The sequence below is a fragment of the Oxyura jamaicensis genome, chromosome 2 (genome assembly GCF_011077185.1).
Source record: "Oxyura jamaicensis isolate SHBP4307 breed ruddy duck chromosome 2, BPBGC_Ojam_1.0, whole genome shotgun sequence".
Lineage (NCBI taxonomy): Eukaryota > Metazoa > Chordata > Aves > Anseriformes > Anatidae > Oxyura > Oxyura jamaicensis.
Genome location: NC_048894.1, coordinates 122,481,602 through 122,625,780, shown reverse-complemented (window position 1 = coordinate 122,625,780; position 144,179 = coordinate 122,481,602). Strand labels below are relative to the sequence as shown.

General features: G+C 38.8%; 4 protein-coding genes across 7 annotated transcripts in view; 2 read left to right on the top strand and 2 right to left on the bottom strand.

Moving 5' to 3' along the window:
* The window catches only part of TRIM55 (tripartite motif containing 55), a 27,998-nt gene extending 26,537 nt beyond the window's left edge, over positions 1-1,461 (bottom strand). Inside the window, exon 1 of the mRNA XM_035317216.1 lies at positions 1,435-1,461. Coding sequence (XP_035173107.1) covers positions 1,435-1,461 — 27 coding nt within the window. The remainder of the gene's footprint in view (positions 1-1,434) is intronic.
* Positions 1,462-26,798: 25,337 nt separating this feature from the next.
* PDE7A (phosphodiesterase 7A) lies at positions 26,799-66,906 on the top strand. The gene is made up of 14 exons (XM_035317215.1): positions 26,799-26,816; positions 32,382-32,442; positions 39,290-39,322; positions 39,817-39,900; positions 51,025-51,176; positions 52,558-52,621; positions 54,636-54,731; positions 57,709-57,809; positions 60,512-60,643; positions 60,936-61,027; positions 61,648-61,792; positions 62,613-62,709; positions 63,555-63,635; positions 64,789-66,906. Exons 1-14 carry the CDS (start codon positions 26,799-26,801, stop codon positions 64,998-65,000), a joined length of 1,368 nt encoding a protein of 455 aa, XP_035173106.1. The 3' UTR covers positions 65,001-66,906.
* Positions 66,907-68,694: 1,788 nt separating this feature from the next.
* Positions 68,695-91,755, bottom strand: MTFR1 (mitochondrial fission regulator 1). 2 transcript variants are annotated; one of them, XM_035318279.1, is made up of 8 exons: positions 91,624-91,755; positions 86,310-86,452; positions 82,896-82,994; positions 77,545-77,663; positions 74,296-74,537; positions 72,306-72,567; positions 71,970-72,138; positions 68,695-70,434 (listed from the first exon to the last, which is right to left on the bottom strand). In XM_035318279.1, exons 2-8 carry the CDS (start codon positions 86,373-86,375, stop codon positions 70,375-70,377), a joined length of 1,017 nt encoding a protein of 338 aa, XP_035174170.1. In that variant the 5' UTR covers positions 86,376-86,452; positions 91,624-91,755; the 3' UTR covers positions 68,695-70,374. The 2 variants fall into 2 exon arrangements, with proteins under 2 accessions (XP_035174170.1, XP_035174171.1); XM_035318280.1 differs by lacking the exon at positions 91,624-91,755 and adding an exon at positions 90,602-90,659.
* A 1,066-nt stretch (positions 91,756-92,821) lies between these two features.
* ARMC1 (armadillo repeat containing 1) lies at positions 92,822-122,237 on the top strand. Of its 3 annotated transcripts, none has more exons than XM_035317673.1 (7): positions 92,822-92,978; positions 94,868-95,068; positions 99,164-99,255; positions 115,438-115,627; positions 119,178-119,294; positions 119,380-119,454; positions 120,023-122,237. In XM_035317673.1, exons 2-7 carry the CDS (start codon positions 94,895-94,897, stop codon positions 120,212-120,214), a joined length of 840 nt encoding a protein of 279 aa, XP_035173564.1. In that variant the 5' UTR covers positions 92,822-92,978; positions 94,868-94,894; the 3' UTR covers positions 120,215-122,237. The 3 variants fall into 3 exon arrangements, with proteins under 3 accessions (XP_035173564.1, XP_035173566.1, XP_035173565.1); XM_035317674.1 differs by having other exon boundaries at positions 92,853-92,978; positions 94,865-95,068; XM_035317675.1 differs by lacking the exons at positions 115,438-115,627; positions 119,178-119,294; positions 119,380-119,454; positions 120,023-122,237 and adding an exon at positions 109,866-110,832.
* The last annotated feature ends 21,942 nt before the right edge of the window (positions 122,238-144,179 follow it).

Genomic DNA, 144,179 nt, shown 5'->3' with positions numbered 1-144,179 from the left:
AATTTTAGGCTGTAGATCTCAGCAACTGAATTAATTGAGCTCTTTCTTGTATTGTGGAAAAATCCCATCCATAAATTGTTTTGCGGCTGCAGACACGGTGTGAAACTGCTCAGCACAAAATGTCAACGCGTGAAAGTACACGTGGGGAGTTTTCTTTGATGTTCGTGCTTATTACGGAAGATCGGGAGAATGGCTTTTATGGGGTTTTGTTCTGTCATCTCTTTTGTTGTGAAGTCTGAGCTACATTTCTTTTAGCATGGTGATGGTAGGAATTTCTGTGTTTTTCACTGGACTTTAAATGTATTTAATCAGCTATTCCTAGCTTGTTTTCATTTGGGCAAACTAAACTGACTACATCTTAGCGTAGAGTATTTAACCTACAAAACTGGCAGAGGAAATGGTATAATTTTAGCTATTGCCTGAATTTAAAGAAGAAGTGAACTTGAGCTTTTTACTTTGAGAATTGCATAATGTCCCAAATACTAGCAAAAAAGTGTTCCCCCAATTTTGTTGTCCTCCTTTGAAGGAGGATCCTGTAATTTGGAATATGGTCATCCTACTTAAATCTTTGCTACTTCCTGCTTACATCTTTGTCACAAAATTGTGATAAATTTACAAGCCTAGCTTAGGACTGGAAAATAAAGATAGCAAATGGCAGGTACTAAATTCCTTACGCTCCGCTTGCAAGGAATGTGTTGGACTTGTACTCGACAATCCACGTTGAGTTCTTTTAAAGAGAAGAAAGGCTTCATCTCCCTAGGGGTGTTGAATGGTTGAAGCTATGGTTACCTTGGTGTTTTTCTTGTTCGCGTAATATTGTGGTGTTATTTTTGCCAGTGCCCTCCAGCTCGAGGCATGAAGGAATGTTTTATGTCTTAATAAGAGGCCCTTGATTAAAGCCCTTCCCCTACTGCCTTTTGATACAATAGAATTTAAGTGAAATAATCTGTGCACTACAATGCTAATCCATTTTCATGAGCTTTTTAGGAAGGATGATCTGAGAGGATTAGACAAGAAGTTATTATTCATGATTGGTTGAATAAGTAGGAAAGACTATTAGGACTAATGAAGTTTAAGACTTTTTTTTCCTTTCTCCTGGATACCGCTCTATTTATAACAGAGCATAAGAAAAAGGCCATATTAAAAAATCAGTTTGTTGAAACCAGCTTGGGAGAGGGGAGGTCACATTGCTCTCTTATTCCAAATGTGGCCGAGGGTCCGACTGGGTGCAAGGAGGCTGATGGATCATATGCACATCTTATGATGAAACGGGAGAAGTGTTACAGAATTTTTTTTCTTCTGACATCGTCAAAATAAGATTGTAGAAGTTGAGCATGATTTTTTTTTTTTTTTGCGTTTAGTATGTCATAAAAGGTAAGGGTGGTTTCTAATTCTGCCCTGTTTGACACTTCTGTTGCTAAGCTTAGTGCTTACCTGGTGATGGCTGTTGGCTGGAGCCATAGTTTTTGTTACTTTAAATAGGATTTTTTTTTTTAAAGGACAGTTTTATTAAATGTCTGCAGTCATCACAGTATTGGCTGCACGGTATTCCTTCTAGCTGCATATCTTTACTCTTCTGCTGACAGTCGCACTGCTCTGGCCATGCAGAGAGCTGGTTTGCGCAGCTAAAGCAGCAGAAAGCCCTTTCCTTTTCGCCTTGCTCATTTTCTGCTGATGTAGCTCTGCTCGCCTTTCTGCAGGGCGTGAGGAGTGTTGGTGCAAGGCACGGGAGCCGCAGCCGGAGGCAGCGCTGGCTCGCGTTGGGCTTGTCTCCACGGCAGTTGTGGGAATGCCCAGCACAGCTGACAACTGTGTGCGATTGTTTCAACCGGCTCTCGTTTGGGGAGAAACTGAATAATGAATGCCCTCTTGTTATTCAAATCAGCTAGTGCACCGTGTTGTGCCGTTCGGGATTTTTGTGAAAGCAGTGGGCACCCCGTGGCTCTTACACATTAGTATTTGCGTGACTCCAAAATGTGTAATTTCGTCTTTATTAGGTGGGTCCGTGTTCCTGTGTTTTTCAGATATTGGGAAGACTTGGCTTGGTAATCAGAATGTTTTAAGAGGTGGGCTATTGTTAACCTTTGAACAAATGCTTGACAGATTACATGATGTCTAAAGAATGTATATTTTTTCCTCCCTTTTTTTACAGTAAAACATCCAATTTGGAAATTTGGCTTAATAGACTTGGCAAAATATAAAATTTGGGGGGACATTCTTCTGTTTATGAATACTACATTTAGAAATGACGCACAAATAATGTGCAAATGAAAGGTTATTTTCTTGTGAAACTGAAAGCTTCTTTCCTATCTGCACCTTTTACTGAAAAGTAGCAGTGGTTGTTACAGCTTATAAATGAAATGTGTCAGAACATGAGGATCGTTCCTTTCTTTTCTTTGGAGAAGTGCTTAGAATACTTAAAGGCTTGTGAGTGTGTCTGAATATGTAAAATGTGCTAACTAAATGGTGGTGTGGTGGGTGCTGCATAGATTAAGAGAAGAGGAGAAAACAGCATTCAGTCTACCATTTGCTGAGATGTTGTCTTGCATCTGACAAGTCATAGGACAAAATTATATCATAAATGTATCAATTTCTGAAGGTTTCTATTGCTTCCATTTGTTATTTCCTAAGAAGTTTAAATTTACAAGGTTACTAGTCTTTTATCGTTAACAGTAACGTTTTAGAAGCACTTGGTTGGAATGAACAATAGGTAAAGACGAATTAGTTTTATGCCATTGTAAGGTAGTGCTTCAGGATGATGTCAGATGACAGCTGGGATTATTCTTTTTAGTCTCTTTTTTTCCTCTCCCTCCAGATTCCTAGCTGTTCTATATCTCCTTCAACCTCTGTCGAGGTTGCCCTGAAGCTTGTCGTGGGCCAAGGACAGTCACACCATAATAGCTGTTCCTGCGTTACTGAGTTGCCAAGTCAAACAAATTTGGATTGACTGAGTCCATGTGTGCACAGTTGTTCAGCCGTCCGTTTCTGCTGAATTTAGTAGCGCACACATTATGCTGATTATGTTGATTGGCAGCAGTATTTTGAATCCCAGCCTGAAGTGCATCCGGTTCTGTGAATTACTTGTGGGTGGGTTGTTGGGGGCCTATGTCCTGACCCCTCTGCCAGAAGTGCCTTCAGGGAGTTGGGATGCCCCGTTGCAGCACCAGGAGGACATCCCTGGCCAGGGAGATGGGGAAACAATAAATAAACTGCTGCGTTGTCCCAGGAGAGAAGGAGCTGCAGCAGTGAACGTACTGGCTTCCATCTCATGTGTGTTGCTGGCTGCAAGAGATGCCACGTACGGGTCTTACCTGAAGCTCCCTTTGTGAGAGCAGAGGGCTGGGGCTGATGAAGGGCTGTGTGTGAGATGTGCCCCACCAGTCCTTCCTGGGTTCTTCCTACTTGGGAGAAGGTGAAAGTAATTTGTGTGAAATACTTGATGGTAGAATATTATATTGTTTTGAAAGCAGTATGTTTTTGTTGAATGCACACACTGATCTCCATCAGTTTCATCTGTTGCATCTTCTATGTCTGCTGCCTGTTATGTGGCCGTGCTTTCTTCGTGTCCCTCACATGAAGGCCCAGGCCCAGATGCAGCCTCTCAAACCCTTTGTGGAAGTCTCAGATTTCTTTATGGGACCCAGAACTTCCCTTTCCCCCAGAGGTGCTAATGAAAACAAGTATGGCAAATAAAGGAAATGGATTTATGGGAATAGTATGAAATATTAATTACTTTAACACTTAACAAAGTTTTTAAGTAGATCCCTGCTCGTTATGAATTCCACTGATTTCCTTGCTTGAGGGGCAAAGAAGGAAGCAGTTCTGGGCAGGAGGAGGAAGTTGTGGGCTTCTGGGACTCCACGGACACCTATGGCTGTGTATGTTATCACGCAGTGGTGAGTACTTTCATCCTTGCTCCTTGTGAGGAGAGATGCTCTGTGCTGTGCCACTCCTGCCCTGCAGGGGTGAGCAAACTGTGCTGCAGAGAGTGGAGGCGAGTGGGCACGATGTGGAGAGGCCCCCAGTGAGGACAGGAGGAAAAGGCAGTGGCTACTGAGTTATGGTTTCTGCCTGTGTGTGTTTCTACCTGAGGCATTTTAGGCCTGACTTGGAGCCTCTGCTTTGGCTTTGAGCTACTTCACGTCCATCTGGTCAGAAGTGCCATCTCCCAGCTGTTATTTTCTGTGCTGCCATTTAGAGCCTCACGTACAGCTGCTTTGCCTCCTAGCTCCAGCAGACCCAGGGCTGTGTGTATGTGGCTGGGGTTTTGAGGCTTACCGCTGGGCTCAGCAGCCCCCATCTCTGAGTCTCAGGCCAGCTTTGGGCAGGCTTGGGTACAGTGCAGCATATAAAAGCTTGTGCTCTTGGAGCAGCCGTATCTCTTGGGCAGGGCTGTTAAGGTGCTGGTTACCGAGGGAGCTGCTGGTTACAGCTGAAGTAATGGAAGATGGAGGAAGGCGTAGTGAAAGAGATGCCCTAGGTTTGGAAAGCCTGATACTACCGAGCATTCAGATTGGGAGTATGGTTACAGTTTCTAGTTTCCCTAGCTCTTCTGAAACTGTACCCATCCCTTGAGGTGCGAGTATACTGTACATCCAAGTAGACCAGTAGAGAGGGTAGGCCTCAGCTAGCTTATGGAGGCCACGAGAGGCAACAGGCACAAACTGAAGCCCAGGGGGTTCTAGCTGAATATGAGGGGGCACACAGTGACAGAGCACTGGTACAGGTTGCCCAGAGAGGCTGTGGAGTCTCCTTCTCTGGAGATATTCAAGACCAGCCTGGCTGGGGTCCTGTGCAACATTCTCTGGGTAATCCTGCTTGTCAGGGGGGTTGGACTGGGTGATCTTCAGAGGTCCCTTCCAACCTCGGCCATTCTGTGAAATGAATTAACATCCTATCTTAACAGTGTTTTTTTTAATGCCTTCTTTTATAAATTAAATCCAGGGCATTCTACAGATTTTTTTGTTGTATCAGTCCGTGGTCATACGCTTTCTCATTCAGAAAAAAATGTATCAGGAATATCCATTAATGTATTCACAGTGTAATGCCTTGGTTCAACGAAGATGGGAGACTTGCAGTTCTGAAGGCAGATGAAAATTTTGTGTAGCTAAAATGGGTATTTATTACTGATGATTTTCTTTAGTTTTGCAGCATGCAAAATGCAAATATGCATATTTTACTCTAAATACTTTCAGGTTGAGTTCTGAGCTAGATGGGTGCATATTTGTAAGTTATTAATCTTACTTGACTGAAATGTGCCAAAAAAAAGAGTATTCTGAACCTCTGTCAGTACTCTTAGGAGAAGCAATGTTACGATAAGGCCAGGAATCAAATACTGTTAAACCTCTGCTTGAGGGGTGAGGAATTGTATGAGGACTGTAAGTGAGGTAGATCCTGCTCTAGCAACTGAGACCTCTCGTGTCCTGTGTGTCTCTTTCACCATCTTTGTGCTCTTCTCAGGTACACAGAAGCATCTCCCTTCACTTAGCTTTTTTGGGCATGTTTTCCTCTCATATTGCCTTTCCAGGCCTGATAGGCTCTTATAGAATATGGCAGTTCTGGTCCTGTACTTTTCACAGGAGGAGGGACTTGTGCTTAGGGGAAAAGGATCTGGTCAGACATCCATCCTTCACACCACTGCTCCTCAGCACTAGGGCTGTATAGGACAGAAAAGGGGGGAGACTGAAGCCATTAAGGTCTGATGATACAAGTTTGGGCCCAAGACTGAAAATACAAAATTATTGGAGCAGATACTGTAATAAGTATTAGTGCTTAGATTTTTTTGGTGGTGTTTCTACCAAAAGTCAGTCAGAAGTGTCAGTTGTGTAGTAGCATACTGATTTTTCACTAAAGAAATTAATATGCTTATGTTTATTTGTGGAAAAAATACACTGTGGGATATAGACTTCTTTTTTATAATATTTTATTTATGCTATAGTTATTTATCCAACACCTACTTAAGCCTCTAACAGCAGCCATGGAATATTTTGATTACTAGGCATGTTTTTCTTGTGGCAGAAGGCAACGTGATGACATCTACCTCTTTGTCTTGTAGAAAAAATATTCTTTTAAAGCCTACCAACTAGAGGTTACATGGATGTGAAAATGCTGTTGACCTGCTAAAGGAGTAGCATTATCTTTCATGAATGTTCACCCATGTGAGTACACTTCAAGTATGAAGTATTAGATGATTCAATTTGACTGGTTTTAGTAGGTGTTGTGCTAGGGGGAAGCTGAGGGACTGCCAAGCTGCTTGCTTTGAAATTTCTCAAGCAGTGTTTGAATGAAGCTAGCCAGTGAACAGAGCTGTGGGGCTGTGCTTAGTAGCTCTGAGTTACAATTCCAGAGTGCAAATTCCAATAATCAGCTCACAAAATGGCATAGATGGAAGTTTACATCTGCTACTGTCTCATCTAAGAAGAATGCTTGTTTTTATCCCCCCCTCACAACTTTAATAACTGGCAAAAACAATGTAACTGGCAAATAATAAGCAAATATGTAGTGTTTAGGAGTGTGATGTGTTTTGTTTTGTTTTGTTTTTTTAACCTTACAGCAGCCTTCCAGTACCTAAAGAGGCATACAGGAAAGCTGGGGAGGGACTCTGTCAGGGAGTGTAGTAATAGGACAAGGGGGAATGGCTTTAAATTGAAAGAGGGGGAGATTTAGATTTAGATTGGATATAAGGAAGAAATTCTTCACTCGGGGTGGTTAGGCACTGGCACAGGTTGCCCAGAGAAGCTGTGGATGCCCCTTCCCTGGAGGTGTTCAAGGCCAGGCTGGATGGGGCAGCCTTTGGGGCAGCCTTTGGGCAGCCTGGTCTGGTGGGAGGTGTCCCTGCCTATGGCTATGGCCAGGGGATTGGAACTGGGAGATCTTTAAGGTCCCTTCCAACCCAAAACATTCTGTGAGTCACTGTTAAATACACATAGATAAAATACTGCAACAGTAGTGTGAAGGAAAAAAAAAGCTGCTTGGCTCTCTAAAACCAATAGGAAAGACAGAAAAAATGCATAGCAGTGCCTATAATTAAAAAAATTATGTGCGTGTGGGTTTCAAACAGATTTTTTTTTCAAATATTTGAGATAGGAGTTCCAATGCAGAAGTGTTTAAAAAATGTGCATGCTTTAGTCTTGTCCTTTTATTCCTTGTGAGTGTACAAAGGGCAGCCCAGGTGCATACCTTCTGCTGGTTGCTGTAGGCAGTGGTAAATGGACAAACTGGATTGCTCTTTTTCATGCACACGCTTCAACAAGAAATATATGCATTTAAAAATGTGGATGGACTAAGTTCAGAACTAAAAATTTAAGTTGACTGCTTTAAATTGTCCCGCAATCATAGATCAAATTATAGCAAAAGTATGCCTCCTTGAAAGATGATTAAGGAGTTTTGAGTATACTAAGAGCAGCTCTTGAGGCCATGGGGCACAAATTAATTCTAATTAGCCCATGGTGGAATGTGTCATTGAGGTTTTTAAAACTTTCTGGTCTATAAGGTAGATATCCCAGCATGTTTCTCAAGATGTCTCACCGTGTTAAAATACACACACCACTACCTGGAGGGTTCTACTTTAAATTGCCAGTCAGCTTTGTGATGTATATCTCCAAAGCCAGCTGACAACTCAAAGCGTTTGAACATCTGCAGGGACCACATTACATAAACGTGTTGGCACTGATGTCAGTTCTTCCTACGCATTCAAATGAAGCTGGTATGGCTGTACTGTATCTTCTTAATCAGCTTTGTCCAGCCATCTAGGTGATTTGTCTTTGGAAATGATGTCAGTTAAGAATTTTCCTTGCATATTGGCAAGGAAATTGCAGTTGGAAGAAGCTGAGCAAGAAGAGTGGAAGCTGAAGAATTTGGTGCTTAAGTTCCCTTCTGGAAGATGGGACCCACAGAACGTCTTCAATGTCGTGTCTTTCTGCAAACTGGTTTCAGGGTATGCAGATTAAGTGCAAAAATAGTATGTTGTTTTTCTCTCAAGTGAACTTCTAGGCTGGATGTTTGCCTTTTTTTTTTTTTCTTTAAAGCAAACCGAATTATGTTATGGGTAATACTAGCTGCCTCAGTGTTGCCTGGAATATAGCTGTGCATTGAAAGCTTACACAGCAACCTTCTAGAAGCTTGATCTGTACTGACAAATGTAACTGGCTCCAACTGCGATTGAATACTTCTTTCTGTCTCAGAGTTTCCAAGTTCCCATGAGCTGGTTAAGTTTTTCTTAAAAGTGAAATGCTATATAAGTATGCTACGTTTATTATAATCTGCTGATAGTATTGATTTAGATCATTTGATTAAAAATGCTTTGTGCGTCACTGCAAATAAAAATTATTTTTGTATCCTGTTGCTTTCATTCAAGTACAATAGGTGAAGCGTCATAGTTACAGCTCTTGGAATACATATTTTCTTTATTCCGAGGCTTTTATTCATATTAGCAGAGGGCATTAAAACAAAGGAGAACACTCTATCTTTATTCAGCCTCCCCCCCCCCCCCCCCGGTTTTCAGCATTCATTTAAAGATTGCATGTTTTCAATTACTCTTAAGGTTTAAGGTCAAATTCTTAGTATTTCTGTAACAATTAACTTCAGTTAATATTTTTCTGTTGATGGAAAAAGGGGAGGTGAAACTTATTTTAGTGTCTTAAAATTACAAACATTAAAAGATGTTTCTTCATGAAAATGAAGGATGATGATGTTTTCAGGTTTTTATGTTTTACAAAATAAATTTTTATCTCTGCTATTACGTTATAACCAAGTATATTATTCTGATAGCATTTTGGCAGGGGTTCATGTTGTTCCTGAAAGCAGTCTCTTTACTGGGGCTTTCCAAGAGAATTTAAATTAAAAAATAAACTATGGACTACATTTCTTTTACAACAAACTTTTTTTGTGGAGTAATGATTGTGGCTCCCTCAATAGACAGACTGCTCTTTTGCTTGCACAATGAAGAAGCCAATGTAAAATCTTCATCCATAGTCATCACACAGATCCAGAGTCTGATGTTCATGATACCTGAAAGAGACCTTTGTTGTGCCATACAAATCAAGTTGCAGGCTGTCGATATTCTGCAGAAGTCTAGACAGGGATGCAAAGAAAAGAGCGGGTAATTGATGGCTTACCTAAGGAAGAGATAGATTGTAGATATAGAAAGCATCTAATCAAGATACTGAAGACAATTTTATCAATTTAAAGTTTAAACTGTAATGAATTCATCTTTTATATCACCAGATACAATGGGTCTCTTAGTTCATTGATAGTTATTACAGAATTTATATGCCATTTAGGGGTATTACAGTTCTTGGCTGTTTAGAAAGTTTGAGATACAAGTCCGTGTAACAGTTGATATCATACATTATTTCTAGTTATTCATTTATTTTCCCTCCTGATCTGAAGATGTTTTCAGTGCTGGATGCTTTTTGGTAGCTTTCCTGTCAGTCTTGACCATCGTTACAACAAACTTTTTCTGGAAGGCCAGATTTCTTCCCTCCCTCCAGTCAATTTTCAAGAGTGCATTGGTATCAGATTCGTAAGGGTTTATTAGCAGGACAACTTTCATTTAAATGGGATCCCATTGGTGTGATGCTGATTTGATCTGATGGAGTATGACAACACCTGCGGTTTAAAAAAAGAAGTCTTTTTACCTACACTTATGATGCATGTAGACATTGAGGACATGAGTCACCTAGTGTATATTTTTTCCTTGGTTTCCACTGGAGAAAGTGGCTAGGAATCTGAGGAGCCTTCCGCACATGCGCAGCAGGCTTTGACACGCACCGATTTAGTGCATACGTGTAGGCTGTTCCCATATTCATAGCTCCCTGAGTTTGTAACAGACTTCATCATCGAGAATGAGCTCAGTGCCCAGAACGTGCTGATTTACTGTGTGTGATACCAGGTGCTCTCTGAAGGACTTCCAGATCTCTGGCAGTCCAGATTGATAAATGTATGGAAATTGGCTGGGTTACTTTTAAGAACTTTGTCCAAACTGGTGAAGTTTGTAGATGTGCTGTTGCATATACGTGCCAAAACGGAAACGGGATGGGGAAATAAATAGTCTGCCTGCTGCTTGTTAAGGGAGGCAAGAACATGCCTGGCTTCTCTTCTGGTTCCCTGTTTGTGTGAACTGTGGAGTCCGAGTTTCTTTTGGATTAATCTGGTGGTGGTGGGTATCGGGGGGCTTAGCTCCTTGCTGCAGTTAGTTAATTGTTGGGGGTGACAATTAAGGAAAAGCTCATGGATGTTGTCTGCTGTTCAGGTATGTGTGCTGTGTACGTTTACAGATTGAGGGATTCCATCCATCACTCCTTTTCTTTTGGGTTCTGCAAAGAATTCAGTTATTTTTCTGACTTCAGAAAGCTTGCTCATGTTATTTCATCATGAAGCTCTTCTATCTTGCTACAAGCCTGAGGTGGGTTTCCTTAACCTTCCTTTTTTTACACTCTTGAGTAATAAACAATTTTGCTGTCAGATAAGAACAAATAAAAATAAGTAGTTCTGCTGCTGAGTTAACCCATTTTAGTATTATTTGAAGTGCAGCAGGGGTGGTTTTCATCCAGTTCACTGGGTTTCTTAGATTCCTTCCTTTTATGTGGAAATAACAAAAATACTGTCAGCTATACAAATCATTACTTTTTCAAATTCTTCTAAAGGCAGAAAGCCGTGCACAAAAATTAGACCTAGACATTAGGGGGGAAAAAATGCCTTAGAAGTCCATCAAGTGAATTTGTGAGCATATATTTTTTTCCTAGACATTTCATACCTGTATAAAAGTAAGTAAAATAAGTATGTTGTATTATTTGGCTAGGGAAGAAAAATAAAATTATTCTCTTGGGGGATTTGTGATAAAGTTTATATGGTGAAAGAAGTTGGGGGCTGATAATATAATTAATTTTGCATATGGAATTCTGTTTAGTATGGAATGATTTCCATGAATATATTGTGACATTCCGCCTGCAGAAAATAGCTCATTGTCCCTTCAGCTGGTTTTGTAGTGGATATATCCGTGACCTTTATAATTGTGTACAAAGCATTCTTTTAGCTTCTAGATGCCTTTTTTTTTTTTTTTTTTTTACAAAAAAGAAAATAAAATGCAGTCATATTAAAATAAAAACACACTTTTGATGTAAACTGAAATTTATCCGGCGTGTTTCACAGATGTTTGCTATTTATTAAACATAACCATGTTTTTCTCTAATGCAATAATAGAATTGCTGTACTAAGCCCTGAAGAAGGTACAATCCAACTTCAAAGCTGTCTTTCAGTGGTCTGTTTCAAGGTATGATAATAGATGCCTACTTGCAAAAAAAGGTTTTGTCTCCAGTGCTTCTCTTCAGGAGCCCTGTATTTGTATGAGGTTCTTCCACTGCTGCTCATCCCAGCTGGAAGGAGGAAGGAGCAGAACACCTTACATTGCCTTAGCGCAAGCTGTGCCTGGGTGGAAGGCTGAGAGGTGTGCAGCTGGATGGTGGTGAGGGGCTGGAGTTCGGCTTTTTGGTAGTAGGTATGCCCTTCTCTGAGGTTGTGTTACGCTTCAGCTTTAAAAAACCAGGGGATAAAATGAAGATCTAATGAAGTGGACGCGTTGAGGTGCAAGCCAACGCCTGCCACGTGTAGTACCCGACGTGCACATACTCTGAGGGCAAATCAGACTCAGTTAAGGTGATCTTGCAATACTTAAGATAGTAACCTTGTACCAGTAAACACAAGTCATAACCTGATGATGAGAGGTGTGAGCTTTTCAGATAAACTGCTGTATGCCTGTGGATTTTAAAACAAGCAATTACTTTTATTAAACAAGGAAACTTAATTATAGTGATGTTTAGTCTCGTAATTATTGCAAAGGTTCTTAGGATCTCAAGTGCTCTGCTGTGCCCTTGTGGCTAACCTGTTCAAAGCCTGTATGATGATAACTTTTCAGGGTCAAAGGCATTTCAGAGTGAACTGCACACTTCTGAAAACTTACTCTCATCACTTAAGGACCAATTGCTTTACGGATGATTTTAGGCCCTGTCCATGCCTAACCCCAATTACTGTACCACTTGGGGCTTTAGTAGGCTTTGTGTGTTGAGCTGACTTGTCTAGAGGAAGCAACTATGGACAATTACTAAACCTAGGAATTTTTAAAGGTTTTTATTTATCTTTTAGGTTTATAGATAGTAGAAGCAGCTGTTCAAATTGTCCAGGGAAAAGTGAAGTAGCTCAAGTCAAGGAGGATAAAAATGAGTCTGTGTACGTAACTAATTTAATTTGCATTGTACTGCTTTCTGTAAGAACTAGATACTCACTGGTTAAGAATAGTTGCATTGCGTTTGTGGACTTGCTTCCAAATATAGTTTCTGTGCTGAATGTATTTATATATCTCTGTAAGCATTTATTGCTCATGAAACATTTCTCATTTTTTATTTTTTAAAATAGCTTTTGAATTTGTTAGTTTTATGTTATTAGAGCATGAGGACTTATGTATGTGGTTTGTATTTTAGAGCAGCGAATGTGGCCTTTGAGATGAAGCTAGAGTTTGCAGTGTTGGGAAGTCATGTGGGTAAAATATATTCTGATCTAATAGATTTTTCTTAGTACTTTTCTTTTTCTAAATCAAAAGGAAAAAAAAAGATTTAATTTTTCATTCCTTATGGGCGTAATTCTGAAGAGGAGCAGCACAGTTAGGAAATGTTGGGATTGCCTGTTCAGTCCATATTAATATCCTTACATCAATGCACTGTGAGGTTTTAATTTTAACATTATTTGCTTATATGAGGCCCATAGTGATTTGAAAACTGGAAGAATACAAATATAGTAGTAGTCTTAAATTCTGTGCCCATAAGGACTGCTGTCTGGGCTCTGATCTTTGTGCTGGGTTGGGGTTTTGAAGATAAATGCTTGTGAAATACTCTGATATTTTTGATGATTGCTTTAGAGAAGCCACTGAAAAAATTAATTCTGCCTTCAGAGTTTGAGCACTCGGCAATACGTGAAGCCTGTTGCCATTTCAGACCTTTCACTTCTCTTTTTAAGTAACGTATTATGATTTAATTATGGGAGCACCAACCTACGTGCCTATATTGACTTGTGAGCACTGTGGAAAACCAGCATGTAATTTTACTCTTGGTCTATTAAAAAAAAAAAGTGTATGTCATAAGAGTTAAGCTGCACCAGCATTCTTCTTTCTTTCATTTTTTTTTTTTTTTTGAGGGGGATTAAAATTAAGGACATTGTAACTAGATTATAAGCAGCTGACTGTTGGGTAATGAACTATTGCCATGAATACCTTTCAGTGAAGGATATTTTCCAAAATACCTATTTCACTTGTGTAGAAGGACATCTGAAATTTTCTTGAAAGGAATAAATTGCTTCCTAGAAATGCTCATTCCTCTTAAAGCAGAATAACATTCAGTGTCAAAAAATCAGTTGATCTATAATTTTCAGGATTTGAAGAGTGTTTTGCTATTCACAAATTGAGAAGTGAATGAAAGACCAGGAGCTGGGTTTTTCACCTGTGACTTCCAGGAGTTCTCTGGCATGGGGCGCAGTGGGACTTGTCCAGGCTAGTGGGTCAGCCGCTATATGCGGTGCCTTTCGTTTCCTGTTCTCCTACACTGTTTCATGGTGGAATATGATGCAAAAGAGTAGGATGAGGAGGATTGCACCTGAAAACTTTGACTAAATAAGGAACAGTTTATTGTTTTGTGTAGGTAACAACAGTAAGAAAAAGCAGGGTAGTTGTGATGGTGGTATACTGATCTGTAGTGTGGGAAGCAAGGCTCTGCTTCACATGTCACGGGTTGGTTCCTCCCCTCTTCTCACAAAAAAAAAAAAAAACGCACACAAAAAAATGCAACTCCAGGATCTTTAACTACAGGCTGGGTTGCATTTCTCTCTGTTTTTAGTAGGTAAACCTTTGTGGGTAGGCTCAGAGCTCCCAGTACTGTTCCCTTCAGGAGCAATGACAATCCATATTCAGTAACCACTGAAGCAAAGAACGGTTTTAGCGTTTTCTATTATTCTTTTGTTCTGATCTTTAACTCCATGTGCTCATCTATATTTCCATGAGCCTTAAAATTCCCTCATAAGGTGAGAAAGGCTTTAATTACATAGACTCCCGTCTATCTTCTGTCGCGTTTGGAGCGGTAGCTGACAGCTGATCCTCCTTTCCTCAGAGAATAGCACCTGCAGATCTGCACGCCTTGGGCTGCGTCTTCCACTTCGGGTAGGTGCTGAGCTGCCGCTTCTCTTGGAGCCTGTGACTCTTCTCCTTCTTCTCCCTCGTTTCCCAAAGGCGTTTCGGAGGTTGCTCGTGTAGCTCAATTGCCTGGGCATTCTACTTCTTTCCAGAAGTCCCTCTGTAAAGTCAGGTAGAGGCAGTCTAAAGGAAATGATCATCCAGTATTCCGTGTTTTTCCCCTTCCCGGCCAAGCCATCGAATATTTATAAAATTAATTGCAGCTCGGCTTGCACACACGCGGCACGAATGTAATACTGGAAATTGAGATGGCTTCTCTTCGATCAACGGAGTGCCTAATGGAGCTGAATCTGAAGGCCAGAACTGGGGTCTGACGGTAGAACTGCGTGCAATTTCTGTGTCCCTGAAGGATTAGAGGCTTTCAGAGGTGCCAGATTGAGCTGCTGTTCAGAGCTCTCGGTTAAAATGATGGATTTTAATGTCGGTTTGTGTGCAAACAACGAATGCTGCAAGTGGACCAAAATCAAGACTTCAAATAATGCATTCACCCCAAGTAGCTAACTGTTGCCGTAATTAGATGTTGCTTCAAAGCGTATGCTAAGATTTTCCACTACAGCTTTTCATCACTTCCACAAGTTCAGCGTGCCCTATACAGATGCTTAATTTGTATGCTGGGCCCTGTGATAAAGCTATTTCTGTCGATGAGATTCCAAAATTATAGGCACTGATGTCAATGCAGATGAGGTTAGCCTAATTTGGTCAAGAGAGGGCTATGCCATGCAAAATCTTCTTTACATGGGTGCAGAAAGGCCAGTGCCAAGACTGACAGGTGTCCAGTGGGTGGCAAGGAGCTTCGTAGCTAAACATTCTGCTCCCTGCTGCCACAATCCTTGCTTCTTTAAGAAACAATGTGGCAATTGTATGGCTTTTTATTTTTATTTATTTTTTTGTTTTTATTTTTTTCTCCTCCAGTATTCTTGCAGAATAACTAAGGAAAATGGGGTTGGAACTGAATTTTTGGAATGCAAATCTTTTGTATCCTAATGAAATAACTTTTTCTAATTCTACATTCTTAAATTCAATTTCTATTTAATGTAAAGCTTGACAATGAAAGTAGCACCTTGTTACCTTCAAGAATGGAATGTTAAATTCAGATGTATGCTGCTATGAAATCCCACTAAAAAGATTAGTTACGAGTGGTTTTTAATTGTAGGAGATCTCTGAATATTGTCAATGAGATAAAATGGACATTCAGGTAAAATAACAAGCCTTTACAAGGATATCATATTTTTGAGAAGGCCATAGAAGGATAGTAATTACAGTTGAAGAAGCCCCTGAACTTTCTTCTAGCTTTTCACCTTTTGTCTGTATCAATGTGTCATCTGTGAAGTGCATCAAAAATTAGTCTATTAATAGACCACTTTTCTTTATATGCCTGCTTCCATACCTCCTTTCAATTCATCTGGGATTGTACTGCTGGATTTTTTTTTCCCTGGGAATTTGGTTAGTTTAGCATTGGGTGTCTAATTCTCCTGTTACTTTGTCAGCTCTTTCTTTAGTGATGTTTTAAAAACAAACAAATAAATAAACCTCTCTTTCTGTATCCAAAAAAAGTATCTTACACTGACCTCTCCAGAATAAAATGCCAAACCTTTTCAGCATCTCTAACACAGTGCCCCTTTTCAATTTAAGGCTCATGGGCATAAGCCAAGGCACTACTGAAAGGCTCTCTCTGTTAATGGCTTATCTGTAGTGGGTGAGATGCTGAAATGAGTAGACTGTTTTTGATGAAAGATCTTTGGCTGTGTGGCTGCTGGCACCCACATGCTAACAGAATATTAATGGAGGACAGTAACAATTTTACAAACATGTAAATGACTATAAAATATCGGTCTTGCATGAAAATACCATTATTAAACTTTATTAGCAAGTCTTTAAAGCATTCGCTCTAAGAAATTTGCATCTGTTACAGGTCAGAGAAGGAGATCCTGGAAGCACGCGAGACAGGGTGGCTCAATGAAAGAGACAAAAGACAGGGGTGGCTTGGTAAAATAGAAGATGGGAAACTGGCAGTACTCCCTTGTAGTCTGGGAGGTAGCGCGAGGTGTTGCAATGGCAGGTGCTGAACCAGCATGGGGAAGGTTAGGGGTTTCGGCACCCAGTCTCATTAGAGCCATTCTGAGTTTAACCAGTTTGGCTGAAATTGGTCTGCTTAACCAGTTCAGTTGAAATTGGTCAGCTCAGCCTTAATGGGCGTAGGTTTAATTACTTCTCGTGAAAACTCACGGAAGACTATGAGCATTTTTGGGTATGGTGCATCAGCAAGTTCTGAAGTAAGTGTTTAGTGGGAAAGGTTCCAGAAGAGGGAAAGAACAGTGTAGCAGAAAATGTAACTGTTTTTTTTCCACAAGCTTAAAACATTAAGTTTTTGAGGTGAAACAAATGGAATGCAGTTGACTAATGTTATTTTTCTTATCCTTTCTTGTATCTTTCTTGTATTTCTGATAGTGTATGTTACTTCTTTAAGTGCCTTTAAGTGCCTTTTACCTTTTTTGAGAAATGTTTGGGCATGGCCAACGTGATCTTTCTTTGAATCTCTTTATACGCTCTGTGGTGACTCTTTAATTATTATTTTCATTTGTAATGCCTTTATATTAAAAGTATTTAAAAATATACTATATTGATTTGTGGGTTTGACCGTTGATGGAATAACCAGTTTGTGTTTGCTCTCTGTAGTCATTCGGGTATTTTAATGGAAATGATCACAGAATAGCAAAACAAATGCTGGATTAGATTTACTCTGACATAAAAACTTGAATATTCTGTTGCCAACTCAGTAGCTTAATTTATTAAACCTGAAACTTTTGGCTTTCCCCTTTAAACTTTATCTTTTTTGACAATGTAATATTTTAATGTTCGTGTTATTACTAACAAGGAACCTAAAATGATGACTTTATTACTGCCCTTTTAATGTGTAGTGTATACCTGCATGCTTAGGGGAATGCTGATTTTTTTTTTTTTTTTCCACCATAGGAACATTACTTTTTAAAACAGAAGTTGGAAATGATATCTAAAATCTTTTGAATAAATATCACCTATAATAAATGAAAGCTGGGGAGTCTCAGTAGATGCCAATATTTTAATTTTGTGTAAACTACTCTATAAATACTCCCTGTGAAGTGAGTTGAGGCATGCGTGGGGTTGGGGGCGGGTTGTGAAGTGCCTCCTTTTGCGGTGCTGGAGTAGCAAGTGCTGGTAAGAGGCAGGCAGGCAGATGTTTCTAAGGCTTAGAGGGAGGTGAGCCCTGGTAGTTATGGGAGATTGCCCATCACCTGGGAGTCAAATAGAAAAAATAGAAGCTATCATTTAAAAAAAAAAAAATCAATCTGTTAATTTCTGATTACTTTTCATCTCTGAATGAGAAGGCAGAGAAGAAGTCAAAGAGCAGAGAGCAGCAGCTCCCATGCTCTGCCCCTTGGCTTTTAGCCCTTGCTCGTTTCTCTACATTGCTCTGCACTTGGTGCTCACGAGATAGACAAACGTGTCTGGAAATTCATACCTACAGCTGCTGTCTGTGGAGGCCCCGATTGCTTCCCAGCCTCCCCCCCCCCCCACCTCTGGAACTGTGAAGCTGTGAGGTGAGTGAGTAACCTTCATGAGGGCAGCTATAGCCGTACAAATCACCCGGGAAGCCAAGGGTAAGAAAAAAGCTCCAAACCAAGAAGTTTAGGCATTGAATTTAGATGGCAGAATTCTTGTGCTCTGTGTTTTCTGGGGGTACTCTATGAAGGGTTACAGTGAGATGTAACTACTATGATTTACATTTGTTCCTTATGTTCCTTTTCTGGTGGTGTGATATGTTGACAATTTTTTGATGATGTCCTTCTGGGGGATTGCAACCTCAGCAATTTGGATTCAGGTTTCCAGTTAAAGATAAGACAGGCAGTGCTACAGTTTCACTGTTCAGAGGATGTGCTTTAGAAATAGAACATGGCAGTTTTATTACAAAGTCTAAAACACTGGTAGCTTTTCTTGTCACATATTACTGTTCATCTGTTTTCACTTCCATAGCCAGGTTACTCGCAATATGTGGAGCCTGTTGGATTTGAAATCATTCTTCGATTGCTTCCAATAAGCCACTCCGTCTGTGTGAAGATGCATTCAAGAGTATAGCGCAGTAACTCACAGCAGCTAAAACCTGACCTTCAGCACAGGCTGTCCTGAGTGAGCGGGTGGCAAGCTGAGGCCCTGACAGCACTTTGTCGTGTAACAGCCGTACTTCTTCCCTCACCAACTTTATAGACAAAGGTGAAGCCTTTGTCTATATATTATTTTTTTTTTTTCTGAAAATAGTTTGTTTTCTTGCTGTGGCACAGACCTTCTGAGGGTGAGCATGTGCCAGCATCCACATTCACGTGTAGAAAGATAAAAGCTGATGGAGACCAGACCTGGTTGAGCACCTGTATGACCATGCTGAAGTGGTTCTCTGTCCAAGGTTTTTACCTAAGTCCTGCAGACAGCTGAAAAAAAAAATCAGTTTGTGTAGATTCATCTTAATAATATTTTAAATTCTTTTATTTCTTCAAAGAAGATACTGTAAAGTGGAGTACAGCTTCTTGCCATCCTCTCTTCTTTGTGGAGAAGCAGAACTTTTAAGTTCAGGGGTTTTAAACAAAACCTTTGCTTCCTTCATGCAGCTTTTGCTAAGCTTGTAGGAAGGAAGTACAGCTTGGGGAAGCAGAAAATGGGAGAGTGTCTTAAATGCATCTCGAAACATTGCACTATTCTTCACCTGGCTGGGGATTTGATTTAATGGGGATGGAACTTTGCAGCGGAAGTTTTGTGCATGAGGACTGAACAATATGAACGTGGCCATGGCTATGCTTGCTGACAGGTCTGCAGTAGATGGGCACAGTTCTGCTGTGGAAAAAAAAATAAAATATTTTTTGAGACTGTACCATTGTTGAGTATTTCATACCCGATAGCACACAAATAAAACTTTTGGAAGTGTGTATAAACATACAGTTAATTACACATCAGCCTGTTTCTTTTTCTGATGGCTATCCAACCTCTTCCACCTCTCCCCGGACCCCCAACCATCCCAAATAAAAGTGAATAATTTGCTAAATCGTTGATATTTGCAAAAGCTTACAGGTGACTTTATTTTTCTAGTCTACAGTGCGAAGGTAGAGGTCACTGAGGCTTCAGACACTGAAATGAATAGACATTCTGCTGAGAATCTTCTAAAGTATCTTCTGTTATGAATGCTGCATTAAAAACACCCCCCTTCAAAACAAAACAAAAAACAACACAACATGAACAACAAAAACACAACACACACACAAAACCAGGTTGTTTTAGTAATAGAGGTTACTCATTCAAAAAGGCAAATTCTTCGTTTTAGTTTTGGAAGACAAATGCTGGAATTGTTTGGGAATTTAGTTCCAACATCCATCCTTTCTTCACTTTCACTTGAGTGTGCTGGTTTTACTACTTTTCCCTTGTAAATGCCTCTAAAATGCAATTGTAAATAAACAGCCTCAGAAAATGGGAGCCAGAAAAAAAAGAGAATGCTGTAGAATTTCAGTTCTTTGGCTAGCTGTTTTTGCAAGAACACAGGTTATATGGTACAAATGGGCACTGTGATGGGCCAGTTTAGATGCTCTAAATTTATAATGGCGTGTTCTTTGTATTCATAGAAATTGAAATGTTCTAGATCAGGTAAACCACCAGCATAGCTTGTTATATGAGAGGGAGGCTAAGAGTTTATTCTAATTTGTGTTGCAAAAGAAGTGTTTTAGAAAGAAGGAATTTATTTTTAGATGTTTAACTTAAGGAAATTAAATCCATTCTCATTCACCCCCCAACCTATATGCATGCATTTTTGCCAAGTCATCACACAAGGCTGTTTCTTTTAACCTGCATAACCATGATTTTGAGAAAGCAACGTGAAAGGTTAAAAACAGCCGTAAAAACAGGAAAAAAAAAGTAACGTTTCATAGCTTTCGTGCTTACTTTGCCAAAGATTTATGTGTGTTGTTCACCAAAGTATTTAATATCTCATACCCTTTTTTTGAAATAATATCTGAAGGGAACAGAGGATGATCCTGGTGATTTTCTGTTGCTCCCTTAGAGAAGCTGATGAATGAATATGGCAGTATAGATATTTAAGGCTTTCAGATCCCTTTTATTTACTCAGCTTGCATTCTTCTTTCTTTATGTCACTGAGGACTGAGATGGAAGATGTCTAAACCTTAGATGTTTTTAAAGGGAATTGCTTACTTCTGCCTTCTGGACCAGTAGCTTTCCTTGGCTTTTTGGAAGTTGAAGTTCAGGAACTCTAATCTTTGCTTTAAGATCAGCCGGCTTCTTGAGTTAAGTTGCAATGGCAGAGTTAATGGCTGTGTACACACAGTAATGAAGGTGAATTTTGCAAACTTTTTTTAACTTACATTTGCTCAATGCTCACTAGCTGATAAGAAGCTTTATTAATGAACAGAACAGGTGGAATCACGTGCCTCAGTGTCAGCAAGGAAGATATTTTGATTACGTTGAGTCGAAGTTGTAAAGTTTGGGTAACATTTTAAATTAAGACAGAAGAGAAGTAGCATTTATAGAAGTTGGTCACTCTATATGCATTTTGTAGTTCTAGAAGGCTTATTCTCAGGATCCATAACAATAATTGGGTATTTTCTATCTATTTTTCTTGAGTGTGATGCTAGTGGATGGTTTGGGCTGCAGCAAACAGCTACCTATGTAGTTACACGAATACTTCTCATAGATTATCATTTAATTATTCTTTGTTAGTGAAGCCTGCTAGAGAGAGAGAGAGATCAAATGATAGACAATAAGGCAGAGAAAAATGAAGGAAAAAATGGAAATGAGTTCAGAGCTTTATCTTTTGCTACGTGCTGATGGCTTGGTAAATGACATATTCCTCTGTTGTCTTCACTTGCTGTTAATGTAAGTACAGTTAAGCTTCCTGACTGGCCCTGAACAAGTCATGGACCAGTCAGGGCTGTATCCTAGAAATCCAGGTGCCACAAGCCACTGATCTATGTCTGCTTAGGAAGATGCTGTTTGAAGGACAAGTGAGACTCCACAGAGAGATCATTTCTGGGCCAGGTGGACAAGTGTGTGCTTGTGAAATCAGGACGTTCTGGAAAGTGGGAGAGGTTAGCAACAGGCCTGAAAGTTCTGCATTTAAAAACAAACAAACAAACAAAACCTAATGTGATGGAGATATGGTAAACCCTGCTGCGTTTAAACAGGAGTCTTGTATGAGACCCAATAGTGTATGTAAAAAATGGTGCAGTTGTTTCAACTCTGGGTTTCTTGTAGGTGGTGTTGAGTTTTATTTTTTATTTGGTGGGGAGCATTTGAAGAAGCATCTGTAGATACAGTAGTTACTGAGGTTTGTAAGACAATGAGTCATTCAGGATTGCTTGAATTCATTTTTAAAATAAAGGAAGAGTGGAACAGATGGGTATTGAGAAATGTACAGTTAAAATTGAGATTATGCACATGACACTTTACTCCTAGGTATCTGCAAGGCTCTTTTATTCATATATGAAAGTAACTGTATCTTTGCAAATCACAATGGCATATTAATGGAGAATTACTTGGATAGCTGGTTCTATATTATGGCAGTTTCAAAGGAAACCAAAGTGACATCTATTCTGATATTCTGAAACTAAATGGCAAATTCTTTCCTGGAATCTTGGTAACAACAATTCTAAGACCCTATATTTCAGTGCTATTGATTATAATTTTTTTTTTTTAATGGGATTATACAAGAAGGTATGTATACTTGTTAAATGCAAAAGCTGTAGCCAAACATGCCTTTACTTAGCTGCATCTACAGTGCCTTATATCATTAAGTTTAAAGTCAAGTTACTGGGATGTTTGTTCCTTTGAAAACTGTAGGAGATGCCAATTGCACTTGTTTACTTGAGCTGCTGGTAAGAACGGAGGAACTAGATCTTGGCTTGTATGAGACACTTGTTAAGTACTGGAAATCTTACTTTATCAAGCATGTTATCTCTGCACGCATTGAGAAGATAAAGACAGAAAATGAAAAGCCTCAGCAAAAAAAAAAAAAAAAAGCAATACATGAGAGCTGTTCTTTCTGGTGTGCTCCCTCATCTCAAGAAGCTGAGACTGGTGGTGTCAGCAGTCCAAGCGTCAGTGATTGAACTCCCACAACTTAGGTAGCATAATAGTTAATATGTAGAGGGAGCTTAGTGCTGTCATATTTTTATGTAGTCTTGTGCCTGAGGGTTTACCAGACCTGCTAAATGACCTTGAACAATTTCTTTAATATCTAAGTAAAGCATAATTTCTCTCTCCTTCATCCTAGAATTGTTACTGGGTGCATTCAAAGCAGCACTTTCTCCCAGAGAAGCTCCTCAGCTTGTTGATGTCCTACACGTCTCGTACAAATCTGCACTTTTTGGACTTGCCCTGCCCCCAAGTTCGGAATCCTTTTTATGAAACAGCCTTTCAGTTCCCAAGGCACAGTTAAAACAAACAGTGCTGTAGTAGCATTAACAGATAGGCAGGCAAATGTTTTTCTTCCTGTGTTTCGGTATTAAACTTAGGCATTCTAAGAAAAGGTTTAGGTAAGAAGAGTTTAATTAATTAGACCACTTACTGTAGAAGACAGAAGAGCAAAGGGTGATTACTTTGTTTGTCTTCTAAGATAACGTGTTCCTGGTACCAGTGGAAGAAAGGCTCGCTCCACATGCTGGGAATTAAACCATCGATCCACTCCAAGAGCATTTTCAAGTGTTTGAGACAGCTAAGCAGAAAATTGACCAGGGATTGAGAATAGTGGTGACACAGAGAGGTGTTTGACCTTTCGAGGAATGTAAGGCTGTATTTCTGTTAATTTTAGTTGGAGGAGAATGGAGCTTTGAAGCAGATCACCTCATTGTCCCTGTTTACCTTGCCCATTTGTTTGTGTTACCGCATGGGTTTGATGTGTACAGACTAGGCTCCCTTAAGAAGAAGCTAACCATTCTGCTTCTCCTGTGCACCAACTGTACTCTGATCCGCGATGGGGACATAGTAGTTTGACCAATTATCAGTCATTTTTGCAGCTTTTAGCCTCCTGTGGTAGAGTCCGATTCAGGAAATTTGACTGGATGTGGCCTTTCAATATACATATTTCCCCAGCTTCATATAGCTTCATATAGCCATCAGCAGCTGCTGCACTCTAATCTGGACCAGTTGTGTCAAATTACTAACGCAGGTACAGCCTAATGCCATTTATTGATTCTATTTTATTTATTTTTATTTAAAGTAACATCGAACTGGTGATTACTAGTTGTTGGGGTGTATTAAACTTGATCAAGTGTTTGGAGATGGTAATGCTTTTAAATCTACATCCACGATGGTTTATAGTTTGGGTGGATACTAACAAACCTTCAGTATTTATTCAGTGAGGTACCAAAGGGTGCATTTGGACTGCTGCTGCCTATGGTTTTGGTTTGACAGGTATTCAGAGGTAATGGGAGAGGAGGGAGCAGAAGATACGGATTTGAGATGTAATGGTGCTGTAGTTACCTCCAGCTGGTGCTGAGGTCGTGACTGTAGTTCAAAACCCAGCAAAAGTATTTTAAAATGTGGTTCCTAATAGCAGCGCTCTATCTCTGTTGTTGAGTCTTCCCCATCTCTCATTCATAAATATCCACTGGGGCGTCTCCACATTTCTTGTGAATAAGAGGTAAGTCTCTTAGTGCTGAAGGTATTCCTTTGGTAACTCTGCTGACTCTGTATTTTGGGCTCATACTTGAGTTTATGATATGGTCTTTTTACAATAAAAATAATTCTAGAGAGATGCAGAATCTTCTTATTTTCTTTTCATTTCATCATTTTCGACTCCTTGATATACTGCACTCTGTTCCATGAAATCCTTTGTTCCTGCCCTACCTGCTTTTTTTTTCCCCATTGGAGATTTCTTTGTATTCATTAAACATTTTTGTCAGCTTAATGTCATAGCTGCTCCAAGTACATACAACTGCTTGGCTGCGTGATCAGTGCTCTCAGAGGAAATCAGTCTACTCCAGCCCTGGGACGTGGCTGGGTGGGGGGCAAATTGGAGGCAAGTCCATGAGCGATAAATGGTGGAAATGTGTTAGTTCAGGAGTGAGTATGTGTAGAGGTAAAGGTACCATAAAGGATGACCTGGTATTTAATGGACGTAGGAAGAGATGAGAGAGCCGAAATTGGTTTTAATGCCTGCGTGGATTCACTGCATTAACTGTCTTTCGTTAACATTATTTATAGTAGCTTGCCATAAAAGCAACCTTGAAATAAGTTTTGAAGTTCGGTTCATAGTAGTTCCCCAGGTGGCAGAGAGAAAAAAGGGGCTCATGAATGTCAGCGACAGTGAAACCTGCTGGAAACAGGCTCGTCATAAAATGCAAGGGTGAGATGGTGTCCGGAATGAGCTCGGGTGCTTTCAGCTTCACCCTGTAGCCTAGCAAGCTTTGCAGCGCTGAAATATGCGCACAAACGTCATTGTGTTTCTTCATCTCCTTTACTCAGGGGTATGGAGACGACGAGCACTCGCCACTCGGAGTGTCCTGAGGCTGTCCCGCCATCTGCTTCAGGCAGTGCTTCCCCTGTGGGGTGCAATGTGGGGTCTGGTGGGGCACTGTGGCTCCTGCAGCTTCAGGCAGAGCCTGGCTCCCTCTTTTTGCCAGCCTCTTACGGCTCCAAGGGCTTTCAGCGCTGGCAGGGATCAGGGAGGGGATTATGCTGCAGGTCTTTTGGGTGATCCAATGGGAATTGTGCCAAATCGGTCTTCCACTCTGATCCTTATCAGTGGATTACTTCCAAGGTAGGTCATTCTATTGTTCCACTTGGACTCAGTGGTTTTATAGGTAGCCTGAGAGAAGGCAAGTCACTAAGAACTCCACTACTGTTTTTTGTTTTTTGTTTTTTTTTTAACTGTATTTTGGAATAAATTCTTAATTTAAGATTGTGTTTCTTAAGTGTTCATACGCGCTTTTATAGCTCTCGGCTTCCTTGCTTGAAGTGAGAAGAGTTTGCAGCAGTGCCATGCCAGTTGGGGGACTGGGAAAAGCGACCTGAAATGGCTTCTGAAGGGCAGGGTTTTGTTGGCTGCCTTTACTAGCAGATCTTCAATTTTATAGCACTTGAAAGGCTTTGTGAAAATAAGGAAAAACGATTTTAAACAGAGTGAGAATAATACAAATTCAAGTGTTTTGCTTCCTGGACAGGATATCCTTTTGTATTGTTGATTTCAGGGCTACCAGAGTGGAAATACCAGTTTTGTTTGCTTAGGTGAAATACCAGCTACTTCTCTTACTTTGTAGCCTTTCAGTGGTTGATGCTTGTGTTTGAGAAAAATGCATGCAAATGTTAGGCCAGGCTGGGAGTGCCTACTCCTGTGTTGTAAAGAACACAAGTATCACATAACGCGTATGATGGTAGTAAACTGGGGTGGAGCGGGTGCCTAGAGGGGAGACCAGGCTCTTCTCAGCATAGCTCATTGCCTAGCTGGGGGTTAATCCCAGAAGGAGGGAAGCATTGAAGTTTCAGATTGTATGGTAATAAAAATACCAGTCTGTATATGAATGGAGGAACTCTTCATGATGTTAACGTCTTTGTACAAACAACAGGAGAGTCTGAACAAATGTGAATTTGAATTTGGTGTAAAAATTATCTTTGCCAGGTATCTGTGCCCAAAACCATCAGTCACTACCAGCAGCATAGTTCTCGATTTATTTAAAGCACAAGTGGTCAGAATTAGTTGCTAGCAAATGTGGTAATTTTGTCACATCAAGAAAAAGACCAGAATACAGTGATAAATGTTCAGTTGTGTCTGAAGGCTGATCATAATTTCCAAAGTTTTACCAACTGGTATTCTAGCCAATCTGCATTATGTACTCCTGTTTTTTTTTTTTTGTTTTTTTTTTTTTTTTAATATGACACAGCCTGCTCAGGGATTTTGTCCTTGTTTCCTTGTTTAGTTTGGTCAAAGATTCTGTTAAGGGTAGAAAAACAGGAGTTCCAGGTAGCTGATGCAGCATGGCTGCTTTCTTACTACATGAATGGTTATTTATTTTAAAATGTGTGTGTGTGTATATATATATATATTTATATATTTGTTGTGATCATCCAGTCATCGCACTTTGCTTTTGTGTCCTTCTGTCATCCTGATTTATTTCCTACAGGCTTTCTGTCTCCACTTCAGTCAGTTATTACTTTTTTATTTTCTGACTATGCCTTCTTTTCTGATCAAGTTTGAAGCTTTTGTTTTGTATCTTTTCTGCCCTGGTCAGGCCTCACCTGCAGTACTGTGTCCAGTTCTGGACTCCCCAGTACAAAAAAAGACAGGGATCTCCCGGAAAGAGTGCAGTGGAGGGCCACAAAGATGATACGGGGCCTGGGGCATCTTCCCTATGAAGAAAGGCTGAGAGACCTGGGTCTGTTCAGTCTGGAGAAGAGAAGACTGAGAGGGGATCTTATCAATGTCTATAAATACCTGAGGTGTGGGAGACAGAGGGATGTAGCCAACCTTTTCTCAGTGGTTTGTGGGGATAGGACAAGGGGCAATGGCTGCAAGATAGAGCACAGGAAGTTCTGCACCGACATGGGAAAGAACTTCTCGGTGAGGGTGACAGAGCACTGGGACAGGCTGCCCAGGGAGGTTGTGGAGTCTCCTTCTCTGGAGATATTCAAGGCCTGTCTGGACGCCTACCTGGGCAGCCTGCTCTGAGGAACCTGCTTTGGCAGGGGGGTTGGACCCGAGGATCTTTCGAGGTCCCTTCCAAACCCTTCAATTCTGTGACTCTGTGATCTTTTTTGCTAAAACTTGAAGTTTTTAAGCTAACAAAACTGCACGGAAGTCTTATGATGCCACATGCTATACTTCTAAGGTGTGTGAGAGAAAATACGTTAAGGGTAGGTGTTAGATGGATGTGTCACTGAAGATGGTAACTACAGTCATTCAGACAATAGCGAAGTTTGCCAATGAGCATTTTCATCTTGGGGTGATTATATGGAAGAAAATATGCAAGTAGCCACATTCAGATATTTGCTGTATACATACCTGAAGTTAATCTTACTGCTGGTAGCATCACCTTCCTGAATTTAAACCCATTTTCTTATCGCTGGTTTGATAAACTTTCAAAAGGGCTGTTTTGGACTCAAGTGCACGATTTGGAAAGTAGCAGTAGGACTGCCTTGCAGTGGCTCACCTCTGTTTAACGTCGGTGTAAGTGCTTTAAAGGAGCACTTTCCAGCACCTTCCTGAGGAGAAGCTTGGCGGTATCTCGTGGAACACTGGAGTTATAATTACTGAAATCATTGTAAGAATTATGTTAAATGACAGTCTCGCTTTTGAAATCCAGTAATAGTTGGAGAAATCCAGTCTAATTAATTTGTCATTCTAGGCACTTCTAGCTGAATAACAGTCTTAGAGTCTTAAATTGTTTCCAAGGGTGAATATTTGCAGCAGCATAACCAGCAAATTGGAGTTGCCATAATACAGTAACTTCTCCAAACTTGTCCTCAACTTCTCTCGCTGAAAACAGTCTCTCTGGTTGTTGGGCCAAGTAGGTAAAAAATATCCGTGGCTGTGCTACTGTCCTCTAGCTTTCTTTTCTAGTTTCTGAATAAACAACTCAGTTGCAAAATGAAGGTTGTACACCTCATCACAAAGTGTAGATTGCTTTGTTTGGGTGGCAGGTATTGAATTTTGAAAGCTGACAGCTCTGTCAATTTCTTTCTGCTGTTACAGAATGAGACCAACAGTTGCTTCACCTGACAGTCTGAATGCTGGCTAGCTGACTTGGCCCAAACGAGGCACCTAGGAGTAATTCTGGTGCTCTGCTCTGAACCAGATGAGGAAATCATTTTGATAAAACTGATCTATCAGTGGAAACTTCTCCATCTGGCTTGAACAGAGCAGGTCTTCTGCTTCCAGTTGTTACCTGCTTATGCTGTGCCACCTAGCATCAATGAAGTGGTTTCCCTTTGATGAAGTAGTATTTACACGCTAGTTTTGCATGTCATTCCCACAGCGTGACCTTTAATAGTTTCCTATAGTCTTGTGGAAAGATTTTCAGAAAGAACTGACTTGCAGCTATCTTTCAATAGATATTCCCTTCACCCATATTTATGGAGTCCTTTTACATTGTCATTCTTGCGTTAGTGGATCTTCCACTTGAGTTTGAACTTCTTCCATTCCCTTTCCATAAAGGTGTGAGAAATGATAGCTTTTCTTCCTATGTTGTTCTTTGGAAGAAGAAATGGCACCCTAATATGAAACTGAAATTTAAGATGAGGTTTTCAAAGTGGAAATCCAGTGTAAACATTCCTCCAGCTTCCCAGTTGTCTTTTTGTCATCTATCTTTAATGCTGAAGCAGAAGAGCCCACCCAGTTCAGACTTGTACTCATGGCTGGAGAGGAGTGGAGTGGCAAGGAACCTCTCCTAACCATCTGAGGAATGTGTCGACTCCAAGTGAGACCAGCAGGTATTCCCAGAGGACTGAGGTATCCTTGTGCTTGATATGGGAGGGCTGCCTTAGCAGATTAGGCTTGTCTTCAGCTTGAGCACTGACGTACTCAGTACAAGAAGAGCAGTGGGTTTGGGCAGTACTGTCTGCCTGTTGGAGCGATGCTTGCTTGAGATATGTTTTACTGTCTGTCATAGATAGGAAGCTTCAGGTGGACCCAAGAGGTAGCAGAGCTCTAGAAATACAATGTTTATTTACAAATTATTTATTAAATTGAGCAAGATCAGAGCAAAGAAAATGTAATTTGGGTAGAATAATTTGATGTAAGTTTGGATTTGGCAGTTTTTTTTTCTATAAATACAGTGGTTAGGAATTAGACTTTCTTGGTCAGAAGTGTGTGACTGTTTTCAGACCCATCCAGCCCAGCTTGGAGTGCTGGTCTGGTATTTTGAAGTATGAGAAGTCAGGCTCTGTCCTTAAACTTTCTACCCACGGTTTCTCTAGGTTTATACAGTGTGTGCTAGTTATCTTGACTCTGCAAGCACAGTAAATGTATATTGTAAGCGTAGTCCTGATGGAAGCTACAGAGAATGGGCCTTCAATTAGTGAGCAGGGGGGAGTCATTTTGGTGGTCACCAAGGGTAAAATCATGGTGAATAAATTGTTTGACCTTTACTTGCTTTACAGAAACTTTGGTTATTCAAGATTTGTTTTTCCTTCTGCTTCAGAAACTTGCTGCACATGATGGTTCTTGGTAGAGGCTGATGCTTTGTCTGTTTGCTGGATTTGGATGGATTTAAAAGTGGAACCTGGACAGCGTACCTTAAGGAACCACAGTCAGGGTAGATTAAATGACTCTTCTTGTTTGCTTTTGCAGGATGGTGCATTTTTCTAGAGCAGTGTAGGGGGTAGTATAGTTTAATACACCCAGAGTTTAGTTTAGAGTGGTGAGCTGGGTGATGTACCCCAGCCTGCAGTACTCTGGCTGATACAGTCTGTTGGCTCTGCAGGGTGTGAGCAGGCACCAGTGCAGTCTGTGGCTGGATGAGCACAGTGTTACTACATGTACCTACCTCTCACGTGCTGCTAAAACCCTGTTACTGTTAGTTCCATGCCTGGTCTCTGCACACCGCAGCGCTCCTGGTGCTCTGTGCCTCACTTGTTCTCCTGCTCTGATGTCTGACTGCTCAGCACCCACCCTCTGCCTTCCTCTCAGTGGAACTCACTGATAAACAATTTCCTTTTATCTATTATATTTAACGTATTTCAGTGAGTGAAATATCTGTCGTACCTCTACCCTTTTAGCAACATTAGCTGAGATCGTCTAATTACATCTCTAAGTCTTATTAGTGAGGTTTACACAGTAAATTGCTTTTCTTTTTGTTGGAAAACCGAGCTTTGAAAGGTAACTTTTAAAAGGGGTTGATTGCTCCAAGATTCCTGTGAGATCTCTTACTGTCCTTGCAGACCCAAATCACTTGTTTGTATAAGCAAGTGGGTTATGAATTTTAAGAACACATCCATGTGTTTGATCTCGTACATAGATGTGCTATTTTAGACAGCCAGTATGATTTTAGTTTGTTAGCTAGCAAATAATGTTTTAAAATTGGTACATCAAAGGGATTTCTATTTTGGTCAATTTTTGTATATTGTTTTTCTTCTCAGAGACTAATACTCAACTTGGTTATGGTTCTTTTAGCTGCATGTGTGCTGAGTTTTCTCCAGCATTAGATTACAGAACTGTACTGGACATGTCCAGTAATCTGTGATAGAGAGGTGCAAATTGCGAGTTAGCACTAAATTACGTTACTGATTGTGCCTAGTCAGTGACACGACATGTTCCAGGCTGCTGCAAATACATTCGGCTGAGATTTGCTGAAATTCTAAGGCAGGTTACAGGAAGAAATTTGAACGTGTTAGTGGGAAATGAGCATCGTTTTCTGGCTGATGAGTTGGATTGCTAACTTCCCCATCAGGACAGGCACGCGGCTGTGTGAAATGCTGTGCAAACATATTTCAAAGGAAGGATTATTTGCATCGTTTATGGTCTTCCAAGGAAGTATTGATCAAAAGCTAAGACAGTATAAAAACACTGTGCAGGGAATTTTTTGTAGTCTTTACAACAGCTAATATAATCGGACCTGATTTGGGGGTAGGTCTTTGGTCATTTCTGTAATTAAACATTAAGCTTACCTTTGGAAAAAAACTTCTTTTCTGACCTCAAGTATGAGGTCTTGTGTATGTTGTTGTTGCCTTTTTTTTCCCTCCTCTTAACATGAAAAATACTAAAACTGCTATGTAACTTCTGGGTTTGGGGTCTTAACACATCATTTGTACAAATCGTACCGATGAGGTTATTGATCTCTAGTCTTCCTTTGAGTGTGTTCAGTTTGCACTGTGTATGGGTGCTTATAAGCAGCTTTGCCTGTCCCCTTCCAAATATTTTTTTTCTTGTATAATTCTTAGTAGCCAAGACGTATTTTTCTGTGCTGTTTCCAGTCTTTTGAACTTGTACATTTTCAGGCCTGTGTCTGTGGTGTGTGCTTTTTCTTGCTATACAGAGGGGAAAATGGGTAACTGCACTCACCTCCAGGCTGGCTTTTACCTGAACTTCTTGAAGGGGTATGATAAACCTTTTAGGTACACAGGACTTCACTGTTCTCAATTGAAGTGTGTTGGACAAGAAGAAGTCAGGAGTTTTTACCAAAAATAATAACAAAATCCATTTAGTTAAAGATCTTGTGAACTGCCAAAATCGCCCTGTGACTGTGGGGGGTGATCCTCTGATCACAGGGCTGAGAGCGAGCACTGGTGAAAGCCCGAGGGTGGCAAGTGGCAGAAGGTGGTGAAAATACATGAAAGGAAAGGCATGAGTGCTAGGTTGTGCCAAGCTTTGAAGACTCCACGATGCTGGTGTTGTGTAACTACAGGAACATTTCCCCCAGTTTTTAGCTGTTGCAGTAGTAGTTCCCCACATTTTCAGGAATTATAACTTCCTGAATTATAACTGTTATCGCATCAGCTGGATGTGTGTGGAGCTATAAAGGCGGCTTTGTGTAGGTAAGAAATACATCCTGTTTGGGAGTCTGTGTCCTGCGCAGATAGCTTGATGACTCTTGTAGACCTTTCTTCAGCCTTTATGGGTTGCATCCTGCTTCACCGGTACCTTGATTTGCCTACGGAAAGTACTGGGGGGAAGGAAGGTGGCACATGCCAGCCACGTCCTGTCCTTGCAGAAAATACATTCAATTCCTCAATGCAGCAATGGTGTCATTCAAGTTTTTACTTCTTTTAAAACTACTTTTAGCTTTAAAGAGGGAAATAACCTGTGGGTAAATAAGTAAGCTAGGAACTGCAAGCATTTGTTTCAGGTATTACACCATAGAAGGCTATAAGGAACACAGTTTTGCGTCTGTTTAATCTTGTTGTGTCTTATTTATTGTAGGAAATGTTTGAGAAGCATCTGGAAAGAAATGTAGAGGGATATTTTTCTTCCACACTCTAGTCCTGTTTTTCATAGTTACTTCATGAATTCCTGTTCTTCCTTTGTCCCCTCCAAAACCAAAATCAGAACGTATATTTGAAGGATGCATGTTCAGATTTTGAAGATTAATTTTGAGGACTAAATTGGAAATGGACAATCAATACTTTGTTTCAGTTAAAAAAAATAATCAGTTGTAACATGTCTGAAATACACCTTTTTTTTTTTTTCCAGAGACGTGGAGCAATTTCCTATGACAGCTCTGATCAGACTGCGTTGTACATTCGTATGCTAGGTAAGCACGCCGATTTCTATATTGCAAAGTCCTTACAGTTATGATCGCTTTATATATATATATATATATATATTTGAGTATTGTGCTCTTAAACTTCTCTTCTGGAAAATATTCTGGTTGCATTCTCTAGAAAATCATTTTTGTGCTTATTTGTTTTTTTTATGTGTTTGGCATTTTTATTTTTGAATTAACCATTGTGTCAGATGCCTTATTCCTGTATTCAAAGAAAACTCAATTATGGTTCTTACAATTAATGTAACACATTTGGTAGAAGTTTAGTTTTCCAAATGACTCTCATTTATTTCTGTGATGGATCTTTATTTCTGTGATGGAACTTATCACCTCTGCGTGGTATCCTTCTGATTAAAACTGTAGCTTAGAGAGTATTTGTGCGTGAGGATTACCACACACTTCAAAAAATTTCAATGCTGAGGCTGTGAAATGTTCAAGGTGTTCTTAAAATAATGGTACAGCTTTAAACAATACTTCTCTTATTAGTTCTAGAAGATGACTTCAAGGGAAAGGATGTGTGACAGGACTAGTGGCTTAGTCAGCTTTCTGAAGAATGTTTCCAGGGTAGCAACTAGATAAAGGGTGAAGCCAAATCAAAGAGAAAGGGCAGTACTGGGAGCAGCAAGCACCAGGGGACACCCTCCATGAAACTGAGTGCACGAAGGATGGACCTGAGGTCAGTGGTTGAGAGGAGAAAGATGCAAAGCTCTTGCAGATGGCATGATGGACTTTGTATATGCTCCTAAGTCTGCTTCACTGCAAAATTACACTGCTTAATTTAAGCCATCTTCAGCTCTGATTTTGTGTTGAAATGGACTACGAATGCTTACATGCTGTCTTACACAGCCCGACGAACATAAGCAGCTAGTGATTATAAATTCTTAACCTGATTCAACTAGATCAGCCAGAACGTGGATTTTTACACCCTGAATCTTTCCGATTCAGTTGCAATTTGTACATATTCCAGTCCTCAGAAATTCGTGACTGTGTTCTCTATGAATTTAGTCACAAGCTGCATATGTATGTACACATGTGTACATATATATGAATTTAGAGTCATAGCCTACATGTGTAGGCAAACACATGTGTATGTGTGCATAGATATAAATGGAATTTTGACTTAACATCTTACAGTTTTATTTTTCAGTTTTGTTCTTTTTTCTTTTAAACTTGTCAAGTTAATAGTATAGCACTGGCTGTCTAGTAAAGATTTTTTGATAGGAGAATGTGTATGGAGATTTGTTAAGAGAAGTAGGAGGACAGAAGATGGTTTCTAAATGCTAATTGAAAAAGGTGCTAACTTTTTTTCGGGGGGAGGGGGGAAGAAGCAGGTTTATTTCATTTAAAAAAGTTAAAATCACTTATTATCAATCATCCTTGCAACATGAACACCAGAATTTTTCAAAATCTGATTTTCTTCTGCTCTAGTCGTAAGAATAAGACAGTAAATTCAGGCCTGAGGTAGTTTGTTTCCTTGGTTTTGTGATTCATAGTTCTAAACTAAATTTATTTTGCTATAATTAGAAAATACAAAATTTTCTGCTTAAAAAATCTTACAAATTGAATACATTTAATCCCCTAACAGAGGAAATAGGCATTTATTTTATTTAGAAATGGACTGATATGCTTGAATTAAAGGTACTGTAAGCATATGTCTGCTTTTTATCTTTTTGATACTAATCTGGTAATGGTAGAAGTCCAGCTTGTAAAAAAAAAAAAAAAAAGTTATCTCCAGAAATCAAGAGTTATCTTCAGCTGTTCTGGAAGTTTAAATTAATTGTACCATCTAGTAGTTAAGTCCGTGATTTCCGCAGAAGAGTTTTATTTCATGATCAAATAAATCTAGAAGAAAGCAAAGCACGATTTTCTATGGTTCCTGGTGTGTATATGTAGCTGACCTGAGGGGAAAACTTAATGTTTTTGAAATCCTTCTTCATTGATCGTTCCAACAGGCAGACATGGAATATATTCAGAATGTGTGCAAATGTGTTGAGTAAATTGAATTGCACTTGTTCGCTAATTTGAATTAATTTATTAGATTATGTGATTGGTGCTTGTTATGAATAGCATTAACTTTTCAGGCATTACTGTTCCATAATGCTGTATGCTAGCTATTCTGAACTAGTAAGTCTGTTAAAGGATAGACCTCTTCTAACTTCTGCTGGAGGATATCAACAAGCAAACACAAAATTGCTCACTGGATATTTGAATCAGTATGTTAAATTTTTATTATTTTCTCCCTTGTTAGTGATCACTTTTTGTTTTCTCTAACGTTAAATACACCCTGCCATACAAGATAGCAATTATTTACAGATTTATTATTGTTGTATTCATAAATGGGTTGTACAAAAGACCAGCCTGAAAGCTGAACAGTTGGATGCATCAGTATGTAGAAACATTCGTATCAGAGTAGACTGAAGAATGAATATATTTGACTAGAATATTTGTGAAAAATGAAGTGTTACATTTCCCATACAGAACTGTGATTGTTTTTTTCAAACTTTAGCAGAGTAAGCTGTAAGAAATCCTTTAGCTGTAGCTTAAAGGGAAGTTGCAAAGTCATGGGAGATACTGCCTTTTTATTTCATTGGTTGCTATTCCAAACAGACTATGTCTACTAATAGACTGTACCTCAGTAAACTGTATATTTTAGCAGACCAAAAATATAAACCCAAGGGTATCTACGACACCTCCCTCTGCATCTGTTTAGTTGAGCTGGCTGTAGAGTTGCTTCCTTTAATGTCTTCAGGCTGTTCAAGTGGGAACCCAATGGATATTCACTTGCATCAAGTAGGTGGAAATTCCTGTGGTAGGACAGTGTTTCCAGGTTCAGCTTAGAAGATAAAATTTTAGGGGCACACGATACAAGCAACTAATTTAACTGTCTTCATCCAGTGTCAATATAAACAAACAGCGTTGACACTAATGACTCAGCTGTCATACCCCCTTCCCAAAATACACACTAAGCCACTCCCGAGTGGCTGATTTTCTATTTTAAAATTTAGATACAGATGCAGCATTGTAGAATTTTTCTTTCTAAAACCTTGGACGGGCTAATATCTCTGCATCACCTCAGTCAGCTACTTCTCTCAGCAACTATGAGGAATTCTCAATACTTAAAAGTGCATCCATGTAATCTTGGTACTTTACTGATTTTTCTCTTCTTTACTTTTCTGTTTTCTGTTTGTTTTATTTTTATTTTTATAGTTGTTTTGTACTGCCTGAAAGTTTTGCTACTGTGCATGGGCTGGAAAGACTGGGGCACTGCTTGTGTCAGGGAGCATGCACCTGGAGCTATGTCTCTGTTCTAGGGCTCCTGATCACTTGTCGTAGAAAAAAAAGTGGAGGCAAGCAAACGTGTAATGCAGGTGCATGCTCTTCGTTGGTAGCAGTTGCTATGTGGTATTGCTTTTGCTTTAATTCCAGCATATTCGGCTGACCTGTCATCTGTTTCTCCAGCAAATTTAATAGGAACTTGAATCTCTGAAGCTAGTAATTCTTTCTGGAAATCCTGCTCTTCACATCTTCATGGCTTTGACTTGAGTGTGGGTGGTTTACCGTGAGGTGGCTTCTGCTCCCAGCTGTCCTCCGCGATCTCTGAGATTTCTGCCCCTTCTCCAGAAGGCCTCGGCTACCCGAGCAGCTGCTGCATGGTTACTGGTTCAGACTGGAAGATTAGGGTAGCACAAAATATGTGCTGTGTAACCTTAACATGCAGGGATGTAAACTATGGCATTTCAGCTGCCTTGTGAGTGTCAGAGCTGTCCTTGCAATTTAAGCAGGAATCTGAGAGAGGGGTAGGAGCTAAACGAGCTGTCTCAAGGTAAGTTCTGCTAAAGGCCTGATTCCTTTTCAGCTGCACCTGCGAATTTCCCTCTTACACCTTATTCCTTCTGTTATTTACTGAGCCTTCAAATCATTTTTTCCCTGTATGGATTTTGTCTTAAGAAAAGCAATTCTGATTAAACACTCAGCCAACAAATACTGTGTCAGGTCTGTGTGCAAAATCAAATTTTGAAAGAAAGGTTTCATACTTTCTTTCCTCCCTTCTGAAGAACATAAAGTAAATAATCTTTATGCTTTGGATTCACAGAAACTCTCAGGAAAAAAAAGTTCCTGGAAGTCCACTGTCATTAAGATGCTGGACTTGAATGTGTTCCCTAAGGAAGCAGAGGAGTTAATTCACAGTGGTTAAAATGCTTAAAGTGACACTTCAAGATTGAAAACTGTTGAAACTTTGTCTCCTTCAAGGAAATTTACCCTATAAGCAGTATGATCTGATGGTTTCAAAAGATTTTGTAACCACTTTGATATTTTTTAAAAAGGCCTAAATAAATAACTTTTCGTAAGTTACCTTGTTTTAGGTATTGAATTTAATTATCTTTCAGGTACTACAATAATAACCAGCTCTGATGCTGACTTCTGTTGCTGTTTGAAAGAATTACATGGTAGTGTCTCGTAAAAGTCATCTGAAATGTTATGTGTTTTTTCTTAAGTTGTGATGATGAACACATTTTTCTTAAGATTAAATTCATTTCCAAGTGATAGGGGTACAAAATCTCATGCAGAATTTCCCAAGCAAATCAGCGTGAATGCTTTGAGCACACACAGTAAAGTTAGCACAATTGGCATCTATCGATCTTCAGAGCTCAGATCAGCTGAACAGTGACTATACCTGGTCAGGTACTTCTGGGTGTTGTGGGACTAATGACATCAGTGCAGTAGAGATTAATCTCATTGTGCTTAGGCACATGATTTCATAACGTGCTAACAGGCAGTCAGTGACATGTTATTCCTTTTTATTCTATACATGTGGGGATTTCAGACATGTATACTATCTTTCTATTTGGAGCAGTTTTTTAAAACACATTTTAGGTCGGAAATCTTGAAAAGTGATGTAGTAGTATACAACACTAGTGAAGACAGCTCTTCTGCTTTTGTTTTGACACAATAGGAATTTCTGCTTTGGTTATTGCAATAACTTCCAGCCCTGTAGAACTGATAACATTCTGTAGTATTCCGGAATAAATTCAAATGTATTTTGTAAAAACTGTTGTTGAGAACTTGATTCTTAACAAAATGCCCTTTTTTCTACCACAACCAAAGAGAGGAAGAATTCTGCTTAACAGCTATTTAATATTTTTTGCTTTCCTTTGAGAATTTAATTAATGTGTATACAAGTAAATAATCTCATTTTACCTGTATTTTATTACCATCATTTTTTTTTGCCACATGTATGTTTAATATGCCACTTCTACTTTTGATTAACTATTCCTGTAAACAGGCAGTTTTATAACTTCTGATAAAAGCACTGGAGTTGGTTCTTCATTTTTCTTGCTGTCCTACTCAAAATCCACAACATTGGTGGCATTTCAAGAGAAACAGAGGTATTGTTATTCTAACTGTTGGGAGTAGGCACTAGCAAATAATAATAATAATAAAAAAAGAAGGCAGAGAGAAATTTTCTAGGTACCATTTGTCAGAGGAACCTGCTTGTTCTGGTTTTTGCAGAATTCCATGTTAGTCTCCAGTTACTTTTCTGTGAATTTCTCTTTATCTTGACACTTTGAACATTTAAGTTGTTCACAAGAGCAATTGCATACTGCCTGAAACCATTTGCTAATTCACGTTAAGGCTGGTTAATTTTGAAAGTTAAGGATACCTTGAAAAATAGGTATCATTAATAAAAGTTACATCATATTTTCTGTTTAAGAAAAAAAAAAGCTCAACTGAAAATTTACACAGCTGTATCTGACTGATTTGTCAGATAAATATGCATGATGGATAATGAAGGTTACATTTTCCTTTGCGTAAACATATTTCATTACACAACTACTAATGTACTCACCTTCCCTTTTCCTAAATTTCCTGTTTTCCTTTTTATTTGCTCATTCTTTAAATCCCCCAGTAGTCTTTGTGCCTAACAGAAGAGTTCTACAATTTGCTGCCTCTGTATTGTCTGGAAAAAGGCAAGCCTCTTGCACCTCAGCTCAGATGAATGCTTGACATTTTAAATTCAGTATATTGTCAGTGGTCTGAAAATAATTTCTATAGATAGCAATGGACTTACTTTACCTTGCAGCTCTGTTAAGGATTTCAGTTTAAACAATATATATATAATTATTTTTTTACTAAAAAGGAAACTTTAGACTCTTAACAGAGGGAGCCTGGGATATACTTATCTTCTGTGGTGCTTCCAGCGTGCTTCGCAAGATAACATTCATGTGAAGTGTGTCACTATAGATATGTCTGTGTTTATAGATCCGTATCTCTGGACAGATGTTGAAGTGCTGAAAGTATATTACCTAAAGATACTGACCAAAACTTCAGTATCTTCTGACTTCCACTGTCGTCTTCAACATTACAAATTGGCCAGTTGGCAAAGAAAAAGCAGTTAGAATATTACTAGTTAACTGGAAATTAAATAGCACTAAAAAATACTAAATCCAATCTCGATTTCTTGCATTAAATTGTGATTAACATGAAAATCACTGGGTTTGAGGAGAGGAGAATATTACACTTAAAGGATTTTCATAATTAGAAACCAGAAAATTTCCACATCTTAGATTTCACTTTTTTGTTAAGGTCTCAGGGTGGAAATAGTAATGCATTTGGTTTGCCCAGATTTGTAATTGCTAAAGGTTTTTAAGTGAAAGCTTTAATCCATGTGAACTACTTATGCATACATCTACCTTACAAAAGAATACTGATCAGCTTTCAGTTGGTAAAATGCCTAAGTAGAAATCAACAAGCATGCTAAAAATTCAGGTTAAAGCTAATTGCAGTGCAAAGTAGTTTTATAAAATTTTAATACTGAGTTTTGGTATTTTAATAGGCTCATGTGTAATATTCAAACAGCTGAGCACAAGTAAGTAAATGCTAGTGGGAAAATATTCTATTATGTAAAATAAAATCATAATGTAACTAGCTTATTTGCTAAAAGCTACCATTTCTAGAAGCTGAATCTTTTTTGTACTATACGAAATGTTATTGTTTTATGTGTGTTACTGAGGAACAAGTCAACTTTTAATGTTATTGTTTCCTGTCATATCAGGTGCGTTTTTACCATACTGGTGTAGCAAGCTGTTCTTAATTTCATCTGAATGCTTGTCACATGCTTCTGGCAACGTACGCTTAGGCAGGAGAGATTTTGACGAGAAAGCATGCAGTTGCATGTTTAACAAGTCTTCAAACTTTGTTTTGAATTTCACCTTTAAAACGAAAAGCATTGAAATAGGCCTATTGTTTGAATAACCCTCCTCCATTAAGTACATGAATCTTTACCCCTCCAGGCTATGTTCATTTGCATTTTATCTCTGCCACTCTTCCACACTTTTATTTCACTCTTGACCCTGTTTCTAGGAGATGTGCGAGTAAGAAGTCGGGCAGGATTTGAAACAGAGAGAAGAGGTTCTCATCCATACATTGATTTCCGTATTTTTCACTGTAAGTATTTAAAAGCAGATTAATGACAAATAAACGAAGGCTTCCATTAAGTTTAACTAATGAGCCTCTAAAAATAGAGTTAGCTTATATAGCAAGACCATTTTTTATATTACTTAAGAAAATCTTTCATGCTACTTCATTATCAAAAATTGAATAAGAAGATATTCAGCACTAAATTTCTGTTTCTAAAAATATAGCTTAAACTTGTATTTATTGAATTTAGACCTGAATTCCTATGGAAATGAAGACTTATCTAAAAATACTGATGTGTATGCTGAGTACTTACTTGGAAGACACAGTCAGTTAAGAAGATACTTTCCTGCTTTTACAAAGCAGCAGAAGGGCCCGGTGCAGGATGATGCTTGAGAAGAATTATAGTACATTGTTCTTGACCTGATTGTAGTCAGTCAACATTTCATTTTCTCAAACAAGTAGCTAGACCTTTATTTTTTCACAGGCAGACAAATCTAAAATAAGGATAAAAGTGTTATAAGCAAATTGACATTTTTTTTTTAATTATGGGTTTTAGGAAACACTTTTTTTTCTTCTCAAAGAAGTGTAACAATAAGAACATTTTTGGATATATTCACTTCTTTCTTTACATCATAACTAAATATATCAGTACTTGTAATATCAAAGCTGCAGTAACCACCATACTTGAATATGCAGCAGAATGCAGAAGATGTGTTAATTCAAGGATGCAAATAGTGTTAAGGTATTGTCACGAAGTATCTATACCAATGATGTATTTGCACAATTCTGAATAGTCAGTGCAGCGGTGAGATTTAGAAAAGCTATTTCATGGCAACAAGTGTGGTTGTAATTACCTTATTAATAAAAAATGAGTGGCAGAAACTGTGCTAATTAATAGTCTGATCTTACCTGAAATTGCTCATTTTTAAAGTAGGTCACTACTTAAATGTAAAACTCTTAAACTCTTAGTTTCATTCAAAAGTTAGTTTCATAAAATAGGTGAGAAAACAAAGTTTGAAGAGTATGATGTATTGGATGCTTAAATAAAGAGGAGAAGGATTGTGCCTTAAGTCCTGATAATTCTGCCGAGAATTAAAAAAACAAAACAAACAAAAACAAACAAACAAAAAAACCACAAACCTCTGTAAAAATAGCATGCAATTTAAGAATTTTATATACATATATATAAAAGGTATGTGGCATTTCATGCTGATACAGGAAGATATTAACAGTAATACTAAAAGAACAGCATGTTAATCTTGTGTGATATCATTGCCATTGTCAAATTAACTGTATTTTCTATGATACTTGTCACGTTCTTTCCGTCCTGACAATTGTGCATCAGGCAGATGAGGAAAAGGATTTTCACAGCCCTTCGTCTTGCCCCTACTTGTTCAGGCACAGGCAGAAACTTTTAGCAACATCAACTGTGGTGTCTGATGACAGCAAGGAATGTTGCTAGGAGGCCCAAAAATTCTTCGGCTGTAACTTTCCTCTGGAGTCAGCTGCTGTGGCAGTTCTTAGAGTTGCCATATTATAGTCAGATTTATTTTGCCCTTAAGAATTGTGGCCTGTTGCAGAGCTGATCTTAGACTTCAGACTCCTGCTGCTTCATGTAGAGTTTCTTTCCTATAAAGAATAATGAATTCTCAGGTGAATGAGGGCATGTAAGGAATTCAGCCCCATATCCCACAGTACCAATACATTATCTGTTCATTTACAGAATTAAAAAAAGTTTTCATTCTCCCTGCAATGCTAATTGAGTCCTGATCAGTGTTTACCTAGAAGATTTAGGGAAAAGTATCTTTTTAGTATCTTGCTACTAGACTGCAGATAGAGAGGAGCTGTGGGACCTGATCTGACCTGATTCTTGGGATTTATTTTTTCCTCTGGTAACTCCAGAAGAATTTTGCCATATTCAGCCATGGGGCTGAAAAATGGTCAACCGTAAGAGAGGAGCCAGTCAAGCTAAAACATGTTCTCCTTTGCTTGGAGCAAAAACTGGGCTGAAATGGGTCTCTTCTACAGCAGAGGCAGACTAAGGCATCTGAGTGTTGTCTGTTTTTTTTTTTTTTTTTTTTTTTTTTTTTTTTTTTTAATCTCCACAACAGCTACATACAGAATGTCAGTAATGCATGGCTATGTTTCCTTCATGGTGTTTGTAAAGTTTTGTTGTAACTTTCACCTATTACTGACTAACTGCATTGTGTTTCTAAAAATTTTGCAATGATCATTGCTTACCTCTTTTACAGATGATGTACCGTGGCTATCATTTGCAGTGTTGAAGCATTATTGCAATTTTATGTTTTGCTTAGCTAATTTTTGTTGAGCATCATTTTCCTTTTTTTCTCAGTGATGTTTTATGAAGAAAGTCCAAGTCTTTCAGAAAGTTGAGCTAATAAACTGCTGACTAGCTTTTCCAATGTTTTATTAATAGATTCTTTTATTTGCAACTTCAACTTGTGTTGCCAAATTCCAAAGTAAGCTTTGTTAACATCTCAAGATCACTTCTATTTCTTCTTAAGGATTGTAAGCTCAGTGTCCGCGTCTTCATCCCAGCATTCTGTAATTGAATATGAATATTCAACTCCCTAAATTGGCTAGGAGTATTCTTACCTGTAACTTCTTTCTAGGAAAACCGGTTGTAAAGTGACTGCTGGAAAAATGTTTTTGTTTCTGTTGCTGTTAGAGATAGAAATGTGGGAGACACATCTGCGGATTATGAATGCAAGATTTGACTGATGGTCAAACTACATTTTTTGGGTGCCAGCTTTTCTTCTACACTGTACGCTGTTCCAGGAATCACATTTTTTTAGCTCTTCACAGGAACTCGTCAGAAAGAACAGCTCAATAAACAGGTTTTTGTTTGAACAAGACTACATCCTGCCGCATGGGGAAAGCCAGTATTGTGTCCCACGTGTTGGTTTGTAATCAGTTGTCACTGGGACGTCAGTTAGTAGTTTATCTCTTACTGTCATCTGTTGATTATGTTTCTGTGGAACCGTGCGCAAGTTAGCAGCTAAAGGTTGTGGATTCTGGAGAGGGGAGAGGAGCCACATAACTTTATTCCTCAGAAGTAAATTAAATGTAGTTTTTGTTCAGTGGATATACATTTTTCACAGTTACACAGTAAATTGCATATATTTTAACAGTATTTTACTGATTTGAATATGAAGCACTGAATCTACATTGCCCTCCTCAGGTGACAGGTTTGACATTTTACTGTCTGACTGCCATCATGTGCTGTGTGATTTTCAGGGGTTACTGAAAAGAGTGATTGCAGTGGTTATGATCATTCTTGTTCTCTGGTGGTTTACGAATAGGTTGCAGTTAAAGTGGTTGGTTTTTGAATTGTTTCTGAACAATTTAATATCAATAGATTACATTGATAAAAGCTGCTGCTAAAAGAAATACTTGCAAGAATAATTGGTAAATGATAGTATATGAATGCTTCCCTTTTAAAAATAGCAAACCAACAATAAAGTTTTAGGTTTGTGTTTTCTGGTTATGGAGAGGTTGCCAGTAAAGTTTAATTTGTTAAAATGTATGCATGTATATATGTGTGTATAGATACTGTGTGTTTGTGAAGACTCTTTGACATGTACAAACAGAATATATTGTGTGCTCTCATCACTGTTTCACCTGAGAAAAATCAATGAATATGCTCGGTGAGGTGTACAAGATGTTACAGTGAGGAACTGAAGCCAAAATGAGTAAGTAAGATAACAAAATTGTGAAGCATCTTATGCAGATACAACTTCATACTTAAAAAGGGAAAAGATTGTTGGGTATAGTCTGGAAGAAGCAGTTTAAAAAACAAAACAAACAAACAACAACAACAAAACTTTGGTCTTGTGGAAAGCAAACATTTTTTTTTCTTGCCTTTTGTATCTGCAAGAACAGGTAAGATCTTGTCAAAAGGCTATCAGAATTCTCTCATGCCGCTGTAGTCTGAGCATATTTGTACGAGATGATGGTGATATTGCCAACACGTGGCTCTATTTTGTGTTCCAGAGATAAATGAGTATGTCACATCTGTGAGTTCAAATATCTTAGAAGTAAGAAAGGGTTTTTGAGTTAATCAGTATGTTTCTGTAAACATTTAGGAATGACTCAGTTTTGAATCAAATTGGTGCTTACAGTACAGAGATGAATCCTGGAGAGAAAACGTGATTGGAGCTCACTGACATCACTGAGATATAGATAGATATCTTCACCATGGCTGCATTCGGAGCCTTTTTTATAGTGGAAAGGAAGAGTTCAGGTGACTTGCATTGGCGAGGTATAAATCTGATTCTCTTCGAGTGCAAACACATGAAGAAATGCCAGATTTTATCTTTAATGTACAACTTTCAGACAAAGATAAGCGTGGGTAAGTTCACTGAACATTGTATCTGCTACTTTGAGATCTGGCAAGGTGTCAGCATCTGCTGTTTGCAGTGTTGCTTTGATCTTGCCTTGTTCACAGCTCATTGAAAAAGATGTACCTTGGACAGTGAAGTAGACTTACCTTAGATGAAAGGCCAGAAGTCAAATGAGGAAGAAGAATTCAAGTCCAAATTGATTGCATTAAAGAGTCTGGGAGATCTGTAATGGTACCTGAACATGCTTTTGACTGTCACCTAGAGGCTAAGATAAAGTGAGCACAGCCCAGATGAAACTGAATGCTCTTTTTTATTACATGAAAATAGAGGAATTAATGAGCTGAATTTGTTGAACAGGAAAGAAAGTTATTCTTAAATCTTCTACCGTGAAGAAAGGCAATTTTCCCAACAAATAAAATCATGCGAGGAGATGCCTGTGTGGTGAGAGGTTGATTTAAGTATTTTATTTCCCTGTGAAAATACCAGCACTAAGGACTGAAAGGCTCACACTTGAGATTTCTCTGAAAGCTGCCTTTCTGTGCAGGACACATTCTGAAATTAGCATCTCTTTATTCATAATCTGGATTGCTAAAATAGTTTTCCTCATTCAGATGAGAGAGATTTTTACTTTAAATTAGTGCAGACAATGCAATCACACAAGGGAAGTTGCAAAAGCCTCGTCACGGGAAAATCTAAAAAGAGCTTTGGTCAAAAGAAAACAGTGAAACTAAACTTGAAATCAAAGTATATGTTAGTAAGCTTGGTTAAGCTTACAAACTCCATGTGTGCTCTGGAGTCTTGCACAGGTACAGCACAGTGTTTTATTGCTGAGGTAAGTTTAACATTAGAAGAAGACACAACCACATTCTAGGTTTGTTTGTTTGTTTGTTTTTTCTTCTTTTGAACCTCTCTAATGTGTTTCCAGGTAGTTTATTCTTAAAGTTGTACTTGGAGCCAAGTTTGCCATCATAAAAAATGCAAGCATTCTTTTGGTTTTGTCTCTGTTCCCAGTGTGACTTTTCTACTTGCAGTCATGAAGCCTTTTAAAGGAATTCTCCTTTTTCTGTCAACCAGTGTGTTTCTTTTTTTGAATTCTTCTTTCATTTGTGTGTGTGGGGAAAAATGGCCAAAAAAGAATTACTTGATAGTTCTGTCATTCCATTGTCATGGAACTGAAGAATTATAGAACACAAAAGAGTGTGTGTTTTCTTGGAAGACATCTAGAAAAAAGATCTGGTGATGGTCTGGAGTATATTATCCTTGTTTTGGGAGAAGACTTGTACCATTATGTTGTCATGTGTTCTTGTTTGTTCTTCAAGAGTATTAACATCTCAACACTGGCGAAACTTAAGTATAACTTTTTCCCCCCAAGAAATATTATATTCTAATGATACTCAGCTAAATATTTTCCTTCCATGAAGTTTATTGGTTTACACTATACTGGTGTGAGCTACAGATTTGCCTTGTCCTGTAGATGGAGTTGGGTCAAAGGAAGTGTATAACAAGATTGCTAGGGTTATGATTCAGTATATTGGTAGGGAAAGAGTATGTCTTAGGTGTACTTTTCCCTAGTTCTCCCATAATTCTAAAATGTTATGCAGTCCAACACAGAAGTTCAATTGCTCAATTCAGTTAATTGTATACGGTTCCTGTGGTATTTACAAAGATCGAGGAGCCAAAATTCAGAAGAATTATATGGATAGAGTCATTTTAGATATCTTTTCATAGTGTTTTCTTTACAGTTTTGGTGCTGTGTTATTTAAAGACATACAATACCATTGGAGACCTGGCATTTAATTCATACTGTAGTAGTGTAATCCCTGTACTTTGAGTCATTTCTCTCCAAAATTTCTCTCAAAATCTCTGCTTTGAGCAGAGAATTGGACCAAAGAGTTATCAGAAGTCTCCTCCATCCTGAAGTATTCCAGTGGTCTATGGCTTCTATACCTTCCCAAGACGGTATTTTATTCTGTAAGATCCTTTAGAGAAGGGATTATCTTCCATGATGGTGGTGCCTAATGGTTGTACTTGATCATTGGGCGATATCTGTCTGCTAGAGTTTCCACTACATTGGTAGTACTGCTAGAGTTTCTTGAAAGTTAATACTTTTCTTCTTTCTTTCTCTTTCCAGTCAGTCAGAAGACACTTGCAAAGCCATGTTTCTTTTACTAATCCTTAATCCACAGCATAATTTTCAGTGATTTTCTTTTTTTTTTTTAAAAAAAAAGTTTGAATGTGTACACAAATGCATGCAGTTTGACCTGACTTTTCTTTTAAGAGGGGTTTTATTGCCTTATAATGATGCCAACAGGGCTTAAGAGTGGATCTAAGGAAACAGAAGGATGTAATTTAGACATCAGTAATCTTTATATATAAAGTCCCTCTGAAATTGTATCTCACAAATTATATCATAGATTTTATTAATGACTCTAATATCAAATGTCTTAAAAGCACTTAAAAGGCAAACTACAACAGTGAAAAACTTAATGTAGAGCTAAACAGGACTCAAAGAAAATAGAGGGATCGAATATAATGCACTTCCTAATGGTTTGATGGGAATAGATGTACAATTAGAATGCTTATGGGTCCCTCTAGTGGTGTGAAGTGCTAGGTAATACTTTTAAATTGTTCCTGAACGGAAAGTGATTTGTATTGTGGAAGGCCTTAGAAATACAGTTACAGTTATCCTGTGAAATTGAATATTTCTTTCACATATATTTACAGGTAGTGGAAAATTTCTTTTAGTATCTGTTTGTGATATCTGCTATCTTTAATCATGAAAATAATTGCTAAGTAAAGATCTAGTTGTCATTACTATACAAAAATTGTTAGATGTTCCATGAAGAGAGGATAGATGCTCTGTAGTTTGTTTGTTTGTTTTCAGAAAATGAATCCCCTGTGGTGGACCTGTGCACCTCAAACTTCTGTTTGATATTCAAACATGAGAAAGATCCATGCTTTCACTTCTTTTATTATACATCCTCTTTTTTTTCTGTTAGTGACAGAGATATCAGCCACTTGGTTAAACTCTTTCTACTGATAATAGTAAAAATCAATAATTTTAATCATGGATAATTTCATATTTATATTTCAAGCTGTATCACAGAAGATGTAGAGGTAAAGTTCATGTGCTTGTTTTGACCAAAACCCCATCAGAGGCTATGAGTCATTATTTTTGCATTAAAAGAAAATGAATTGGTTTTGCTAGGATTTAAGACTTCTATAAATATGAAATTAAACTATTGTCATTCCTCTTTTCATTCTTTTTCCTTACTGTACAAAGGATGCAAACACTGAGAATAAATATATCAATCTATAGGTGCCTTTTTTTTCCCTATTTTGTATTTTTATTTAAACACAAGAAAAAAATATCTATTGTCCCTGTGAAATGTGATAAATTTTCTTTCAGTTTTTCATGAAGTAGAACACACTTCAAAGATTGGGAGTGGGAAAAGATTAGACTAAGTGTCTTGGAATGCAGATGAAACCTGTTGCACGAAGGCAACTTGCATAACTTTATTTTCTTGATGTGTATTCGTAGCATTTTGCTAAAATAACTGATGTTAGTAAAGAATTATTATTTTTCTTTATTTTAGAGTATTTTGGATTTTTTGTCCTATTAGCATCTCATTTCTAGATGCCTGAAAACAAGAATGACTATCTTAATAAATAATAAATTAATTTAGAAGTAAAAAATACATGGGGTGATATTCTAACTTGAAGTGGGGAATGAACTAAAAAAGGAAGAACGTCATAGGAGAGCTGCTGTTGACTGGGCACAAAGACCTACAGTTTGTCTTCTGGTTTCTTGCATCAAAGCTGGTTCTGAATGCTGTAGCTTCCTTCTTAGCATTTCCAACATCCTGACTTTGCTTTCATGTCATGTACTTATTTATTTTACCATTCCAATTTATCCTTATACTGTCCTTATCTCTTAAGAACAAATGCTCAGGGTTAGACATCAGAAAGGCATTTAGCACATGGAAAGTTCATGAAATGAAGCAAATGAAATGAAGGACATTTGGGCTGGGAGGAGGAATGTTTTCATGCCATGTCTTGAGCAAATGTAATGCACTCTCCCATTATAAATGGAAAGAAAGTAAAGCTGTTATCAGGCCCTGTGTTTTTTTATTTTTTATTTATTGTTTAACCTAGGCTCACTGAAATTAGCAAAGAATGTGTCAGCCTTCTCTCTTTTATCATCAGTCACAAAACTACATGTTAATCATGTATATAAAGGGAAAACAAGTTTCTGTTGCACCATTGCATCATTCAGGCTTTACCAGTCCTTCCCATGAACTTGTCTTTGGTCTTCCAGAACTCACAAAGGGATTTATTTTTTATTTTTATTTCTATTTTATCCCTTATAATAATACTTTCTGACAACAGGGGAGCTGCAAGTGTGGATACCATCAGTGTTACTGCAGCTTAAAAGTCTTTTTTTTTTTTTTTTTTCCTCCTTGAAATTCTCTTCCTTGAAAGCTAGCTATTTTCTTTTTCAGCCTCCTTTTAAAATTAATTACCTGTCAAACCTCCACATCTGACTCACTTATCCCAAACCATCCCATATCAAATGTTTAACTATTTTAGGGAGATCAGTTCACTTGCTGGGTTGGTGTAGTCCCCCTGAACTGGGTATTCTGGAAGTGCAGAATCTGGAAGGGCTCAAAATCTCTTCTCTCATTTGGAAGCTACTCTCATCATTGGAGATCTAAATGGTGGATGTTTGGTCGAGCTGTTAGTACCTTCAGCTGAACTGGGGATATACACGTGGCATGAAATCAAAGGGAAATGCTAAGTTCTGTTCCTCAGGAGGAACAGCCCCAGGCACCGGCACATGCCCAGGAAGCAGTTCTTTGCTGTGTGGGTGACTGAGCACTGGCACAGGTTGACCACAGAGGCTGTGGAGTCTCCTCCTTGGAGATCTTCAAAAGCTGCCTGGACATGGGCCTGGGCAGCCTGCTCTGGGTGGGCCTGCTTGAGGAGGGGGTTGGACCAGATGGCCTCCTGAGGTCCCTTCCAGCCTCCAACCGTTCTGTGGGCCTGTAATACAGCAGTATTGGCGTGGCAATGCATCGTGACAGAATCTATTTGCCTTCTGTATGTGAGAATGCTGTTTCACAAGCGAAGACATCATATGTAGTATACCTGCGTACATAACCTGGATATATGTATATCAGTGTCTTCAGAGGAAGCGCCTATGACCTTAATTGTGATGAGTTGGAGAAAAATACTTCATTTGAAGTTGTCTGTGGTACTCTTTAAAAATGATGGGAACTTCAGTGTCCTGATAAACTACCTGATGCTTTTCAGCCATGTCTGAAAGATGATTCCACTTCTGCCCATTAAATTGCTGTTAATTCAGACAATTGATATAAAATGTCACTGCACTTCAGATGCTGTATGTTAGTGTAATTCTGTTCTGTTCAGAGATGTTTTATTAGTGTAGACTGGAAATCAATCAAGGAGGTAATGTGGAGCAGAAGGAACAGTGTATCTTCTGCAGGGAGAACAATTTATATGATTAAAGCTTTATCTTGCATATTATCTTGCATAGAATCAAACTGCTCTCACTAGAAATCATGAAGGCTTTTAATTCAGGTCCTTAATAAGGCCACACCTTTGTCTCTAACATATTTTAGGCTGGGTGTTACAACAAATAGTACAACGGTTTGTTTCACTGATTTCTAATACGCCTTGCTTGTGGAAGGTCAAGAAGTCTATATTATATAAGTTGGGTTCACGTTGTTTTGAGGGTCTGTCTTTTTGGAAAACAGCATATTTACTTTCTATCTTAATGTGTTCTTTTTAATATACATCTTTTTGGACAAAATGAAGGAACGTCAAAATTATTGACTGTTGGTTATGTGGAACTATTGCTTGGAGTAATGCTGGAAAGAAAGTAAAGGTGAAGCTTGGCCATAAATATTTCAAACTGGAAATACCTGGACCACTGCAAAGAAATGGTAGTTATATGTACTTTGATCTTCAGGTTTCTGAAACAAACAGATGGACCCTTTAACCGTATCAAAGGAAAGTGGTCATAAACTAGCATGAGTCCTTTGGATACCTAAACTGGTTAGTCTAATAAAAGTAAAGCAAAATGGTTGGATTATACTTTGAAAGGAGACTTCAAATTCATTCTGTAGTTTTTACACTGTTCTGAGAATTACATACACTGTGAGAAGAAATGTAGGTTGGTGTGTGGTTGTTTCTCTTTTTTCCAGAGAAGAGGTTCTGCGTAAAATTATCTGGAAAAGCACCTAAAATGCTCGTGTGTTAAAACTTTGCTAGTAAAATTAAGAAACATTCTGAGCTTTAAAATCTGTGTGTTATTTGTAGATGCTCAAAATCTCTCTATAACTCCTGCATCAACACGTTATGTAGATGTTTTATGTATCTAATATGATTTGCCAGGGACTGTACGTACATGACAGCAGTTTTCCAAAAGGAACTTGCGTGCAATATTTGTGTTTTTACACAGTTTCTGTAATATTTCTGTCTTAACAGTAGCAGTGTTCCTTAGAAAGAAACGTTTCAGCTATAAGTTAAATATTTGTTTTTCTCCACAGGATGCTTAAATAGAAAACGTTCTTTTCTAAGCCATATCTCTGCATTTGCTATTCATAGTGATATCTGTTCATGGCCGAAACATTTGATGCACCAAAAATAAAACAAAAAAGGCTGTGCAATTGTTCTACCAGACTTCCTTTAACAGTGTTTCTTGGTAAAGTTTTTTTAGAGAGAGTATTTATTTTCTTTTTCTTTTTTTTTTTTTTTTTAATAGCAAATTCTGAAATTGAAGTGTCTGTGTCTGCAAGAAATGTGAGAAGATTGCTTAGTTTCCAGCGATACCTGAGATCTTCCCGTTTTTTCCGTGGTATCACTGTTCCAAATTCTTCAAACATTTTAGATGATGATTATAATGGACAAGCAAAGGTTGGTTGCTTATTTTTTCTCTCTGTTTTATCAAGTTTGTCTTTAAAATGTTTGTTTGCATATAATGACCTCATGTTAAGAGGCAGTGCAAGGAAATACAGTTTTTAAGCATGTATTTTTATGTGTGTATGTATGTTTTGTGTATACTTTATATAAAGTCTAGCCAAAGTTATGTGATTTCTGACAAACTGCTTCACCTCCATTGAGTTTACTGGAATAATTTTTAGAGCTTACGTGGCTTGCAACTTTTTTAAAAAAAAAAAAAAAAAAAAAAGTCTAGTGAATCAAGGATGTACCATAATTGAAGAAAAAGTGAAGGAAGGAGAACGTATATCTGTCTAAGAAATGTAATGGAACAATTTGGGCAACTTCTTACCCTCCCTCCCCTTTTCCTTTTTGGTCTGATTTCATTACTGACCATCTGAAGGAGTGACTGACTACTACTGAAAACTCAGTAAAACGTAGTAAATGAAGTTGTCAGAAGAATATTACACCAAAATGACTTTTTTTATATGCAGTTCTTCTAGAAAAGTATGATATCTGTTATATACCTGTGTTATGGTACAGGTAAAGCATGCTGGGAAGACAGGCAATACTAAAAAATTGTTAGCTGGTTAAAGGACTGGTGAATTGGTGACAGAGGATGCCGAATGGGAATGAGCAGGCAAAGTTTACAGGCTGTTGAGAGCCCAAAGGCTGTGCCTTGCTACTGATTGTGTATAATGCTTTTTGTTAGTAACCTTGATGCAGAAAAAGAATATCCTTATAATAATGCCTGATACTCAACATGATCAGGCTGCAGTATAAGATGAATCTGATAACTTGAGGATGGATTTAAAAATATACATATAATTTCACAGCAGACACATCTTGTTAATGCTGCTTATTTCTACTGGTAGCTCAGTTTTTCATTGCAAAAATCTGGAAGAGATTCTGAAACAAAGCATTGGAAGTCATCTTACAGTGCTTTGTGATCCATAACATCTATTAAAAAGATTACGTGAAATGTCAAGTGTGGGCCTTTGTTAAGATGTCTCAACTTTTTTTTTTTTTGTCTAAACAGAGTTATTCTGTCATACTGCTTCTGTTTATAACCTAATTGTTTTAAAATTGTGTCACTTCTTTTAAGTAAATGACTAAGAGTATGAAGGGGAGATCTAAAACCCGTACTGTCAAGACACTTCTTATATTTCAGTTTTATAATTTGCAGCATATATGTTAAAGTTTTCCAGTAATCGGATAATAATTTTTAATACTATTTTTTTATATTGAGATTCTTAAGATTTATATCAGTCTGAAATCTTAAATATTACCTCTGGGTTATGGGAAGATAGGCATATGCTGAGGAAAACAAAGTTACAGCTGTTGTGTTTTCTTTCAGTGTATGCTGGAGAAGGTTGGAAACTGGAATTTTGATATTTTTCTTTTTGATAGACTGACAAATGGTGAGTTTATTTTTTCTATTTCACTTGTGTTTTTATCTCTTAGCATAAGGTAGCTATTGCTCTTATGTTGTGATATGATTGCTTGCTCACTCAAAAACACAGATTTCATCAGGTACCTTTTTGACTTAATAGTCCTTAATCTAAATTCTAGTTTGCCTTGCCACTCTGTTAAAATGCCATTACTGTCAGTACTGATAATGATCATTGATTTGTAGAAGAGGCCGTTGTACGTTGTAGGTGCTGTTTTCTCTTTTTGTACTATAAGTAGTAATTTGAAATAAATTGACAATTAACTTCGCTAATTTAATCTTTTTAAAAAAAAAATATGGAATGCTGTTAATTTACATCTGTGTCCAAAAGGTCAGTTTCACTAAGCAATTATTTTTTGGATAAATTGAATGTTGGGTAGAACAATTTTAATTACTTTAGAAACTATTACTACTCTTTAGTAGACAACCAGTTACAAAAGAGATTTGTAAATGTGCTGGAAGGGAGAAAAGGCTGCTGTAGTGGATAGGGGAGAAGTCTTGTATTATAATATGCAGCAATGGAAACTCGATTTTGAATAGAATGAAAGGAGGAGATGAGCTCAACACCAAGGAGACAGGCGTGTGTGCCAGTGTAGAAAGCTCTTGGAGCCTGGGCTGTGAATGAAGAGCAGCTGCTGCAGTTCTTTCATCAGTCAAGAGGAGTTGGTAGCAGAGATGCAGTCAGTGTGCTTAAAGTTTGGCAGGAGGAAACAGAAACGAAGTTCGGAAAGGAAAATAAGGCACCAAAAGATAATTTTCTCTGCTGTTTTGTTAAAAGGATGCTTGGCTTAACCTACAGTAAAAGTAGGGCCCTCACAGTTTCATTTAATGCAAAGCACGGATATAAAAATGAAAACAGTGGGGAGTCTTACCGATAGGATGTTTATGTATTCTGTCTGGGGCCTTCTCTATCTTAAATATGCTTTTTTTTGGATACCTTTTAGTTACTCTCAGTGCAGCATCTATTGTGGGAGCCTTTCTATGTTATCCTCTTTGCATTCAAATTTAGTCATTTAGGAGGACATTTTGAACAGGCATTCTTCCTCTTAATAGTTTTTAAGAGGAGAATGCTGTATACAAAACTTTGCTGGATGAGCTGTCCTGGACGAGCCTGTGAGAAATAAGCTACTCAGTAAATGCTGTTTGAAGAATTGCGTATCTTACTGTGAGGAAGTGGCATGCACGTGTCAAGCCTAGTAATAAGCTAGATTTAGCAGACATTTTTGTCTGTTTGTACCTCAGTTTCTGCCCATGCTATGTTCCCTAATCCCTGCTAAATGAAGATTGTCAGAGTAAATGTACCAGAACTGAGTAATCCATCATTACGTATTGTTTGCAGAGTAAATACAAATAATCTGCAAGCTGTTTCAAGTAAACAGTAAGCACGCAGGTTATTTCCCTGGCTCGCACAGTTCTATTTGTTTTATCATTGCAAGTGATTGTAATATTATAACTGTGAGTCAGCAAATATATTGTAAGCTTGTAATAGTATACATTTCCCAGAGAAATGTAAACATTTTTTTTTCTTTTATTTTTGGGTTGAGTAAGGAATGGCTTCACAAAAAGACACAAGATTGCATGTGTGCAATGTACACGAATTGACAGTGTTGACTGGCTTTTATGTTTGCCTGACTGTTCTTGTATTCCTTTTTAGCCTGTGTGTCCATTTATAAAAATCGTGATGTGATGTGATGTACCAGAAAGTTGAATACTGCTTTAACAGATTTGCAAATTGAAGCTCTTTGCTTGTTTTAATGTTTGGTAATATTTTCCTCTTATCAGCTGACAGTGGACAGTATTGGTGATTGCTACAAGAGATAGCTGATGGAATCCTGTTATGCAATAAAATTTAAGTATTTACCTAAAGTTGGTGTAGAGAAATCTGCTTGTGTAATTTTTGTCACCAATTTGTTTGAAATACATTTCTTGTGAAAGTCACTGATTTCATGACTTCCAATGAATTAGTATTTTCATCTTATTTTTAGGAAACAGTCTAGTCAGCTTAACCTTTCATCTGTTTAATCTTCATGGACTAATTGAACACTTCCAGTTAGATACGATGAAACTTCGTAGATTTTTGGGTAAATACAGCTTTTTATTATGATGAATATTGCTGTTTATCCGCATTTTTATACTTTAATTGAAGTGCTGGTTATAGTTTAGTAATAAGGTTTGAAGAGTACCGATCCAGTCCAGATTGTACAGTGATTTGAAGTGCATTGACTGAGAGAAAATCTCTCAAAGTTTCTGTGAGTATAGAAATCTCTGTTAAAATCAAGCAAGTATTGACAAGTTGAGTAGCTTCATAGCAGATGCTGTGTTGTATTTGTTAAATCTAAATCCTCAGGAATATATGTGAATTCATTCATGTGGCATTTTTATTGAGAAAGGATAGACTGCTCCTTTCTTTGGTTTTGTCTTCAGTGAGGTTTTAATTTTCATTTCTGAAGTTCTCAATGTAGCTTCCTAACCATGCTGATCGTACCCATGTTGGCAATACTTAACAGTGCCGATTTGATGCTGTCTCTTGCTTGTTCAAGCCCTTGTACAAATATTCACTGTGCTGCAGACATACTGCCTCCATGGACAGAGCGCAAGACGATGTTACTGGGATGTTTGGGCCTGTGGCACTGAAGTGCTTCAGTAGGAAGATTTGTAAATATGGAGTATTTAAACGAGACGATACTTCCACTTGACAGCTGAAGGAGCTGTCTTTTTGCATCCTCATGGCCCAGACACAGACCCTGGTGTGAGGCATCCTTCATTTGGTTCTTGTCTGATGGTACCTCTTAATTAATTTTGCGGAGTGGGATGCTGATTTGTAACTGAGCAGGAGAAAGAGGTTTCAAGTCCCTCTTAGCAGGCATTCACAGCTTCAGAGAAAACAATATTGTGGTTCCAAAGCTTGTCATTTAACGAGAGGAGAAACCACATTCAGAAAGCTTTTCTCCCCTTTTAAGTAAGGGAATGCTTTTGTTTTCATCACGGAATTCTCTTTCTACTTCATAATTTTTATCGGTTCCATCATGACTTTACCATTGTTTTAAAGTAGACTCAACTCCTCCCAGTTCCAAAAAGGTGGAGCAGCTGACCTTGAGAACTGACATACTGCAGTGTGAAGAAAGCAGTTGTAGAAATCTGGTCTTAAGCTGCTCAAGTTGTAACCGTGTGTGTTTTGTCTTTGTCGCCTTGCTTGCCTCCTGGTTAGCTGAGGTTTAGCAAAAGATTATTTTACTTAAAACAGACTGTGGACGAGGCAATTTTTTATTCTAACATTGAAATTCACCACCTTCCTGTTTTTGTTGATGCCTTCTATTAACAGCAGTAACGAAAACATTTCTTAGCTCTGTCCCTGCCCATCTGTGCAATCAAGCAACCTTTCTTCCAAATACAGCTCATTAGCATGAACCTAAGTCGTTCTTTTGCCACCTTTTATACCTTGTTCCAAAGCAATCTGAAGATCAAATTCCAGAAGACTAAGACAGTTCAAATTTTCCCTGGTGCCACACTAAATCCACTTTGAGAACTTATTGGGATTTTTTTTCAATAATGAGATAAATCTAAGTTTAGTCCTTGATGGGATCTTAACATTTTATTTTTGTGTGTGTGTATATATATATATATATTACACATCTATATGTGTATATATCTATACACACACGGTCTTTCTGTGATTTTCAAAGGTTACCTGGAGATCTGACATCTTCTATGCGTTCTCAATTTCTTATTCCAGACTCAGAGAAAATATAAGGTACTACATTCCTGGAAACATGGTTGATGTGCCATTCTAATTCTGGCAAACCACAATCAAAATACTATCTTAGGTCTACTTTCTTAAAGTAAGTTAGGAAAATTGTGGACTTCAAGTAAACAGGACCAGTTTATGAATCCATAATAATCAAGGAGTAAGCCAAGGACCTCTTCAGTCATGCAGTGAACATAAAAAAATCTGTGAAAGGGAGTTCCACCTCAGGTTAATGGAGTGCAGAGATGCTTTTCTTTATTGTTGTCCATATGAGGCTTCAACTATGCATTGAATGCTCTTGAGATCACATAAGGGTTACAGTATCTTAACTTTTCATGAGCCACAAATCTTCAGAAATACCATGGCAGTAATGCTTTAGCATTATAGTCACAATTACATGGACGGTGCTGGCTTGTAACCTGAGTAGGAAAAGAGATTTGGATGGGAATGACAGGCTGTAGTCAGCCAGGAAAATGTTCTTCCAAAGTTTACTTGAAAGAACTAATGCATCATCAGGCAAAACTCTGCAATTTAGAATATAGCTTGATTGCTGTACTTCAGATCTTCTCCCCCTCCATCCTTTCAAACATTACAGTTCTTGTACTCTAAAGGATATCCATATTAGCTTAACTACATAAAATATTCTACTTCCAGGGCTGAAAGACGGGTAGATGGAGTAGAGAGTAGCAAAACAAGGAAGAAGTTAAATAGGAAATACTAAATCTAGGAGTGGTTAATCAGACCGTGGTCTAAATTAAATTAATTTCTAAATTGTACATAGGCTTAAATTTCTTTGAGTGAAAGTATGAGAAGATGCCCAAACTAGGTAGAGGTGTCTTCCCACAACTGCTGTCCTGAAGGAGAAAGAAAAGCACTTAATGTGACAATAAAATACCTCCTCATTCCTCTGATTTGAAGGCATGATATTAAACCATCCTGATGCCTGTTTAATAGTATCTTCATTTTGTATTCCGGGTTGCCTCAACATTCAGGCAGGCTAGGTTTTCAAAGGGAGACTTTCCCGGAAAGTTCTTAAAGTCCAAGTACCTCAGATAATATACTGACTTCAAGTTGTGTAATTTTTGCTCTGAGATTACTTTACAAGTAGTTGATTTCTTTTAGAAGATACAGTTTGCTCACATAAAAATCTTTTATACCTGGGTGTTAGTTCAACTGACAATTTATTGACTTCGACACTTTGATGTGCGTGTAACCTGAGATACTGCATATTTCTGTGTCTAACAAGGCCATAAAATGGTACTTGGAAAAATTGCTATTTTATTTAAATTTGGATATTTGTTATTTTCCTGCAGTTATGGTTCAAGAAGATTATCACAGTCAAAATCCTTATCATAATGCAGTTCATGCTGCTGACGTGACTCAGGCCATGCACTGTTATTTACAAGAGCCTAAGGTAAGGGAGCATTCTCAATTTTACATCGCATGTAACTATAGGAATATATGTTTCTGTATGTGTATAAGTGATTTGTGTGCACATACACGTGTGTATTGTATGTGCACATACACTCCTTTTAAAGCAAAAAAAAAACAACCAACAAATGCAACAACAGCCTCTTTCCCTCAAACCCATAACCCCCTTTTTGAACAGGTGGTGGAACAGGAGGACAAAAGGAGCAGAGGGGAGGTTCTCCATGTTGCTGAGGCTGTGTTTTCACACTTAGTAGTGTGGATTTCTTTTTTTTTCTTTTGAGCTGGCATTGTCTTTTGTGTGATTTCATTGTGAACCAGATGAGCAAATTGATTAAGTTTGCAGCTGTTTAGCATAGAGCTGTGCCCAAAGACATTTACATGGAATTGCAGCCTGAGTCAGAGCTGGCAATAATAAACTGTGTATTCATGGTTTTTTTTACCTTTTTTTTTTTTCCCACTCTAGAAACTACTGTTACTCCTGTTTGGCTTATCTTTGATGTTAATGAATAATATGCTTCTGCTAAAGGCACATTATAGCAAGACATCAAGAGTGTGCTTTGCCCTTTCTTCCTCTTAAGAAAAGCAAAGCGGGAAAACATGCAGCGTGACAGACCTCAAGGAGCTGAGCTAGTTCAGTGTTTGCTTCATATTACTTGGACTGCTGGCAGTCTGTTGTAAGCAAGTTAGATAATTTCAGGGATAAATCATGGAATCACAGAACGGCTTGGGTTCCAGGGCCTCACAACCTTCTGAGTGAAGAATTTCCTCCTAACATCTAATCTAAGCCTCCCTTCTTTCAGTTTAAAGCTATTCCCCCTTGTCCTGTTGTTATCTGACTGAGCCAAGAGTCCTTTTCCATCCTTTTTATAAGCCACCTTTCAGTATTGAAAAGCTGCAATGAGGTCACCCCGGAGCCTTCTCTTCTCCAGGCTGAACATCCCCAGCTCTTTCAGCCTATCTTCACAGGAGAGGTGCTCCAGCCCTCTGATCATCTCTGTGGCCCTCTGGACCTGCTCTAACAGCCCCACACCCTTCTTGTGCTGGGGGCCCCACACCTGGATGCAGCACTCCAGGTGGGGCCTCGGGAGCGCAGAGCAGAGGGGCACAATCCCCTCCCTCTCCCTGCTGGCCACTCCTCTGGTGATGCAGCCCAGGACGCAGTTGCCCTTCTGGGCTGCAAGCACGCACTGCTGGCCCGTGTCGAGCTTTTCATCCACCAGAACCCCCAAGTCCTCTGCAGGGCTGCCCTCAGTGACTCTTCTCCCAATCTGTGCTCATGTCTGGGATTGCCCCGAACCAGGTGCACCACCTTGTGCTTGGACTTGAACCTCATTAGGTTCACATGGGCACACTTGTGAAGCTTGTCCAGGTCCCTAGGGATGGAATCCCTTCCTTCTGTTGTATCAAATGCACCACTCAGCTTGGTGTCATCTGCAAGCTTGCTGAGGGTGCACAGACCTCAGCAATAAATCCTGTCCTTTCTATTAAATCAATGCAAACTGTAGTACTCTGTAGCCAGGGTGAGATAAGATATTTATCTTGATGCCGATTATCACTAGTTTGGTATTCTTTTGAAAACAATGCCTCTTCATTCTGTTTCTGAAGTAAAAAACAAATAGGTGCTGGTTCCATGGACGTTTTCGGAGGCTCTTTACCCACCCCTCCCACTGTTTCTCAGTGTTGCTCTCAGATCAGTTGTTGGGGCAGTGAGACAGGATGCAGAACTGATGCATGTCAGTTATATTTATGGCATGCAGTTTGGAGTCTCTGAGCATTTATTATTTAATACTTATGATGAAAGTTTTGTAATGCTTCTGGTAGGAGTATGGACTTCTTTGAAACATACGTAGCTACTGGTTCTGTTGTACCCAAATGCATTGTAAACATATGAGGCGTGACAGATGGCAAATGTAAAAGGGAATATAAACTCCTCTCCTTGCAGGGGGGATGCTGCATTTCATTTTTGTACAGGTCATACTGTCCGCTGTTCTAATGCAAGCTAGACGTTGATACTGAGTTTAACCCAAACTTCCCAACCAGAGGTAGTAGCGGGAAGAATATCTAAGAACAGTGAAAAGACCATGCAGTTGCCTGCTGAGTTAATTAATTAACAGGCACGCGCTTCTCGAAAATACTGATCTCCAGCAGACTTTCTTCCTTCAGTTCTTTTCCCAGTAGGCTTTGAAATAAAATTGTGCAAAAGAGTAGAAATCTGCTCCGAACAGTTCTTAAGGCTTCTAAAGTGTTAGCTTCTTCCTTCTAAGGTGACGGTATTTTTTTATAAAATATATTATTTATTTAAAGCAGTCTCTGTGCATGCAGACAGACAGGGTATATGAGAGAAAGCTCGCTTTAAGAATTTGCTGCTTTTAACAGGATCTGTTTAGAAATAGTAATTCATTGCCAACCAGAAAGTACCGTTTTCTGTGCCAGCATTTTCTGAGACTGAACCTTGACATTCAGAAAGAAGAATGCTTAAACCATTGAAATTTTTGTACCTCTTTTTCCCCTAAAAAATACTTGGGAATCAGTAAAATCTTGGTTTTCCATCATTACATTTCCTCAGAATTCCTATTTGCTTTTAAATTACTAAAAAAGAAAAAAAAAAGTGACACCTGTGCACCTATTGAAGGGGGGTATACTTGCATTGCTGACAGAATTACATTTGTTGTTGTTATCTTACAGCTTTCCCAATCCTTAACTCCATGGGATGTTCTGCTCAGTTTAATTGCAGCTGCCACACATGATTTGGATCACCCAGGCGTTAATCAACCTTTCCTAATTAAAACAAACCATTACTTAGCAACTTTGTATAAGGTAAGGAGAAAATTGGTTGTTTTGTGGAAAACAGATTTGGAGAGTTCCTGAGGAGTACAGAAAAGGAATATAAATTGCGATGTCTTTAGCTAGTTGTAGGTGTGAATTTGAGAGTGTTTCCATGCCACTGGGATAAAAATGTGCAAGCTATCAAAGTATTCGGGATGTGAGAGTTTTAATCCACTTCAAAACCAACCAACCCCCCCTCTGTGGTACAGCTCTTAGTGTGGAGCTATTCAATCCTTTTAAGACCTAAAGTCACTGACCTCTGTGATACCCCTTTCATTTGCAGAATACCTCAGTATTGGAGAACCATCACTGGAGATCAGCAGTGGGGTTGCTGAGAGAGTCTGGTTTATTTGCACATATGTCATTGGAAAACAGGTATGGTTCATACAAAATAATACAGATTAGTTTAGGATGCAAGGAAGCTGTCACTTAAGAAAGAGTAAATTATTGCATGGCAGTTCCTAATTAAAATTTTGCATTCAGATCTATTTTCAGAATTATCAGATACCATGCTACTGGAGTAGGGGAGTTCATGGTGCGATGTGATAGCTGGAAAATAACATCTACTGTGAGCACACTGAAGAGATGTGTTCATGTAGTCAAACACCTGTTTATATTAATTTCTATTAAACTTGGCAGCTTTTTCTCATTCTCTCATTGCAATTGCAGTTTAAGATAGACCTTTTTCACCTACTTTAACAATCAATATGCATTAAACAATTTGTGCATATGTAAGGAAAAACAAAAAAGCTAAAGACTGTTTAAATCTTTCTGAAAGCTGCTGATGAAATGTTCTGATACTGCTATGCATGTTGTAGAAAATGAGATTTTTTTTTTTTTATAAAAAAAGAAATCCTGTGAAAATACTGACCAGTAGGCTTGTGACGTGAATTTGTATCATAATGAATATGACAAAGAAGACATGTAAATGTTGTGATGGCTGCTATTCTTAACTGCTATGCTGTCTGAATGCTTGGTATCACTGATTACTACAGGCAGCTGATGGAAAGCCAGATAGGTGATCTCATTCTTGCCACAGACATCAGTCAGCAAAATGAGTATCTGTCCATGTTTCGATCCCACTTGGATAGAGGAGACCTATGCTTAGAGGATGCGAACCATCGTCACTTCATTTTACAGGTAAACTTTTCTTTGCTAATATTTTTGAAAATGTTTTTAACTTCAAAGATAAAGTGGTAAATACTACTGGTTCTAGGCTATATTTTTACTTTCAAAATGAAGTAGAAATACCCTTAGTCATTTTGTTTCATTGCAAAGAGTTTGTTCCCTCCACTTCTCTCCCTCTCTCTGTCCCAGCACTTCTCCCAAGTGATGTCACATGTTGGTAGGTTAACTTGGAGGTACTGAACCAAAGAGAAATACATTTTCTCCGACAAGGTTTAGTTCTGATGACTCTAGTGTACTCTCAGTACTGTGAAATGCTTTGTCAGAATGTATTTCAGGGAAAAGAAAACACTATTGTTGTGAATCAGCTTCATAGCATCAGCTTCAACTTCATAGAAATTTTTATTACTATTCATTGTGTGGCCTGTAAGAGAAAATGGACAGATGCGAAGTTCTTTTCCGTGCAAACCATTAATAAATATGTGAACTTTGGAGCTAGAAATGCAAAATCCTGTTTGCTTATTTTGATGTTTCTATTTCTGAATTCATTGCTGTCTCCTGTATTACGGAATAAACTAAACGTAGTGTCCCTGAAATACTTTGGCTTGACTCGGTTTTCGTTTTGCTCAGAAATGATAGTGAGATCTGATAGTTTCCCGAGTGTTTCTGTAAGTATGATCATGGAACATAAACTTGAGGGAAGCAGAAATGGTAGGTAGGTTTGTTATCTACAAAACTTAAAATACCTGCTGCCAGGAAACAGGTAATTATGGATGCAGCTGTTGGAGATACAGGGGCCAGCAGGGTGACCTAACAGTGTATATTACTTTACTAGATGGCTTTGAAGTGTGCTGATATTTGTAACCCATGTCGGACCTGGGAGCTGAGTAAGCAGTGGAGTGAAAAAGTAACAGAGGAGTTCTTCCATCAAGGCAAGTAACAGTAGAAGTATCTGTCGGTTCATAATGTATTTATATTGCAGAGAGCGCAATCGTGAGTCATAGCTGCCTGCAAATAAGTAGTGATTTGTATTTAGTACTAATAGAGATTTACAGTACAGTGTGGGATTTTCTTCTTGGGTCGTATTTCTTGCAAATGGTTCATGGAACTGAAACCTGGTGAAAAATCTGCTTAGGATCTGAATGTGAAAAGACTGGCTCAACAAATCCTTCAGATTGGAGGATGCTTCAGATAAATAATTAGGTTCAATTTACATGTTCCTAGTAAAATATATTCTTGCCAGATACTCGATATTTAAAATTTATTTGGCTGTGAGGACCTGTTGGTAAGCAGGAACAACTAGGAAGGAGATTTTTAGTCACGTAAGTAGCCTTAACGATGTGATAGCTAATGAAGCTTTTAGTGTACAAGTGGAACAAATTAATTTTGCCCATTATTATTGAATTCTTTTAATAATTAAAACTGAACATCTTTTTTTGAAGGCTAGTTTAGCTGCCTTGATTTGAGAACTGCTAGTTTGCATAGATACGAAAAATGGAGAACTGACTTTTATTCGGTGCTAAGCATGTGAAACTTATTACTAGATGAGATTGCGTGGAAGTAGAACCATAAATTCTCTTCAGTGAGAAATTTCTGAAGGCTAAAGCAAGAGAAACTCAATTTGTCGTTTCTACAGCAATCCAGGAGTTTTTGCAAGGAAGTATGTTAATCCGTCAGGAAAGCTCTGATGTTTTTCTTGAATTACTGCTTGTGTGATCCAAATACACAGTATGGGACCTGATGACTTAACAGTTGTATTATACTTTTATTTCTCTAGGAGATATTGAAAAAAAATATCACTTGGGTGTGAGTCCACTTTGTGACCGACAGACAGAAACTATTGCCAACATCCAGATTGGTAACTGCAATTCACTTTATTTCAGTAGATTCCTTTCAGGATGTCTAGCAAGTAACATCTCTTTTCCGTACGTTTCCTCAAAGCTGACCTGGTTTCTGTGTGTAGCAGCACTTCTTTACAACGAACTTGTTCGTTTGTTTTTGATTTGTTTAATTTGCTATACCATTTCTCCCCTGAATGTAGTGTTTATGAAATGTTCAGACAGTCCTGGAGGCTGAGGTCGCTGTTTCCTCGCAGAACAGGGAGAGCATGGGAGGCAGCTCTGTGACTTTTCTTGTGCTGCTGCCCAGTGGCTGCCTAATCTGGGATGACCAGTTTGAGAAAAGGAGGCGTTTGTCACCTTGCCCGTGCAGTGGGTGGTGCCTTTTGAGGTTGCCACAGAAGGATTCCAGCTCTGGATTTTGCTTTCTGGAATGCCAGCATTCATTTTAAATACAGCCTTACCTAGGGTGGCGGACAGGGATTTGATGGAGAACCGTGAAAAGCCATTTTTTGCTATCTTTAGCTGAATTTGAAATAGCTGAAGGGCTTAATTTTTCTTTTCCTATGTGTTTTAATGAAGTTGTTTATGTAGATTGAATAGGACTCAGTTAAAAATCATAAGAACAATAAATTTAACCACAAACATACTGTGAATGAGTGCTTGAAGTTAATTAAAGACTTTTTAAAAAGTTTGATCAGCGGCACTGCTTTGATTTAGAATGTTAGAAAATGATACGTTTTTGTAGTTGACATATTGAAACAAGCCCAGTTTGGTAGGCTTGCCATTCAATTTTTGGTTCACAGAAATTAGATGCTATAAAGAGGTGCATACACATATGCACAGACACCAATGTAAATGTTTATCTGTTGGTGTTTTGTGTCCTTTTTATTTAAAATTTTGTCTAACTGTATTTTTCAGTGTTTTTGATCAGCTTAATATTGTGAAAAGAACCCAGGTTTTCATTTTATTTATTTTTTTCCCTGTGTAATATGGTTCAGATCACCGATCAGGGCAACTTCTTAGGAAACCTACATATCTAAATGAAAGATCCATGTAGTTTGTGTGACTTAGTCACTGAAGCTTAGATTCCCTCCCCCCAACCCTTAAATTTTAATGGGTTTCCACCTTTTTTTTTTTCACTTGGGTATGTTTGTTTGCTTGTCTTTCAAGGCTTTATGACCTACTTAGTGGAGCCGCTGTTTGGGGAGTGGGCCCGGTTCTCCAACACCAGGCTGTCGCAGACGATGCTTGGCCACCTGGGACTGAACAAGGCGAGCTGGAAGGGAGTGCAGAGAGAACAGTCTAGCAGTGGTGATGATGTTGATCCCGCTTTTGAGGAAATGGACTCAGACATATTACCTCAGGAACCTCGATTGTCCTGACCTCAATCTTCATGACAAAACTGCCTCTTCTCTTGGTATCTGCACAGCTGGATTAAAGGAGATACTTGTCTGCCCGAGGTTTTGGTAAAATGGTAAAATGATGCCAGCATTATTTATTTCCAAGTTTTCCTTTGACACAGACCATTTGAACCCGATTTTTTTTAACTGCAAGATCCGAACATAGAGCAATATGCATATGCCTCAGTTGGTTTTCGTTTGGAACCTTGAATATGCAAAGCACAGCAGTGACTGAGCCTTGAAGGAACAGTACGAGAGCTTCATTGTGCCACATGTTTTGTTTTATTTTTTTGTGAAATCTGAAATCTGGTCTTCAAATCTAAGACTTGAGATGGATCATTCCACTTTCTTGGAATTTAGCAAGACTTGCATAAATGTGTTCAAAGCATACCTTCCACTCAGTCCCTGTTTTAATACGGAAATGTGAAGTGCCCATCCTCTGCTGCCTCTGGCAAGACTTGATGTTTACAAATGTACTCTGAAACTATTGGTTCTAGACTTAACCTTTGCGCATGGCTGTGAAGGAACCACTAACCTGGGTTTTTTGCTTTTTTAAAAGAAAAAGATCAAATCCGAGACTGCAGCTCTTGTTTCTTTGGATGCCAGAAAAGCCTCCCATTTGCCATAATTTTGTTTGTGCACTGGGAACTGAGCATTCATCATAGAGCACAGCCAAGCTTTACTCCAGTGCTGTATGGGAATGCAGTTTTTTAAAAGCGGAAAACACTTCTGAATTTGGGAAGGGAAGGGGTGGGGGTGGGGGGGAAGCGTCTGAACTGCATTGCGATTCTGCAGTGAAAACATCGCATGTTGTTTTCACCATTGTACACTTGAACTGCACATGCAAGAAAAAGGTGGAATGTCTAAACACCATAATCAGCTCAGGGTATTTGCCAATCTGAAATAAAGTGGGATGGGAAGCGTGTCCTTCAGAACAAGGGTACAAATGCCCCTTTCGCTGCAGTGTGTGTGTATGTGTGGGTGTGTGAGTATGTCTGGGGCGGGGGAGGGCGGGAGGGAGCCGGGAAGGGTTTGAACGGCAACATTTTTTTTTATTTATTCTTTTAGAATGTGACAATTTCATGAACAGCCACATCGGGGAGGAAACTGTAACAAATTGCTACAGATGCCTTAAACTATGCACAAAGCTAAGTGACCAAATTTGTTTTTGATTTGAAAAAAAAAAAAAGGTAAAAAATAAAAAAGTGCATTGTTTACTTATTCCTCCCTCTACTGAAACATTACCCGCTAATGGGGTTTTGATGGGAAAAGGAGAAAATGTTTTTTAGGACAAAATTAAAGGACTAATTTTAAACTTAAAACATTCCATTTTTGTAATTTGTTTTACATTGTTTTAAGTACAGTAAGCACAACTGTAATCTGATTTGAGAAACTGGTGCTTTCTTTTAGTTCATTTGTATTTCCCTGTTCTTATTGTAAAAGACTGTTTATTAATTCTGTTTACAGTTTGTTGCAACAGCCATTCTTGGGAGAGAGCTTCAGCGTAAAGCCATTTGTAAAGGCTTTGCCGTATTCATTTTAATATGTGCCTGTTGCTGTTAACCTTTAATTAATAAAAGAGTTCTTTTCACGTTATGCTCCTGTACATTTAAGTTATGACCGAGTCATGGAAAGATAGCGGAGGTTGCAGTGAGCTTCCACTGTAAAACTAAGCCCACTTTTCGGATTTGAAACTAGTCCTCCTAATGCTCCAAAAGTTATCGCCTCTTCGAGCTTGGCCTTTCACTGTTTCAGAAGCAAATTCTGACTTACCTGTTTGTTTCCCTTCTAAAATTAAGTTGTTTCTTACTCTTTCATGTTCCCTGAAGTAATATTATTAATCTCAAAGTGGCCGTGTTTAAAGAAATAAATTTGTAATGAAACCACTTTTTTTGGAACCTGCGTGAACTTCCTTCCTTTGCTGCCAGTGCAAGTTCTTGCTGTTGTCTGACTTCAGTAGGGGATCAAATGTGCTGTGAGTTTGGGTTATAACGTGACAGAAGAGAGAAAAGCCTTATTAACAGCTTGTCTTTAAGAGGGTGGTGATACTTTTGCCAGAGTTCTTCAGAGCTGCCAGAACAAAGAGGAGGTAGCTGTGTGTTTGAGTAGTTCACCGTGGAGAGATTGCAGCGCAGCTTCCTTACAGTCTGTATAGATTTACAGGGTGGTAAAGTACCGATTTCTCTGTTTTTTTGAATAAAACCTGTTCTGAGCCTGCAGATACTTTTGAAACAACCATTAAAATCAGAATCTGATGTCTCCTGATTCTCACATTTTCTGAAATGTGACTCAGTTTATATCGCCCTTGAGGCGCTGTCTTTGAACTTTGCTAATTGTTGCAGGATACTTGTATTTTACTAAGAATTTTTAATGGAAATGAAAATTAATGAACTTAGAAATACATGTATAGCAATACTTACATAGAATATTTATAAACAACCTGCGGTTCTTCAACATTTTGCAGTCTTATTGTTCTGATAGGGACCAGTACAACTTGTCAGAATCCTGGAGTAAAATGTGAGTAATTTTGTTCTATGCCGGCTTTCCTAGGGAGGGGCTTCTGGTTTTTCTTACAGTATTGGATTTGGAAAGACTGCTTCTAATCCCATTTTGTTAATGTGTATGGAAGCTCTGACACTTCACTGAATTAAAACAAAAATGTCTCTTTTTCTTGAAAGTACTGTCTAGAATTTCCTTCTAAAAATCTACGTTGGATGTCAGCATTCCTGCAGCTTAATTGTTCTGTGCACAAACCGAGAGCATTAATATGCCAGGAGTGTACTTAACGCGTTGCAACTGCTAACAGCCAGTCACAGCCCATGCGAGTCCTGAAATGTGTTACGGGATGGATGTCAGCTTCCCATCATAATTGGTTTTAATCTGTGAACCTGCTGCTGTTGGGCTGTGCTATTTGCTAACACGGAGACAGATACGGCCCTTAGCTTATGTCTGAGGTGTCTGTGTGAATGTCCTCAGTTTGAGTACTTGTGTTTTGGGAGGTTTTTCTGTCAGCAGTGACATGTGTATATAAAAGATTTCAAGTAGAAAGATACAAAGTAAGGTACAGAAAAGCATAAAATAAATTATTTGATGACAGCTTTGTGATTATTTTTTCTTGTACAGTATTTCTGTTACAGTGGCTTTATGTCATGTCTTCGCCACGTGCCATGTTTCTGGTTTTCCTGGGTACTGAACACCTCTGCCTCAGATTGACCTTCCAGACTGGAAAGGTTTTAGTGCGGGTTTTTCTCTCTTTATAGGCAAGTTTAATAGGCCAGTTGATATCCCGACCTTTACAGCTAATGATTAACTGGGCTGAGTTCCATTATTGTAACTGAGAGAGTTCAGATGAAGCTGGTGGTAACACTTTCACCAGCTGGGACTGGGAGGGGAAGTGTTTGTGTCCAAGGAGGGTTTGAGTATCTTCCTGTTAAGTTTCTGGGGAAACATAAAATTCTTGTGCTCTCTGATCATTTATGTGAATACAACAGCACAGCAGAGTCAATGCAAGGACTAATTCTACTGTTCTTACTGCTGCACAGCAAGGTGAGTCCTTCAGTCAGGAAAGGGATGCACGCTGTGAATACGTTTACGGTCACTGTAACAGAATGTGCACTACACTTTGTTGTGGCTGACTTCATTTGTAGAGTACCGTAAATCAATCACATACACGGTGTTTATTTTAAATGCTTTTAATTTTACATAGTGGCAATATAGAGCATTAAATACAAAACTGGAGCCCAAAAGTATCTTTCAAAAAAGTGTTTTATAGGCATTTAAAAGAACATGAAGATTTAACGGCCTATCAGTAAAACTGATGGCCAAGCATTTTGAAAGGAATTTATATTGTGTACATATTAACACCATTTCAAGTTTCACACCAGAAAACATCTTCCTTGATCATACAATCTACATTCCAGTTATAAGCAGCAAAGCTTTAGTCATCTTCAGTAACCTAACTGGAGCCATTCAGCCGTCTCTACGTAAAACACGCTGCATTTTTCTTTTCCTAGAAAACAGCAGCTCTAAAAGGCACTTGTACAAGTTCCAGTAGCCAGATAAACTTAGAGCATGAACGAGCCAGACTTGGCTTTTCTAAGTTTATCCACAGTCAGAGCAAACCTTGGCTTCACCTGGGGGTGCAGCTGAGTTACAGTGCTCTGGGTGCTGAGCAGCTTTCTCCAATCTGGATTTTTTTTTTTTTTTTTTAGTTTGAGCCCCTGACATTTGTGGATAGAGGCCTGAGCTCAGGGGTTGGTTGGTCAGTGAAGGGGCTCCGTACAGGTCTGGCAGCAAGTAGCTGCTCTGGGAAATCCCCAAAGAACCTCCCCGGGAAAACAGATAATGGGCAACTGCTCCTACTATCGCTTCCCTGCGAATAGGACCGTGAGGGCTTATGCAGTCCCCACCTACTAAAATCCTATCCAGGGACCCAAAGGCCACTGGGAATAAAAAGGTATCGATGAGCATCTCGTAGCACAGCTGAGATGAGCGATATGCTTTTGGCAACTTGCACCCCACAGTACTTTGTACCTTTTTTTCCTTTACATCACTCCTGCAATAGTTAACACATACTCTGACACTAATTGTAATCGTTTTACTCTGCTGCTATCTACTGGTTATTTGAAATGCATTGCACTAACTAGTCACAGAGGCTCCCTCAGCATGATTCGCTCTTCATGCGCTCTTGTTGGCCACAAGATGATACAGGTCTGTTTTGCTGTCTTACCTCTGCAAGCTCACAAACTCATTTTTTGGGGAAAAAAAAATCCACAAAACACCAAGAATGTGCTACTATTTAAAATATCTCATACCGGGTGACCTTTGCAGCAGGCTTATGTTTTGACTTTGTTTCAGTATGAAGCAGAACGTGTTCAGTTTTAATTTGGGCTAAAAATTTGCTAAAACTGAGTTTAAAAGAAACACTTTTACACGAAAAATTCAGTACCAAACTAAACTTTGTAGTGCAAGTCATCAGTGGAGCTCAAACGACTGATTAACTTAAGGGTGTATTGCTGTCGTTATTAACATGTACACAATGTTTTAAGGTGGTCAGTTACGCACAAAGAATGTTGTAGAGATAAATTAGTGTTAATGAACTAAAACCACCCGGTAAGTCTGAGTAGAAAGCCAGGTTTGGATACAAAATTAATACCTGAGTACAATGGTCAAACTTCCTCCCCTTGATAAATCACATACAAACGCACCTCAAACGCAATGCTTAGTTCCTCAATTCAGCGTTTTCACATTAGGTTTTTCCGCGTTGTACGAGACCACTCGGTACTAGTGCTATTTGCAACGTCAGAGATTTCGGACAAAACAGCTCAACAGTCTTTCATGTAGCGATCTCAGTACGTTAAGATTTTTCAATTAAAGTCTTCATTTTTCCTGTAGACTTCAGCATGTGCGGTCCAAACTGAGAAGGAAACCAGAAACACATTCAGATTGCTTTCAAAGACCTAGCTGATCCATCCAACCAAGCTGTAAGTAAAACTAGAACCTGAGCAGAATTTCCTTTATCAACTTGCTTCTCTTCATGTAGATTTTACCCACGTTGTAGCCACACAGTAAAGGGAAACATGTCAGCAATCAGCTGCAATCACTCAGATTAGGCAGCTAACCATCTGCTGGGGAAGCTCTGACTAGAGATCCTTCACTCTACCACAGCAAGATACGAAGATTGATGCTGTTATCTTTAGAAGTTGACAACCAAGTGCTCCAGCAGGAGTTTCTTACGATTATTCCTGTTCTTTGTCCTGGGTTTTTGTGCAAGTCTTTGTAAAGCATAAAAGGTCTGATTTGGCAAAGAAGTTACATACTGATAAATAACTGATGACAGATATTTATTAGCTCCTTACGCATCAACATTTTCTCATTTAATAAATTAAAAGCTTCAGTTCTCTTAGTTTTTGAGGATTTAACGATCCTTTGTCTCAAAAGATGGACTTCAAATTTCAAAACAAAATTTGTGAAAAGCTCCTGTACAAACAAAACATTGCCAACTCTTCTTAAAGCCTCTGCTGCTAGAAACAAGTGATTGATTTGGGGGAAATATACAGCCTTGTAGTTGTGAACAGCCTGAATATTACAGAAATACCATTTAAAGGTCTAAACCAGAAGGCAAGTAAGTCAACATTAATAAGCTGAAGTACTCAGAAATCCTGAGATTTGTGGCTTGGAAAGCTTATTTTCCTAAAAAGTAAATTCAGAGTACAGCCAACTCTTCTGGTTGTTTTAAATTTTGGATTTTATGTGCATTTTTTTCTAAACTCACAAAGGGAAAAGTCTCTCTACTTTTCTGTTCTGATCCTATAGCACAAGGCTTCAAGGACTGCTTACTAACAAGACTGATCTTACAGTAGCCTCTTTTCTAAGTGTATGCTGCTGGAAACTCGGATCTTGAACATTCACTGCTTAAAAAGCCCTTACTTGAATTTCAAATCAATCTGAAATACACTAGCAGCCATTGTACTATGACAGATTTTACAAATAATTTAACATTCCTGCGCTGTAAAGAAGCTTTATTAACTCGGCTTATGCCAATTATTAGAAGAAACTCCCTACAACACGATCCAGCAGGCATTCTGAACAATTTGCTTTCTGCGTCCCTAGGAACGGTTGATGTTTCAGGATCTTGCTTCAGAATTGCACATGCGCTATCTGAATGGTTAAGAATATCACATTCTCATAGCAACGCGGGAGGTTTTTGTTTGAAAAAGAAAACTCTAGTAGGGCTTTTTACACCTCAAGCCAAAACAGGACGCAATCTTGAGAACAGATACTAAAAACAGAACACGACTGCCACAAATCCTAGTGTGTCAATAGTACTTCATAGGGCTTTGTGCACAGGGATGCAGGTATTTGCATCTGTTGCCAGGAAGATTTACTCTGGCTTACCAGGCAATTATCATTTAGTCCAAGCATGTGTTCAGTGAGAACCACAATACTCACCAGCACTACGTCAGTCTTTGTCTTTGTTTCAGTCTTTGGAATCACTTTTTCAGTTTCACTTTGGCTATCACTTCGGTATCGATAGGCAAATTTCTTTTTGAGTGCTTCTGCTATTAATGCAGCAGGATCTGTGGGGTCAGCTACTTTGGCTTTTGTATCTTCTGGTGATCTGGAGAAGTCAACAAGAAACTTTAGCATAGTCCAAAACAAAGCTGTAGAAGTTGTGAATGCTTTTGCATTCTTGCTCCATCACCACCTGTTTTAACCTGAAGTAGTTCTGAGTCATAAAAACAAATCATTAATGCACAAGGTAACAAACATAAATAAACGTCTTACCTTTTCACCGACCGTAGCTTCACGCTGTTCATGTCCTTGAGGATTTCTAGCATGTTTGGTATCTCAGACTTCTTTGGCCCATTTTCTATTGGAATCTGTCCAGAATTTTTTTTGTTTTTCCGTTCTTTAATGAGCTCAATTGCAGACACGCTCCGTTGCAGGCCCGGGGGAGGGAGTGGTGGTGGTGGAGGAGGGGGAGGAGGGGGAGGAGGTGGCGGTGGTGCTCCAGGGACAGCAGCTGAAGCAACTGGACTCAACCCAACTACAAATAAAACATGCATTCTGTGTCAGTTTAGTTATAAATACCTTTATACGTCACAAGTGCTCAGGTGAGAACACGACTAAAATAGCTTTGATTGCTTCCTCTCTGCTTTCTTTAGGTTATCACGTAACTTCTTCAATCCTAAACCAGGTAAGTAGGCATGTCTGAAAAGGCATATAAAAATCCTCCTGAAGGAGGGGTTCATTGGATTTCCAGTTCAAATTCTGGATACATTTGTGCTTTTACTGCAGGGGGATGGATGTCAGGATGTCTTTTAATTAAATCCTGATTTTAACATTATCAGCATTTCGCTTTCTTCTGAGAGGCAAGTGCTGAGCTGGAAGTCATAGCCAGTCTGTCACGTGAGCAATGGTTCTTCCAACATTTCACAAATAAAGGAGTTACCATATAAGATTTTAAAGTGTAAATTAGAGAGTTTAACTAGTGCCTAAATTCCATCTTATTCCGACTCTTTGAGGTGGACAGCTAATCATGTTTGAAGAGATTCTTCAGATTATCCTGAATTGCAATTTCCTGTGCTGTTCTGGTAAAAAGTGTTATAGCAGTAAATAAATGAAGAAACCTCTGTTCACATGCCCCTTTAAAGAAATCACCAAGACCACACCAAGTCAGAGTTCTGAGGCTTAGAGTATAAAGCCTGTATAAATAGGTATGTAAATAATACAGGAGTCTACTCTGCATATACATATTCATACACAATCATTACCATATTCTACCAGAAGAGGGAGGTAAAGATGATAAAATCACATCAAAATTCAAGTTTCCTAATACATAAAGGAAAAGGGAGAATGAGGAAAAGTACATTATGGTGGGATTTTTGTCAAGTAGCTACACTTGAAGGATGAAACCAAGTGATCCTTAAAACTGTTTTACGGTTTTGCATTTGAATAGTTGAGGAAATAAAAAGTAACTGCTATTGGTTCACAGAAAAAAAAACATCTGAATCAGAGTATTATTTCATACGTGGACAAAACAATGTATCCCTAAGTGATTGCAGGAACTGATGAAAACTGAATGGCTATTACCTCCAATCAACAAGGGCAAGCTCCACTAATCCTTGCAGATCACACACTTAGAACTGGAGGGATGGTAGTCAGAGAGGGGGGAAAGAGGGGGAAGAAACTTACAAAAAGGAATGTTACTCTGCTTACTACAGGAAACAGTGCACTGCTTCTGGTTCCATATGACCATGCTTGATCCCAGAGATCACTACAGAAAACAATTTCATCTTTTCTGCCATTTATTTTATGAGTTTGAGATATGTGCTACATATCCCCGAAGTGTAACTAGCATCTTACATGATTACATCAGGATATGAGAGAATGAATTTCACTAGCAGGTGGGATGATTTAGGGGCTAGTAGTTAAGTTACGCTCTTGTAGCTTGCTTTATTCCATCACGTTTATCACGAGCTTTGCTCTGAAAGCCGTTAATATTCTGTACTTATCCATAGATTCAGAGTTCTGGCGTGCTTTTACAGAAACGTAAAGATTTCTAGAATATTAGAAAATACAGAAAATCTGACAGGTCTCTTGTCTTCGAGAACTATTCTGTATTCCTTGGTTTGTATGCTACGTCTGTCTATCAAACTAACCAAAACAGCGTGGAGAAGTGTAGTATATCACAAAGATGAACTAGCACTGTACTGAACATAGAAAGGACAAATGCATTAACTTGTTTGTGCTAAGATTACAGCAAATTTTATACCTGCGGACAGATTCTGTTGTTCTTGTAAGATTACAATTTTGGCTATCTGTGCTCTCAAAGAGGCTAGTTCATTTTCTAGAGCACTGATCTTCTGCAGAGCTTCTTCATTTGCAGTCGCTGTGCTCCTGGATGCTGGTTCGTCTTCTACCAGGCTCGGTGAGGATCCCTGGTTGGACGGGGACCTTCCACGCTGATGTACTTCACCTGGAAGGGGCTGGGCCGTTTTTGACCAAACTTCTGACCTGTAACAAAAATAGCAAATGATTGTTTTTTCAAAAGGCTTTCTAATAGATAGAAACAAAAGCAATGTTACATACAGAACAGGAGAAGAAGTTAAAGGAGTGACTTCAAAGTTGTCTTCATACAAATCACTTCCCCCAAAACACCTCAAAGCGAGTAAGAACTTCACGTCCTTTCTGTTTGCATCACTGGCTGGTATTTCTTCTCCTTGTGCCTTGCCAACTTTGTATGGAATCCTTAATTTCCAGAGAAAAAGGAATTTGTTCCCTCCTGCCCTCAATCCTTCTCTGCCTCATGCGTGTTTTATTTTTGTTGAAATTAAGATTTAAAACATCTTTTTGCCCAAATGCTACCATTTTTTTCCTCATAAAAATTCATTTGTAGCTGATTCCTTTGAAGGAGGAAGAGTTTCTTATTTCCATGGCATATTTTGTACTGTTCCTGGACTTCTCCAGCCCTCCATTTTAGTGGTGGGAGAATGGAACACAGGGAACAGTTTAGCGGTGATGCTTAGACTGCTTACCAGTAAATAGGAAGGGACCTTATGTCAAAGTTTCTAACGATAAATAAAGCTATAGAGAATAAAACTTCAAACTTCATACAATTTTAAAGAGTCTAGAAGCTTCCCTTCTCTCTCTCAGAAGAGCAAGGAAACACAACTCTGCTGCTTTCTTTTACTACCCACTAAATCTGAGGCTATGTTAAACACTGAAGGATTATCGTGCATCTGCAGCTAACAACAGGTTATACTTACAGAAGACACCAACATTTAGAACAGTTTACCTCAGGTAGAACTGATAAGGATTAATGATAATACATTAATATAAACAGGAATACTTTATAACTGCTGATTATGGTTACACACTTAACTCTTACCTCGTTCCTGAAACTTCTCCGGCAGGTCAGGATTCCCTCATTTATTTAAATGTGAGAATAGGAATGGTGTCTGGGGATACGCCTTTTCAAAATGTGTGGAACGGCTCTAGGCTAAACACAGCTTCAGAGCCCTGTCGCTCTGGGTGTATGGGCTGAGCTGCTCTGGGTGGGCATCCCGTTAGATCTGCAGTGGTGCTACACTTACGACAAGAGCTAAGCTCTGAGGCTAGAACAAGCCCTGTGCTATGGCCACCTCAATGTGGTCTTAGATGCACAACTGAATCTTTTACAACGCTGACAGAAAGCATCAGCACAACTTGCAAAACTTGGTTAAGCACAGCTGAATATTATGAAGGATGTTAAAATTTAGGTGGTGCTATCTCCACAGGCATAGAAAGCAACAGAAACTATCGCAGGATGCTTCCTACAGCAGCCATCTCTCTGCACTCCCTAAAAAATAAAGTGGAAGGGGCCAGCAGTCACTTCTCTCTTTAAAACATACCTCCTACAGACTCTTAAAAGGAGCAGAACAGCTGAACAGAAAGGGTATTTTCAGCTCTGAGCAGCAAAGGCATTTTAAGCAAATTTCCTCAGTGGAATTTAATGCTGTAGAAAAATATTATGCCTGAGTTGTCACTACTGCTCTGACGGGGGGTAGGAGAAATATGACTTGTCCTTTAGTTGCTTCATTTATAAAACTGCATTCACAGAAAAAAAAAAGTCTGCAAGACTGTGGAATTATCCTGAATCCATATTTTAACAGTAACACCTATGGGATCTCCTTGAAACTGAAGCAGAATTTCAAATGCACGGAAAACACTCAGTGTATGCTCCACTACAGAACACCGTGCATGGATGTAATAACCAGTACATACTGAAATATTCCTATCTGCTAAGTAGTCCACCTACAACGCTGCATTACCAGCTGTTTGCCCTAAGGTCACTATTTATCTGCAGGATTATTTTAGTCCCACCCCACTCTAACTATCCCCTCCTCCCCCTTCACACAATGCAGGCATTTCAGCAAACGCACCAGTCTTAGGTCTTTCGTAACAGGTTCTCTGAAGCAACAAAGAGCTGTTCTCCCTCTTGTCTCCATTAGACTTAATAGCTTTACAGTGAAATCCTTAAACAAAACATTTCTGTGCCAACAACAGTAGTACCGGCTGCTTCATTTTCTTTGTATCAAAGACACTTTATGTACAGTTTTTCTCCAACAAGCCTTGATTTCTGTGACTCCCCTCTGAGTTTGTGAAACTAACGTCGCAGCACCAGGATATCACGCAAAGTGGCAAGTTGTTGGAGGGCATCTAGGTCTTCACTCATCTGTTTTGTGCCTTCAAATTAACAATGTATCCTCCAGCAATCTCTATCTGTGCCTTTCTCTGGAAGGTCAGCTGGAAGAAAAACTTCCTCTGCACTACAGAACCATGCCTTTGTTTCAGGCTAGCCTGAGCAGCAGTTTGGGTAGGCTACAATACAGTTCCTCATCACTTCAGCCAACTGCTTCATGCAGCTACCGCGCCATGTAGCGCTCATGGTCCAACACGACGGTACCTGCGCTGTGATTCTGGACACAGGCGCTCGACGTACTTCCCCACCAGTTCTCATTATATAGATTAAACACAAAATATGTCATAATTTTTTAATTGTCTGCTACAGAATGCAGAGTCTTATTGAGAAAGGTGAAAAATGATGTGACAGTTAGCAGATTGTCAGAAGGACCGCTGCTGTTAATGAGGAGGCCTACAAAACACTGCCCCATGCTAATGAAAGCCTCTGGAGAACTGGAGAAGAATCAGTGCTGGCAATCATGCCATGCCACAGTAGACCTTTTTGTGGGGACGAGGTTGTGTGAAGCTGTCACACTCTAATTCTTTGCAATAAATAGGTAAACAAAAGCCACAATCTTCCTCGTAGGAAGCCAAACTCCTGCATCTTCTCAAACCAGCCTTTCATTCACAATCCTGCTAGTCTCATCTCTACTCATTCTTTTCCAGTCCCTACCTCTTCTACCACTCTTCCCAGCGCACAAGTGCTCTCTGTTAACTGTAATGCACAGTATATTTTCAGTGGACAGATTTTTTTTTTTCCTTGACTTCTACCTTGAAGGAGAAGATCTGAGGAGCATACCTGAGCCTCGTAGAGACTTCACCTTCCTCTTGAGCAACCCATCTCACATCTGCAAAGGAGGCCACTGCATCTTCTCTAAAGTGATGAGGATGGTTTCCTTCTGTGCCATGAGAAGTAAGCTAGATTTTAAAGACAAAATTGAAGGTTTTAGAGTCATGATTCCCCATCCATTTCACTGTTATTTTACCCAAGGCTTTTAGTGAGGCTGCACATTACTATTAACACATACATGCACAAAACACAACTAACTTACTTACTACACTTGTTACTGTCCTGGGCTTGGTCCAGAACACCTTTCACTGAGTAACTATATGTCAGTGGCTAGCTATACACACTCTCACATGACACTAACACTAAGAATCCAAAGCAAATTGTTACCTTAATGACAACCAAGCATCAACATTCTTAAATTGTTTGCTGTATTATCTCAAATAATGTTTTAATTATATTCATTATCAATAGTTAGAAGAGACAATAATTACTACTCTTACCTCTTAAACTTTTACTCTGATGTAGTATTATTATGAAAGGGAAATTCTGTTGAAGTGTGTTTCCCTTCAACTTGCAGAATTTCTGTACAAGAGTTAGGGCATAAACATTATAGAGGAAACAAGTCACTCCTACTAGCTCCATCATCACACAGACTTTCAGTGAGAGGTAAGATGAAATCGTAATGGAAACGACTACGCTATTTGCTAAAAACCTCATTTATAGCATGCCAAACAGACTATTTTTCAGCACAGTTCTGTCACCAGCTTTTTTGAAGCCAAGGGTGAACAAGGCTCAAGAGACTGGGACCTTTCTTACATTTGCAGCTAAGTGTCAGACCTGAATGAAGATTTGAAAAATTGTTTGGACCATCAATATGTGTTCCGTAACACAGCTACACAAAGTGGTTTCAAATCTACTTTGAAACATTGGCTGCTTCCCCAGGTTAGACAAGGGCATGTGTACTCAGTCACTGGACTACTGATCAGCCTGGGCTCAGTACCTTAGCAAATAAAAGCTACTGAAATACCTTTCAGTAATTTCCTCTGCTCAGTTTGCTGTCTTCAGTTATGTCCAGTGCATCTATGCCACCTCTTTTGCTTGCACTAGATGTAATCCACATGCCAAATTTGCGCATGAATTGTTGCAGCTGTTTACGTGCTACCTCGTTGTGGCCAAGAAGCTGGCAATAAGATGGTGGTATGATATAATAATCTCTTAAGGATAGTTTTGATCTGTCCTGCTAGTGCTTAAGTCAATTTTCAAGGCAACTCACCTCTCTAAGAGGAAGCTGTAACAGAGCAGCAACTATGGAATAGTCGCAGTACCCTGAATTTGTAGCAGACCTAGCATAGTAGGACTGTGGTCTTGATTAAGTAAAACCATTTATGATGAACATTCACAGGTAGTTCAGTTGTAGCCTTTGCTACACAAGTTCCAGGGAGACAGAAATTGTGTTGTTTTTTATTATTTTAATTTTTGTTGTTGTTTGTGTGTTGCAGTTCTTTTTTTTTCCTTCCCCCAGGAGTTGTTACAAACAGCTTTGGAAATTGAGATTACTCATCTTCACCTCATACTCTTGCAACTTGTGTGTGAGCCTTTCTCACAGCTCCCAGGAGTGTATATTGGCATCATCAAATCATTTGGAAACAACAGGGTTTTTTCCAGGTAGCATCAGCACAGATGGTAATATGTTTTTCACATTAACAGTTGTGCCTAATACCATCACAGTCTGCCTCACTTTAAAACAGTCTAGAGAATACTATATTGCACGTTAGGATTTCCATTGTTTGAGGTTTCCTTGTTTTGCTGTTGCTGTTTCAAATAAAAAAAGAAATGTTCATGACCACAGCAGCTGTATTAATGTTGGTGGCAATTAAAAGCATCTGTAGCATGTCAGCCAGTTCTTGCAGGTGATACACATTTTCCTGATGGCAGTGGTCATGTGAGGAACTATTTCCGTGAAAAGATTGAAGGTGTATTTAAATAAAGGCACTTGCATCAAAAATCATCTTATAAATCAACAGTAAGGAATGCATTTCCCATTGCCAGGTTTCCTGCTCTGTGAGATAAATAAGTTCTAATCCAACATTTCGTAGTAAGCCTTCTGTTATATTGTGATGCAAGTTTCGTCTTACTTTTTTATTCGTATTTATATGTAAACAGAATCTGCTTGTTACCCATATACAGATGTTTCTTTTCTCTATCCCTATAAATGACAAGGCCTTCCACAGCAGTGGATTTTGAATTTCAAGTTGAGGCAGGATTTTTAATTGAATTTAGAGGTTAAAAGCCAACACCCATCTCTTAAAACCTTTGCTTGTCTGTAGAATGATGTTTCAACAGCTCTGCTGAATACCCTATTCCTGCAGCCAACCTTGGCTGAAGAACACTTGGACAACTGCTCTCCCAGCACCAGAAACGGGGAACAGAGAGCTGAAAGCAGAGGTGGAGAAGGAGGGGAAGTAGCCTGCTTTTCCAAGAAATACAGAGTTGTTGCCCCAAATTCTTCCTTAACATATTTTTTTTTTTTCCTATTTTAGTAGGCGTGTATGCTTCACACTTACACGTGTGCATGCACCTGTGGCTTTCAGATCCATTTCTGAAAGAATTTCTGGAAATCAGAACACTCACTGTTCTGTTTTAGCTGATGTCAAAGCAGGATCTCTATTTTTTTGTTTGCTCCAGGAAATAGAAAGCAGAACAAATATTTGTATACATTTAAGAATAGAATAAAAACTCTAATTTCAAATTACTAATAGATTTAGGTATTAAAAATTTGGAAATACTTCTTCAAATAAGACAAACATACTATGATTTTTCAAATTCTGATGTTTGCCATGTTTGATTCAAGCCAATTCCTTAGGAGACCTGTATTCAGTTACCAGGTCTGTGTCAGACAAACAGGAGCAGCACAGGACTAAAACAGAGGTGCTGTACTCAGGGGACACTGAATTGGTAACTCAGGGAGAGGAAGGCTCCTATCTTCTGAGTATTTTGTAGATTTGTTTAGATCTACCTAGGCTATATTGATGTTTAACTATTTTTTTTCTCCTAAAGACCACAGATAAACCTAAAATAATGACAGACAAAAGAGCATTATGAACCATTTCCATTTTTTCCTGCTATAGAGAGTAGGTAAGGTAAGTTCTGCCACCACTGCATGTAGCAGTTAATTCAAATATTGACTACGGCAAGGCCCAGAGAGAGGTACTACAACAGCTGCAGACCTCAAAAATCAGAATATTAGGCTATTACTCTGCTTATTAGACTAGCAGAACAAAAGAATGCTAGGAGAAACAAACAAATATAAGAGATATCCTTTCAATATCTCTTATCCATTTAACAAAAAGAAAATGAAAGCCTACAGACAGCTTATTCTTAAAGTTAGAAACACTGATGATATGCATGCACCCTGAGATGAGGCAAGTATGGTTTGCTTTGTTTTTTCATAAAGTGACTTACAGCAAGGTTCAGTGCATGGTCCTTTCATAATATAGCTAAAGCTGGCAAGAAAGAAAAAGGAAGAGACAGCTATAGGAAAGCATCAGTTGCAGCAGCATAAAAATGATCAAGACTGGCATTGAATTTCAGTACAGAATCTTAACATGGATAAAGACTTAAAAATAGACATTAGCATCACAGTTTTACATGTTCAGCAGTTTATATATTTAAATGCTTATAAATAGTTATAAAATATATATTAGAAAGCCTTGCATAAACCATATAAACTCTGATGTATCTAAAGGCTCAATACAGAAATATTTCAAATTCACTCAACTATGATAATCGTACTTCTGTTCTTAGGATCCTTTCCTTTCATCTAATAGAAAATGAATGTTTAGCCTTACTGTGCATAAAGTATAAGCAAAGCTGACTGACTCTTTAAGAGGAAAAAAAGGCAATTTTTTATTTGTTCTAACACAGAATTCAGATGAAGATACACATCTATCTTGTTATTTCAACACTAAAAGTATTCGGAAAAAAATCCCCAGATGTATCTTACAGCTCTCTGCAAGTACCTAAATCCTTTTATAAACTGTACTGAGAGAAGGCTAATTATTAAAAATGAGCACTATCTTCCCTTGTATAGCCTTTACAAGGGAAAATCAGATACACCACAAAAGGACTTCACTTGCTTTCAAAGCAGAGGCACACAGAGCCATACTGCTAGCATACCTATTATTAATTATATATCCAGAAGTTTCAATCCAGCATTTAATTTTGTTGTCCTTCCCACCTGCACACATTCCTCCCCTGCAATGTGTGTGTATATATATATATATACATATATATTAAGTTTCATGAAGCCACCAGTACTGGGAGATGTTTGGCCCCATTGTTTCTCAAAATAATTATCTAAGAGAATGCAGACTGTTTTTTTTTTTTTAACTATCACACCAAAAAGGCTTCCATGATAGTCTGAACTACCTGATTTTACTAACATAATTTCAAATTTAAATATTGTTCATACTTTCCATATAGGATAAAGAGATTAATTTAAGAGTGAAAAATTTAGCTTTGTAGCAATTACCCTGTCTTAGTGTGGGTGATGATTCCCACCCACCATTCATCATATTTGTTCCCCTCCCTTGTTCAGTCCCAGAAATATTCCTTTCTCAGCATGAGTTTCAAACACAAGATTTCTCTAACTTTATACCCACCCCCAATCCACAGCACACTCAGAGTTGAAGAGATTATGTGTAACAGCTTCCATTTTTCCATCTGTTCCTGAACAACTTGTTATAAAAAGCAAGGGTTTTCTCCTCCTTAAGCTTTACCCTTGCTCTTTACCCTCCCACTATACGCAGTCAAAGTTAGAAGCAAACAAATCAGAAAGCTGCAGAGCACTGATGTTCCCCTTTCACCTACACAATGCTAGCCTTGTATAAAAAAAAAAAAAAAGCAAAAGAGTACTCATGTTATCTTAGAACTAATTTTTAACTTTCCGATAAAGCTGTTTATTTTCCAAATATTTTTAAGTAACACTGTTCATCTTCACATGCCTCTTCAGCCTAGCTTTAAGGACTGTTTTCAGGAATAAGTTCCAAACTTTTTTAAGAAAGAATTTTTCTTCCATGAGTAACTTTTTAATACTCTATTGTGCCATTTTAAGTTCCATTTTCTTTAGGAAAAATGTTTGTCTTAAGTTTCACTACATGTTACAGCAACATGGATTCGTGTTCTAGGCAGTACAGAAGCTGAATTCTCCAATGGGCCAGGTTTATCTTATTCTGCTTTCAGGAACACTCTAGTCAATTTTTTAAAATGAACCGTAGAATTGCTTAAAATCTTTTGACACAGGAGCAAATCTCTTTATCTGGGTAGTGAAACTTGTGTTTTAAACCGTTGAGAATGCCTACCTGAAACTGAACTCTTGGACACTGTATTAGAGAGAGGTTAGTGCCAATTTTTCTCACAATACTTCGAGATGAACCATAAGGCTTGCTTGACCAAAGTACCTAGAAACAAGAAAAAAAAGCAGTCAGCTGTTAGATGATTCATTTTTCTATCATATTGAAGTAGCTTCCCATTACCCTTCTGTACTACACTTGTGCTAAATGTATTCATGATTTGTAAGTTATTCCTTTCACACTAGGAAAGAGAACATAACACATTCGCTCAATTTTCTATCACTTCATTTAGTGAACTCCTTCCATTTTATACTTGATTTGGTAAAAAAAAAGATGTTTTGGTCATTAAAATATGCCTGTTTAGGCTCAAGACAGCCTTTGCATTAAGTTTAAATTCAAAACAATAAATCTAGTAATAGAGAAGGATTCAAAATTTAGTAGTTTCTTCAAAAGCGTAATTTGTCCATTTTTAAGACAATAAAGAGTAATCTGCATTGTGTCATACACCTCTTTTTAAGGGAAAAGCAACTCAATCACGACAAATCCATAAAGTTATGTAATTCTACATTTCCCAAAGTTTATTTTTTTTCGTTACGAGCTCTTCTGACGCAGGAACAGTGTCTACCAGTCTTCAAACAAACAAACCACCCCCTAATAGCTAGTATAAACTAGAAAGCGTAACTGTGGAATTCAAGGGTAGAAAAAAGGAAAAGTGAAAAAAAGAAATGTTTGAAAATGAGACTGTCATAAAATACACATGCACTAGAGAAAATTGCACATAGCACCTCAATTCACCTGGCTTCTGGTTCTGAACTATCTCTACTGCAATTCACATTTCTTCCATGTTGTTTCAGTAGGGACTGAATTTCTGTTGTACTTAATGTCAAGAATGTTTGCTCTACTGTCTACCATAGCTGTATGAAATAAAATGAGACTATAATCCTAGGAGAATACTACAAAATGATCCAGAACAAAAGGAAAGAACAGAGACAGAAGTAGGAACGATTTCAGTGGAGAGAATGTCAACAGAAACAAAGCAAAAAAGGTGAAAGAATAATGGGAAGACTATAACTAATAAACAATTATTAATTGGTTAATAAACAATTAGAACACCGTCAGGTAACTGAAAATACTTGGACTGTGTCTACTTATGGCTGTAGATATGAATCTACTACTCAGACCTTAGTTTTTAAAGGCTCATAGCTTCAAGCCAACTCAACAACCTGTTAGAAGGTTGCCCCAAACAGAAAACTTAGATAAAATCCATGCTGCTAATACTATGAAATCAACCCTCATGTAGCACGGCTGTATTGCCTGTGTGATTAGTGTAGGGAAGCTGTGGGAGTTTCACAACACACGGCTCAGTATCATTTTGATATACCAAGCAAAGATCACTACTTGTAGATTTCAAAGGTTCTATTCAGGAGAAAGTATGTTCCGTGGTATTTATCCCCAGATTATATTATTTCGAAAACTTCACACAAACATTTTGCTTAGTCCTATACTGCAGCATCTTTCCTTCCCCTGACTTTAATCAAATGTACGAAGTTTGATAAAATAAATGCACATATGCATTGCACATATGCTACGCTAGATTTCCACATCAGAGCTGCAACTTTGCCAATCATCCACTCAGACTCAAGTTTTTCATTACATGAAATACAAATTTTCTTGCTTAATATGCAGTTAAGTTAGGATACATTTCTTCCAACATACAGAATACTCTACAGGTACTGCATTTTGGATTCCTCAGACAAAGACCTCACATCTGTGATCTGTGACACTGGTGTCTTTCCATCTGAACAAAGAGCAGGTAGACCTGGAGCCCTCAATAATAAGTCACTGACATGCAGTACCACAGTCACACAGCCTCACTATTCACAGCAGATTCTGCTGCTAAAAGCAGGACAGTTTACAATAGCCTCAAAGCGACGGTACATTGGAAAAAAAATAGTATTAGGCAAGGGAAGGCTTGATTAATTACAGTAGTACTTCCCTAACAGCGAAGAGGCTAGACTAGGTGCTCTATTAGCGACATACAGGCAGCACATTATTTAAACAAGTGGTAAAGCTTGTTTAGAGATTGCTCAGACCACAGCCAAGAGGCTGGCTAGGGCCCATGTACCCAAAGTATTTGGCGCCCAAATGCCTTTCAGGTTTTTTCAACAAGCAGTAGTTTGGTGCGCTGAAGTTTCTTTGACTGAGTTTAGGTAAATCAAGATGTGGCTTTGCAATATTTTTGGAACACCGCATGCAAGCTGTGCCACCAGGTACGACAATGAAGTCAGCACACCCCTCAGCTGAGCTAGTAAGTCTCATCCCTGTTCACACGACTTTTGTTGACTTGAAGCACTGGCAGAGCAAGTCTGCAGAGCACTACTTAGTCATACCCCTTATTGCATCAGTGTTTTGCTGTTCTGCAGGAAGGCTGACATCTGGAAATGTACCTGCATTATCACAGCCTCAATACAAGCAGAGAATGGGGGGTAACAGAGGTTAAAAACCCAGTTTTCCCCCTCTATTCAAACTGACAATGACCACAGTAGAGCCCATTCTCAAGCTTTGATTTTTCAGAGTTACACTGCATAAAATCTCAGACTTAAATTCTAATAAAAGCCTAAAATACTGATTTTTATGGGTAACTTACAACGTATATTAGTTTTGCTCTCTGTAAATTACCGAGATTAATAAAAGGTTCTACCACAATCACTGGAGGAAGTAATTACTTGGGTAAATACTGCACAGCTGGTAAGCAATTCCAGCTTACTAAAATGTATTGTCAAATTATTGGGATTATTGCAGTGAAGCCAATAATTCACCTCAAAATAGCTTCTAAAGATCCCAGTGATAAAGTAGGTGATGTGTGACATCTCTCTCTCTGCTAAACATCAAAAGAAAACCGTATATACACTTTCCTCCAGGCGGAGACCTGTGTGCGTGCATTCCTGTTTCCCCAATAAGTAACACAGCTGTGTTGCTCTCATGTAAAGTAACATTTTGAAGAGGAGAGGCAGATATAGCACAATTCCTGTCGTCCCGGTTTCATGGAGCTTTGCACATCTCCAAGATGCAAGCAAAGTAGTAGTAAAATTTAAGAATTAACATCATTGGCAAAATTCAGTTGAAAGTTTTCCTTCAGCTTCAAAATACACATCGAAGCCCAGCATGAAAAGCAGTGTTTACACTGTAAACAGTTTATTATTGGAGCTAGAAGGAGCTACATGATATTTTTAATGCATACATTACTTGGTACTTCAGTGTCCAAGTAGTGAACTCTGTATTTTTTCAGCAATGCAGAATCATATGAGAATTTAGTATATTTAAAGTGTTCTGCTGGAGTGGATGTGTACAAGCTAAAACACATAACGTGTTTTCCACACCTGATTTTCAGAAAAAAAAATGAATCAAGTTTGAAACACTTACTGATTCCATGTTTAATCCAACTTGTTCAAAAGCCATCCTAATTAAGCGCTTAAGCCAGCAAATCATCTGGATTGGAAACTGCCTTTCCAAGCCTGGATTTAAGCCTTCCAAATCTGCAGGACTGCGGAGGTTCCATAGTCCTTCTGAAACAAGAAACACAAACAGTTTAGAAGCGTGCTGCGGTCATGTAAAGGAGTAAATTGTTCCATGTATTCCAAGAACAAGCTTTAGTAACAGTTACTGACAACAAGATACTTTCAGAGACAATTCTAAGTACTGCAAAGTACAGGCATCCAGAAAGCAATTACCTAGTAGAGGTAACAAAGATTTTTTTAGATGATTTTTAAGAAATCAGAGCTGTTGCAAAGTTAATGATTAAAAGGCTGGGAAAATGTCTGTTCACTTCAACTTGAACAAAACTCCGTGGATTGATGGCAGCCAGGGACTAACACCAAGATTTAAGGGCCATACCCCTATCTGAAACTCTTCTCCATGCAAGAACAAACTACAGAAAACAGACCACCTCTCCTCTTTCAAGTTCCCTGACAGCTTTGCTGTTTCCTCCGTTTTCCCACAGCTGAGAGTCTGGAAATGTGGAAAAATGACTAATAGAAGAAAAAGACAGGAAATAGTGTAGCTGCGGGACCTGAAAATCCTCCAGTGACTTGTAAAGTTGGCCAGTTTTCAAAATGTGTCTATTTATACATCCAACCGTTCACTTAAATCAAGATGTTTTCATTGCTCCTCTAGCGAAAATAGCGTATTTTGCCTCTAAACATGTTCTGCACCAGTCATAACTTGGATGCCATCGAGATGCGTGTGCCACCAAAAAAAAAAAAGAGCCATAGATGTAGGTTTACGTTTGTTTTGTGCATCAGACTAGAAACAACACTCTGCTGAACCACCCTGAACAACATATTTGTAGCATGAACAAGTGTGGTGCTGAAGCCATTGCACACAGAAGGATGACTAAGGCAACGGAGCAGCGAGGAACTGTTAGCTCAGAAGTTTGAAAGGCGGGAGATGGAAAAGCTCGGCAGTTTGAAAGTGCCCACAGCACTGCAGTTTAAATCATCACTGTTTCCATTACAAACATTTTTTTTCCCAACAGTTCCTTAGTAATAACCTACTTCTTGTGGAAACTTGGCAGGAACGGCACAACTTTACAGCTACCTTTTTTTAGACAGGCTTAAAAACAAACAAACAAGAGTTTGATATTAGTTTCTCATCACCACGTAAAGAAAAACACACAGCATTTTCTTTTACTGCTGAATAAACTAGGAAAAACTAATCTATCAACTAATGTAAACCTAAGAGAAAATATATATATATATAAAGAAAAAAAAAAAAAAAAAACGACAGAAAAGTGAACCAAAAGATTAGATGGAAAATGCAGTTGTTATAAAAACAACAACAGGGAAAAATAATGGGCTACCTATCAGTCACCAACATAAGCTACACTAGTACGTAATAAATAAGAAGTCCCTAAGCCATGGACTACCAAAAGCTGGAAAGGTCTTTTAGGGAAGCATTACCATCTACTTGATCTAGTCTTCCTTTAGACATCTGTTAATTCTTCCCTTAGACAAGCTGCTAGACTGTATCTTTGATCACACTGCACCTGCTGTATTTTTAAAGCAGGAGAAATGCAAGTGTTTCTGTGTGCCTGGTATTAGATTTGGCATCATATCTGGCACCGCAGAGATGCAGTGAAATAAAAGAGAGAAAACTGTATTAAAAGGGGAAACCTGTTCTGAAAGTGTGCCTCTCCAAAGGAGTTCCTCTGCCTCATTCCAAAATTCAGACTTGTTGAACATGTAGTGTGGAAATCAAAGAGAAGAAAAAATGGAGGCTGTGTTAAGGCATTCAAACGAAAGAGGAAAAGAAAAAGTAGAGAATGTACTGCTGAGCAACTGAGAGCACAGGGCGGGCTGGTAAAGGCAAGGGACGGGACTATAGAGAGATCACAGAATGGTTTGGGTTGAACACTTCCAGGAATGGGGCATCCACAGCTTCTCTGGGCAACCTGTGCCAGTGCCACCCTCATCATGAAGAATTTCCTCCCAACATCCCAATCCCATCTAAATCTCACCTCTTTTATGTCATTTTAGTCATGTTTTGTTCAGTAAGTAAAGAAAATGTATTGACTACCTGGGTTCTGACCAACCAGGAGGGCTGAGTCTTTCATAACAGAAGGTGATTTGGCCAGAAACCACTTAAACTGATTATCTACAGTTTGCATTAGAAATCATTGTTTCTTCTGTAGCCTTAACGCTTCAAGTACCCAAACCACAGTCATCAGCTTCCCAATCTTGTCAATGCCCCATTGTTTGCTTTTGTTGAAGAAAGTGACAGAGGTCCATCTGTAAAGCGCAGAGTACCACCCAGTTCCTGGAGACTGACACTAAGGACAAGCACGCTTTAATAAAGACTGGCTCATTAGTCATCTACAGGCACATCTAAAAGGAAAATGTTTCCAAGCATATCTCCTTGTTATTCTTACAAGAGTGATTGTCATTCCAGAATTATGCCCCGACAAACTTTATACTCATTTCTTCTAAACTATATTGCACTAAAATCTCAATTATTTCACAATTACTCTGTGACCCAAGTACAGAAAGGGTTCCTTCCAAATGAAACTGCTGGACAGCAAGAATAAAAGCATTAGCAGATTTTTCTCTCGTGCTTTGCATACGTGCCAATTTCAGAAGCAGGAATTAAACATTTATTGCATCTAGTAACCCAGAATAACACCTCTTTTAAAATATTCATGCTTGCTTTATTTATCCTTTATGTTCTTGATTATCCTCTATCTTCTGATGCTTCCTACACTAAAAATAATAGCAGTTTAATTCCTCTAAAGCTTCCACAACTCAATTATGACAATAAAATGCCCCAAGTGACAGCAATATTGCTATGAAATGCAGTACCTCTGCCGCGCTTAAGTAAAACTATTACAATGATAAGCAGTAGTCATAGGCAGGATTCCCAGCAGAGGTTAGAGGAGTAATAGCACAAAGAATTACATTTTTGCACAGAGCAGGCAGGGTGGGAATTTCATGGGTTCTTTGTTTATAAAACCCTGCTTACACAGAAATTAACAACGTTCAAGAACTTTCTGTCTGATATGGAAATGTGCTGAAATTCCCTGGTTCACTTTCCCCTCCTGGAGCTCTCTTTAGCCCCCACTTACTACAACCACGTTTGCAGGTTTCACTCAATACCTTCATATCAAGTATCAGTCTAGGAGGCTGAGAGACAGTACCACTTATAAACTATAAAATGTTAATGCAATAAATACAAAGGCTCTGGAAGCTGTACACGCAAGTATACTGGTCAGCAAATACGAAATGAAACCCTTTGCCAGGCTCTCTACCGATTGCCACACATGAAAGATGAGAAGAAGGAAAAATTAAACGCAACTGCTTTCAAATTGAAATATTTCTGTAGATTTTCCAATGCTGTATTTATTCAAGTCCCTTCCAAATTATGAATTCTCTCTCTTTAAAAGAAGATATTAATATTTTTCTTACTAAAGGAAGTTTCTCTCATTCATGTAAACTCCACACAAAAATAAAAGAGAATGGTTTAATGCACTCGATACAGAGGATCAGCCATATACAAACAATAAACAAGTGCGCACAATCTGAAAAATGAAAGGTCTGGTCTCTAAATTGAAAGGTATGCACAACATAAACAAGTACTTCTTTTTTTCCAAAGTGTGGTTTCAAAGAAACACCAAGCACATCAAAAATTATATTAAAAAAAAAAAAAAAAAGGTTCCTCCTTACTTCAGCAGGAAACCAGGCCACGCATATCTTCAGTCTTGATGACTGACACATGACCCAAGCTCACCTGACGAAGTTATATCAGTAAGGACACATATTAAAGAATTAACGAAGAAAGATAAAAGGCAACAAAAAATATCGCATGAAACCAAGCAGGCAGGCAAAATCTTCTGATAAAGGACCGGGCCCTCTCCCAAATCAACACGGACCACTTACAAGTAATGTAAGCATTTGGCAGAGGTCATGCTGTCAGTTACAGAATTCTGCTTTTGGCCTGGGAGGCACAACTAACAAAGTGCCTGTTACTTTCAGAAGCACCTGTTTGGAATGACAGGCCTAGAGAGATAAAAGTCAGTGGATACTACACAGACATCAAGGGCTTATCTAAGCTTATCTAAGCTAACACCAGCATGAAATCTAAAGCAAGAATTGGAAATAATACATATATTCAAGAGAAGTTGTTAAAGCTTTTTTTTTAAAGAAATATAACCTAGTTGTACACACCTCAAGAGACAAAACCATATTTATCATATCTTACCAAAGTTACCACACCTTGCGAACTGCATACGGAGAAGAAAAAAATCATGTTTGAGCACTGGTTTGATCAAAAACCTTTGCTCGACAGAACTTCTACCTACGTGATATGGTATCGATAAGTGAAATGCTCCAACTTTTCTAAGCCCTACAGTTTCACACCACACAGACCTAACCACACACCTACGCTCTGCTGCCAGACCCAGCTCCCTGGTTGTTGCTGTGAATGCCAGTCCCTCTGCTACAGCTTTGAGAAACAAGAAAAAGCAAATTTTATTAACAAAAGCATGTATTTCTCCAGAAGGCAATCAAAACACCCCATGTTTTTCCCCCTAATCTCTCTTAGTAGCAACTCTGAGCTCCTACATGCAGCAGCTAGCTAGTGACCTGTACGAATAAGATTGTTTTGACTCAGCAACGTGCAACTGGATGCTTTAGAGGCGATGGGCTTAACGCTCACCTCCCTTTTTTTTTTTTTTTTTTTTTTTTTTCCAGCATTAGGGAGAGAGCAGACAGGGTTACCTCCTTTCCACTTACGGTTTGTGAGCGCTGTGCTCACACTAGCTACCGAGGCCTAGACCTGCCCGAGGAGGGAACATTGACCAAGTCCTGGTGCTGCTCTCAGGCAGATCAATGCACTACGGCTGATACCAGCATTCAGACTCCCCTCACCCCCCATTTTGGGCACCTCGTTGGACAGAACACCGCCCAGCACACCGCGCGTTACCCCTTAACGACCACAATTACCGAAGAACCCAGCACCGCGGCGGCACCGCTGAAGGCGCAGACACCACAAGAACACCAACCCAACCCCCACAGCCCTCACCCACCTCTCCCCTCAGATACCTCCGCCTCACTAAAACCCACTCAGAGCCCCCTCAGGACCCTCCTCAGCGAGGTTTTTGGCCCCGGGCAGCCACCACAGCACCACCGAGCACTCCCCAGCCCGCCTCAGGCAACGGCCACGCTCCCCCCCCCCTCCCGGCCCTCACCGCCTCAGCCGCCGCCGCCTCAGCGCTGCCTCCCTCAGCCGCTGCTCCCACCGCGCTCGCCGCCCGCCCCCCCCCCCGCTCAGCCAATCCACATCCTCCCCGGCACTGCCTCAGCCAATAGGAGGCCGGCTCGCCCGCCGGGAGGCGGGACATCGGACGCCCTCTGGAAGATGCCGAGCGGCGACCTTACCCGGCAGGCACTGGGAAAAGAGAGGCTCCGCCCCCGGATTCTGTCACGTGACCGCGCGGCCGCGGGGAAGCCGCCATTTCCCGTGCGGCGGGGGGTAGCGGGCAGTGACGGCTGTGTCCGGTTTTTGTGGGGTGCGGGGAGCCCATAGCGCTCTCTGCCTGAAGGATGCTCCTCAGAATTGTAGGAGGCGTCGGTGTAGGAAGCGCTGAGTGCTCGGTTTTTGTGCCAGAGGCTTTGTGGCGTTGCCCTGGCGCCTTGGCCGTGCCTCACGGCGCTGCCGACGTGTCCTGCCCTTTAACGGTGCGGCTGCCTCGCGGCTCTGGTGGTAGTGTTGTTTGTGTCTCGTTAAAACGTCCAGAAAGGGTAAAAAGTACCGCCCTGCTTAGGCGAAGCGCTGGTGTGGTAGCGCACAGCGAGCTGCAGGGGGACGCGCTGAAATAGCTTCCTGTCAGGGGCTGCCGAGGCGTAGGCCGGCCTGGAAAGAGAACGATGCCTTTCCCGGTGCTGGGGCTAGAACGTATGCCTAGTGTTGGCAGTTGTATAAAGACATCAATGCGACTCGAAAGTTTTAGTGTGAGCACTTCAGACCTCAGTTCCACTGTGAGGAGTGGAGTAGTAGAATGGGAGAATGAAAAAAGCTTTACACCAAGTTTTTTTTCTTTGTTTACTTAAGAGAAAAATAAAGCTGTTTAGCAAATCAGGTTAAAATCTGTTCGTGATAAGTTCGTGTGAGGGGGACTGGTGGGCTGGGGGCTCACTGCTTTGTGCTTGTTTTGAGTGCAGGTAAGTGCTGTATCTCCACGTGGGGCAGGTTTTAAGTAACACCAAAGCGCTGTTGAAGTACAGCTCACAGTTGAGCGGTGAGCTCCGCTCCGTTTCCATGCAACAGAGACGCGATGTGCCCCGGCTGCTTCCAAACCACTACCCGCAGCCCTCTCCGCACTACAACTCCCGGCGTGCGCAGCGCCGCCCCCGCCATCCAATAGCGCCTCCCCTTTCAACAAGGCGCTCCACGAGTGGCTAAGAGGCGCGGCCGGAGGGGCGCCAATGAGCTGGCGCGGCGGCGCGGGGTGCGTGCGCGGCGGGCGGCGGAGCGGAGCGGGCCGTGTGAGGCGCCCGGTGCCCTGGGCGGGCGATGGGGGCCCGGGGCTGAGCCCCTGCGGCGGTACGGGCCGGGGGGCTCCGGGGGACGGGGTGGAGCCCTCGGGGAGAGGGCGGTGAGGCCCCGGGTGGGGAACGGGCCTGCAGCAGGGCCCGGCGGGAGGGGGAGGCCGCCCCCGCTGCCGCCCTCGGCGCCCTGTGGGGGCCGGGGGGGCTCCTCTGGCAGGCCCCCAGGTTATCAGTAACTTCATAGAACTTTAAAAACCGCTAAATTGTATTTTTTTCTTAAAAATGTCAGGGCGCCCAGCTCTCTTCAATTGTGCGTTGGAGGTGGAGAAGTAAGAGCTTTAATTTTCTACTAGGTTGTGGTAGTGATAGGGAGGAGGGTCTGGGGAGGAACTGCGTGTGGCCTGATAGCATAGCGTTTGGGTAAAACTGAGCTTTGTGCTTTTTTTTCAGGAGGTTAGGAAAAATAAAGGCAAAAGGAGTGATCAGCGAGAGGAGAGGGGTGTAGGAAGGAGGCGATGCTCAGGGCACACAACTGAAAGCCACAGGCTTTTGTTAGCATCAGGCTCACAATGGACTTGAGTTTTAGGCTTTAAGTTCTTTTGGCAGCTGTGGGATATTGTCGGTGCTGAACTTGGTAGAGACTTTTTAAACGTTCAGGGTTCTCTGTTTTGGAAATATAAAGTATTATTAGATGAAACTGTAGTTTCCAACTGATCTTTTTAGGAGTTTTGATAGCTGAGAAAAAGAACCTGGAGGTTAACCATTGACCTTTCACATTAGCACTCTCCTCAAAGCAGGGCAAGTGATGCAGAAATTAGCAGCATTTTTTTTCTATGTGAAAATTCCAGAAATTATCATAACTAAAATGCATATTTGTAGTCATTTTGATGAGTATCGTTGATTTGTCTTGCTGAAAGGCCTGCTCTCAGTAAGAAAACTGGATAATGCTTGAACAGTATTATTTGTTACTGTATTATTACATGAAAAGTGTGTGACCAGATCCAAGTTTAATTTGTTTTATTTTAATGCAGAGGAGAAAGGAGAACACAAACTAACACTATGCCATTATTCGTGCTTTTGTGTCTAAAAAAAAATCACTTGTGTGAGTTTGTATGGCAACACCAGGACCATAGCTTTTGTTCAGTAGTTTCAGAAGCACGTGATCAGTCCTTTGAAGCAAACTGTTCCTTTGCACCAAAGCGTAGACCTCCTCTTCTGAGTAAACATATGCTTTTGTTGCCTGTTGAGTAGTTACTCTTCATTAAAACAGCTGTGGAATCTGAGACTGTCAAGCTAACGTGTCTCATTTGAAATTGATGTGGTGGCTTGGACTTCGATTGGAGCGAGGCGTGACCTGGTTGTTCCCCTTTTATTAAAGGTGAAGTAGTGAGAAGTTACGAAAAGTGCCCTAAGCACTTCTTACCTTTGAGTGAGTATGGTCTTATGCTAGTTACTTGGTACACACAGATCAAAAAGTAATGATCACCCTGCTTGATGCAGGGTTAATCTTTTGTAGGCTTTTTTTTTGTTTGTTTATTTTACTGTAAAATGAGATTTGCTAAAGGCACTCTGAAAATACAGATTTTGGTTTTACGTGTGTTTGTACAGAAGGGTGTTTGTAGGTTACCTAGTTGTGAGAAAACGATGGGTTTCTTGGAAATCTTTATTAGTACTGTAAAAATATTAATATACTTTTATATATTATTTATACACCTGTATGTACTCCTGTAAAGGTCGACTGGTCTAAAATTATATAAAGGAAACGAGTCAAAATATTATTAACCAAACATATCTGTTCTCCATGTGGGAATTTTAGATCACATCCTTATGAATTGTTCCTTTTTTGGTACCCTTACACATATAATTAACTGGTGCACTTGTATTCCTGCCTCATCTGTGATTTAGCTGATGATAACCATTACTAATACAGATTTTCTTTAACAGGTATTTTGTACACGTGGTGTAGGAAAAATGAATTCTACCATGAGTGAGGAGCCTGACGCGCTGTCCGTAGTGAACCAGCTCCGAGATCTAGCAGCGGACCCCTTGAACAGACGAGCCATCGTTCAGGACCAAGGATGTCTGCCAGGTCTCATCCTGTTTTTGGACCATCCCAGCCCTCCGGTTGTTCACTCAGCTCTCCTAGTAAGCATTTTGGAGATAAAATTTATGTCATTTGGATGCTTTGCAACTTTGTTACTATGTCTTTAAACAAGTGAGAACTGTAAAAGATAGAACCTGTCTTTATGTTAAGTACTCTTCATACACTTTTTAAAGAGAAACATACAATTCAAAAATTGTTTAGCAGTGAAATGTTATTCCAGGGGAATCCATGGTTGTTGGACGAGATTAATGTGCTTTGCGTTTTCCCCTAATACAGCCATTTCACTTCTGTTGTGGAGGGAGGTAAGCACCCTAAATATATAGATATATATTTAAGATGAAGCTGTGGAGTTTGGTAAATACACACAATGATTTGACATTCACATAAAAAAGGATCGTAAATTACTGGGTAACTAGATTAGAGATGACTTCCAGAGCTTATGTAGTCCAGTCCCATGCTCAAACTGTGACTAATTACATCACAGCTCAGTGTTACGTCCAGTTGGAGATTGTATAACCTCTCAGACATCCCGTTGCAGCATTTCACCATCCTCGTAGGATTTTTAAAACAAAAAAAGCAATCCTGCTTGTTCCACTTTTTGTCCATTTCATCTTGTTCCAAGTCATAAACACTGAAGTCCTAATTTCCCATCCTAAATTCAAGTACTAACATTAAAAGAAACTATCTCGTGCTTAGAAACGGGACAAATAAAAGTCAAGGTTTCCTGAAAAGTCTAATTCCCACAAGGAGATTTTTAAGTTATTAAAATTCGTTATGCTTTTTTCCATATTTACATCATTATTGAATTTTAAACAAGGTGAAAGTACAGAAAAAATAAAGAGCTCTGACTTTTGCATAAAATTATACGTTATTTTTTATGCCAGTAATACTCACCCGTGTCAAAATTGTTTATTTTTCATTTGTTTTACTTTCATGATGGATATTAATGAGCTTCTTGGAATGACTCCAAGTGTCTCTGATAGTCTTCAGGGAAGGAGGCCCCATAATCCAGGAGATGGGTGTCCTGCTGATTGGTTTTCAGCCTTGCCATAGCATTTACCAGACTGCAAATGTTCTTCACTAGAAGAGTTTTGAGTTGAGGTTGTGGTTCTGGGCAATATATTTTGTTCTTTTTCATTAAAATGTAAGTTCCTTAGGTTGTGGTCTTAAAAGAGGATCTTGTTTGGGTGTCTCAGTCTCTTTTCCTTCCTTTGCTCTTGTTCTCACTGCCTGATTTGGTACCGAATCTGTGATCATGTTGCAAGAATTAACCCTACATAAAAAGAACTGACTTTGTCAGATCTGTGAGGGCTAATCTAGTTTGCAATGTGATTCCACAGCCTCAGATATTACTGAAATTGTGTGGTGTGGACGTACAGTTGGTGGGAATGGGAGACAGTCGTGGTTTTTCATCTAGTGACAACCTACAGGTAGATTAAGTTAAGAATCAAGATTTAGAGGAGACCACCCGATATTCCAGGGCCCTGACTGCAGTCAGAAATTGAGCAGTTTACTAAGAAAACAAGTTTTTGCCTGCTACCCAGACTAGTGTTGATGAGTTCTTGAACCTCTTAAATTCTGTAACTTTTATTATCTACAGATTTCTAGTCTCCTTTTTTGATATTTTTCCATTCTGAAATGTCAGTTCATTTGTTTTTGTTTTTCTAGCCATCCATTCAGAAAGGTGCTTCTATTTGAATGGGAGTTATTAAATGTAATGAATTTCCATTAAGTTTGTACTCAATGAAAGGATGTATGGCTCTGATATTAAATTGCTTATTTTTTTTGTTCTGCGATTCCCGTAGCGGAATTTAAAAATAATTGATATGAGTCATAATAAATCCCTATTTAACTTTTTGGTATGTTGTAGGATCCTTTGGGGGGTGGGGGGGGGGGGCAGGGTGCTTTCTTCCCCGATCCAGTTTAAGCTCATAAGCTCAGTCCTTTCTTCAGTCTGATCACGAAATGGTGTGTTCATTCTTCTCTAGTTTAATCCCAGGATTTTTTTGTGTGTGGTACATTTTACATGCTAAAAGGCTTTGAATGTTTAAAATCAAAAATCAGAAGTGACCCAGGTGATAATCCTTTTTTTTTTCTTTTAAATTTGGACTAAAATTTTTAACGACAAGACTCTGAAGTTAAGCAACTGCATTAACATTTCAGGTGTAATGATAAAAGACACCTTTGATGTTTTAAGATTTACAACAGTATGCTTGCATTCAAGTGTGGAGATAGGCCTGTTGATTATCTTGAAGTTCTTTATGAGCTGAAGGCTGACATGGTTGAGTATTTTGCTGAGCAGAGGTTGAGCTGAAGTCCATGATACTAATCTCATGCTTCAGTAGACTGCAGTTCAGAAGTGTAAATGATCTGACTTCTTTGAAGGTGCAAACGTTTGCATCTCCCGTGGAGTTGGAAAAAGGTAGGAAATCCTTGTGCTGAAAAGCCAGGTCACTAAAATTGTTTTGGCAAACTGGTCTTTGTTCCTGTTTTAGTGGAAACTACATTTGTGTATGAAGGATAAGTAAGAAACAGATGGAAAAGAGATTGTCTATGTTTTAACTCTTCATTAGCTGTTAAGGGGAGTTTCTTTATAAAAACATTATGTCTTGATAAATTGTCTAAACAAACTTAAAAATATGAGAAACTTTTCCCACTGTTAAAGATACGTGCCTTAGTTAGTAGTTAGAAGTTAGTAGTTAAAAGCCATGGTCCGGGTATTTGCCCGTAGTTGGAAAGTATTTCAGAAAACACACAGCATTTATAAACTAGATACTGATCCACATCAAGAAATAGCAGGAATCACAATTAGAATTTGTATCGTGCCAGACAGCAGCCAGACTTTCTGAAAAGGCCGTAGAATGGTCTTGAATTTTACCTAGTGTGTGCTAAAGATGATTTAGAAAGAAAGATGGGTAATTAATTCTCTATCTGAAGGGACTAAGGAGAAGGTTATTTTTAAACCAGCTAGTGAGCAACATAGCTATTACGTGACTTAAATAAAGTCAGTAGTGTGCTGCTTAACCTTGCTATCACAAAACTAATTTTGTAACCCATTACATTTGTGAATTGCAAGATTCTGGGTATGCAGTTCTTGCACCTACTTGAGTAAAGCAGATTGAAGCACAATGAAAAGACACCTCTGGAAGCTCCTTCTAAGAAAAGTTTGTCAGCACTCGACATAGAGAGATCTCATGAAAAGGACTTGAAATTTCAACTGGAAGAGCATTATGTTAGGAATAAACATAGAGTTGGCTGGGGTCAACAATGTGAAGTTCTGCAAAGAGTTAATGACAAACAAATCCATGGGCAATAAACACAAGTAAGTGTTAATTCCCAGTTTAGGTAATGGTAACCTAAGCAGCTGAGTGTTCCTTCTGTGTTCTTATTCTTGCACTTGCATGGAGTGATGAATAACTTCAATGTTATAGGTGTTTTAAACATTAGAAACCTTTTTCACTATTAATTGCAATTAGTTTTTAGAAACTTATTAACATGGTAGACATCTGTTCCTGGTGATGGTTTTCTAGTACTGGGTGAGTCCATAGAACTGATGGAAGTTATATGCTTTGTGTATAAACAATTGCATTAGATCTTGGAACACAAAGGTATCGGTTGGAAGGGACTTCTGGAAGTCATTCCCTTCAGCTTCCTGTTTGAAGTGGGACTGTCACCAACAGTCAGGTCAGCTCTAGATTTGTCTCACTGATTCTGTAGTCCCACTAGGTCATAATTCCAGTGGTGAACTACCTTTGTAGTGCTTATCGTAAGATCTGATCTGAGCTTCACAAATGGCAATTTGTGTTTGCTTCCCCTTGTTACATTGTATGCTGCTGTAGAGGAAAGCTTGTCTCAGCCATCTTCCTAAAGGCTCTATTAGCAGTTGTAGAAAGCTGTTAGTCCCTTAAATTCCCTTAGTATGAGAAAACCCAGTCTTTCAACCTTTTCTTGTAGATTACATAGTCTGTGCTTTCTGTGTATTTGAGAATAAAGCAGCTCTCTTAATGTTCACGGTAGCTGGTAATATTCTGTGTCTTCTTACTAGAGGTGACATTGTGAATGTTTTGTGGGTGCAAACTGATAAAAATGAACGATAATGTACTGGAAATATTGCTGATTTGTTCTCTTTATTTTAGGCTCTCCGCTATTTGGCAGAGTGCCGTGCCAACAGAGAAAAGATGAGAAGTGAATTGGGTATGATGCTCAGCTTACAGAATGTAATACAAAAGTAAGTTTACGATGGGTTGTTGGAGCCAAAGACTGTATAAATGTAACATTCTGTTGCAAAGTAAAATCACAATCATGATTTTTGTATAGTGAATTCTTAATACTATGTTCCTTCTTGTTGAAATTGCAACTGCTAGCAATTACTTGTCTTCATTTTGCAGTACAGCAAAGTAACTGGATCATAATATACAAGAAATGCTCATTTGAAAGTCCTTTGTCAAACAACAGTGTTCTTGTTACAAATAAGTAATTTGTTCTCTTCCCTTTAGGTCCTTTTGTAACCTCTTTCATCATTTTATAAGGGTGCCGTGCCCCCTGGTCTATTTAATGTAAATGGTTGGCATCTGTCACGCTTGTTCTTTGCATCCCACTTTTTGGAGGGAAATTATATATGTAATTTATTTGTTTTGATGTGGTTTTGAAAGTTTGTACCTGTAGTTCTGTGTTGCGGAAACATGTCTTGGTTGTGATGTAGAAGTTAGGTTTGTAGTGGTCTCTAACTTCTTTGTGGAAATTACAAAATGTCAACTGGGTTATATCTCTTAAAATGTGGTACTGTTGGGTTTTGTTAAGATTATTAGACATTGAGTCTTTTAAAAACAGGAAGATGTATGGATACATGCACACTAGAGATAATACATGTCTGCACTTACTTAGGTTGAAGTAAGATGAATCATTAGGAAAAACAAACAAACACAAATGACTCCTGCAGAGATCAGTCTGTCATACCAAAAAATAAATTTGCTGTCAAGTAATCAGGCGATTAGTTTACACACAATTTGATGGTAGTGTACTTAAGTAGACTTTTCAGGTGTGAGGAGGGAGGAGAAAAACCTGCTTCACAGAGATATGTTTCAGAAGAATGTGTAAAACAACTTAAAAAAGGATGAAACACAACTGAACTTGTATGCTAGAGGTTCAAGTGAAAGCTTTCAAATGTTTAATATGTTAGTTGAATCTCTAGTGTATACCTCATAGTATATAAGTTTGAAGTTTGTTTTGGAGAGAACCCAAGGATAGATTCTGTTAATTCCTTCATCCCATAGCCCTACCAGTTTTTTGGTAGTGTTTTGTTGTCCTCTTTCCCTCCCATTGTAAATTTGACCCGGCTGGTATAAAGATTTGAACTTGAAAAATTGAAGGGGAAAATTTCCTGGTCTCTTTGCAAGTTCTATGTGATTCAAAAAAAGAGCTTAAAACTCTAACCTTCATTAGTTCTACTGAAACTAACAATGTTATGTATTGGCATGAAATTTAGCTACAATGTCATCTTATTACCCACCATATACCCTAAACACAAGGATTTAAAACAAATGTCTTAAATAGGAAGATGAACAGAATGACTAAAATTCAGAAGCAACCAGTTCTCAATTTCTTAGTGTAGCATATTAATTATACCTTTTTTGAAATGATTGGTTTTCCTAATAGCGTAGATTAAAAAATGGAATTAAGTCTTACAGTATTGACTATTTAAGGACAGGTACAATTACAGTAAAATATACAGAAGTCTCGGCTTGCTACTTTGTAATAAAAGCAAGAACTGAAAAATGTAGGTAGTATTAGAAGCGTTTGTTTCAGCCAAACTTCCTTTTAGTATAGATCAGATGTCTATTTTGACTACAGTTTCTTAGCATTTTACGTAATCCACAAGAAGCTGGTGAAAGGGGAATAGTATTTATCAGTTTCTGTAGTTAACAAATATTAGTCAAAAGTCATAATTAAAACTTGTGTTTAAAGAATTTAAGTTTTTTTTATGGAAATTCCTTAAACAACATTTTTTTCCATGTTTCAATTTCAAGGACCAAAAGAGTGTGAAGCTCAGAAACTTGCAGAAGAAGAGAGATAAGTCAGTTAAAAACTGGGAATCTTGTAGGTGTTCTTTTTTTTCTCTAGAAAGCTCTTTGGCAAGATTAAGAACATGCATTTGATATGTATGCTTGTAACATTTGGAACGTGTGATATGATGAAAATTTAAATACATAGCAACTTCAAACACAAGACTTTGTCATGTGCTTGTCAGGATTTTAGGCTGTAATGTTGACAGGAAATGCTGAAACTAAGTTTTGTATTGCCTGGAGAAATACGGAGAAAGATGGCTTAAAAAAAAGTGCTGAGAAGATAGATGAAAATTATTTGTGTCACAAAAAACAATGGTTTGGGGTTGTTTTCTTTGTTACAAAGTCTGTAGGGGAGAATGCAAGGTCTCTACCTTAACATTTGCTCTACAAAATGGAGACTGTCTTCTCATGTGATTTCAGTTTCACAGAAATTGCAATTGCTTGAACTGAAAGTAATCATTAATAAGTGCAGTAATAAATGCTTTGGTCTTACTGCCTTCAGTTGGTTCATTCCATTCTATCTGCTTTCCAGAATCTGCATATCTAGCTCATTGCTCTCATCTAAAGTCTTCTCATTATTTTCACAATTTAATTTGTATTTCAGATATTTTTTTATGACATTTTATAAAAATACAAACAGTTAATACTGAAATATGAATTATGCTTTTCCAGTTACTAAACAGTTGAGGTGGAGCCCTGCATCTTCCAGACCAGAACCTGTAGTCATGGGCCCTTTGCTCTTGACGAGTTAAATGCAACCTGTGGTGTGAATTTTGCCCTTTTATCAAGGGCATTTAACTCTCACAATTCACTTTAATTGATTTCTTTCTAACCTAAATAATAGGCAGTTGCTTTCCGCATTTAATACTGCACTGTGACTGTATTCTGTCATGGGCGGAGTGGTGGTGTTATATCTTGCCAAGCAGCGTGCACAAGGAGGCAAGGTACTGGGTAGTTGTCATACTTTAGACTTAAGGTAATACCGTTCAGCAGTGAACTGACAAATGCTATGCTTAGGAAGCCAATAGTTTGTTTAGAATTCCAGTTCTCTTCTGTTATCTGTTATGTTCATCCTGAAATTTGGGGGCTTCTCTCAATGTGTGAGTGACTTTTTATTATAAGCCTTGAAGGTATTGAGACCTCAGGGTCAGGAGTGGAATTTCTTGCTGGCTGGCTGTGTAAACCTGCCTGAATTTAGGCAGTCTAACAGATTGAGGATTTTGAATGGTTGATGTCACCAACTGGAAAAATGCAGGTTTGCTAATTAGAATTTGTCGTAAAAGTGCAGGAGAGCCTCAGTCAGGCCAAGAACCTTTTGTTGCAAGTAATGCACAACCGACGGAAGGAAAACATAGCACGTATTTGGGCTTCTCATCATGACCATGAAGCACTATTTCCTTCATAAGACTGCTTAGAATGAAAGTGGAAACTGCCACCTGTTTATCTGATAAGTACTATCTGTACTGCATCACAGAAAATAGACAGGAAATATTTATGAGAGACATCCCAGTTTAACTGTAATTCTTTGAGGCACCTTCATGTCTCGTTTCATGGCTTATCAGTTCCCTAGTATCCTCTGATGAGCTTCTTGATGCTCGTTTACAGTAGCTATTATAGCTCAATTGTGAAAAATCATTTTGATGCTTAAAATGAAGGGTCAGCTGACTGCATTTCGCTTAAGGAACAAAGGATAGGTTTTAGGCTCACAATGACTATGATTTTTCAAGATGTATGAATACTAGGTTTTGTGAACAGAAGAGTACCAGATTTTAAATTTAAAGACTGGAGCTTATAGACTCTAGAGCAGAAATATGAAGTGTCAGCTCTGAGGAGTACAGAATAAAAACTTGAAGGGAGTGATATATATTTAGGATGTTTTTTCAAACTGAACTTGATTTGCAACTTGTATGACCCTGAGATACTTTATCTGAAAGGCTTTATACACTTCTGCATTTTCTAGGACATATGAGGAGCCATTCAAGACACTTTGAATATATTTTTTTTTCTTCTATACTTGCTGATTTTTTTGTCTGATCAGGGAAGATTTCTGATTTGTTCTTCCACACCTGCTTAGTTTTAGGTGAAGTTCGATGCATCTTTTCTTTCAAGTGTTTCAATCTTGAGTACTGTGTTGGAGAGAAATCAGACTTTTAAAATCCCTACCTGGAGGATTCCAAACATTTTTTTTTTCAATGTCTGATCATGTTTTGTTGCTATCAAAAAATGTTTATCACTCCCTTGCCAGGTGATTGAGTGTGTTTGTGTAAATAGATAAAAAAGAAGAGGAGAGTTGGAGGTTCATCGGAGAATGGTGTTTCAATGTATTTTAATAGTTAGCAGTTATGAAAACTGGTTATACTGAAACTGGTTTAGTTGCTGGCCTTATGAATTGTATGGAGCACTTAATGTGTCCGTATGGACTTTATAAAATGTTATTAGCTGCTTCTAGAATTAAAATTAATTGGGGTTTATAGCCTACAAGGAAATACACCAATTTATGTTCAGAGGGAAAGTGAGTTTTGATGGACAGTAAAGGTCAAAGTTCATAATTTTTCATAATCTTTATGAGGAGCATAATGGTACTGTTTAAATATAACTAACGTATTCTAAAAAAAAAAAGACGAGGAGTCAATATACTGAATAGGTCTTATTATGGCACGGCAAATTACTGAGAGTAAAATTCCAATTACTTAGCTAAAAGAGCTTTTCAAGATAGTCTTCCTTTGCCAGGGTGTCAGATTTAACAAGCTGAACTAAATCCAGTGCATTAATCAGCTCTTCCAATTTATTACTTGCCTAAGAAGATTAGGGCAATTAATATGTGCTTAATTAGAGTCCCTTGCAGATATGGTAAAATACATGCAGTCTATAATTGCTGACTTCTTACTCAATTTTAATTTTTGGTAGTCTTAATTACTTAGACTTTTTGAAAATTTAATTATTCGTTGAAACCAGCAAAGTTTAAATTTATGGTGTCTGACAAACAAAAAACAAAAAAAAACTCCCAATAGAGTACTTCAGGTAGTATTTGCTGAAATGAGAGCAGTAGGGATGTAGTGTCACAGTAGCTTTGCTGTTTTTGTTGTCTGACATACTTCTTTGTCTCCTTTGTGGGAAAGGAAGAATGACTGGGGGAAGGCAGGGCAAAGGCCATGTATTAATTAGCAAGAAAGCAAATTACATATTTACACGGATGTATGATGATGGAGGAGATGTTGCCATGTAACGGGCCACAAGGTAATACTTTGTGTAAAATACAGCTAAAACTGTCAACTTTTCACATTTACTACATTTATGTATTTATGCTATTGACTGGAACACTTACATTTTGGTATGAAAATGAGACAAATAGCTTTTTACAGATTGTACAGATATTTTTCTGTACATGAATTGGTAGTTTTGTAGTCCTTGGTATGTGTGGTGTGTTTTTTTAACATCAAAATGGAGAAATGGCTAAGGATTGGGTAATGGGAAACCTGATTCTGATGCATGGTTATTTTTGTACTGTACCATACTTCTGATGTTGAGAAGTTGTGTTTTTCTCTGGAATACATGGTTATCATGTCTTAAATATTCCTTGAGCATAAGGTTACAAAAATGTTGTGTTCAGAAATGATTTACAGTGTACCACCTGGACCTTAAATTCCTGACCTAGAAATAGACTCTATGCCATATTAACTTCCCTGTTATCTTTCCAAGCCTACTTTACCTACTTTGTTATATTTTGTCTACTAGAAGTTGAGTGCTTCTGTTAAATGACATTTGGGGCATCTCGTTGGGCTGTGGGGTTCCAGTCTATTCAGTGCTGTAACAATGTGCTTGTTAATAATAGATGGTCACAGCAGGAGGGCGTCTGCAGGCTGCTTTATTCAGCATTGTTAAGCAAAATGGCTAAATATCCCATTCCTCCGTGCCTAGTTTCTTTAAGGAAAGTTTTTATTACATATTTTGTTCATCTTAAGTTTCAGAAATATTTTCTTTTTTGAAGTTATTTTTGGAAAAGTGTCTCAAAAAAAAATAAATCATGAAATATTAGGGAATATAAGCAACATCAATGTCTTCTTTACATATACTGTATTACTTGTTCTAAGTAGCTGAATGCTCCATTTGTCTGTCAAACAGCTTCCTGGTGTTCGGAGATTATGTATTATTTGGAGGGAGTAGCAAGGTGGAGGGGAGGATGGGTTCAATGTCATAGGCTACCTACATCACTAAGGCATGTATACAGTAAAAGTTACTGCTCTTTTTGATTGTGGGTCATTACAAAGTAATGAGAGTTCAGTAATTTTTAAAATGTTTGAAGACTTTTTTTGTGTGTTCTTTTAGTATATTTAGCATTGTGAAAGGCATAGGAAGTCACAAACTCAACACACAGATGGAGGCACAGAGACAAATGGTATCAAATAAAACACAAAAAGCATTAAGTAATGAAATGACATAAAAACCCTTGTTTCAAAGTATTAGTGTTAACTTGAGCTTTAGTCATAGCCTAATTGACTTACTGGGAGAATCTTAGTATTTTTTGTATGATCAAGAAAACAAGGTATAAAAGCTTGAATAGATGAGTATCATCTGTAAAAGCAGACTTGATTGTCAGGAGTTCAGATGTAAGTAGTCATTTAAATGTTGAAATACTACAGGAGGTTTATGTTTTGTGGTGATTCATAGAAGTTAGCAGTCATTTAAGAAGCTGTTCTCAACCTCGAGGGACAATTTAAGGGAAGGGGTTTGTGTGTGTGTGTGTGGAGTAGGTCACTGAGAAAAATACAGAAGTGTGACCAAATGGAAGGATCTCCTCTGTGCCCTGTGAGATCAACTGGATCATTTTGCTTTTAATGTTCTGTTTCTTTCATCTTCGAACTTCTCTGTAGTCAGAGTTATTACAAAGTTATGATTTGTTCTTGTACCTAACCTGTTTTTTACTTGGTGGACATTGTATGATCAGTACTATCTGTACTCTAATCACTTCAGTTGTTGTCAGACCCTAAACTTGGCTTTTTGTGTTTGTATTTTTTTCATTGTCATGTGCTTTTCTATAATGCTCATTATGATGTTCCCATTATTACTGACTACACTTAGTAATACAGTTTTGTTTGAATTTCTGCTTTACAAACTACTGCCTCTACCATATAACCTTCCACTTGCACGAGCATCAGGACTGTTGGTTGTGTGGCTTTTCATCGTCTGATCTGTCTCAGTGTAATTCAGGGTCTGTACTTCAGTGTTTGTTTTTGACAAAGAGAAGGCAACAATCATAACTGCTTTGAGTGCTTTGGATTTAGAAATGAAGAAATCAGATGGGAAGTTTGAAAATGAGCTAGTAAATTTTCTTTATAGGCAAGAAATATTTTGAAGAATATTGCAGAATAAAAAAAAAACACTTTGAAACACTGCAAAAAAGTGTGAAATAGAAATTAATAAATACATATATATTTGAAATCTTTTTGTGCTCCATGTCTTAGCCTCTTAGCCACCTTCTTCTTTATTTAGAAACTGTCCAGAGCAGAAAGTTTTTTTGAGTAGCGTGAGCTAAAGGTGTTTTAAATTCCTATTTTTTTCTGCAGACTTTGGTATTAAAACAAAGAATGGCCTCTGAGTGCATTATGGTTTTGATTATTAAAAAATGAAATGATTTACAGAGTGTCACAATAGTTATGATATGTTAATGCAATCTGAATTGGCATTTAACAAATTGTTTACTGTGTGGCAAGAAAAAAATCGCCCATGCTGAATTGGGTGCATCAAGACTTGCCTGGCATGGCATGCCAAAAGAAAACTGTATTCTCTTTTTGTGGTGGGATTGAGTACTGAGGTGGCAGGGAAAAGATTTTATGTGAGTTGGCAAAAGAGATGGGAATAGTGGCAACGCAAGGTGTCTTTACACTCAAACCTTGTAGTCAGCTAGTCAGATGTTGTTCAGATATTTCAGAAACAGTGACCTTTGGAGTTCACAAGAAAAAGTGCTGAGGTAGGTTCTTCAATGATACACTCACTTCTTCTGACAGCTCACTAAAATAAAAAGCAGAGATGCTTTGAAATGAAATGTGCAAACTGTTGTGAAGTATTTAATACTTATTGCAGGTGTGGATTGACAGTATTGTAGGCTAGAGCCATTTGTCTTTGAAAAGGCAATTCATAGATACCTCTGAGAGGTTTCTCATCTTTTCTTGCCAGTGTCATATGTCTACTTTTGGATTACACTGAGCACGTCCACCGGTGATGCTTGTCCCTGGCTTTTGACCTTCGTGTGAAGTGTCTCAAAAAAAAAAAAAAAAAGGCCGATTTCTGTTAAACGAGATCTGGATTACCTTATTTTTCCTGAACGTTGTTCAAGCAAGGAACACAGTTTGTGGTGTGTGATGAGAACTTGTATAGTTTCATGCATGTATTACAAAGGGAGATTAATTTTTAAAAAAAGTTGCTGTGAAATATTCTTCATTAGCAGTTTTTGAATGGAGCTATTATTTCGAAAGAAAGGGAATTTTACTCTGGAACAATGAATGCAAAGTGAGTATGTTATTCTGAATTAGGCACATTTCTATTCAGGAATGTGTTTTTGCACTTGTTTTGCAGTATTTCTGTCTTATTTTGCAAGTGGGCAGTCCTGTGCAATAAATTAAAATTATCATATTCTGTAATTACATAGTACCTCATGAAGGTAACAAAACTTATTTTTTTAATCTTGATGAATGTTTCAAACTCTTTTGCATGAGTGCTGTCCTTTTGGCTAGCAGTGAAGCTGCTAATATATATATATGCTTGCTTTAATATATATATGCTTGCTTTAATATATATATGCTTGCTTTAATATATATAAAAAAAAGAATCCATTGCAAACAAGTAGTTTTAGTATGAAAACAAGATATCTAAATGGTTTTTGCTTATAGAATTTTTTAGTTACCTACTTCAAGGTTCTGCTGGATAGCTGAATCTTAACTATATTGGCGAATGCATCAAAACCAGAACTTCTGTGCAGATAGGCCTGTACAGACTAAGCCTATATTTTTTTCCCTCTGCTACAGGTTGGTGCTCTATTTTAACTCTTATTGTTTATAGAGGTTATGTTTAGGGCAACCTTATCTGTAAATTTGCAGCCCCTCTGCTTTTTTTCGCTTTCTCCTTTAGACTTCAAGGAAAGAAACAGATGAGGCTTACTTGTCAAAATAAATGTTTTGAAGATATTTTAGTATTTTCCAGATAGTGATGTACTATCGCTGTATATTATTGTGACATACATAATGGCATTAAAGTGTTGATAGTACAAATGGTATTTGGCTTCCTTCATCTCCCTGAAATCCTCATTACAAAGCCTAAAGCCAGCACTACCAATATTCCTGCCTACAGCATTATTACAGGGAGATTGCCTTTTTAATTCCAGTATCTGATATCTTACACCAGAAAGGAGCAGAAAGCAATGTTACACTTAAGATTTTTTTTAACCCCAGTGCAATTTGCTGAAGTCGTATAATGAACATGATTTCTGCCATATAAATCCATTAAATGATTACTGTTCATTAGCAGGCAAGATGTTAGAACTAGCTACTGTGAAATTCAGCATGGAGTTTGTGTCTGTTGTGCAGACTCTTGTCTAGCAAATGCTATTCTGAAGCCTTTTGAGTTTAGTTGAGTAACAGGCCTTGATTTTTTTTTTTTTGAGATGGAGAATATGTCCATATGGTAGATAGCAAGCTGTGGAAGATCAAAAGTTGATCCTCCATTTAGCATATAAATAGCAAGAGTTAAACAAAATTGGATGAATAGCTGGGTCAAGCATATGGCATATGTTCAAATCTGTTATCCCATTCTTGAAGGTTCTCTTCTTGTGATCAGAGAACAATAGAATGAATTAAGGAAATGATCTAAGCACCAGATAATTATTCTGTCTGCTAAATGTTTAAGATTATGTCACAGTCACTGATTAGCTAATGGAACTGTACTGTGATTTTACTCAGATTTAAAATTTGCATTTAATACTTGGGGTTTGGGTTTGGTTTTTAGCAGTCTTGAGAATATCCCAATGTTTACATCGGATTTCTTCAAATTTCTAAGGTCAGCAGGCATATCACTTGTACCAAGCTTGAAGTGGCACTGGGAACCGCAGTCCTCATTCCCAATGTCAGTGATTTATCTCTTGTTTAGTACAAAATCAACTTCAAGACATCAAGTATCTTCTTTCTATTCCAAACTTTTCTCAGTTAGGTATCTCCTGGTCAAATTGTCAAGGCCAGTAGTGTGAGTAGGGACTGGAAGACCTGCAAAGTGTCAGGCATTTGGCAGGTCTGGAAAGCATTCTAGGAAAGTCAGCCTGACCTTGCCTTGTTTCCACGATGTGCCAGCTTTGCAGTAAATAAAGGTGATGCATAGCTAGCACATTGTTGATACCATTGGGGTGAAGTCACGTAACACAACTGTGCTCAGGCATCAAGCGGTCTGGCTGCTTGCTTTTGGATTTAGAGGATCTTAGTGCTGCAGCTCAGAGGGTCGCTTTAAACTAGCCCAGTCCTTCAGGTTCTTGTGTTTTTCCTATAAATTGTATTTCCTATTGTTAACCCACTGCTGTACTGAGATGTTGCTCTTGGAGAATGTGTTTTTAAGAAAGTAGGTGGTAATCCTAATCCTTCTCGTCAGCTGCTGTGTAATGTTATCTGGGCTTTACTGGGTGTTTTAGGGCTAGAGGAAACTGAGCAAGCAATGTATTGTAACGGGTGGCATGGAAATAGCACCTTCCTGGGGCTGTGAGAAAGCGTGCACTGAAGTAATGCTCTTTTTCAAGTTGTTTTCAAATGGCCTGCCCGTTGCCTGGAACGAGTCAGGAGAGCAGCCGTATGCTTGTGAGACCAACATACCATGGGATGCACTCAAAGCTCACAAGAAAGAGCAGCATTCTTGGAGATAAGAAGGAATCCTGCCCTGGCACTGGAGCAGAACAGTCAGAAAAACAGCCAGATCAAATAACTGTCTTGAAACAGATTGCTTTTTCTCTAATACTATGCTCTTTCTTTAGGCTTGTCATTCATGCTCAAAGTTTTCATCAAAACCACGTCAATCATTGTGCCTCACTTCTAGAATCCAGGATTAGTGTGTTTTTTGTTTTTTTTTTTTTTTCCCTCTCCTTACAGAATATAGCAATCCTTTGTAATTTACGACTCCTTTTAGATGTTCCTAAAGACGCTGTTTCTGTTCCTGAGTATAGGAAGAACAAACTCTGAAAGAAAGTTGGTCACCTGCAAATAAATACATCAATGGCCTTAGTGGCATAGTTGTTTTGAATATCAATTTTAGCCATTTTTAACCCTAATGTAATCACTTGATCTCTACCAATTATATGCTCGAAGGTTTCTAATACAGCCATATTTACCCAACGAATTTGGATGGAAATCTTGCCATTCCATTAAATTCTTGTTTGTGCTTTTTTTTTTTTTTTGTCATTCAGGATACTGTATTTACTGCAATGAATGAGGTTTATTTTAGAAGTAAAGTGATGGCTGAAATTATTACTTAGAATTCCAGGGAAAAACATTAGCACTATGCTGAATGTATTAAAAGGATTAGGGATAAATGAAAATACTTCTATGTGACCACGTGTTTTCCTGAACTTTTTGGAAAGGTTCTTCGGTCATATGGGAAATGAAATCTCTCAAAGTAGTATTTTGAAGAAAAACTGTTGCATTCAATCCTTTGTTACATTATCACTGACATGCATAAGATTTTTCTGTAATAAAAGCACAAGTTAAACTTGAGTTGTTTTCACTTCAGTTGACTTGAGATGTTTATGAGTAGGTCATTTAATATGGAATTCAGCTGAACTCTTTGTAAATGTGTTCACAGAATCACAGAATGGTGGAGGTGGGAAGGGACCTCTGGAGCCATCTGGTCCAAACCTCTGCTCAAGCAGGGCAACCCAGAGCAGGTTGCCCAGGACCATGTCCAGGTGGCTTTTGAAGATCTTCATGGAGAGAGACTCCACAGCCTCTCTGTGTTTCAGTTTGTGCCCATTGCATCTTGTCCTGTCACAAGGCACCACTGAAAAGAGCCTGGCTCCATCTTCATTGCGTCCTACCTTCAAATGTCTGTGTACATTAATAAAATATATTGCTAAAATGTATTTTAAAATTGAAATTGATAAATCAATTGATTAAATTGATAGATAAAATCACCCCGAGCCTTCTCTAGTCCCAGCTCAAGGTGTACCTGGACACAGCACCGCAAGTGCAGTCTCAGCAGTGCAGAGTAGCGGGGATCAATCACCTCCCTTGACCTGCTAACAGTACTTTGCCTAACACAGCCCAGGGTACCTTTAGTGTACTTTGTACCAAGTGCACATTGCTGGCTGGTGTTCAAGTTGGTGTCCACCAGGGCCTTTCCTACCAAGCTGCTTTCCAGCTGGGTGACCCCCTGCATGTATTGATGCCTGGGGTTGTTCCTTCCCAGGTGCAGGACTCCACATCTTGCTGAGCTTCACGTGGTTCCTGTCAGCCCGTTTCTCCAGTCTGCCCAGGCCCCTCTGGGTGGCAGCACAACCATTTGGTGAGTCAGCCACTCCCCTCAGGTTTGTGTCATCTGCAAACTTGCTGAGGGTGCACTTACCCCATCATCCAGACAATCAAGGAAGATGTTGAACATGATTAGACCTACTGTGTACCCTGGGGTACGCTGCTAGTGAGTGGCGTGCAGACTTTGCAGGCCTGCAGCGATCGATCACCACCCTCTGGGCCAAGTATAACTTCCCCTTGGTGAATCCACGCTGACTGCTCCTGATCACCTTCATGTGCCTGGAAATGGTTTCCAGAATTAGTTGCTCTGTTTAACTTCCCAGGGAATGAGGTGAGACTGGCCAACCTGTAGTTCCCTGGGTCCTCCTGCTTGCCCCTGTTAAAGATAGATATGACGTCTGCTTCAGTCCCTGAGCACCTCTCCCAATTGCAGTGAGCGTTCAAAGATGATTGAGAGCCTTGAAATCTCATGGATGTTAACTTCGTCTTATGGGTAGTGGACAAAGTGAGCACCAAAAGCAGCAGCATTGTAGATGTGAGACTCTTATGTTTGGAATTACATGACAAGTCTTTTTGATAGAATCTGGGATGTCGTTGAACCTCTGGCAAACAAAGATATCCTCTTTAATTTGAAAACCTTCTGCCTCTGGGTTACAAACTCAGTAGGAACATTCTAATGAAATTATAGTATTTCGGTTATTTGTTTAGATAATGTGTCATTGGAGCACAATGTATGCCACTAAGGAAATCCACATAATGGCTTTTTCACGGGATATGCTGTACTTTGAGCAGGGTTATGGTTGCATCTGTTTCCCCTGATTCAGGGGTGCATGTGTATATACGTACGTATGTTTATATAAGCTATGTATATACTAAATTATGGGTTTAAAAAGGGTAGGGTGGTCTTTTACACACACACGCATATGTAAAAGTATATAAACAAACATATTTGTATCTTGTCTTTCTCCAAAAGGGGAAAATCCACTCCATTATATTAGTATTTTTCAGCCTTTGTACTTCTAAAGTAACAAAGTTGTAATTCTGTTTACATCAGATACAGTTATTCCAGGAAGGCCACTGGGGCCATTCTGCTCTCCCTTATGATGCTGTGTGTGTACTTAGATCACATGCTGATGATACAATCATAATGCTATATGCTACTGCTTGCCATTCTTTCTGAGCATGCATACTCTACGCACATGGCATGTACCTTTGGTGTTGTGGCTGTTAATGATCTCGTTTAAGCCCTTTTTTTAAAATACTAAGTCCTGATTTTAAAATATCTTACATTAAAAACTTGGACCATGTTTACAAAGTTATTTTTGATTTCATAGAAAATGGCAAATGTTTCCTATATCCTCTTCTCACAGATAGAGCACATGTCACTTGGATTCTGTGTCCGTCTTACTTACAGAGCCAGCCTTGAGTGAACATAGTGGAAGGACAGACAGCAGTCTAGGATGACAGGAATTCAAGAAGACAGTTAAAATTAAAGGTCTGGGTTTCTGACAGGCATCTTCTAAATCTTGCTGAAGTAATGTAAGATGTTACTGCCTGTGAGAATGGTGGTAGCCAACTCTTAGTCTTTCTTTAACTAGAGACTTTTCCCATTTCCCTAGCGGGGCCAGGGCAGCACTGGTCACTGCATACTGACTCCGTAGTAGGTTCCTGCACCTTCTTTGGTGAATGAAGTGCTGTACCAAAGTGTGCACAAGGGTGGTGGAAAGACGAGCAGGAATTCCCTTCTGCTGCTCTGACAGTGGCGGGAGGCTGGGTCACGCAGCTATGAACGGAGGTATCTGAAACTGCTGAAGCACACTTGATGGGAGGGCCTTAAGAATGATCACCTCTTAAGGTTATTTTTTTCTCATTTCAAGGAACTAAATCACAGCCCAAGTGTTATTCTATTTTTTCTTTTTGGAAATTTCCACTATTCTACTACTATTTTTTTTTTTTTTTAATTTTGCACGTAGCTTTGTTGTTTTGTTACAAATATAGTGTATAAAAATAGCCAATGTTGCACATCAGCTTGGCTTTAGAATAGGGAGGATTTATTATACTTGTTTATTTACAGACGGATGTTTTTCTGAGAGATATTAAGGTTTCTATTTTTTGTAGCTGTTGTATAAATTGCTTTAATGAACGTCTAACAGATTGATGCAAAACTTGTATTCATTCATTTTACAAGTACACAATTATAAAGGCTATGTGTGGGATTTTGTCCATCTTTGTTTTAACTAAGTTACCGAATATATAATACTGCTTTACTACACCAGAAAACTTAGACTTACACCTTTTTTTTTGATTGTCTTGCAATCTGATATTCTTATTCCACACCCATCATTCTTACCCTTGTAGCGTAGTGTCTGACTTTCATAATGCTTCAGATTCTCTTTTATATAAAAGTAGTCTTGTGTTTGGGACTTATTTTTTTAAAATGTAAAAGGATTAACTAGTTTATCATCTGTAACCTAGTGGTAAGATGTGATAATCCTCTATTAAAATACAGAAAGCAATATGAGTGGTTTTTAAGTTTGTACGCATATATTTAACTCTGTAGACTTGTTCTAGGAATAACTTAGAATGCTATCAAATAAGGGTGGATTAAAATTTGTGCTTTCAAATCAACAAGTTGTGTAAATAGTGCAATTAATCATGTTATTACTCTTCCAAAAATGGCACCAACTATAACATTAGGAGTATAAAATGTGTGAAATTCACTGTTGATTTTTGACTTTTAGACACTTGAATATTTTATATTTACTGCCGTATTGGCAACATTAATTTCTTGTGTATGTATGCAAATATGTGTGCATGTGTGTATATACATATTATAGACATTATTAGGTATATTTTTCTCATTTCTTTATGATTTTTTTTACGTTCCAGGATGCAATAGCACAATTGTATTCAAACAAAAACTCTTGCCAACTGTTAGTGGGTGCTGTAGGTGAGATAGTGAAATTTCAATAATGTGCTTAGTTAACTGCTTCATTATTATTTTTTAATGTTAAAAATAGAAGCCCAGTATTGCAACTCGCTTGATATTAACAGGATTTTTTTGTGGGTTGAGAGAATTTGCCAAAACTAATGGATAGATAAATTTCTTGGTGTCTTGATAAGATATCACTTCTTCTACACAAGCTATTTTATTACCACCTCAAGACATCAACTTGCATGGCTTTGATGTTAAACTTCATCATCTATTCTACTACTTTATCTAATAAGGATCAAGTTGAAGTCTTTGAGTTTTCAGCACTTGTTTCTGTAATTCTAAAGATACTTGGTAATTACTTGGTGTTTGCTAAACAAAGCAGTAAAGCTCTGATTCATCATTTTAAGGTTAATTGCAAGCTCATGCTACAATAATTTTGTTTCTGCACATAGGTTTAAATCACTGGTATAATTAATGCAGGGTTGAATTTGGACAATGGATTTATATTAGTACTTTATTAAAATTAGTTTTCATTAATCATAGGAAATTAATATATGTTCAACTTCCTACCTGGATTTTTTTTCTATCTGAAAAATACTACCATTTAGTTCATATTACAAATTTTAGCCTAGTCAGAAATACCCTTTCCATTCTTTAGGAAAATGTGGGATTCTGCTTTGCTGTTGTTGCTCAGTAATTTTTGAGAAGAAAACATTTGTCAAGGTTACAGTTCTATAGAGAAATATTTATTATTATGTAATGATAATGTAATGTAATAATGTAATGTAATATGTTAATTTTTTTGCTATGTATTTACTGTGTAACTGTATTTCTGTAGCTGGAGTGGTACATAAGTGGTAGGTGGAACACTAATGTAAAAATAATTCTTTACAAATCTTAATCCCCTTTTCTTTCAGGACCACTACACCAGGAGAGACTAAACTTTTGGCTTCTGAAGTTTATGACATCCTTCAGTCGTCCAACACGTCAGACATGGACAATGTGAATGAGATGAATTATCGTCGACGGAAAGCACAGTTTTTCCTTGGCAGCACAAATAAACGTGCCAAGACAGTGGTTTTACATATAGATGGCCTTGATGACTCGGTAAGGAAACCTTCAGCACTTGTGTAAATAAGGCATGCTGTACTGAGATGTCTTCTGCACACACAAATCATGTGTTCAGGCTACTTGCGTGTGGCATCATCAGTTGTCAGCAATTTATGTGAATTGTGTTTTGAACCACAAAATTTATATAAATTCTTGCATAAACTGAGTTTACTCAGTATCTAAAGATATTTTGAAGGCAAGTTTCCTTTATGTTTAGCTTCTCTAAAAACTAGTTTATTTCTACCTCTCCTAATTTTCTTTTATTTTTCAAGAATGAGTGGAATAAACAAGGTACCTTCAGCAGTTTCACTTCATATTTTGTGGTTGTACCAGTCTGTTAAATTAAAAAAAAAAAAGTTTCAGTTATGAGAGATTTCAGTTGCTGTTCTTTTATTACCCTTAATTTGGAAACACTAGGTTTTCTTTGAGTTGGTTTTGCTGCATCTTTTCATTGTCTGTGAGATCTTTTCTACTGTAGTGACCAGAATGGCATTTGAGTTAATGAGGTCTCACTGAGTCTTTATGTAATGTCAGAATAACTTCTACGGATTTATCTACCGTACCCCTGTAGATAACACCCCAGGGCCATGTTTGCCTTTTTACGGCTGCCAAACAGCATGTAGGCTGTTTAAGCATGTTATCCACAAGTGCCCTCCGGACTCTCTATCTTCAGTTTTGTACCCATTTTAAATGATCAAACCTGATCCTTTGCTTTGTTGCTTTACATTTTGCCAAGTAAGCCTGTCCACAAGCCCACTTTATCAACAGCATGCCCGTCGTACTGTTTTCGTAAGACCATAGTTAATTCCTTTAGAAATAACATGCTGTTCTAACTCACTTTATGCAGAGTAAATATTTTTTACAGTTTTGTCTTTCCACCACTTGCTCTGCCTAGAAAGACTGTGCCTTGTCAACTGCATTGGCTTTTGTACTTTGAAGTGTTCTTTTAATCCAGTCCAATCAGTTGTCTCAGTGTTTTTTTTTCCTTTTTCTCTTAATTGTGTTCTTTGTTTTGTTTTGTTCTTAAGCTTGTAATTGGTTTATTTGTTCATAGGTCTCTCCAAGAAAGAAATTTCATCTGCTTCTACTGTGAGTTTAGATGTACTGGTTATAGCTCGATTCCATCTTAAAAGAATTTTTGTGTGCCCTTTTACAAATGGAACCTAGCCAGATTTGTAGAGTTTTATATTTTAAGTGTTGAGACAAAGGTACTCACTGCTATTCTGAAAAAATGTAGGGTATTTAGATATTCAGATCCAGAGAGTAAAACTGAAGGCTTCTGTAGTTGCCTAGAGCACACCAGCATGTTTTCTTAGCTCATTGTTGAAGAAAAGAAAAATCTAACTGTGTGCTAGCTGGAGACAGCTAGTGTAAATAGCTCTGTATTTCATCAGTTGATTAAAGAAATGCTAGTGGTACTCCAGGTGCCCATCCAGCAGTTAAACATCCCTATAGTGCTGTTTAAAATGTCAGAATGAGTTGAGATTTTGAGAATGAAGGATGTGAACAGTAAAAGCAGTTTATTCCCAACTTAACTAGCAAAGAGTGTTAGGTGGGACATATGAGTGTTAGAAGGCACAATAAATAAATGCAGGGCTGTAAATACTGTGTTCTCAGTTACCTGTGTGATTTTTTTTAGTCATTTAGATTTGAAGCAAAAAAAAACTTCTCTTAGGGAAGATTGCAAATCCTACAATTGCTTGTGGATTTTTAAACCTCACTTCAGGAAGGGAGGGGAAAGGTTTGTTGTTGTTTAGTGTGGGGTAAAATGTTTTTAAGATCTAATTATCATATTTGATTGTAAGTTTTAAAAAAGAAAAAAATGAGGCAGTACTTCAGGAGTCTGTGGTGTACCCTTCAGCGAGTTTTCTGGTCTGCAGATTTTAGTAGGACTTATTAGGGTGTGATCATTTTGCTGCCCTGTCAGCTGGCTTTTCTTAGTCTTCAGAATTACCACATGGTCCAGAGTTGCTCAAAGTATTTGGACGCAGAAGTTGGCCCTATATCAGTCTCTTTACATAAAAAGTATCTGCAAGAAAATAACCTCCTAAAACCTTCACCTGTCGTACCCTGTGCCCGTGTATCAGAAGTACCGTACAGAAAGATGGTTTGCCGTGTACTGCTGGGGTTTGTGCCCGATTGCCATAGTCAGACATACTTGCAAAAGACATTTGGGCAGCAAGGCTGGAGGATGCCAAGCTACCAGCTTTCTAAGGGTTCTGTAAGGATGTTGGTAAGTTTTTTGTCCTTATGAAGTATCTTTAAGACCAGCTACCTGATTGCTGAAGCCTGGTTTCGAATTGAACTGAGGTGCCTGGGAGTAAACTTGAGATCTCAGAGTAAAAAGCGAAATTCTGTCCAGAATTGCTATATACCGATATGGTCATGAGTTGTTTATTTAAGCTAACAAAATGCAAATTACTTCATTCTTATGTCCAAAGTAGTTTTGACTTCCACTCATGGAAGGTAGCCTATTGTCTTTGTATCAGATATTTTGTGTGTATAATAAGCGCAGCCTATCTGTCAATGTTAGTTTTTTTAAATGGTCAGAAATGTTAACTGTTTCAATACACACGAACTTATGCCAATGAATTGTTTCAAATACAAAAACTGCTGACAACAAACTGCTTCAGTCAGCTCTTCCAGAGAATAAAATAATTTAATTTACTTTTTATGTATGAAACTGTCCCAGCTAGTTATTTGATAACTAACAATGTGCTTTGAAATTACTTATTTAAAATATTGCAGAAACTTGGACTGAAAGTCAAAGACATCATTATTTTGAACCTATGTAATGTTGTCAGTGTATTCCTAGTACCTTCCATCTTTTCTTTTTTCCCTTTCTGTGCTAACAGTCTCTCCAAATGTATTTTACTCCCTTTTGCTACAAGCATCCTGTCATGCAAATACTAAAAGGAAAGAAAAAAGAGAGGATAAAACAGAAAAGGTGCAACTAGTATAGGTCAATGTAATGTTACGGCACAGGAGGTGATGTCACTTGTTTTAAACATAACATTCTGTGGGTTATCAGCCAAATGTTTTCCCTTTGAAATAGGAGTTAAGCTTATGTTGTGCTGCGATGTCCATGAGCTGCCACAGATGAAGCAGCTGCAAGATACAACAGCTGCTTTGATGCATTCAGTCAGTATGGATGCAAGGTGTCTGATAAATAGCAACTTAAACACTAACTACTCATCAATGAGCACTTCAGTCAATCAGAACTTAACCAGAGGGGACTGTTTAGCTGATCATACGGAGAAAAACATTCTTTGCTTTTCAGCACTTTCCTCTAATTATTTACAGTTGATTCCATCCTTCTTTGACTTCTAAAGTGTAAGCATTTTTTTGTTGTTGTTGTCGTTGCAAGACAGCCTAATATTTGTGCACTAAAATGTAAGTCTTAGTTTCTGTTTTACAAAATTGCTGTTGAGTAACCACCTGCCTTCAGATGTACAGGAATTCCTAATTCCTAACTAATTGTTAGCATTTTCACATGGTGTACTATGCAAGTATTTTATTTGTGGGGCTTTTCTTTTTTTTTCCCTAGTCTCGAAGGAATCTTTGTGAAGAAGCTTTGTTGAAAATTAAAGGTGTTATTAGTTTTACGTTTCAAATGGCTGTTCAAAGATGTGTGGTCCGAATTCGCTCAGACTTAAAAGCAGAGGTAAGTGCTCAGTAACTCTCAAGATCCTCACGTTACTGCATTTCTGTCCTACTGAGCTCTTGCTTTTTCTCTGTACTTGTTCTAGGCTTTGGCAACAGCAATTGCATCAACCAAAGTTATGAAGGCACAGCAAGTTGTAAAAAGTGAAAGTGGTGAAGAGGTAGGATTTGCATCTTTCTAAACACCAGTTTGAGTTTGCCTGTGTCTCTTAATACCTGATGCACTGTGTCTATAACACTTCATGTCAGGCAAAATTTTTAAGTGGGACTACTACCCATACAGTTTAAGATGAATAAAGAGTGTCCTGTGTTAGGACATATATCCGTGGAATGGTTTTGTGGAATTTACAATGGAATTGTTTGGGAGGATGACAGGAACACTAACTGTTTCTTGTCTTAATGATAGGTTTTCCTGATATGAAAAGAATCAGACTGAAACTTTTTGGCAGCAGTTGCTAAAGTGTGAAGTGTGTTTTTATTTCACAACCATAGTAATAGGGCAACGTCCTTTCAATTTATATTTTTCTTTCACATTAAGTAAAAGTTTTTCTTGTGTGTCTTGTAAGCATGGTAGGTTCCAGATGCATCCATTGATGGACTTGCTGTAAGGGAGGGCTGGGAAGTAGGGGGGTCTCACAGCGTGCATGCCTGTCATCATGATACGTAACTTTCATTTGTAATTTTAAGTTACAACATTTGACGTGATTTTGATCTCTTGTGGTTTATCAGATGCTAGTTCCGTTCCAAGATACTCCAGTGGAAGTAGAACAGAATACAGATCTACCTGAGTATTTGCCAGAAGATGAAAGCCCTACTAAGGAACAGGATAAAGCAGTGTCTCGTGTTGGGTCACACCCAGAAGGTGCAGCAAGCTGGCTCAGCACAGCAGCAAACTTTCTATCCAGATCTTTCTACTGGTGACTTGTATTTGGTGTTAAAAGACTGTGTGAACCAACAGGGGGGCCAGTTTTCCATTGGTGTGGTGAACTGCCAAGTGCAATTTGCAATAAATTATCACAGAAATTTTAGATTACGCAAATGTATGCTGCATTTTACATTTTATTGGACGTTTAGCCTGGTAGGGCAGGGGTCAGAGGACAGAGGCCTCCAATCAAGTCGTTCTTTCATTTGTTTTTCATGTAGGTTTTATTGCTTCACTTTTTAAAATGGGTCCACTATTACATACCAAACATTTATGTGTATAGAGCTTTAAGTTTGACTTCACATGAAACACATGATAGGGAGAATTCATTTAACTCAAGTCTCAGGGCCTCTGTGAATGAAAATTCTTAATAGCTCGAGATGTACGTGAAATAAAATGCCCTTTTTATTTCTGCATCCCTTTCAACTAATTTCATTTAATTCCTAGGTTTTGACTCCAGATAAAAGAATAGCCTGCCTCTCTTTTTGCCTTCATTTTTGCCAACTGTGTTCACAGAATGAGCATGATGTTCCCTTTTTTGCTATTAAGCTAGAATCACTACAGACTTGAAATTTATAACCCTTTTATGTGTATTAAAATTGTTTCCAGTCTGACCTTAACCATCGGAGTGCTTGACCTTAAGAAATAAGGGGATTGAATAAACACAAATATGTGTACATACGTTGTACAGTAAATAAACTAGAACATATTTGTAATGATGGGTGTGACTGACTCATGTATATAACTAACAAATACCACTGACTGCTGTTCAGGCTAGTTGGGAAGACTGTAGCAAAAAAAGCTCTGGTCTAAGGTAGTGACAGCCCATTGCAGCTCTGTCTGAAGAGAATAGAGGAATGTAAACTATTTGATTAAGAAATGGTGTTCACTGTTAAGAAATATTTAATGGTAACTGAAACTTTATGAATTTGAAGAGTAAAGCAGAACTGAATGCCTCTTTTGCCACAGTGCCACTCAAATTTAGGCTTTAATCCTTTTTATTTTTTTTTTTACCTAACAGATCTGCTAAATAATTACTGTTCTCTCCTTATGTCTTTCATGAGATTCCCATGAAAGTATGTGAGCTTGGACAGGCTTAAAAACGTGTTGGCTTTACCTTGTTACTTACAGACAGCATAGGTTTAAAGATGTCTTGATAATTTCTGTGACCAGAAGTGATAATAAAAGCAAAACTTCAGTAGGTAGAGAATAGGATGGACCTGAGCTGTTAGTTAACACTGTGTGCCTGAGAGTATTCTACACACAGTGCTTGAAAACTGCAGTGCCACTGCTTTGTTGTACTAAAGGAATACAGCTGAGGACTATAAATAACATTATAAACCTCATTATCTGATGCTTTTTTTTGTGGTAACGTATTTGCTGTAATATTAACAAGAGTTTTAATGCATCGAAGTTAATTCCTGTGTGCCTTTGCACAAGGAATAAAAGGAAATTCACAGGCTGTCATAATACTACAGAAAAATACTACAGAAATGCAGAGGAAACGATGATGTAAAATAATAACACAGATCAGAGTTCACCCACCCAAGTTAATTGTCATTCTAGGACAAAAAAGAAAGGAAAGCTTGTTGGCAGACTAAGTGTCTCATGTTTTTTAATATAACTAGTTTATTTTTGATTCAGGTTTACACGCACAGATTGAAAATACAGGCTTTTCAGGGCATGTATTGCTTTAAATATGTAATATTACTCATATTGCTGTCTAGAATGTTACAGTACCAAATGTGTTTGAAAAGCCCTCTGTTCTATAGCCATGAATGCAGAGTTTGTTCTTTTCTGCGTTAACATCTGTTTGCATTTGCATTGCTGCACATCTATTTACTAAAAGACTACACCCTTTGGACATTAATGGTTCAATACCAGTAGGTATTACAGTTTGTTTGTGCATTCGGTCTGTAGGTGTGCTTTTATGACAGTATTGCAGCTCTTGTAGAACAGTTTAAGGCATCTGTAAAAGTTTTTGAAATATATTGTAAAATAATAAAGGATAATATAACTAAACGTATGACTGCTGTGGCTTTTTAAATGTGGCATTCAAGTTTTTTATGGTATTAAAAGTACATCTTGAATTCGACAGAGAAACATATTAAGAGTTGCAGTGAGATCTTTGCATGTCACTGTTTTTGTGGATGTTTCGAGCATGCTTTCATTTTAAACAAAGTTTGTGTAAAGAATAGGTAAGTAGAAGCTACTCAAGGACACCATCTCATTCATTGTTAGGGCTTTTTTAGAACATAAGTTGTCTTTGATGCTTTGCAGTATATATTTTTTTAGGGAAAACAAGAATCAACATTTGTTGAGTTATCTGATTCTGAAAAAGCTTTTTTTTTTAAAAAAAAAAAGTGAAGGCAGCACACAGTTGCTTGCACTTTTTTCAGAAGTCACAGAAAGGATAAGAAATCTCTTTGACTTAAGAAGATGGATAAAAATGACAAAAACGTGGTTTCCAAGGAAGTTGAATTGGGAGACAGAGCACTGGTCTCACATTGCACTAGCTATTCCTTGCTTTCCAAGGGAGTCACTGCCTTGCATTGTGGTTTAAGCTCCTGAATTGTCCTAGGGTTATAGCAATGAAAACCATAATAATCACTGCCATGTTTCTTCATAATAAGAGTAAACGCTGATGGGGCAGATAGAGGCAAAATTAGGATTCATAACTGTGCCTCTGTGAACTGCTGTCAAAGCACTGTAAGCATTCTGCAGTGTGGTGAAATACAATATAGTCTAACTTTCCCTCTCCACAAACACCTATGGCTTATTCTGTACAAAAATAGCTGATGTTGCTGAGCTCTGCCACAGGCCTTCTAAGCTGGGGGCAAGAGTACTGTGTGGGGCTAAATCAGGAGAAGGATTCTGCACCTAGGCAGATGCAAACTGGCAGGTGTGAAGTACTCCTGTAAGTGCATGCAATGTAAAATAAAATGTGGGTGCTCCTTTTTGCCTGTGAACAACTCTCCAGCTGTCAACTAGCAGAGTTTAAAAACATGCCTAATAAAAATTAGCAGCAGCATTCTGTGCTATATTCCTTTTGCAGAAGGCTGGGTCACATAGTCTGTCCTGTTTCTTCATCTGCATCTAATTATTTTGAGTTCCTAAAATGTTAACAAATCTATTTGTTAAAATTAAGACTTTTTTAAGTAGGGATGAGAATAGCCTCTCAGCCCATCTCAGATTCTGTTTGTAATAATTTAAGAAAAGTTGAGTTCCTGTTCCTTGGCAAAAGGGGGTCCGTGATGGGATCACTGGAGACTTCTTGAGTCAGGTACAGCAAGTAATTAGCCTCAGGGGTGAGACTGTTCAAACTCCTTCTCTAAAGCTTAGAATACAACTGTTTAAAATAATAATAATAATAATAATTTTCCTATTTCTTTTATACGGAGCAAACAATGCTCTTCTTGGTCTGCTTTTCACGCAGGGTTGAAAAACTGATTTAAATTGTTGGTACTTGACATGTATATTGGTTAAAACACAGGGCAAGATATACCTTGTGTAAGTTGATGCAGGTGCTGCAGAATTGAGTTACTAACATTTCTTTGTGTTACTGTTCATTTAGGTGCATGTTGCATGGTAGTGACTGGAAGAGTTAGAGCTTCCCCTGTGGAATAAAGATCCATTAAAACATTTTAAAATGTCTGGTGATACCGAAACATCTCAGAGAAGATGCACGCTCTCACCACGTTTTTGTGCCACTTGTTGTGGTACGAGTTGGTTTTTATATATTGCTTCACCCTTGCAATTAAAGGCTTGCTGAGCACCTGCTGTTCAAGTCAGCTGCCCATGCTTGTGCAAGTCCGCCCGGCCTTCCTAAGGAGCTGAATAAAATCAGAACTAGAACCAAGTGCAAAAAGCAGCAGTGTATGGCAGAATGCATGGTTGGCATTGAAAGTGTCTTTTAAATACCAGGTATGAAAAACTTAACCACGATACTGCAGGAGTGTTGCTTTCATTTCCAATCAGAGCACTGAGTTAAATGTAGATTATGAAAATACGGGTGCGCAGCTGTTCTGTAGTAACTCCTTGCTATGTTATAGCCTCTTCCAGTTGAGGTCCGTGGGGGCTGTGGGTGTGCTGGCACATGGCTAAGGGAATCACCCTGTCAGCTTCTCTGTGCCACCTGCAGATCTGCTTCTTCATGACCAGGGAGGGAGGGCGAGCTACCAAGCGAGCACATGGTGAGCTCGCAGGGAGCAGCTGGCGCGCCGTTCTCACCTAGCATCCCGCAGTAACGCGAACATACGTAACAGGAGGTCTTTACCACGATGTTTGCATGCTTTCCCCCTTTTACAGACTCTACAACTCCATTTATCCAAAACTGGCCAGGAATCCTGAGAAGCGCAATGTTTCATGAGCTGGCTGATTTGTAGTGATGTTTTACTGCAAAACGAAGCTGAACTGCTTTCCGTATTAGGAGGGGCCTTTGCTTTGTCTGGCCTGGAACAGTCAGATGTGCTGTAAGCAACTCTGTATTGAATTATACGTAGGATAGCATCATGAGCCAGGCATGACTGAAGGCTAGTTTTCTTCTCAAAGTAGCCCCCAACAATTTACTGAAATTCCAAGTAAGGAATAACTGTTGGTAACAAATACCCTTTCAAGTTGATTTAAAATAATAATAATTTTGCTGCTTTTTTATAAGTTATGTTATATTTTTAAAGCTTTGCAGAACGTTCTATTTCAGCAGCACGACATGCAATGCATACCCAAGGCGTTTTCTGTGGTCACATATGTTCAAGCATCACCCTGACAGTGGTGTTTACGCCCTTTCCAGCAGTTAATGTGTTTAGTTGCTTCCGATCCCTAAATGCTTCTAAAGAAGGTGTGATGGCCTTCATAAACTTGTAAGTATACTATCATATAGCTCATATGAACACATTTCTTTTTACTTCTCAAGAGAACGTTTGAACTGTTCTTTAAGCCCCTCTCCTCCCCTGTGACAAAACGGTGTCACATTTGTTGTGTTAGCTTTCGGTCACGTTTTGTTCACCTGGGAGGACGCCAAGGTGCGTTGATTTGTGTTAAGCTTTGAGGGTCAGCAAGAAGATTCAGAATGGGGAGTCCTTTTTTGGGGGAAGGACGGGAGAGAAGAGAGGGGAAGCTGGAAGCAGGTTCCAAGATTTACACTTGCAGGCTGCTCCTTTTTGCCAGAGGAGCAGTGCTGATTTAACATTACACGAGCCTGTCTGAAGGTGACAGTTTACCTTGCATTATGGTGAGATTAATTTTTTTCTGAATAAAGGCTTAAACTACCGTAACAGATTTTTGATTATACAAACCCGTATTGTTAACGTGGAAGTCCCATGGTTAATGTTGACAAAGTCATTCGTGTTCATTATCTTGGTATAAAACTAAAAGCTTATACGTTGCCCTTGGTTTTCATGGCTTTTCCCCTTTACTACAACAAATATGTGTTGTAATGTTTTAGCAAATAACCATTATTGTTTAGACACTGTAATGCAGTGGGATGCAGTAAATGGCATGTTTTAAGGAGTCTATTTCTATGCATATAAATACCTGTAAAGCTTACTGAAGGTGAATAGTGGCTACTACTTAGCTCAATTGTTGGCCACGTTACTGAAACAACGAAGATATATCGCTGACTATAATAGGGAAATAGCAGTCATTTAACATAGTTGAGCATTAACTCTGTCATTTACGCTGCTGAAGCCATCATTATTATAGTCAGTGTAGCTGGGTTTGTTTCTCCATATGTGTAGATGTTCTGGTGTATAAAATGCATTGCTGTTTGTAACAGTAAATTACATGCGCTAGAAGGCTCCTGTTGCTATTTAAGTGAAGTTTTACCCTGGCCCTTCATCAGAGTAAGCAAAAATAAAGGAAATAATGACTGTTTCTGGAATTTCTTTCACTGTAGCAGTTTCAACAATGAAAATTTTTGCCATCCTGCAAAATTTTGTACTAAGAAAAATCAGAGTAGATAAAACCGTGCTTTTGTGTATAAGCCTTCACAATGAAAACTTCTTGAAGCATAATTCTGCAATATTTCTTATTACCAGTTGAAGAGGTGCATGCTCAGTGTGAGGACTCTGTAAATTAAAGCTGCTGATGGCTCATCCTTCACCTGGGGTGTCTCAACAGTCACAACTTTAGCATTATGTTTGCAGTCTATATTTGTACGTCTGGGGTAGATGAATTGAGAATGTAATACTCTGTTGTTCTGTTTTTTCTTCAGTTTACACTGTACATGTACATGCTCAGTATAATGAACCCTGGCTCAGGCATCACTCATGCTATAGCTGAACAAGCACAATTCAGTCAGGGTTCTGCAAATTCTCAAAGGGAAATTGTAGTTATTGGGGAAAACCACCAAAAAATGCTTTACAACTTTGTTGTGATATACCTAACTTAAAAAGAAATGCTTTATTGATACTCTGCTCATAATATATAAGATAAAACTTAAAGAAGCACGATGCTGACCTCTCTGTAGAGTGGATTGATATCTAGGAAACTACTGCAAGAGCTAGGCCTGGTTATTACTTGAGAAGACCCTTAATGTTTAAGTGTTATCTTCATTATTTATAATAATTGGAGTCGGAAGAGGAGAGGACAAAAACTAATGCCACAAAATGAAGTGAAAGCTCGAATGTAGCACAGTCCCCCCACGTTTCCCACCCATGTTCTGACACTGCTGCCCCCAGCCTGCAGCAGGGCCTACAAAGAGAGGCAAGATGCTGCTGGATGACTGCAGGGAAGGAACGTACCCTCTGTGCATGTGAGACCATCATTGAGGGAATAATGTTGGGACCCATAGGTGTTATTTCCATTAGCTCTACAGCTATTAGGACTTTAATATTCCAATAATGATAGCTCATAAAGAAGCAAATCCTGAAAATGGGCTTTTGTCTTTAGAAGCCCCTTTTTGACCAGCCTAATATTACCACTGGTGTCTCTTGTGCAAGGTCAATATCATATTCTTTTGGTTAAGCAGAGCTAAGGTTGGCTTTGTGTTTGGGTTGTGGGATGGTGAACCAGCACAAGGGGAGGACAGAGAGAGGGTTCTTTAAACAAACGCTCCATTTGCAGAGATTTAAGGAAACAAGTCAGGCCTACACCTTTGTGCCGTATGCCCATCTCTAAAAAGTTTTGTGCTTAAATGCCTTCAATTAATATTTTGTTTCCTCCAGGGTATGAACACTAATGCCCAAACGCCCTGCTGAATCCCGAACCCCGAGCTGCTTTCTGCATGGGCAGACCTCCTTGCAGAGCCACGTGGAGCAGCAGCAAAATAAAGCACTTCTGGGGCTTATGGCAGCTGCTGAGTGATGATGCTGGGATCACCAAAGCGGACGATAACAGTTACCCAGCAAACTTTCACTATCTGGTCCCAGGGACTACAGCCCATCTCAAGTACCCACCTACTCCTAGGCTGAAATGGCAGCTGGCATCAGCTACTCAACCAATCCCATTTACTTTCAATCACACCATTACTACAACCTCCCTCCTCCATCTGTGTAAACATATGTCTTTGTTAAACACCACCATTTGTACAGGATAAAAATTGTCAATGCTGACAAAAGTGCCCCCACATAATGCTGTTGTGATTTCTATGCTGTCCTTAAGCTGATTTTAAAGAAGTCTGTGAGCTGATCAACATCTCCGCTGCTATTAATGGGAAATTTTGATAGAAATGTGAAAACATACATTTTATCCATGGGTATTGCTCTCCATTTTCTAAGACTCAGTTCTTCTAACATTAATTGTTAGTAGCATTTTGCAGTGCCACAGAAATACCTCTGAGCAATTGCTGTTTCGAGGGTAATCTTTTCTGCTATTAATATGTTCACTTGGCAAGAACTTTTTTCCATGGTCTTGACTACAACTACAACTGAACCCCAACATAACCAGAGGCCTCTGCCCTCTAACTGAGCTTTCTAAAGCATTTTTTTCTTGCTCTTTCATTCATTCAGTCCCAGCAATACTAAACATGGAGTTATAGTTAACAGACTCCTACCATTAACAGGATTTAGGCTCCCCAAGGATTTAAAAACAATCATTTTCTTTCTTACTCATTTTCTCCAGCCATTTGGGTATGCTGGAGTGCAATTCCAAGCTTTCTCTCCCATCATCTCCACAGCTGTGCGGATTAGGGATGTTTGTTTTTTTAATGAAAATTGAGACTTTGTCGAATTGCTTCCCTTACAAATTAGGGCTTTGCAAAAGCAAGCATCTGAAAAACAAGACAAAATAAAAAAGCCAAATCCGAACCCTGTAATAAGATTATAACAGCTTTCCATCCTTCTTGTTACTTTGTTAATCCGCTCGCTTCCTTGCTGGCCCTGGTTTTATTTTGTCAATCTTGCTGCTGTTTCCTGCTACCTTTTCCTGTGTCCCTGGCTTGGTGGAGCTGTGAAGCTGTCAGTGTCTTCTGTGTTTTGTTTGTTTGTTGGTTGCCTGCTTTGCTTACCATAACCGCAACTCTGCATGTTACTTTTCAACCAGGCAAAGCAAGGTAACAGGCAGAGTTTCTCCCTGCTCATTTGGGATTGCTAAGAGATTTGGGATTTGGTAAAGTGAAGTACCTGAACTGAATCTGAGACAGCGTCTGAGCAGCATGGGTGTTAAGACCTGGATGAGGAGGGGTGTGCTAGCAAATCTTATCCCACACACTTTATAAGGTTGCAAAAAGTTGTTTCTGAGATGTGAAGTTTCTGAAGAGAGGCTGTATTGCCTCTGCTGCTGGATGATGCTTGTAATAAACTATAGTGTGGGATATCAGGAAACCCCTGTATTCTGGTTGAAAGTGCTGGTATCTTGCCCAGCTAGGGACATGGGGTTCCTAGTGTAACCACGAGTGCCTACGATAAGGATTTGTGCCTTGTGTTACTATAAATCCAGATGTTTTTGGTAGTTGATGATCTGGCCTTAGTCCTCCAGTGGCTATTTAGTACTTTCTGACTGTTCAAATGTTATGAAGTTTCTAATTAGGCCCTTTTCTAAGGGTACTTTTTAATGGTGTAATCCTGGAGTTCTGAGGAAAAAGGGAAATTCCTGCCCTGGTTTATGGAGGGGAAGGTGGTTTCCTCCTCCGCCCAGCCTCTGACACCAACAGCACTGTCTGGACTGGAGGCTTGGTCTCCATTTCACATACTTCAGAGTTTCTGATTCAGCCTTTGGAATGCTAATGTGTGGTTTTTGTTGTTGTTGTTTGTTTGTTTTGTTTTGCCCTTATTTTAAATTGGCTTTTAATAGACTGACAGTCTGGACATGCAGAGCAACTGCAATACGCTAAGAAACTGTGCGTTTAGCACACCTCAGGTCTTTACACTCATCTCAGCTGCCCTGCTCCGGGCTCATTCCCCTTGCTGCTATTTTTTTTTTTGCCTGATCCTATATCAAACACAAACCCCGCGTTGTCTCGGCAGTGCTGTCAAACACCACCGTTCCCTCCCAGTCTGCCGCTCACGACACCCGCGTAAAGACGGTATTTCGTCATTCTGTTGGAAACCGCTCTGCAAATGAAGCATGAAGGCAATGCTAATTAAGGGGGGCCCAATTTGCTCCCCTCGCAGTGATGGCCCAGCTGCGGGCCCGCAGCGCGGCGGGGAGAGCGCGCTAGATGGCAGCATGGAAGTGCCGTTGGGAGCGCCTCGGCGCGAGGTGGAGGGTGACCCTCCGGCCTGCGCTCCTTTTCGTTGAGTTATTATGACTGTTATTCTTCACAATCGGCCCTTTCACTCATCTGAGGGGTTTTGAGGCAGTTATGAGAGAACGGGTGTGGTATTTTGTCCCTCTCGCTTCTATTTTTACTTAAAACAAAATTTCCTGTGAGAGTGAAGTTTTGTCTCTAGCTAAATGTATTTATTTTTGTATTATTATTTTTTTTTTCATAACTGATTAGACAGACAATGACCCTTCAAAAGGAATTGGTAGTGGGGACTGTCTGGTTATTTGTAAATACCCATGTATTTATGCTCCACGTACCACCTGCCTGAGTGACAGGAATCCTGACCTGACCTGCCTGACAGCAGTGCAATCACAGGCTAATTTTATCTCAGTTTTACTCTGAATGCAGATGATCCCAATATAAGTCAGAATTTAAGAATATAAGAATATATAGAAAATATATATATATATATTCAGAATATAAGTCTGAAGTCAGAATTTAGCCCAATTTTTATGTATTTGCAAATACAAAGAATGATAGAATCATGTAGGTTGGAAAAGCCCCTTAAGATCACCAAGTCCAAACATCACCTAACACTCTCAAGTTCACCACTAAGCCATGTCCCTAAGCACCACAACCACATATCTCCAGGGATGGGGACTCCACCACCTCCCTGGGCAGCCTGTTAAAATGCCTAGACACCCTTTCCATGAAGAAACTCTTCCTTATATCCAATCTAAATTTCCCCTGCTTCAACTTCAGGCCATTTCCTCATGTCCTATCACTTGTCACCTGAGAAAAGAGATTGACACCCACCTAACTGCACCCTCCTTCTCCAGACTTAAAAACCCCAGTTCCCTCAGCCACTCCTTACACGTCTTGTTTTCTAAAACATGCAGCTTTCTTTTTTTTTTTTTTTTCTCTTTTTTTTTCCATGCTGCCTTCCAGGTTATGCCTTGGTTACAGAGCAAGGCACATGCCTTATGCTCCAAACTCCAGAGCAGTGTTTGTGCACAGGCCCCATCTGTTGCCCAGAAGCCTGCAGACAAGGTGTACAACAGCCATGGAGGTTGATGGTCTGCTATCTGACCTGCACAGCACACCTCTAGTTCTTCTGCAACTGGTCTTCACCCAACGTCCCTTGAGTTCCCCAGCTGCTAGTTGTCTTTAAAATACAGGAATGTGAGCAATATACCTCTTCTTCTGATGTTTCTGCTGGCAATAGAATTGTAGAATGGTTTGGGTTGGAAGGGACCTCAAAGATCATCTAGTACCAAACCCCCCTGCCATGGTCAGAGATGCCACTCACTAGACCACGTTGCCCAGGGCCACATCCATCCTGGCCTTGAACACCTCCAGGGATGGGGCATCCACAACTTCTCTGGGCAACCTGTGCCAGTGCCTCACCACCCTCTTAGTGAAGAATCCCAAGATGCAAAAACGTATTTTAATTTGACACCCAGAAGAGATGCAATATTCTTTTTTTCCTAGTGCCTTGTAACTATTTTATTCTAAAAGAGAGCAAGCAGAAAGAAATATATATATTTTTTCCTCCTGTAGAATCCATTTAAAACAGGTTACCAAAAAATCAGTTGACTCAGTGCATGTGGATGTATGTGCAGGCTGGAGAGAGAAATGCTGTGGGAATTAGATCAAAGAGCGCTTGTTACCTGGACTTTCCCAATAGGCATCAATTTGTGGATTTCAATCCTCCAGTGTCTATTCAAAAGCCATGCTCTATACACTATATTAAGAAGTTAAGTACTATCAAACTGTTTTAGCAGTAAATGCTTTCATATTCCAGCAGCATAACTGTATATGGGATGCATGATCATGGTTAGCCTTGTTTCCATCTTTGGACTTTTCCAATGTAAGTCATCTTCATGGATACACAGAGCCACTAACCAAGAAGACCAGTAATAATAAAAATAAATAAAAAAAAATAATAAAAAAATACAGTAATTTTTGGAATGCCTTTGTCTTATGGTCCCGTCTGGCATTGTGTCAGTCTCACTGACTGTGCTTGTAAGTGAAACTGAAATTGTAGGTGTAATGGCTACTGATGAGGGATTAAATACCCTTCTGAGGTCCCTAGACACTTCCCTGAGAAGGGCTGGACACATAATACTGGAACAGACTGCTCAAAAGCAGGAGTCCCATCAGTAAAATAATAAACAGAGATAAAATAACGCCATATACAAGTAGTTGAAGATACCAATATTCCATACAGAGAAGCAATAAATGAAAGTTGTGGGTGTTACTGACTATGCTACCAAATATTTTGATACCAATTAAAGTGTAGTGCCACTAGAGATGTTTTCATCACAATATGAGACAGAAGTACAAATACTGACTCAGAGAACGACAGTGGGGATATGAGCTTGTGCCACAACAGATGTATAACAGCAGAGAGGCATGTATAGCAGCGTGATTCAGAAAAAGTGGGCATAGGATTGCTTGTTATGAAGATGACAGAACTTGAGGTTTCTCATGTGGGGACAGAAAAGAGATCTTTCTCCAGCAGTCAGGCAGAAAGGAAAAATCATCCTTAAGAAATGTCCCAAGTGGGAAGGACTCGTGTTAAGGTTAGATGATTACAAAGCATTGACTTGTGATGAGTTTCATAGTGCAGTACTAGTTCTTGTTATCTTTTCATGGTTAGCCTGTACGTCAGACATAGTAGTTGCATGAAAACCTCCAAGATGCCTTGCCAAAAGGAACGCACTCTTGGGTACTTTGTTCAAAATGAGTTTTTTATTACGGAGTTCAGGACTCGGAAAGTCTCCTTTGCCTATGTTCATCTTGTATGGACAATATCAAAAGGAAATTAGAGGGGTCTGAATTCAATTTGGCTTCAAATGAACAGGCTTCCAGGATAGACTGTTAGACATCAGCCTATGTTGTCCTATTCCCAGTACAAAATAATGGTTCAATACACATAGTCTAGGAGTACTTTTATGTCTAATATATGTTATTGCTATCCTATTAGTAAGATGAACAAGCAACAGTGGGAACTGAAAACAGGAACAAACAATTGAACACAGGCATTCAGTGAATCCAGAAGCAAAATGAACATTTTTTTCATTAATATTTTAGCAAAACTGGATTCTTTCCCCAAATAAAACAATGCTATAAAATATCACAGATTCAACATCTGCTGGATCTTCATTAGTGTAAGTGTTATGGTTCGATTTCATGAAATTTAATCAGCGACACTTAAAACTGAAGTAAAGAGAGTGTTTTTGCAGCAAGTACTGAGGCCGTCATGCAATAGGAACCTGAGCTTATTTACTGTTGGTCTTTGTGGTGCTACTTTAGGATTAACTCTTACTGTTTCTCCTCTATCTAGGTAGAAATGTTGGCTGGTGTCAGACAGCAGTAATTTTTGGCTGGTGATCCCAGGGCTCTTTTCCCTGTTGCACCTGTGTGACTTGGGGAACTCATCAAACCTTTCATGCTTCAGCTCCCACCTGGGCAAAAAAAGTCATCGTGGTGTTTTCCTTTGAGTGTAGACATTAGCAACTGTTTGAGATGGCAGTGGGAGCTGGATGGCTTGGTGGATTCTCTGCCATGGATTCTCTGCATGCACACCAAGTGGAGAGATGTTAGTAGGATCACAAAGCCCCTGTCAGAGGTATGCCCACTAAAACCACACATAATAAAATGCACACATCCTTATACAGATAAGCAGAATCTGTATAAATTCCTTAGGCTTGTGTTTGAGACTTGTTAAAGATTAATCTATAGCTTTCTCCTGCTTCCTCCTCAAATACCTTGTAATTGGATCAGACTAGCCTTAATCTTCTTTTCAATTGACCCTGGAGATGATTAGACATACTACAGACTTCTAGACTAGATAATAGTCTCTTTGAGAGACTGCAACCCTAGAGCTGCTTCTAGCAAATATGACAAATATCCTGAAGAGCTATGTAGTGTCTATCAGGGACAAGCAAATGGTGATCTTTGCTCTGAGGAACACCAATTCCACTGTATACACTTCATGCTATGAACAGAGGAAAAGGAGGATGGTCAGATGGCTTTTCAGCTCAGCCAGACAGGTAACAGGATCTCCCTCTGTGTTTTATCATTGGTGTCTTCCTAGCATGGAAATTCCAGAAATGGGGTTTTAAAGGAACTTTTGCATTGGGGTAAAGCAGGCAGGCTGAGATCTGGAGATGTCAGTCCAAACAACAGTGGCATGGGAGAGAGAGGGACAACCAGCTACCTCTAGGCTACTGAAGGTAGCAGTCAGTGGAGCGGGGTATCCTAAATAATGCCAAAGATGACAGGATGAGGGGGCATATATGTCAAATTTGGCATAATTAAATTGAAGAAGACACATTAACTTGATACACAGGCAGTTTCAATTCAGAGAAATGGGGGTTGTGAGCAGTTGTTTTTACATATTTACTGTTTCACATATTCACAAATTCACATATTTATTGTTTTTACATATTTACTGTTTCACAGTGATCAACTTCTTTTTGGAATGCTTTCCTCTTTGTTAGAGTAACCTGTGAGGTGCAAGGGTGCTGCCTGTGGAGTATCAAATTTAGTACATATGAAAGAAAATTAAACACTGCTGAAAATAAGGACAGAAAGTTCAACCTTATTGAGCTGTTGAGTATAACAAAAGGTCAGAAAGGAAAAACAAAAGATTTTCTGCATTTCTATACTGTGAACAGAAATATTTTTTGCAAATCAGCAACTGCTAAAACACACAAATATTGAAATAATGAGGAATCAAAAGAGTATTGAACTAACTTTGGCACTTGCCTGTTGTCCGGTTGCTTATTTCTCAGTCAGTTGGAAGACAATTTGTTTTTCACTGCTTGGCTTGAAACGCTGAGGTGAGCTTACTATTTTTTATCAATACCTCACCAGGGGCCTGCAGACTCTTTTTCTCAATTCTTTCTCTTTTCAGAGTCCTGACAAATGCTGCTGTGCTCACTGTGCACTGCCAAACGTCTCGGGATCAGAGCTCGTGGGCTAACATAGGGACAAGATTTTAAGAAACACTTGATACAGAAAGCAGCACTGGGCTGTCAGTAGGTGGTGTGCCAGCATGAAATTGAGTAAGGCATAACACACATGAGTGAAGCCCTTTAGGTAAAATACAGAGCAAAAGAGATCCTGCCTATGAGAATGTAGAAACTCTGTGGTACCCCTTGCAAAAACAGAAGCAGAATTAATATTCTAGTTGACAGCTTAGCCCACGGAACTACATACATTCTGTGCACGTCTGCATGTGGTTTCTAGTGTGGCAATCCAGACCTGATCTGTGTGTTAAAGGCTTTCATGATCTTGTAGGCATGCCTCTAATAGGTGGAGCATTGGACCACTTGGTTGAAGAGTCCTGTGTATGTGTCATAATCACATAAGTTAAATTCAGCTTGCTGCTTGTAGAGCTGTCAGCCTGAATGCTCTTGAAATTAAGTTTTCACAGTTTGCCATCTGGGTCCTTTACGAAGGCAAAAATGTTCCCCATCTCTAGTACTACGTATTAAGAGACAAAAATTGAAGTTTTCTATACACCTGCCAAACCCACATTTTGGTACCAATTACGGTTGAGAGTTTTCTTGGAAAAACGTCCGTATAACAAAATAAATGTTTCAGATAAAGTATGGGATGCATTTAGTCTGGAAGTTTCAAATTACGCATGACTGGAATCGCATGTTTGTCTTCATCACAATTGTTAAGTCTTCATTTCTTTACTCAGTTCTTGTACAGGCAAGAAACCTGCTCACCTGAGTGTCTGAAAGGCTAATATCTTCAGTACCTAACCCTCTAATGTTAGGTGCATTTGTTCCTGAAATTTAATTTGAGCGGGTTAGGACTATAGGGGTAGTTTTGTGCAACCTTAAGGGATAAAATTGAGATGTGTCTTTTGTGATTTTTAACAGCAATAACTTACACCTGGTAAAATTGTAGTATTTTTTGCTTTGTAAAGAGATGACATGATTGGCATGAGTTTTGTTCAAATTGTAAATGTTCTTCTGCCTTTAGTTTCCATTTCCATCTGTAGTTGCCATTCTTTAGAAGGTCCCTTTCTCCTTCCAGATTTATACAGTAATGAATAGGCCTGTGTTTGGTTTGGTTGTATGACCAGATATAGATATAATTTCATGGAATTGCAGAAAGGTAGAGTCTCTTCACATCCATCCAAGAGCTCATCGCTAAGATATGCACATGAAGGAGGTGGCTGAAAAGGAGCATGGGATGGCAACATGCAATTATTAATCCTTTTGCTACCTTTGTGCCTGGGTGAAGGAACTTCTCAAAATATGAGTGTTTCATTAAGCTACAAAAGGTAAGAGTCTGAATGTCATTATTGGACAGTATTGATGTAATATGTTCCTATTTTTGAATTAATAACATTGATTTAGCTCAGAGGGGTGAAGTGAATTATGTGCCTTGCTCCACAGGTATTTTGCAACCTGTCAATCCCTCCATGTAGACTTTACAAACTGGTAATCCCATGGGCTTGGTATAGTCAGGAGCCAGTTGTGTGGTTCAAACCATTTAGAGTTTCTGATTTTGGTTGTTTTGTGGCTATGATGTTTTGTCTTACATAGAAGTCACTTTTCTGCGTATCAGTACACATTGTTGACACCTTTCTCTTTTGCTTTCACTTTCACTTCCTCTAGCAGAGGTCCCGTGTCCCCTGGGTGGCATTATGGCCCTACTAAAGGTGGTATTTCTGTGTCTAAAGATACTGAAAACATGGTGATTGTGTGGATGTTATACACTTTATTATTGAATGTAGGAGATATTCTGACAATTCTGCAAGGAACCTCCATTTATTATTATTATAATATTATTATTATTATTATATTTTAATTTAAGCCTGATACTGAATACCTGAATTGTAGCCCTAATAACTGGTAGTATCAGCAAGTGTACTTTCATGAGAAGAGCTACAGCTCTAGAGGTCTCCAACACATCAGTGATGGTTCTTGCAGATACATTTGCATCTGGTGAGAGCTGAATAAGTATTTAGTTGGATATTTGTTTCTTTGCTGGTGCTAGCTTATTAATAAGCACTTGACCATTCACTAACAGGATCCTGTTTTAATTCAAAGGGAGACAAAAAGCAACAAAGGTTTATTCACTTAATATATAACAGCAAAACCACAGATAATCAGAAAGAAGAATCAGATTGTGAATGAGTCCTTAATTTAAATAAAAGGCAACATGATTAGATAATTATATTTTTAATTATTTGACTAATTATTGACTAATTGGCTATAACATGTGAAGACAGTGCTAACAAATCATAGCTTTGGGAAGCGTTTACTTTCAGAATCAGTGTAACATGTATCTGTACGAACAGTAACGCCAAATTAAAATATCTAGACTGCCTTAAACCTGGTGAAAATAGGATGTGAATCTCAATTAATTTTTCAATTTCTTCTTCTCCACAATGTTCTTAAGATCAAAGTATAAAGACAGCATTTCTGATTTGAAAATGAGCATATCTTTCAAAAAACAATTAGGATTTTTTCAATGTATCTTATTCCACCTATTTCTGTGTTTCTTCTACAAACATTTATGGAGAAAATATAAAACCCTATAATACTATATCCTATCTATTTCCTCTAGTGGAATATTTCACTGGGGTTATTATCACAACTATTTTGATACGTTCAGTGAAATTAACACTGATTCCATTTGTTGAAATCATATGGAGACTGCAACTGCACTACCTTATTACCAAATGAGTACAGCATGCCCTTCAATAATTCTCTAAACTCTCAAATGCCTTGGAAATAATATGCTGGAATGTTACTGAACTGTGACTGAAGCACCATTTGTGCTAAGTGTGACAGTGCACGAATGATATTCCACAATAAAAGTTCAAACTACATTAATCTTTCACAGAGGTTCATTGACTGGGAAGATGCCTCAAATACAATAAAAAAAAAATAATAAAAAAAAAATGGCTCTGTGTCGTCTCCTCTTCCAATTATTTCAGGGTATTTTCTCTGTATGAGTCCTACACTAATTCTCTGTTATGTACCTAAACTGAACCAATGAGAAAAAAAACAACAAACAAACAATCAATTGTATTATTTCTATAACCACATTAATGAAAACTTTACCTCTGCATTTCCTGTAGAGAAATGCCTCTTGGCAGTGGTATCATTAGGTATGCAGTATAGTGTAATATACGTATTTTCATTCCTTGTAGATGTCCATGCGTAACTCATTTTGTGGTTTTGCTTCCCTCTGCAATCTTGAGTTACAGCCATTCCTGACTCAAAAAGGGGCAGACTCTGACCACAATTATTCACTTTCTTCACAAGATTCCGGTACAGAAAAGAGGGAAGCAAGTTATTTAAATGGTGATGTAAATTTTCAGAAATTTAAGATATGTTTGTTTTGGAAATGGAAAAATGAGTTCTGAGAGGCAGTGAGATTTCGTAGTAGGACTATGACACTTGGAGCTGAGTGCCGCTTTCAAGCCATTCTCTGTTGCTTATTTGATTTTTGTCCCTTGGACATGTCCTCTCACATTTTATTTCTTTCCCTGGTGAACTGGAGATAAGAAGGACATTGCCCTGGGTGCCATTCAGGCATTTGGAAACATGTCACTCAATATCTGCCCAATTCTTATAGTAAAAGTTTCTGAAAATTGGCTACCAATGTCTGATCTTGACCTGAAGAACTAAATTAGTGGGGTAAATGCAAACCAAAATAAAGTGGCTAAGATCGGTCCAAGGCTGCTCAAAGTTGTGCTTCTCCCAGCTCATGATCCTGCAGCATAAGTATCATTCTTTTTTTTTTTTTTTATGTTTCCCCAACTTCCATAGTTTATTCAGCTGCATGGCATGGAGGATTCTGTACTCCTTTACAAGCCAAGACACCGTCTAAATCTATTAGTGTCTTTAGAGGCCTGAATTGACCTTTTTAATCCAATATTTTGCTGGAAAGATGGAGAATAAATGCAGGTCCTGGCACCGGCACGTGCCCTCCTATGCACTTGGTGCAACAATCCCTTGCTCAGCTGCTCAGTGAGTGGACAGAAAGAGAGCCTCTGGGAAGTGGAGGGATTCCTCCCTCACCTTGGAATAAAAATTGGTTTATTCTTTCATTTATCAGCAAGAAAATTACCTTTTTTTGGCTATGATGAACCAACCTCCTGGCATCACATAAATGATTAATTGCTTAAGACTAATAAGGAACCACTCTGACCATCTAGTCTGCCTTCTTGCATAATATAGACCTGTTGACGTTCCCTAAATAACTCATACTTGAAGACCAGCGTATCCCCAAGGAAAACAGCCAGTGCAAGGGTCCACCATGACTCCCAGCACATTTTACTATCTGTTAACTAGTTTGTGGTCTTTTTAGTGTGTGTAGTTTATTTTTTTTGTTGTTGTTGTTTGTTTGAATATTTTGGACAAATACTAACCAAAGAGCTTTGTCTATATCACTGATGAGGAGGGAACTTTTTCAAGGTAATCTGGTGCTGCTCCAGGGAGATTCATGTTTTCCCTTTGAATTGATGGGGACCTCTGGGTGATAGAAACCATGAATGAGAACCCTTCCCCTTATTCTGGACAGCACCAGCAGGTTCATTGTTTGTTCATTGTTGATATGAATCTTGCAGGTAGTAAGACAAGGGGGCTCAGTTTCAACAAAGACAAGGAACATCCCCTTCCTGTGTGTAACCTGCACAGTGGGGTACTCCCCAGGGAAACGGAGTTTTGGGGTCCATTCCCCACAGTCCGAAGTAGAGTTTGAATTTTAGGTCTTCCTGCATTTGGGAACCTGCCACCATGTTGTCATGCAAAGGGAGCTCACCACTGCCACCGCCACATCCACTGCCACAAGAATATTTGGATTGCTGTCTGGGCACATGTTATTGTGAACCAAGCTCATGTGCATGACCTGCTAGTAAGTGTTTCCTACCAGCTCTATGATCAGGAAGCCTACAGGAGCAAGGGGAGAAAAAGCCATTTGAAAATGTGAATCACTTTCCCTATGAAGTAGCTAGGGAGCCTTTGCTCTTACATAGGCAGTCTGAATCAATAGTCTGGGACCAGGCATTTATTTTCCAGGTGCTGCAATGCTCAAATTTAAGTGCCAATAGTAGGTGGTCAGAATATAGTCCATCCCACTTTTCAAATGCCATCCCTCTGCTGCTGTTGTGTGAGTAATAATTATGGGATGTTTGCTACTGTGAGGCAACTCTGGGGGCCAGATGAAGAAAATCACAGGGAAACAAACACACAACAACAACAACAAAAAGGCTAGAGAATGCAAGAATTTTGGATCCATGCAGCTAGGTTTGCCTGTGCAGCTGCTCTTCATGCAGCTGAGTCACTGCTCCTGTCAGGGCTTTTGCTTACCTATGAGTCTCAGTCATGGAATTTTATTGGTAAGGACCATCTCTGCCCACACTCTATAGAGTCAGCTGTATTTGCTGTGACAAAGATTAATAAGCTACTGGGTGATGAGTAAATATTTAACAATATTTTTCTTTGCTTTGCTTTACATGTAAAATAAATATATTTGCAGAATATTCATTTTCCCTAGGTCTGGCAGCTTCCTGGAGTCTTTCACTTTTGACTTTTAGCAGATATGTTCATATGCTGTATCTAAAAGGATGGTAAGGCAATCTTTATATTTTGCATATAGCAAACATTATGTTTCATCCCCCTTTGAGAAAATCCCTTTTTGAGGTTTAAACTAAATGTGTCTCATCTTCATATTCAGTATGGCTCTACTTATGCTGCAGTTTCCAAATTATTCTAACCCTTGGGTGCCTTTTTTTCAGTAGGATTTTTCAAGGATTTTCAAGTTCCATTTTGTCAACAGTAAAATGTCTTGATGAAATGAAAGGGCTTCCTTTTAAGGCTTGAAATAATACTTCTTCCTTAATCAGTATTCCTTATGCTATAATATAAAAAACATATTACACTGTCGAAATCTTTGTTCTCTAGATGAACCTTGTTTTCCATGACTATACCTGACTATTTGTATTCAGGAACAGCATAACAGCAAACTATTCTGAATGTGGCTTAAAAAAGGCCTTGCAAGGGAGGTTTGTTCCAGCTTCCATGGAAATTATTCTCCAGGACTGCATTTGTCCTTGCCACAGGAAATTGGACTATAACCGTCAGATGTTGCATTTGCTACCTTTTTTTCTGAGCTCTCTGGCAAAATCCCATTGGTGGCAGTCTACTGATTCCCTATGGATGAGCTGGTATTTGCTGGGATTGCAGGTGCCAAGAGGTACAAAGACTGAGACTGCACCAAAAAATGTCAGGGTTTGTAAAGAAATTTCATAATCATGGAGAAGTGGCAAAAGATAAAAATTGAGTTAATTCTGAGAATCATCTGAAAAATCTGAAAAAAATAACAGATTCAAGGAGAATTCACTGTTGATGGTCTTTCTTCCATGTCTAACATTACCTGAATTTCTATCTAACTTTAAGGGCAAGTAGCCCAGGCTGCAGAAATGATAAAGACAAAGATCCCCTTTCTTTTAGACAAAACTACAAGAAGCTCAGATTTAGGAAAGTAATTACATTATAGGTTTCTGGCATTATTCATAGAATGAAACATTTCCTTCCTCACAATGAGGAAAAGATTGCATGGGAAGGGGTGCTGTACTGAGACCAGGGCCATCCCTGATCCTGTTTCATCAACAGATTAAAAAAGCCTGTGTACCATGGAGGTTAGTATTGTGGTTTAACTAGCTAATATAACCTACCCAACCGCAATGCAACTTTTATTATATGGCTGAGTCATCCTGTTAAGTTCTGTCATCCTTATCCATTACTTCTAGTCCTTTTTTTTTTTTTTTTTTTTAATTATTATTTTTCTAAATCCTTGCATTATCCCATATACTCTTTTTGGTATTATGCTCATAGGGATAGAGTGGGTATATGTAGTGGGTTTACGTGGCAACGTTTTGGTAGCAGGGGGCCATAGGGGTGGCTTCTGTGAGAAGGATCTAGAAGCTGCCCCATGTTTGGTAAGGACCCCACTGCTGACCAGAGCTGAGCCAGTAAGTGATGTTGTTTTGCACCTCTGTGAGAGCAGATTTAAGATGGGAAAAAAAAAACACTGCGCCACACAGCAGCTGGGAGAGTGAGAGGAGTGAGGAACAGCCTTGCAGGCACCAAGGTCACTGAAGAAGGAGGGGGAAGAGGTGCTCCAGGTACCGGAGCAGAAGTCCTCTGTGGCCTGTGGTGAGGACCATGGTGAAGCAGGATGTCCCCCTGCAGCCCATGGAGTACCCACGGTGGAGCAGGGTTCCACGCTGCAGCCCATGGAGGGGACCACGGTGGAGCAGGTGGCCCTGCACTGACGGAGGCTGCAGCCTGTGGAAGACCCCTGCCGGAGCAGATTCCAGGCCAGAGCTGCAGCCTGTGGAGAGGAGCCCACACAGGAGCAGGCGACCTGGCAGGAGCTGCTGCCCGTGGGGGACCCAGGTTGGAGCAGTTTGCTCCTGAGGGATGGACCCCGTGGTACGGACCCATATCTGGAGCAGTTCTTGAAGAGCTGCTGCCTGTGGGCAGCCCACACCAGATCAGTTCAGCAAGGACTGCATCCCGTGGGAGGGACCCCGCAGCACAGGGGACGGGAGAGACTGAGAAGGAGCGGAGAAGAAGAATTTCTATAGACTGACCATAACCCCCATTCCCCCGTTCCCCTGCGCCGCTCGGGGGAAGGAGGTGGAAGAGGATGGATGGGGGGGGAGGAGCAGTGCTTTTGTTTTTTTTGTTTCTCACTTCTCTAGCTTGTTAGTAATATGCAATAAATCTTACTATCTCCCTATGCTGAGTCTGTTTTGCCAGTCACAATAATTACTGTGTGATCTCCCTGTCCTTATCTCAACCCTTGAGCTCTTTTCATCGTATTTTCTCCCCGCTCCTCTTTGAGGAGGGCGAGTGAGAGAGCGGTTGTGGTGGAGCTCGGCCGCCCACCCGAGTAAAACCATCACAGTATGCAGTACTTGATTCCTTCTCTCTCCCCACTCCTCAGACTCTCCTCAGTAAATACAAGCATTGTGTAGTTACTCCTCAGCAAAGCTTATGGGCTTAACAGAGAAAATCTTTGCACTGTTTGGATGGAAGGTCCCACATGGAACTAAATAGCTCAAAGGACTCTCAGATCTGAATGCTGGTTAGCAGACTGCAGTGTACTTTACAAATTGCAGAATTGCCCCCAAATTACTCACACTTCTGCCTCTTCAGGCGTCTATTGTATATACATGTTGTCAAGTAAAAACAGCTTCCAAAAAAAAAAAACAACAACAAACAAACAAAAACAACCCAAACCAAACAACAACAAAAAATATATTAATATATGATTGGAAAATAAAATATATTAAGATTAGCATTAAAATTATTCCATAATAAATATTTTTGCAATGACATCCTCAGTCAGCTTATTCTCCAAGAATAAAATTCATTCAAGAGTTTCAGTGAACGGTGATTATAAATATCAGTCATGAAAGACACTAATTCTCTCTATGTTTTCATTTAAGACTGTATGAGTCTTTGACTGTACGACCTTTGAATTTGTGATCAAAATATTACTGCTCCCAGAATTACTTGTACCAGTTTTTCTGTACCACATCAAATGTACAAAGGCAAGAAGGGGAATGTTACAAACATGGATGTAACTGCACTTACGGGTTCATGGACTAGGACAGTCCTTAGTGCTCTAGGCAAGAAACCTTCAGTGAAATCTGCATGCTCTTCAAACCTTTGAAGCTGAATTCTGCTCTGAGTTGCAGGCACATAGCCTTCATTGAGGACTGTATGTAAGTAACCTGGGTGCAGGGAAGGCTCAAACTCTGGTTAGAGGAAATGCTTCCAGAGTGTATTATGTTTTAAGCTGCAAAATATACTTTCTTCAAAAAATAGGTAATTGAAGAAAATGACAGACTAAGGAGGTAAGTGCAGTTGAATCTTCCAGGAGAACAGGAGAACCTGCTCTCTTCATTCTCATATTTCACTTTGCTAATTTGCTAGTTTTTATACTTCACAACCCCTAAGGGTTACATTTAATGCAATGATTGTTGTTGTTGTTGTAGGTAACTGCCATATTAAATCCAGGACCAAAAAATAACTATTGGGAATGTGATTATATTTGTAAGACAATCATAGTGTAATGTGGAAAAGGGGGTTTCCTATTCCTGATCATTTATCACACACTTTAATTGTACACGTTCAAATTGTATTTGATTCAATAGGACACCTTCAAATTTAAAAGGATGTTGTCAAGACATGTTGGGTCTTGTTTCTGTTGACCTAATCTTTTTGTTAATGACCTATCTTTAAGAAGTAAGTATTTTCTTT

Coding starts and splice junctions, on each gene's coding strand:
- PDE7A (XM_035317215.1), top strand. Junction 39,901..51,024: donor TGATTTCCGTATTTTTCACT/GTAAGTATTTAA, acceptor TTTTTTTAATAG/CAAATTCTGAAATTGAAGTG. Junction 62,710..63,554: donor AGAGGAGTTCTTCCATCAAG/GCAAGTAACAGT, acceptor TTATTTCTCTAG/GAGATATTGAAAAAAAATAT.
- MTFR1 (XM_035318279.1), bottom strand. CDS start 86,375: ATGATTTGCTGGCTTAAGCGCTTAATTAGGATGGCTTTTGAACAAGTT. Junction 72,139..72,305: donor AAGCTACGGTCGGTGAAAAG/GTAAGACGTTTA, acceptor TGACTTCTCCAG/ATCACCAGAAGATACAAAAG. Junction 70,435..71,969: donor CAAAGACTGACGTAGTGCTG/GTGAGTATTGTG, acceptor TTTCCTTCTCAG/TTTGGACCGCACATGCTGAA.
- ARMC1 (XM_035317673.1), top strand. CDS start 94,895: ATGAATTCTACCATGAGTGAGGAGCCTGACGCGCTGTCCGTAGTGAAC. Junction 99,256..115,437: donor TTACAGAATGTAATACAAAA/GTAAGTTTACGA, acceptor CTTTTCTTTCAG/GACCACTACACCAGGAGAGA. Junction 119,455..120,022: donor AAAGTGAAAGTGGTGAAGAG/GTAGGATTTGCA, acceptor GTGGTTTATCAG/ATGCTAGTTCCGTTCCAAGA.